We start from the raw sequence: 144,179 nt of genomic DNA on the forward strand, positions 1-144,179 counted from the left end.
GAAAACGCAAGACAGGTTGGCAGGATTTGTTGACCTGGAAAATGCGTTCGACAACGTAAAGTGATGCGAGATGTTCGCAGATCTGAGAAATATAGCGATAAGCTGTAGAGAGTGTCGGGTAACGTACAAAACGTACAAGAACCAAGAGTAAACAATAAGAGTGGAACACCAAGAGCGCAGTGCACGGATTAAAAAGTGTGTAAGACAGGGATGTCGTCTTTCCCCCCATTGTTCAATCTGTACGTTGAAGGAGGAATGATGGAAATAAAAGAAAGGTTCAGGAGTGGAATTAAAATTAGAGGTGGAAATATAACAATGTTAAGATGCGCTGACGACAATGCTATGCCTAGTGAAAGTGAAGAAGAATTACAGGACCTGTTGAAGGGAATTAACAATGTAATGATTACAGAGTACGGACTGAGAGTAAATTGACGAAACACGAAAGTAATGAACAGTAGCAAGAATGAGAACAGCGAGAAACTTAACGTTAGGATTCGTGATCAAGAAATATATGAAGTTAGGGATTTTAATATCTAGGCAGCAAAATAAGGAAAAACGTTCAAATGTGTGTGAAATCTTATGGAACTTAACTGCTAAGGTCATCAGTCCCTAAGCTTACACACTACTTAACCTAAATTATCCTAAGGACAAACACACACACCATGCACGAGGGAGGACTCGAACCTCCGCCGGGGCCAGCCGCACAGTCCATGACTGCAGCGCCCTGAGACCGCTCGGCTAATCCCGCGCGTCGCAAAATAAGCCAAGACGGACCCGTGGAGGATATTAAAAGCAGATTGGCACTGGCAAAAAAGGCATTTCTAACAGAAGTCTACTAGAGTCAAACACAGGGGTTAATTTGAGGAAGAAATTTCTGAGAATGTACGTCTGGAGCACAGCACTGTATGGTACTGAAACATGGACTGCGTGAAAACCGGAACAGAAGAGTCGGAGCATCTAAGATGTGACGCCACAGACTAATGTTGATTTGGGAGATGGGTTACGCAAGGAATGAGGAGGTTCTCCGCAGAGTAGACGAGGAAAAGGAATATATCGAAAACATTGACAAGAAGAGGGAACAAGATAATAGGACATTTAAGACATCGGAGAATATATCTTCCATGGCACCAGAGGAAGCTGTATAGGGTAAAAGCTGAAGAGGAACAGGGAGATTGGTATACATCCGGCAGACAATGGAGGGCGTGGGTTGCAAGTGCTACCCTGAGATGAAAGGTTCGCACAGGAGAACAACTCGTGGACCAGCGAGAAGACACTAATGGCTGAAAAAAAAAAATTAAAAAAATTAAAAGAAAGGAAAAATAAGCTCCGGAACCTTCTGGTGAGACAGTGCGTTACGGCGAAACGTCCCGCACACCGTACGATTATTTCCGTCATCCGCGATGTCTGTGCGGAAGAGAAGTGATTTACAAATGGTTCAAATGGCTCTGAGCACTATGGGACTTAACTGCTGTGGTCATCAGTCCCCTAGAACTTAGAACTACTTAAACCTAACTAACCTAAGGACATCACACACATCCATGCCCGAGGCAGGATTCGAACCTGCGACCGTAGTGGTCACGCGGTTCCAGACTGTAGCGTCTAGAACCGCACGGCCACTCCGGCCGGCCGAAGTGATTTACACCGGCAACCGGTTGGTTTACGGCTCCGGCTCCCCCCCCCCCCCTTCCACATGGGGGCTGTGCTAGAACCACCCTATATAATGACGTAAGCTCGGCTCACGCCGGCAGTAGTTGCGTGCACGCGTCAGCCGCTCAGTGCCGGACCGCTCCACGCATTGCGTAAGTTTTTGTCTAGGCGGCGAGCGAGTGCGTGCCGGGTACGTGATGGCGATGGCTTGGAAGCTGCTTGCCAAGCGACCATCTCGCAAGATTGTCGCACTTCTCTGCCTCGCTAGTATACAAACCCGCCATTGCCTGGCTATTCATTTTGCCGGTTTTCTATCACACACAGTAAAGAAAACTGGCCAGTTGTGAGTAGGACTCGCGCTGCGATGGTTCTGTACAAATTTAATTGTGTATATCGACAGTTCATTCATCTCGAGAATGGAGAATATCGACTATTTTTGCCTGTTACCGAGACTTTCGAGAATATTTTAATTTTGAGTTTGAAGTTTTATATTGTTGTTGTTGTGGTCTTCAGTCCTGAGACTGGTTTGATGCAGCTCTCCATGCTACTCTATCCTGTGCAAGCTTCTTCATCTCGCAGTACCTACTACAACCTACATCTTTCTGAATCTGCTTAGTGTATTCATCTCGTGGTCTCCCTCTACGATTTTTACCCTGCACGCTGCCCTCCAATACTAAATTGGTGATCCCTTGATGCCTCAAAATATGCCCTACCAACCGATCCATTCTTCTAGTCAAGTTGTGCCACAAACTTCTCTTCTCCCCAATACTATTCAATACCTCCTCATTAGTTATGTGATCTACCCATCTAATCTTCAGCATTCTTCTGTAGCACCACATTTCGAATGCATCTATTCTCTTCTTGTCCGAACTATTTATCGTCCATGTTTCACTTCCATACATGGCTGCACTCCATACAAATACTTTCAGAAACGACTTCCTGACACTTAAATCTATACTCGATATTAACAAATTTCTCTTCTTCAGAAACGCTTTCCTTGCCATTGCCAGTCTACATTTGATATCCTCCCTATTTCGGCCATCATCAGTTATTTTGCTCCCCAAATAGCAAAACTCCTTCACTATTTTAAGTGTCTCATTTCCTAATCTAATTCTCTCAACATCACCCGACTTATGGTAATTCGACTACATTCCATTATCCTCGTTTTGCTTTTGTTGATGTTCATCTTATATCCTCTATTCAAGACACTATCCATTCCTTTCAACTGCTCTTCCAAGTCCTTTGCTGTCTCTGACAGAATTACAATGTCATCGGCGAACCTCAAAGTTTTTATTTCTTCTCCATGGATTTAATACCTACTCCGAATTTTTCTTTTGCTTCCTTTACTGCTTGCTCAATATAAGGATTGAATAACATCGGGGAGAGGCTACAACCCTGTCTCACTCCATTCCCAACCACTGCTTCCCTTTCATGTCCCTCGACTCTTACAACTGCCATTTGTTTTCTATACAAATTGTAAATAGCCTTTAACTCCCTGTATTTTACCCCTGCCACCTTCAGAATTTAAAAGAGATTTTTTTCTGTGATATAATTCCAGATTAATACTCTTCGGGTCTTTACTTTTACTGTGAAACTTTGCTTCTTGTCAAATTTCACGATTCTAAGTCAACGGGAAGAACCCTATAGATTTCGATGAGTGAGTTAGCAATATCTTTTGATTGCATTGACTTCGAAGCTTCCATTTTTGTACACCACCAAGGGACTGTATAGCCTTTAGAGTGTGGCATCAATGTTAACTTCGTACGGCTACCCGTCCGTGAGAAAAAGGTATCTTAAGAGGCGGACTAAAAGTGACACAGTCTGATAACAAATGACAAAAATTGTTTTTCGTGTGATAGAATTACAAATTAACGATTTAAAGTTTTTCCCCTCACCTGTATTGTCAAACCTTTCTTCTTACTAAGTTTTAGAATTCTACGTTAACAGAAAGTACGTCATAGGTTTTGACGAGTGAGTTTACGAGTATCAGAACATGTGACACAAATGTGCGTTCCTTTTCATTCAATTGACTTGGACGCTTATCCTTTTGACACCAGCAAGGGACCACAGACCTCAGTATGTGACATAAACTGCAAGTTGGTACGTCTTCCCTCTCCTGAGAAAATGGTTTTCAACTGTCGGACAGACAGACAACGAAGTGATCATGTAAGAGTTCCATTTTTACCAATTGAGGCTCGGAACGATGAAAATCAACTATATTTGTAGTAAAGTATCGAAAAATTTGATTTCCATGTATTCGTGTAAACACCTTTTGAAATAATGGAATATACGTACAAAGAAATATGAGTAATGTAGAAATGCGTAAGGACAGTATACAAATTAAGAAACGTGATCCCGGACAGTTTGTGTACTCTGGGCGCATCTGCTTCGCATGCTACTGTTTCCTCCTGCAGCCGTTTGCGCTTCGCAGTTGAAAATTGTCAAAAGCGCTGCCAGGTGTCAGGGATTACTTTAGTTAGACTCGACTGTATGATAGTCTTAATAGTAAAAAATATATGTATTAAAACGTAATGCATGATGCGGAATTTTTTTATGCATCTGACTGTTTATAACGTGATATAGCTTGAATTATGTGTTTTATAGTGGTATCTAGCAGGAACACAGAGATTCTGGTCATACATAAAGCACACCAGTGACAAGACGCAATAAATATCTTCACAGCGCGATAACGACGGAGAAATCACTGATGACAGTACCACTAAAGCAGAGTTATTAAAGACGGTTTTCCAAAACTTCCTCTCCAAAAAAGACGAAGTAAGTATTTATGAATTACAATCAAGAACAACTGCCAAGATGAGAAACATAGAAGTAGATATCCTCGGTGTAGCAAAGCAGCTTAAATCACTTAATAAAGGCAAGGTCTCCGGTCCAAATTGTATACCAGTCAGGTTCCTCTCAGAGTATGCTGATACAATAGCTCCATATTTAGCAATTATATACAACCGCTCGCTCACAGAAAGTTCCGTACCTAAATTGCTCAAGTCACTCCAATATCGAAAAAGGGAAATGGGAGAAATCCGCTGAATCACAGGCCCATGTCGATTTGCAGTAGGGTTGTGGAACATATACTGTGTTCTAACGCTATGAATTATCTCGAAGAAGACGATTTATTGATAGATAGTCAGCACGGATTCAGGAAACATCGTTCTTGTGAAGCACAACCAGCTCTTTATAGTCATGAAGTACTGAGTGCTATCGACAGGGGATGTCAATTTGATTCCACATTTTTAGATTTCCAGAGCGCGTTCGACACCGTTCCTCACAAGCGTCTTCAAACTGCGTAGCTTTGGAATATCGCCTCAGCTGTGCGACTGGATTCGTGATTTCCTGTCAGAAAGGTCACAGTTCGTAGTAACAGACGGAAACTCATCGAGTAAAACAGATGTGATTTCTGGGTTTCCACAAGGAAGTGTTATAGGCCCTCTATTGTTCCTGATCTATATTAACGACATAGGAGGCAATCTGAGAATCCCTCTTAGATTGTTTGCAGATGATGCTGTCATTTACCATCTTGTACAGTCATAAGATGAGCAAAACAAAACGCAAAATGATTCAGATAAGATATCTTTATCGTGAAAAAAGTGGCAGTTGACCCTGAATAAAGAAAAGTGTGAAGTTATTCACACGAGTACTAAAAGAAGTGCGATAAATTTCGATTACGCAGTAAGTCACACAAATCTTAAGGGTGTAAATTCAACTAAATATTTAGGGATTAGGACTGCAAATGACCTAAATTGGAACGATCACATAGATAATGTTGCGGGTAGAGCAAACCAAAGACTGCCATTCACTGGCAGAACACTTAGAAGGTGCTACAGGTCCACTAAAGAGACTGCTTACACCACACTTGTCCGCGTTGTTCTGTAGTATTGCTGTGCGGTGTGGAATCCGCATCAGGTGGGACTGACGGATGAAATCGAAAGAGTTCAAACAAGGGAGGTTCATTTGTAATGACATTTTGCATAGTTTTCTGCCGTTATGTAGACAGGAGTGACACCACCCGCAGTCGATCAATGGTGTAAACGCCCAGAAGATGACCCCTACGTCGGGTTGAAACCGGTTGGCGGTATAATAATAATAAATGTGATTAAGACTGTTTTTGAATAATTGACAGCATTGTGAATAGCACAGTAATCACGTTGATGTAGATATTTGTGAAGGAACATTTAGCGGCATATGTGGCTACTTTCTGGAAAATTTTTGGCTTACAGAAGCAATGCTTTCAAACATCATGCATGATGCGCCAGTTTTTCACGAACCTCATAGTTTGTGACTTCATATCTCCTGAGCTATGTTAGGTAGGTGTTTCTTATCCCCACAAAGACTGTTGTCAGACAGTGAGGGAAATGCGTGACAAGTTTGATTGAAATCGGTCCAGTACTTTACGAGGAGATGTGTAACACACACGCCTACACGCGCACACATACATTCACAAACACACATACATACATTAAATTACGTATGGTTTTGTTTGATTGTTTATCTCGACCAAGATTAGGGCCTTCACGACCCGTCGTGTGTTTACGTGAACACCGTCGTACAGTTAACGTCACCACTTCGTCTTATTGCGCCTCCACTGGTTAGGTGAATTCACTTGTTCCGGTCACAGGGCGCGGCCACGTCTTCCGCGGTCTCCCCATCTAGGTTTGTACTCAAAAATTCGTTCGAGAAGTCTGTTTCCTCTGTATGCATCAATACTCCGCAAGCAGTCCCTGTGTCGAGGTCTCAAATCTCTATCCTAGTGATCCTTCCACGAGATACGCGGAGGAGCGAGCAATGTATTCGCCGACTCTTCTAGGAACACGTCCCCTCGGAGTTCTAACAGTAAAACACAGCGTGATGCAGAGTGCCTCTCTTGTAGGGTCTGTCACTGGAGCTGGCTGAGCACCTCCGCGGCGCTTTCACACTCTAACCTGTCACGAAACGTGTTGATCTTCTTTGGTTCTTCTCTATTTGTCCAACCATATCTGGCACGAATTCCAATATTGGTGTCTTGTGAGATACTTGCTTTATTGATGGGTCACAGCTACTTAGGATTGTTCCAGTGAATCTCAGTCTGGCGTCTGAGATTAATGTGGTCGTTCCATTTCAACTCGGTGAGTACACACGCTTCCAGATATTTTATGGAAGCAACTGCTTCCAGTGATTGTTCTGCAATAGTACAATCGAACAGTAAATTGTCTTTCTGCTTGTGTATTCGTAATACATCACGTTTCTTTTAAGGTTGAGCGTCAGCGGCCACTCCTTGTATCAAACCGTGATCCTCCGCAGGTCTTCCTGTATTTTGCTACAATTTTACATCGTAGTCACTCCTCTGGTACAACAGCGTCGTCCGTGAAAAGCATCGTGGAACTTCTGGCGTTACCAACTAAATCATTCTGATGGATTTTTTATACAAGGTACAGCCATCTGCACCTGTTTCGATCTGTTTTCTCGTACGTTTAATCAAAATGTAATTCATATCTTACTTCGTCGCTTCTACAGCTACCTTCTCTGGAGCATTACGAAGAGATCTCATTTTGGGGGCCTCGATCCTGATCATATCCTCCTGCGTGGGAACCCATCATTCAGATCCGTTAGCTTAGCAGGTACTGCGTGTCTTTGTAAAGCATGTCTATCCCTTTCCCTAACTATATCGGTAAAAACGGAACGCTTATAGACTCACTTTCTTGTCCGTCTATCTGCACGACTGTTAAGACCCCATTCTCGCAGGAACGGGTAGACGTATGAAACTGAAATCTATGTCACATACTAAGCTCTATGGATCCTTGGCGCTGTAACGAGTTTCGGATTATAAGTCAAAGTAATCAAAAGATACGGCCATTTATGTCACTCGAAAACTGGCTCACATAAACAGACAGGGTATTTCCCGTTGACCTAAATCTCGAAATTTGACAAAAAGCAACGTTTTACCGTACAAGTAAAGGGGAAAAATGCGAAAATTGTTAAATTGCATTTATACCACATAAAAATATCTTTTTTCCCAATTAGAACTTGCATTACATTCATCATCTGTAAAAAGCATGACAGACAAATGTTACTGCATGCGAGTACAAAATATAAACTGTAGTCATATTTTAGCAAGTAAATGAAGAATATTTTTTTATATCTTGTCTCTCTATTATATTTAAATTGAGGTCCCTCCTCGCTTCTTTTCGTATGTCCAGGCTAGTTACAGGAAGTGCTGTACAAATTTTGATATGCTTTTTCTCAATAGTAGACTTATTTACGGGGAAACTTTGCGTAAACAGTTTACAAATATTTCGTGGAAAATTGGCTGAACTGTCAAGAATCTGCCATTCTCCGCCGTGGAAACGATTCCACTGTAATCTACTGGTGAATATCAGAACCAGTTATAAGTTTCTGGAACTTCATTCTTCTTTGCAATACAGTACTTATTAGTAAAATATCAACTTCAAGTTTCGTCGGCAATTAAAGCCCACGGACTACATTTAGAAATCCCCAGTGGTTTGAAGTATGAGACATCATTAGCAATCACTCATATTATATCACAGTTAAATTACTTTTATTGTTATAATTTAAGAACTTCCTGAGTGAACATGATCGCAAAAAATCATGCTGAGTGATCTTTAAGCTTTTATTTAGCTAGCTCAAACACCATACATTAACGAATTTTAAGTAAGTTCAAGTAATTAATGTAGCTAATTATCGTAGTTTGTTAATATAAACCTGATGATGATGATGAGGTCCCATAGTCCGAGGAGCGCAGGGGACGATGCGGGAGACCCGCACCTCCGTACTAGCGGAGGTGGTTTGCCATTGCCTTCCTCCGACCGTAATGTGGATGAATGATGATGATGAAGAAGACACAACACCCAGTCATCTCGAGTCAGGAAAAATCCCTGACCCCACCGGGAATCGAACCCGGGACCCCGTGCGCGGGAAGCGAGAACGCAACCGCAAGGCCACGAGCCGCGGACAATATAAAAATTACAATGCAAAGTTACACAAAAAACTTAAACTTAAAATTAAAACATTCTCGAAAATCTTGGAATTCCCAGGAGCGAAATCCTCCCCACATCGATACCGATAACAGGAAATTGTAGAGTTGTTCGATTTCCGGCTTGGGTGAACCGCTTGTGTGCGTAGCTAAGCGAGTCCGTGAGGAACACTCAGCCTCACTCACACTTGACCAATTTCTTGTTCAGTGCATTTCTAAGGTTCCGGAGACTGCGTTCAGATCTTTTCATTAATTTCAGTGTCGAAATTGCATCCAGTTTCACAACCGAGACACCGAAAGTGCGTTACCTGTTCCATTATTGCATTATTTATTTCAGTTTTAGATCGTACAGGTGGTTTTCACTTGAATACCGTAACGTTTCTACTATTAGTCGAGATGTTCATGTTTTATTTAGAAGCTAACAAGATGATAAATGGCTCCTTGAGGATTGCGGTCATTTTTTGGATTTATTATTAGATCAACTCCGTGCAATAGAGTTTCAAAAAATTTCTGTCTGTTGATCATGATGCGGCAAGTGGTATTTTCTTTCCGAGCACTGACTAAGCCATCTATACAGATGTTAAGGAGAGGCCCATATTTTTCTAACTCCCTGTGTTGTTACTTGCTTAAACTAATTATCTACATCATCGACTATAATTTTTGTCTCTTTGTAAAGAGCTTTTACAGAGTTGTGGGTTCTCAGTTTTCATATGCGATACTGATTAATGGTGCCCTTCCGGGTGTTCTGCTTTGTTGTTCTTCCTGTTCGACGCACAACATTTTGCTCGTATGTGTTCTCGCTGCCAGCTCTCCAACACGCAACAGCAAAACCTGCAGCTTAGAGCAAGACGGCTGGGTCGGTCTTCAAAATATTGTGGACAGAACAGGAGCAACCACAAGGTACAACGATAGGAAGCACACCACTAAGCTTTTACAGAGTTAATCACATGCGATGGGAAGCCTCGTTTTTCCATAACCTGCCACACTTTGTGTCTGCTGACTTCGTCAAAAACTTTTGCATAATCTGCAACCACTATGTGCACGTTTAAATTCAGTTCCTTCCTTTTCTCTGCGTGTTGTTTCGGATTAAAGGAACCATCAGTGCATGACTGTGCTTCATTAAAATCAATTTGTTCTTCCAGTAACATTGTATCATAGATAGGGTGCAGTTTATTATAAAGGCTCGTGTTATTGCCTTTATAGCCTGTGTTAATGAGACCATTTGCTCTATAGTTCTTTGGATCTACTTGTCTTCGTGCCTGCCAAACACTGCTTTCGCCAGCAAGGTGCCGGATCTCTCCCCAGTTGAGCGTTTGAAGGCCCTCCAACTATTTGGGGGTTTTGACGATCGAACGCTCCAGTTGGACAGAATTTGACACTGTACCCCTCAGAAGTATATTCAACAACTCTATCAATCGACAGCAAGCCGAATAACTACTTTATAAGGGCTATAGGTGTATCATCGCGTCATTGCCTCGCTCAATTTCTGAAGCTCTTTGTCTTAAATAAATCATCCAATGTTCCTGAATTTGTAATCATTTGTTTGTCTCTATACGTGAATCACATCTACTGATTTCCATGCCATTCGGATAATTCCTTCCTGCTGGGTCGTTTCTTTTTGCCTTAAAGTGCAGTTCCAGTACACATTGTCAAAGGTAAAGGTCGGAAACATAGAATACGATTCAGCATTTAGCAGACACACCATAAGGAAGAGGACAAAGAAATAATAAAGAATAGAATAAGAAAATTACCTTGTATTTGATGAGTCTGGAAACAAAGCTAGCACAATTATAATCTCAGTTGGTCTCGTAACTTTAGTATAAGATAGTAATGTAATGCCTATTATTCTTCTATATGTTTTCGTGCCTTTATTTTATTGAAATTTTCAATAACGTTGTTGAAATTTATTTCATTTGCAACCTTTCTTTCAGTTTATAAAGTTGACAGGTTGGCTATACATGCTTAATTCATTGTAGAGCGAACATAATTTTTTATTACCTTCAGTTTAGAATAAACTCCCTCGCATGAAGCGACGGAGACGCAAATGGTCAAGAAGTATTGGGTTATAGCTTATGTCCAGGATAATGATGGGTAGTGGTAAGTTCCTGCTGAGGTCATCGGTCCCTCGGCTTACACACTACCTAATCTAACATAAACTAATTTACGCTAGGGACAACACACTCATCCATGCGCGAGGGACAAGTACCTCCGACCGGGGCAGCCGCGCGAGCAGTGGCAAGGTGCCCTTGACCACGCGACTATACCGCGCGGCCAGAGTAAGGATTCATTCAAGCTCCATTTGATTATAACCTGAAGGATTTCTTGAGCTGCCCATCTAGCAACTACGTCCAAACTCGTACCGGTTCCGTTTACGTGTCTACGGTACCTTTCTATTTCTCGCTCCACCTGCTGCTTATCAAACTATCGTCAATTTCAATCCAATTCTCCAATCACACCACCAGTGCGCCATCGGAAACGCCAAGTAAAAATTTTTTTTCAGAACCCTGAAAAATTTTGCTATTTCCTTCATGGTCATCTATGGTGCAGGCAGTTGCTGTATAAATCAGTCCGCGCATTTAAACATTGATCTAAGAACGTCTTCTTGAATCAGTAATCCAGACTCATGAACTAAATCACTCAGCAATGTTTTCCTTACTCTCCTTCTTCCTTGTTGCTTAATGTTCCTTTTTTAGTGGCAAAAGTAACACCATTGTCTGTAATTCTAGTCCATTCTGTGACTAAAAATAATTCAGCGTTTTTAATTTGGCAAGCCCTTTATCCAGAGTCATTTTTGGAGAGTGCAGAAATTGTTGCAACAAATTTCCTTCCTCCTTTATCGTGTGCCGAAGGTTGATATGAGTCTAAAAGGTAAAAACACGTATAGCTGGAAGTAGGTACGTTGTTGCCGATCTAGTATCAAAGTTTGCCTCGGTTGGACCTTGCATATGTGCCAAAATGGTCACAATTGTTACCCCGCATACTTGTATAACTTTTCAATGTATTATATAATGAGCACTCCATCGAGTATCAGACAATCGTTTCAAACTTCCTCATGCATTTTTGTAGAAGTCATTTCTATTTGTATGTATAGGAATGAATACAATGTATATAACTTCTTGCTGCGTGGGGTAGCCGCGTGGTCTAGGACGCCTTGTCACGGTTCGCGCGGCTCCCCCCCCCCCCCCCCCCCCCCGTCAGAGATTCGAGTAATCCCTCGGGCATGGGTGTATGTATTGTCCTTAGCGTAAGATAGTTTAAGTTCGATTGTGAAAGCCTAAAGGCCAATGACCTCAGCAGTTTGGTGCTATTCAAATTTACCACAAAGCCCGCATCTCGTGGTCGTGCGGTAGCGTTCTCGCTTCCCACGCCCGGGTTCCCGGGTTCGATTCCCGGCGGGGTCAGGGATTTTCTCTGCCTCGTGATGGCTGGGTGTTGTGTGCTGTCCTTAGGTTAGTTAGGTTTAAGTAGTTCTAAGTTCTAGGGGACTTATGACCACAGCAGTTGAGTCCCATAGTGCTCAGAGCCATTTTTACCACAAATTTCCAAAAAAATAACACTCAACACTTCCAAAACGGGTGACGACAGAAGGAACACAGGTTAATGTATGAGCTCCCCAAACCTTCAAGGAATGACTATCACAGCTGACTTCTCAAAATTTTTCGTTATATTCCCCCACGTACACGTAACACTGACGCAGCGTTGACAGAATCTTGACCTCTGCACAACACAATAGCAAGCCTTTTTTTCCGATACTTTTGACGTAGAGGAATTATATCTAGCGGATGGACGTGTACTGTTATGGAGACAATCACATGAATCCGTGGACCCTGGTAGTCAGCACGGGACTGTTCGAGCTGGTGGAATCTCTGTAATGGTGTGCGGCGTGTGCAGTTGGAGTTATATGGGATCCCTGATGCGTTTAGATACGACTGCGACAGGTGTCACGTACGTAGGAATCCTGTGTGATCACGTGCATCCATTCATATCCATAGTGCATTGAGACGGACTAGAGTAATTCCAGTAAGACAATGTGACACCTCACATGTCCAGTACTGCTGCAGAATGTCTCCAAGAACACTGTTCTAACTTTAAATACTTCCACTGGCTACCCAACTCCCCAGACATGAACATTATTGAGTATATCCGGGATACCTTGCAAAGAGCTTTTCAGAATAGATCTCCACCTGCCGTACCATTACGGATTTGTGGGCAAACGTGCATGATATCAGTGCCCTTCAGCACTACTTCGGACATTAGTCGAGCCCACGCCACGTCATGCTGCGGCACTTTTGTGTGCTCTAGGGGACCCTACACGATATCAGGCAGATGTACCAGTTTCTTTGGCTCTTCAGTGCATATTTGTTTTTATCATTTCTACATCCTGTACTAAATTGAACGAATAGTTCTGAATACTTACATTGTGCTGTAGAGAAGGAACGTCAAATTAGCAAAAAATAAATAAAATCGGGTGGATTTATAATATTATGTGGCCAAGACAACGTGAGAAAAATGAGTGTCTACATTAACAAAAACTGTACTATTCGATACTGTAGAAGTATTGGCATACTTCAGCTGTGGGAACAGTTATTGTATAAATGATTTTCTCAGAGTTCTATATTTTCCAAAGTTTTAGGTGTACAAATGTGACTGATGCGTGAATAGAACAGTAATTCTCCCAGTTTGCGTTATGCGTGCCAGATGGCGCTAATAGTGCAGTGCCTTGACAAAATAGTGACAAAGCAGCCAGAGAGGATTTGTGTGTTGGAATATCCGAGATGTTTATCGTTTACAACATTACAGCATTCAGAAGGAATTATGGGAAAGAACCGACATGTAAACACGACACTGTGCGTTGGTATCGGCAAATTAGGGACACTGGTTTTCTGTAAACGGAAAAGTATCGTCGGCAAAGTGTGTCTTACGAAACCGTGGAGAGGATAAGCGAAAGTTTGGTACGCAGTCCAACGGCCCGTGGAACCCATGAACTTGGAACACCACAGTAAACAGTGTGAAAGAATGCCCGCAATCCTCAGCTTTGCACCACAGTCTAGGAAGCACTGGAGGATGAACAGTTCGCCTCCAAGCCGATTTACCTGGAATTCCTCACCAAATTGTGGCTCAGAATCGAGATTCACAGAAGATTAATGTTTTCTGGGCATTGTCACAGATGAAAATGTATGGGCCGTTCTTATTCTGTGAGAATGATTTGACGGGTGCCTCTTCCCCTGACGTGCTGCATTTTCCACAAGTGACAGCTGAGTCTGAGATTCTCCTCTTGCAGTAAGAGGGCGCACCCCCTCATTGGAGCATGGACGCATCGCAGGTTTGGGTGGTGGAGTGATGAAAATAATGTGGTTCTCTTCTCTAGCGCTCCCCCCAACGCCTGAACAAACACTTTCTAACTTTCCCTTTAGGGGTGCTTTAATAACCGCATTTACGCACCCCCACTTAAAAGAGCACTGGAAGAGTTCAGAGGAACCCTCAATGCTGCCGCGGTAACCATTGCTACGTAAGGCATGAAACGGAATTGACTGCAGGTAGGACGTATGTCGTGAGACCAGAGGAACACTCATAGAAGATTTGTAGAGCTCAAAATGCAAAGTTGGTGAGTTCACCGTACTACTTTGGAAAGTACATGACTTTGAAGCCGGTACCGTTAGCCTTAAAGGCCTGTTCGGACGGTGTTCATTTTCTGCTCTCTGTCATGTTCGAAATTTCAGTTGCATGCTTGACCAATAAAAAACTAAAAGTAACCTCTAGGTTTAATAAAAGCGAAAAATAGTTGCAGTGATGAAGCGTCAAAGTGGAGTGTAATGTTACGTTCTCTATAACGCAAATGCTAAAACTTAGGGAACTGTAGAGGGTGCTAGCGCAGACTGATCGCATTGCCGACTCCTTACAAAAACACGTTTAAAAACATCTATATACACCTACGAACTTAGGGTGCAGCTATGAAGGAAGCTGTTAATAACTGGGCGATTTCTTTTAGATGGATATAGATTTATATTTCTTCACACATGTCCATAAACCATGCCTTCTTCATTGCGTGAAGCATTACGGGATTGTTTTCGGTACTGTGTACCTCCTGATTAACTTGTATGAGGTGAGCTGCGAGGCTTTCAATGTTTCCTTGCTTTTTAATTCGTGTGTTCCTTCTATCGCATTATGTATTCATTCTCATTTGACCGAAGTAGCTTACCTTACAACCAGAGCAGTAGATTTTGAATGTGCCACTGTTCTGGTGTAAGACTTACGTTGCATTAATGTCGTGGTTTAAAATATGAAAGAGGTAAGGTTGATATTTAAATGCGACGTTTACATTATATTTTTTAAACAGATCTTTGAGTCTATACGACACCTGGGCATAGAAACGCAACGATAAAATTTGTTTTTTATATAGTGCCTTGTTTTGTGAAAATTAATTCCTTTTAGATTTTGTGAAATTCTATACTTCATCGACGGCTTAATTATATTCAACAGGATGTTATGATGCACCAGGGATTGTGGTCTGGAGATGTATATTTATGGTAAGCTAGCTGACAATCGCAGCATTTCCTGGGAATTAATTCTGGCTGTTTTCTGTTAGAAAGGGACACAAAAAATGAACTTTATGTGAGCAATGTAATATAGAAAAATATTATTTACATATATTCGTGGAACCACTTTTCAAATTACGAAAAAGTCGTACAAAGATCCGAGATAGTTTCTGTACGGTGGACCCTCCTGCTTCACGTGTCTGCAGCGTCATTTTGTAGAGTCTCTGTGGAAACGTCTCTCTTCGTAGCTCTGTAAACGGCTACTGTTTTCATTGTTTTCGCCTACAGCCGTTTGCGCTTCACAGTTGAAAGCTGTCAATAGCGTTGCCAGGTGTCAGAGATTTCCTTAAGTTGACTCTGACTCTACTGCAGGAGTGTCTTAGTAGTAGAGAATAAATACGTGACGCAAAAAAAAAAAAAAAAAAGTGAGGAAAGGGAAAAGGAAACGGCACACCACGAAGACTGGTAGATGTGATGTACACGTAAAGATAAACAAATTATTACAATTTCAGAAACACTGCATCATTTATACAAGAGGGGGGGCCTCACTAAACCAATCAAGTCAGTAACACATTGGTCCAACTTTGACCTTTCCACAAACACTCACTCGGCTTGGCACTAATTCACAGAGTTGTTTGATGTCCTCGTGAGGAATATCGTGCCATATTCTAATTGGCGCGGCAGATCGGCAAAGTCCCGGCCTGGTTGGAGGGGCTTGCCAAGAATGCTCCAAACGTTCTCAGTTCGGGAGAGACCTGGTGACTTTGCTGGTCTAGGTAAGGTTTGGCAAGCACAAAGACAAGCAGTGGAAAGCCTCACAGTGTGCGGTGGGGGGGGGGGGAGGCATTTTTCTCTGAAAGATAAGCCCAGAATGGCTCGCCAAAACTGGTCCGTAGAACACCGTCGACGTACCATGCTGTAACGGTGCCGGGGATGACAACGAAAGGTGTCCTGCTGTGAAATGAAGTATCACCCCAGATCACCACTCCTGGCTGTCGGCCAGTATGGCGGGTTAGGTCCGTGTCCCACCACTGTCCGGGTGGTCTCCAGACACATATTCGTCCTGTGATCTCAATGATGAGTCCCGCTACGAACTGAGCCCCGATGACGCTGTCTGCGAAATATGTTTTGCTGATAGAGTTAGTAGCAACGAAGTAAACTAAAAAGTCATCTACGAAGGGGCAGTTTTTCATGCATCTCAATGTTCATACCGCCATCTCCGGGTTCATCTCCGGGTCTATGTGGTGTACAATTACACTGAAGAAACAAAGAAAGTGCTGTTGGTGTTGTTGTCGTCTTCAGTCCTGAGACTGGTTTGATGCAGCTCTTCATGCTACCCTATCCTGTGCAAGCTTCTTCATCTCCCAGTACTCACTGCATCCTACATCCTTCTGAATCTGCTTAGTGTATTCATCTCTTGGGCTCCCTCTACGATTTTTACCCTTCACACCGCCCTCCAATGGTAAATTTGTGATCCCTTGATGCCTCAGAACATGTCCTACCAACCGGTCCCTTCTTCTTGTCAAGTTGTGCCACAAACTCCTCTTCTCCCCAATTCTATTCAATACCTCCACTTTAGTTATGTGATCTACCCATCTAATCTTCAGCATTCTTCTGTAGCACCACGTTTCGAAAGCTTCTATTCTCTTCATGTCCAAACTACTTATCGTCCATGTTTCATTTCCATACATGGCTACACTCCATACAAATACTTTCAGAAACGACTTCCTGACACTTAAATCTATACTCGATGTTAACTAATTTCTCTTCTTCAGAAACGCTTTCCTTGCCATTGCCAGTCTACATTTTATATCCTCTCTACTTCGACCATCATCAGTTATTTTGCTCCCCAAATAGCAAAACTCCTTTACTACTTTAAGTGTCTCATTTCCTAATCTAATTCCCTCAACATCACCCGATTTAATTTGACTACATTCCATTATCCTCGTTTTGCTTTTGTTGATGTTCACCTTATATTCTCCTTTCAAGACACTGTCCATTCCTTTCAACTGCTCTTCCAAGTCCTTTGCTGTCTCTGACAGAATTACAATGTCATCGGCGAACCTCAAAGTTTTTATTTCTTCTCCTTGGATTTTAATACTTACTCCGAATTTTTCTTTTGTTTCCTTTATTGCTTGCTCAATATACAGATTGAATAACATCGGGGAGAGGCTACAACCCTGTCTCACTCACTTCCCAACCACTGCTTACCTTTTTATGCCCCTCGACTCTTATAACTGCCATCTGGTTTCTGTACAAATTGTAAATAACCTTTCGCCCCCTGTATTTTACCCCTGCCACCTTTAGAATTTGAAAGAGAGTATTCCAGTCAACATTCTCAAAAGCTAAGTCTACAAATGCTAGAAACGTAGGTTTACCTTTCCTTAATATTTCTTCTAAGATAAGTCGTAAGGTCAGTATTGCCTCACGTGTTCCAACATTTCTATGGAATCCAAACTGATCTTCCCTGAGGTCGGCTTCTACCAGTTTTTCCATTCGTCTGTAACGAATACTGTTAGTATTTTGCAGCTGTGACTTATTAAACTGATAGTTCGGTAATTTTCACATCTGTCAACACCTACTTTCTTTGGGACTGGAATTATTATATTCTTCTTGAAGTCTGAGGGTATTTCGCCTGTCTCATACATCTTGCTCACCGGATGGCAGAGTTTTGTCAGGACTGGCTCTCCCAAGGCCGTCAGTAGTTCTAATGGAATGTTGTCTACTACCGGGGCCTTGTTTCGACTCAGGTCTTTCAGTGCTCTGTCGAACTCTTCACGCAGTATCGTATCTCCTATTTCATCTTCATCTATATAGTCTTCAATTTCCATAATATTGTCCTCAAATACATCGTATAGACCCTCTATAAACTCCTTCGAAAGTGCCTAATACTGTGCAGCACCCCGGGATCACGCTGAAGTACCGCAGTACGTAGTGCCATGGACGTCCATTGCAATGGACGTTGCATGGACGTTGCCAAGCATAATGCAGCAGTTTTTCATACGTCTCACTCTTTATGACGTTATGTGGTGCATAGTTCATATTGCCTGCGAAATTTATTCCGAATATTGTTAGCAGCACAGAAGAAATAAATTTAAACATTATGCATGATGCGGCGGTTTTCACACATCTCACTGTTTATAACATCATATCCCCTGAACTATGATATGTAAGTGGTTGTTACCGCCACAGCTATTCTTGCCTGACTGTAGGGGATGTGTGTACAAAGTTTGGCTGAAAACGATCTGTTTGTTTAGGAGGAGATGTGGAACATATATATGTACATACATACAAATAGACATATTCATTTTTATCTTATGTATGGATATGAACTCTGCAGAAATGCTGTGTTGATTCATGTCAGTGGAAATATCTAAACAATTAGTACCGTTGCCCCACTGCTGCTCGTCTGCAAAAGTAACAATATTATTTATTTTACTAAAGACAATTGCAAATTCGTCAGCTGCTTATTGTGAGTACGGAATAAGACGAGAAAGTCATCAACATAATGTTTGTAGTACACTATACATGCGTTAATTTCAGGGCGACCTTTGAAGTTTTTATTTGACATATTGTTCACGAAAATATCTGCCAGTGTACCTGCTATTGGAATCGCGTAGCTAATCCATCAGTTTAAAGGTAGATCTGGATTTGAAAAGTAATATACTTGTGCTTTAGTATAGTTTCCATCAACTCGCAATTTCATTAATTGGTCCAAGTGGAAGTGCCCTTTTTTTTTAATTACTGCTATAGTTACGTACATAGGAATGTTGATACACATGTTTGGCATGTCAAGCAAGGAGAACGTTGCATTAGCCGGGGTTCATGTATGACTAATCGCCTCCGCGAGTTTATGAGTGTTGTTTCGAAAGGTATGACAACCTCTTATAAGGAACCAGTAGAGTGGGAGGCCCCAAGTTCAGTGTTCAGGAAAGTTCATTTGAAACTGTTGTGTTGCTAATTATGAGAGAAAAGTATTAGCTACTAATGACTCACCACGTACATTAGATGGGCGATAGAAAATGAGTGTCTGGGAGGTGCAGAGATCAACCTGACGAAATGGACATCGTCGACATTCAATAAATATTCAAAGCAAGCTATTAACTTGCACCATGAACACCAAATGAACAATGAGACGTCAGAGTGATCACAAAGCTTCGCACCATCAACGTCTGACGTGAACTCCTTGACAGAAACCGTGCAGGACGATCAGCTGGGTATCCACTCTTAAGGAATGCATACGGTACCACATTGGTGTAATGGGGTGATGAGAAAAATGATGGAATCTGACAGCATGCAACTAAATGCGAAACAGAGTGTCGTCGAGTTTTTCGTGAAACTATGCTTTAAGGCGTAACTGCAGACAGTGTGATAATGTGTTTTATAGGCACGGAAAAAACAAACATCCAGAGGCTGAATTTGCCCAGTGGTTCCATGTGGTATGAACTGTAATGTCACACACTTTTTTTGGGAGGGATCGCTTTCTCGAAAGCAGTACGAATTTTATACGCAGACCAGTAGTCAAGCAAGTTATTTTGACCAGGTATTGGCCAAAAGCAGTGCTCATACCATAGCTATAGTTCTCTTATGCCTATTTTCCCACTCTTGCATGCTGTGACGTAAATACTCCCTGCTGCCGTACTGCAATATCACCTGCTGCCGTACTGCAACATCACGCACACGAGAAAGAATCGCAGCGGCAGGGCACCTCCAACTTCTCGCAGCACAATAAATAACTTTCCAGCCAATTTACCATGCAGGTAAACAGTCGGCATAACTGTGTGCAAATGAGTAAAAGCATTGATGTTAGTTGATATTGACACTACTCTCTTTGGTACCTCTAATTTCCAAACCTCATTTCATATGCTTTTTCTGTAGATTGGTCCGAGTTAAAAACAAAGTCCTTACTGAACAACGGTAAAAGTTCATCTAACTCATCTACAAATTTTTGGGCAGATTCCGTAGTCTACTGTGCATCGTCAAGTTGATGCTTCGTTTGAAATTTCATTGTATTACGTCTTCCTATTCTGTAGCACTGTTTGAAGTTATGCAACCATCTACTGCTTCCCTTGAAATCACTGTAATCTATGTCACGCGTAGTTTGATCTGCATGACGTAGTAGGTCAGCATCGCGCACATTCTGTAAATTAAATTGCGCATTCTTGAAACACGGAGTCACCAGTTTTTGTAACAAGTGCGCCCTGTCCTCCATTGAACATTGAATATCAGTAGTTTTCCTTGCGCATACACAATAATACTGCTGCGGACTCATTCAAAATCTGGTAATAGTTGCTTTATCTTTCCATGCTGCGGATGGTCTTCCATTTAGGTAATTGTGTTTAATAGTCGCTGCTTTCGGAAACTCTACGTCTTGTCCGGTGTTCGAGAAGTCCTATGGTGAATGTCTTCAACAAGTGACGAAACCACGTCCAGACGTCGTGGGGCTGGCAGCCACCCCTCATTACACATGTCGGACGCAGTAGGCTGGGCGGACTGGTAAAACAGGACAGGCGGCAAACTGTGGAGGGACTGACATCAGACTTTAATGCTGGGCAGAGTACCAGCGTGTTCGGACACACAGTGCAGCGAACACTCCTAACGATGGGCCTCCACAGCTGACGATCCATTCATGAGCCAATGTTAAAGCGACGACGTCGGTAACTACGACTGAAATGGGCACGTGACCATCGGCACTGGACGTTGGCGCCGTGGTCTGATGAATCCCGATACCTTATTCATCATTCAGATGGGACGGCAAGAATCTGTCGCCTTCCAGGGGAACACTCCTGGACACCTGTACTGAAATGAAATGACCGTACGGCACTTTTGGCCGGGAGACCCCATGCGGTGTGTTTGGCCGCCGAAGTTGCAAGTCCTTTCAGCTGACGCCACTTCGGCGACTTGCGAGTCAACGATGATGAAATGATGATGAAAGACACAGAACACCCAGTCATCTCGACGGAGAGAAAATCCCTGCCCCCGCCGGGAATCGAACCTGGGACCCCGTGCGCAGGAAGCGGGACAGAGACAAACTGGTGCGGCTCCCTTATGTTCTGGGGAACATTCACGTGGGCATCCATGGTTCCAGTGGACCTCGTGCAAGGCACCATGACCGCCAAGAAATTTCGTACTGGCTGCAGATCACGTACACCCCTCCATGACGATTATGTGTCCCGATGGCAATGGCATTTTTCAACAAGATAGTGCGGCATGTCAAAAGGTGAAAAGTGTCGTGGAGGAGTTCGAGAAACACAGTGGCTAGTTAGAACTCAGGTGCTGGTGTCCCCAACTCGCCAGATCTGAACCCGATCGAACACGTCTGAACGTGACGTCAAAGCTCATCGTCCCCCTCCCCGGTATTTACGAAAATTTGGTGATTTGTGTGTGTAGATGTGGTGCCAACTCCCTCCAGCGCAGCGACCTACCTGCTATCCGCGCGAAGGTGGACGTACCAACTACACTCCTGGAAATTGAAATAAGAACACCGTGAATTCATTGTCCCAGGAAGGGGAAACTTTATTGACACATTCCTGAGGTCAGATACATCACATGATCACACTGACAGAACCACAGGCACATAGACACAGGCAACAGAGCATGCACAATGTCGGCACTAGTACAGTGTATATCCACCTTTCGCAGCAATGCAGGCTGCTATTCTCCCATGGAGACGATCGTAGAGATGCTGGATGTAGTCCTGTGGAACGGCTTGCCATGCCATTTCCACCTGGCGCCTCAGTTGGACCAGCGTTCGTGCTGGACGTGCAGACCGCGTGAGACGACGCTTCATCCAGTCCCAAACATGCTCAATGGGGGACAGATCCGGAGATCTTGCTGGCCAGGGTAGTTGACTTACACCTTCTAGAGCACGTTGGGTGGCACGTGATACATGCGGACGTGCATTGTCCTGTTGGAACAGCAAGTTCCCTTGCCGGTCTAGGAATGGTAGAACGATGGGTTCGATGACGGTTTGGATGTACCGTGCACTATTCAGTGTCCCCTCGACGATCACCAGTGGTGTACGGCCAGTGTAGGAGATCGCTCCCCACACCATGATGCCGGGTGTTGGCCCTGTGTGCCTCGGTCGTATGCAGTCCTGATTGTGGCGCTCACCTGCACGGCGCCAAACACGCATACGACCATCATTGGCACCAAGGCAGAAGCGACTCTCATCGCTGAAGACGACACGTCTCCATTCGTCCCTCCATTCACGCCTGTCGCGACACCACTGGAGGCGGGCTGCACGATGTTGGGGCGTGAGCGGAAGACGGCCTAACGGTGTGCGGGACCGTAGCCCAGCTTCATGGAGACGGTTGCGAATGGTCCTCGCCGATACCCCAGGAGCAACAGTGTCCCTAATTTGCTGGGAAGTGGCGGTGCGGTCCCCTACGGCACTGCGTAGGATCCTACGGTCTTGGCGTGCATCCGTGCGTCGCTGCGGTCTGGTCCCAGGTCGACGGGCACGTGCACCTTCCGCCGACCACTGGCGACAACATCGATGTACTGTGGAGACCTCACGCCCCACGTGTTGAGCAATTCGGCGGTACGTCCACCCGGCCTCCCGCATGCCCACTATACGCCCTCGCTCAAAGTCCGTCAACTGCACATACGGTTAATGTCCACGCTGTCGCGGCATGCTACCAGTGTTAAAGACTGCGATGGAGCTCCGTATGCCACGGCAAACTGGCTGACACTGACGGCGGCGGTGCACAAATGCTGCGCAGCTAGCGCCATTCGACGGCCAACACCGCGGTTCCTGGTGTGTCTGCTGTGCCGTGCGTGTGATCATTGCTTGTACAGCCCTCTCGCAGTGTCTGGAGCAAGTATGGTGGGTCTGACACACCGGTGTCAATGTGTTCTTTTTTCCATTTCCAGGAGTGTATTAGGTAGGTGATCATAATGTTCTGGCTGACAAATGTGTGCTTCTGTTATTCATATACAACTTTCCCCGCTTGTCAATAATACAAGGAAACTCTTGCCTTGACCGTGATGAAGAACGTTTTATACAAAATAACAACAATAATTATATAGATTTTTTATGTTTGGCGGTATAAACTGTACTTGCACGAAAAGTTGTTACTTTGGTTACGTAAAAGGGCAAAGGTTTCGTTATTAACTAATTTATATTACTTACTAGCGAAACAGGCATTGCTTCGCAATTGCTAAACATGTGTGGGAATTGGGTATACGTCCCAGTATTCTTCTCCGCCCCCCGTTCCTCTCTCTATCTCTCTGATCTTCCCCCCTCCCTTTGTCACTCTTCTCCTCCTCCCTCCCCCCCCCCTCTAGCTCTGTTTCACCCCACTCACTGTACTTCTCTTATCCGACACTCTCTCTAATGCATCTCCTCATCCCTCATCTCTCCTTCCCCTTCTTTATAACCCTTTCCTTCCCCCTTCACTATCAATCTCGTCCTCCCATTGTCTCTGATCTTATTCACTGTTACTGCAAAAGGAACATTGATTAGGAATAGAAGTCAAAATGTGTGGATAAATCGATGGAAATCGTTAGTACAGTGGTTAGTACATTGCTAGCTGCTGGGTCTGCGAGATTAGTTGCTTTAATGACAGTTTTTCGCGTTGTTTTAACCTAAGAAGAGGTAGGATCATAAATGTAGCGATAAACATTTTCCTGTTTTCTGTTAAAAATGATTGCGAAAAGGAAAACAATACTACACATTTCTCACAGCACAGCTTAACGTGTTCTTTCTCGCAGCCATTTTAACTGTATGTATTCAGTATTATATGACATCATTGTCTATATTTACAGTGGCTGAAGCTGCTCCTTGTCTGTTGACAATCAGTTAGTCGAGGTCTGTCGATAATTAGTCGCGAAGGGATTTACCCAACCGAATACTTCCCATAACTCGTGTAAACTGAAACAAAATAACTTCAATAAGGTCAAGAAGTTATTTAAATGAAATTAATCGGAATTCGAGGTTCCGGAGTCATAACGGATCGCGCTTCAGAAATTCTTATTCCATTTGCCTTCAAACGCTGTCTACGCTCTTCGTCAGTCTTGTTGACTCGGCAACCATGCAGCTGGCATGCGTTGCGCGTACGGCGCCCAATATTCAGACGTCTCACTGGCGGCGTTTTTTCCAAAGAAATAAACCACGAACTGAGGTTAATTGAATGTTTGCAACATCACATTACCACGAACCGACATAAGTTCTATCTTTGCCACACACTAAAGATATCACCACCGATATTGCACTGAAATATCGCTTTCAATCGTATTTTTGTCGCAAAATATCAATATTCCATGCGTAATTTGTTGTTGTTATGCAAACACGTGACAGCAGAACTGTCAGACAGTCACAGTTATTTCTTTAACATTTTCATATAAAAATATCATCCAAATTTCCGACTTTGTAGGTGGATTTTGCAAAAAATTTTCTTTCATACGAACCTTATCGTGACAATTATAACGCACCACAAAGAACAACGGTCGAGCCGTTCTGATGTGGTGATCTTTCCTACGTGCGGAACTTGATTTTTATTTATGTAAATAAGATGCAATATACATTTTGTAAGGACACGAAATACACAGTTGTTATATGCAAAACAAACAAACAAACAACAAAACAAACAAAGAAAAGTCGCTGGCGCCCAGTTTCTACCTCATTCATTTTTTTTTCTTCCCCCGCCAATATTACCGGTAATCGTACTGTTAACTACCTCATTTATGTACTGTACCAAAACTACCGAACCTTACAGTGTATACGTGCGTATTACACAAATGGCTCGATTATTTCTTAGGAATTGATCGAGATTTTATGACCGCCCTCGAATAGGGCAAGGGAACAGTTTCTGTGCGCTCTTACCCCTTAACTACTCTAGAGAAATGTTCATACGCTAATTCTCTAGTGGGGTCTCGGACTACCCCAATAACTGTAATTTAAAGAAGTTTTAGTTCCAATTGCACTTTTGTCACTGAATATTATAATTATTTTTACGCATTTGAGATATGATTACAAACAATCTGCGATCGGGACAAACATGTTTTGAGCGTTTTTCACACACTATTTTGGTTTTCTTGTCCGCATTTCTTGCACATAAGTAGCATTTTGCTTTCTTCTGGCTTTTAAGATGTTGAGGCAAGAGGACCAAATGGCTCTGAGCACTATGGGACTCAACTGCTGTGGTCATCAGTCCCCTAGAACTTAGAACTACTTAAACCTAACTAACCTAAGGACATCACACACATGCATGCCCGAGGCAGGATTCGAACCTGCGACCGCAGCAGTCGCACGGTTCCGGACTGCGCGCCTAGAACCGCGAGACGACCGCGGCCGGCGGCAAGAGGACCACCAAGTTAAACAACAACATCTCTCAGTGGACAAAAAAGGTGTAGGACACCTCGACGTTGTATATGTGGTTTTACTAAATCCATTCCAAGCCTCTGTAGCAATTATCTTCTTTTTAAATAATCAGTTTGATCAAGTTGTTTGGTGCACTGAAGTAAAACAGCAGCATTGACTCACAGTGTGTTTAAAATGGCATAAAATACAGACATTGGCCATCTGCGTGTTCGCCGTGATACCGAATAGTTGGCGCGTATGTAGTCCAGTTCGTCTACTCCTCCTTTTGTGGCATTCTATTCAATGATTGCTTCAGGTTTTCTCTTTTGAGTACTAATTTTCTGGTCGTGGTGCATAGATGAAAGCAACACAACAGCTCGACCTATACAAGGAACAAAGAACGAATTCTTTCCTTCGCGGTTCTAGGCGCTACAATCTGGAGCCGATCGACCGTTACGGTCGCAGGTTCGAATCCTGACTAGGGCATGGATGTGTGTGATGTCCTTAGGTTAGTTAGGTTTAAGTAGTTCTAAGTTCTAGGGGACTGATGACCGCAGAAGTTAAGTCCCATAGTGCTCAGAGACATTTGAACCATTTTTTTACTTCGCTACGCCCAAATAATGCAAATTCTACTGGCCGCTTTCTGTTTGGTTTGAATTCTTCTGGGATCTGCGGTTTATTTAGCTTTGGAGCGCCTAAGATAGTCAACTTTTTGTCTTCCAGTTGATCAGAGTTCAGGTGACATGAACCATTTGTCAACTGTCACATTTTTATTCCTTCCCTCAATTGGTGTTATTAGTTTCAAAATATCCTGTGTTGGAATTGTCCCTTTGCCTGTGTTGCATTGCATAAACAGAATGTTCGTGAATCAGAAAGGCACGTAACTTTGAGGCCGTATTTGGCTGGCTTCTTAGGCATATACATGCGAAATATACACCTAACACGAAAGGTTACTAACATTTCATCGAGTGTCACTTTCGCTCCTGGAGTATAATCCTTTTAACATTTGTCTATAAAGAGTTCCCAGAGATCTCAAATAGCTGCAAGTCTGTCAACAGCCTTTCTAGCATCTCTTGTAGTAACACAATCGAAACGCAAACAAGACGAAATGAATAAAAATATCTATGAAAGCTCAAAATGGCTCGAAACACATCAAGACCAATTCGACCATTAGCAAAAAGTCCGACAACATTTTGGTGATTAGATTTCATTACTCCAGATAAATAAATCAGACCTAGAAATGCTCTCAGTCCTATTACATCTAGCGGCTTTATGAGTACCGGATGAGGAGCTCTGTATTTCTTTGACATTTGTATTGGTGAGTATTAGTTGTAATAAATCTTCAGTAATGAACAGTTCTCAAGTACATAATATGTTAGTTGAATCAAACGTTTTTTCTCACGTCTAGCGCTTGGAAGGCGGCCAACTACATTGCGAGCACGGGTACGAGAGGTACGAGGAGCTTCTTTTGACGACTCGTAGCACTGCTTTTTTCCAAAAACATATTTGTCAGCGGAGGGATTAATACACGCTTCTTCATCTGATTCTTTACAACTACTTTCTGATGTAACTTCAGAAGTGGAATCATGATCACTTAGCATAAATTCATCCTCATCTGCTGTGCTCTCCTCATCAGATTGCAAAAATGCAGGATCATTCACTATTCTTTCCAACTGTTAATTACCTAAATGACGCCATTCTGAAAAATAATGCATACATACTCACATAACCTTAAAAATTGAAGTTATCACTGAAATTTTGCTGTTTTCGATGTACTCTAAGACTTCAGTCGCGTAAAACACTAATTGAGATAATGAAAAACAACTTACGTTAATACTCTGGTGGGGTAGTCTGAGACGTAGTTCTCTTTATCTCACAAAATACACTCCTGGAAATGGAAAAAAGAACACATTGACACCGGTGTGTCAGACCCACCATACTTGCTCCGGACACTGCGAGAGGGCTGTACAAGCAATGATCGCACGCACGGCACAGCGGACACACCAGGAACCGCGGTGTTGGCCGTCGAATGGCGCTAGCTGCGCAGCATTTGTGCACCGCCGCCGTCAGTGTCAGCCAGTTTGCCGTGGCATACGGAGCTCCATCGCAGTCTTGAACACTGGTAGCATGCCGCGACAGCGTGGACGTGAACCGTATGTGCAGTTGACGGACTTTGAGCGAGGGCGTATAGTGGGCATGCGGGAGGCCGGGTGGACGTACCGCCGAATTGCTCAACACGTGGGGCGTGAGGTCTCCACAGTACATCGATGTTGTCGCCAGTGGTCGGCGGAAGGTGCACGTGCCCGTCGACCTGGGACTGGACCGCAGCGACGCACGGATGCACGCCAAGACCGTAGGATCCTACGCAGTGCCGTAGGGGACCGCACCGCCACTTCCCAGCAAATTAGGGACACTGTTGCTCCTGGGGTATCGGCGAGGACCATTCGCAACCGTCTCCATGAAGCTGGGCTACGGTCCCGCACACCGTTAGGCCGTCTTCCGCTCACGCCCCAACATCGTGCAGCCCGCCTCCAGTGGTGTCGCGACAGGCGTGAATGGAGGGACGAAAGGAGACGTGTCGTCTTCAGCGATGAGAGTCGCTTCTGCCTTGGTGCCAATGATGGTCGTATGCGTGTTTGGCGCCGTGCAGGTGAGCGCCACAATCAGGACTGCATACGACCGAGGCACACAGGGCCAACACCCGGCATCATGGTGTGGGGAGCGATCTCCTACACTGGCTGTACACCACTGGTGATCGTCGAGGGGACACTGAATAGTGCACGGTACATCCAAACCGTCATCGGACCCATCGTTCTACCATTCCTAGACCGGCAAGGGAACTTGCTGTTCCAACAGGACAATGCACGTCCGCATGTATCCCGTGCCACCCAACGTGCTCTAGAAGGTGTAAGTCAACTACCCTGGCCAGCAAGATCTCCGGATCTGTCCCCCATTGAGCATGTTTGGGACTGGATGAAGCGTCGTCTCACGCGGTCTGCACGTCCAGCACGAACGCTGGTCCAACTGAGGCGCCAGGTGGAAATGGCATGGCAAGCCGTTCCACAGGAGTACATCCAGCATCTCTACGATCGTCTCCATGGGAGAATAGCAGCCTGCATTGCTGCGAAAGGTGGATATACACTGTACTAGTGCCGCCAATGTGCATGCTCTGTTGCCTGTGTCTATGTGCCTGTGGTTCTGTCAGTGTGATCATGTGATGTATCTGACCCCAGGAATGTGTCAATAAAGTTTCCCCTTCCTGGGACAATGAATTCACGGTGTTCTTATTTCAATTTCCAGGAGTGTATTACCGTAAACACGGTATACAACACTCCGCGTTAAACGGCATCTCTTCACTGAGGACTACCAAGAACACTGGCGCCATCTGTTGTTCCGTGTACATATCGCCTGGGGTTCTCTAGGACCACACTAGAGCAGTTAAGGGTTAGTACGGTCAGCTATCGCCGATAGGAGCTGTCAGGCAGGCAGCTACGCGCGCGAAAGCAGGCCGTGTCTCCGTCTGCGGGAGAAACTTGTCAGACGAGTTTGTCGAGTCTGCCGCGTCCGTGCGTTCCAAACCACTTTCAAGTGAATCGCAGAGGGTACTTCGCACTGTACCACGTATTTACCTCCTGCTCTTGCGTACGGAGCGCGAAAAGAATGACAACTGTCACCTGCTTTCGGTGTAGTCAGTCGGAAACTTGCCTTCGCAGTCCGTGGAGGAAGGATTTGTTTGGGTTTGTATTACACTGTACGGGGTTTCGCGGACTTAGTATTGGTTCTTGCAACATTTTAAGTATGCTTCCGCGGCATAGTTCGTCTCTATCTTCGAGATCTCTAAGCATCCTCGTGACTCTTCCCCGCCGGCCGCGGTGGTCTCGCGGTTCTTGGCGCGCAGTCCGGAGCCGTGCGACTGCTACGGTCGCAGGTTCGAATCCTGCCTCGGGCATGGATGTGTGCTTAGGTTAGTTAGGTTTAAGTAGTTCTAAGTTCTAGGGGACTGATGACCACAGCAGTTGAGTCCCATAGTGCTCAGAGCCATTTGAACCATTTGACTCTTCCCCACGGGTCAAAAAACGTGCCACCATTCGTGCTGCGTCTGTATCAATGTTCTCTTATAAGCCGTGTTTGATATGGGTTCCACACACGCGAGACTTTGTTGGCGGGCACCATCTTCCCGATATCCAGGTTACGAAGCAATGTCTGCCACACGCTTTACCTACCACTGAGCCCGTGTCGTCATTCCATTTCTTATTTCTACAAAACTGTTACGCCCAGGTATTTGTGTGAGTTGATTGATTCAGATTGTGGCTCTTTGATATAGCAGTCACAGGATACCACGTTTTTTCGTTTTGTGAAGTGCACAATTCTAAATCTGATCTTTTTAAAGAAAACTGCCAATCTTTTTACCACTTTGAAATTTTGTCTCGTAGGTTGGGTACATTCCTGTTCCTTACATACTTGACTGACCTTCGTCTGAGCATGCAACAAGAAGAAATGGAAGTTTTTGCTTATGATACTAGTGTTGTAACAAATCCCATTAGAGAGAAAGCAAACAGAAGAGGTCCTAAATGATGTTTATCAGGGAATTATTAAGTGTTTGCCAGGAAATGGTCTGTCCCTAAATCTTGTAAAAATATCCTATATTCACTTCTCTACAACAAAGAGACTCATAGCAACAAGTGATATAGCACATGACTAGGAGTCCGTGAACAGAAGACTCCAAATTTTTGAGTGTACATACTGATGAGATCTTGAACTGCAAGAAGAGTATTACCGAGCTTCTCATAAAATTGAGTTTAACTACTTTTCATCTCCACATAATTTCTGATCTTGGAAACGAAAACTTGAATCTCCTGACAAATTTTACATATTTCCGCTCTTATGGAATAATGTTCTGGGGTAAATGACCACATAGGGGGAAAGTATTTTGCACAAAAGTGAGCAGTAAGAATGACACGTGGTATTCACTCATGGTCGTCATGTAGGTAACTCTTCAAAAGATTAGGCATTGAAACTGTACCGTCACAACATATAAATTCCCTAATGAAATTCGTCATAAATCATCCATCAGGATTTGAGAAGAACAGTATTGTCCGTACCAACAACAGAGGAAGAAATGACCCTTATTACCCATTTTTAAAGCTGTCAGTGACTTAGAAACGACTTCAATATGCAACAGCAAAAATTTTTAGTCATTTGTCCGATAACCTAACGTGTCTGATAGGTGGCAAAGCAAGCTGTAAATATAACCTAAAATCATTTATCCTGGACAATTCCTTCTATTCCATGGACGAATCTCTACTTGAAAACTGGTAGACTAATTTTTTTTTTTTTCAGTCCTGTCTTCCTCAGTTACGTGTAATATAACGATATACTGATAATTTCTAATTTTTGGACGGTCTGACTACAACTGAATGAAACACAGATATGTGGATGACATTATTTGTCTGGTGGATGAGCCAAATGAAAAAATAGATGAACTCCAATCGGAAATCAACAAAGCACATCAGAACATAAAATTCACACTTGAAAAAGAAAAATAAAATCAAATAAATTTTCTTGACATAACAATAAAAAAGATGGCAGACCTTACCTCTAACATCTTTAGAAAACCAACAGCCACAGACGCAATAAACAATCTAATCACTCTCACAACGAGAGGCTTGCGGCACTAAGCCACATGTTACATAGATTAAACAAGATCCCACTCAACAAGAGAAACTGTGAAAAGGAAATGAGTAGATTCATAGAAATAGCGACAAACAACGGGTAGGAAACACTGGTAGCACACGGGCTCAATCAGAAAATACAAACACAAATACAAAACAAAGACAACGCTTCCAGAACACAACATAACTCACAAGCTGCAAACTTACAAACACACTCAACAAAGATACACAATGAAAGCATCTCACAGAAAGGAACCAGATGGTACACTACGACTTACACTCATAAATCAACACACAAAGTTGCAGACATACTAAAGAGACAGGGCTTCCAAATAGCATATAAGGCTGGACAAACCCTCCAATCACACCTAAGCCAACCAGCTACCAATAGGGAGAAATTCAAGCGATCAGAAATATATAAACGTGAATGTCAAAGTTGTGGTGCAGTATACATAGGCATCATATGCAGAAATTTTAAAACACAGTACAAAGAATATATCAGGTGTTGGAACTACGAAACAAACCATTCCACATTTGTAGAACATTTAAAACACAGTAAAAAGCATCTGGAACAAGAAAAGAAAATAATGAGAATAAACTATCATCACAAATACCTTATACAAATGTAAGAAAACTTCCACATTTAGAAAGCGGTCACTGAAAAAAAAAGATGTGATGACACAGCAGCACAGCCTCCCTACTATACATAATAAAAGAAATGCAGATAGAAATCTCCCCTCTCTCAAAAGCAGCCAAAAGAAACACACACACACACACACACACACACACACACACATGCATAAGCCGGCCGCTGTGGCCGAGCGGTTCTAGGCTCTTCAATCCGTAAACGCGCTGCTGCTACGGTCGCAGGTTCGAGTCCTGCCTCACGCATGGATGTGTGTGATGTCCTTAGGTTAGTTAGGTTTAATTAGTTCTAAGTCCAGGGGACTGATGAACCATTTAAACACATGCATACACAGACAGATCACAGATAATTCAAAAATTACACTCGAAAGTTGGCAATAACATTCGATCTTTGACAATAACATCCGACAGTCGGCAACAGAAAATTAAACATTGCATCAAAACGAGTGTTCAGTCCCTAGTGCTGTGAAATGTGGAAAACAAACCGAAGTGCCAATTACAAAAAGAGGAACGGCACCAAAAATGGAACAGGAACATAATATGTAGAAAATCGTCCACGCAATCTGTAAGTGGAATTTAAAATATTACTGCATCGTAGCAAGAACCAACCACCAGAACTGTTTATAACCTATAGGTACGTTTCCCCAAAATGTAATCTAAATAGAAAAATATGTACATATTACAGGCCACTGAAGATGCCTTGCAGAGAATAAAAATTGTTTCATTCAGTTGTAGTCAGACGGTCCAAAAAGTAAAAATTATCAATGTACCGTAATAAAAGACAGAAAAATTGTTTTCAAGTACAGTTGCATGGCTACAACTAAAAAAATAATCAGTTCATTAATGTTAACACTAACTGGCTGTGAGGACTATGGAACTTAACATCTGAGGTCATCAGTCCCCTAGAACTTAGAAGTACTTAAGCCCAACTAACCTAAGGACATCACACACATCCATGCCCGAAGCAGGATTCGAACATGCGACCGTAGCGGTCGCGCGGTTCCTGACTGAAGTGCCTAGAACCGCTCGGCCATACCGGCCGGCTTAACACCAATTATGTATACATATACTGTAAACTGACTTCGTCATCATTGCGATTGAAGAATCGTTCAAATGATGTGATGAAGATGTAGCCAACTGACTAAATAATTGTTCGCCAGGTTCTTAACATACAGCATGAAGAGCAAAGGTCCCGAAACACTTTCCTGGGACACGCCTGTCGATACATGTAACCAAGGCAATATTCTGCAACCTACGTACGTATAAATTCATTATCGTCGATGACAACGGCCTTGCCGCAGTGGCTACACCGGTTCCCGTGAGATCACCGAAGTTAAGCGCTGTCGGACGTGGTCAGCACTTGGATGGGAGACCATCCAGGCCGCCATGCGCTGTTGCCATTTTTCGGGATGCACTCAGCCTCGTGATGTCAATTGAGGAGCTACTCGACCGAATAGTAGAGGCTTCGGTCACGAATACCATCATAACGACCTGGGAGAGCGGAGTGCTGACCCCACGCTCCTCCTATCCGCATCCTCCACTGAGGATGACACGGCGGTCGGATGGTCCCACTAGGCCACTCGTGTCCTGAAGACGGAGTGCTTTTTATCATTATCGTCGATTATTAGGTACCCAAAATGGGAATACTTTCGTAAACAACAGCTGGCGTAGTAATAAGCTGAAGGCCTCCCTGAGGATATCAAGCAGGAAAGGCGCGACCGATCTTTCTCGAATCCACGCTATTTGCAGTGGGGTTTATCATTATCTTCGAGATATCGGTTTATATGTTAGCTCAAATTCTATAATAGACTGGTTTCAATGAGAGTAGACGATATTTTTGCGAACGTGCTAAACGTGACGGTTTCCGTCTTGTTTATTTCATGTGCAGCTGATTATTCATCGCCGCAGTTTATATTCCTTCACCACCTGCTTCCATATTATCGAAATTTTTAAAGACACACAGGATCAAAATTCCCTTTATCCCTGTGACCCTATGGTATCGTGCGCTCCCACAGAAGTCTCATTCACGAAACAACACCAAGGAACTGGTACCGTTACTAACATGTTAACACAGAGTTAAAATTATTGGCATTGTTGTAACCAGATGCGCAGAGACTCATACAGAAAAAACTGGCGCCAGTATATTCAGTTAAAGCGGATCCTGTCTTGAGTATCTACGTATTACAGGTCAGCTGCTGGAGATATTGCTTTGTCTGACTGAGGATAGAAAAACAGCCCACATTTATCAAAAAATAAGAAAATCGTCGTTATACACTGTTATGAAACATGTGTAATGCGGAGTTGATCACTAGCTGCCAACGAGAGGTGACCAGGTAGTACAAAAGGAGAAGAGGGTATTGTGTATTCAGCAGAGAGACAATGACAGCAGAATGGGTCGGTTAGGAGAGCTTCGAACTAGTCACTGGATGTCACCTGAGTAGCAGATCCACCAGGGACGTTTCAACCCTTCTGGAGCTGCCAAAGTCGACTGTTGGTGATCCTGTTGTGTGAAGTGGAAATGTGAAGATGGAACCGCAGATAAACGGGCACCAGCCAGACCTCACGTTCTGACAAACAGGGCACCTCGAGCTCTGCGGAGAGTGGTTGTAAAGAAGCGCATGGGATCAGTGGAAGGAGTCACCCCTGAGTTTCAAAGTGCTACCAGGCAGTTACAAAGAAAGCGAGAAACGGCCCAGCAGCTCCTCACAAGCCACACAGGTGTGTACTCTGTGCTGAGCCACGCTCCAGGTAGTATGAGCGACACCAATGGAAAGTGGACGACTGGAAACGAGTGATTTGGAGCGACGAATCGCGCTGTATGTGGCAGTCCGATGGAAGGGTCTGTGTCCAGCGGTTGTCTGGTGAACGTAAACTGTCGTCATGTGTAGTGGCGTAAGCGCAGTTCAGGGTAGGTAAATTCTTCATTCGTGTGGCCCTAGTGTCCGTAGTTGCTTCATAACTCTGGAGGGTGTTTTTGTTCTGTCGTTGGAACTACAAAAATGCATGATTTTTTTCACCAGACACGTTTCACTTTATTGAAGTAAAGCGTTCTCAGTGGTCTGTAATAAAGTTATTTACATTTTGATTAGCTTTTACATCCAAAAACAGTTCGTTGTTTGTACTTACGGTGATTTTCGGTTGATTTTTCGCTTACATCGGGAAATGCCATCTGCTAGCACATCGTTGTTTTTCTGCGTTAGGCATAGATGAGAGTGTGAAACCCATACTCCATCAGACTGATATACACTTATGTCCACTCATCATGACTTCTCCGTCCTATAAAAAAAATAAAAAATTAAAAAGTAAAAAAATAAAAAGTGCCTCCGTCGCTATTCCTTCCCTTCTCTTACACAGTAATAAATACACAGAAATATAATCAAATAGAACTATACTCACATAATAATCCAATATATAAAAAATAAAAATTTGTAGGTCAAAGGCGAAGTAGTGGAAAGGTTATGTTGGTAACACTATAAAACACAAACCACAACACATACTTAAAAGTACAAAAATAAACAGAATACAGGGATGTGCTTAAAAGTGTGTAGTGAAAAAGATAAGAAATGCATAGTACTGCAGAACAACAAAACGTTAGACCAAAATTATCTGTGCTGAACGAAGAAAAACAACCATGTGTTACCAGACGGCATTTTTGGATGTAAGCGAGAAATAAACCGAAAATCACCGTAAGTACAAGTCAACTTATTCTCAACTCTAGCAACCATACCACAACAAAGGTCAAAAATTAATTATGATTGTAGTGTTGCTCACGCTGCTAAATATTGCAATTTCGAGAACAACAAAGTTATATTATGTGGCAGGTATCATTAAAGCACAGTTAATAAAGTCATTTCTTGAAATAATCGATAAACTAGGCACTCATTTTTCGTGTTTCCCACGCTGGTCTCGTTGTGAACTCATGGCTCAATCGTCGAAAATCTAGGTAGTGATGATTCCAAGCTCTGATGCAAAGAGGCCTAGGTGTTATTCTGCGATATTCAAAAGTTTTATAGATGTGTTTCATAAACCATTCTTGAAGATCAAACTTTTGCAAGTTAGGACAATGGTGATGTAAAAAAATAATCGGCACTCCGAATTTAAGTTAAACTTCTTTTTTATTACTTTTGTTGCAATATCACGTAACTCGTTCCAAAGCATCACTTCACAATATAAAACATACTTGAAAATATCTTCCTCACTGTTAAAGCACATATTTCATAAACTGTCTACAATTTGCGTCTTTTTAACATGACGACCAAAACTTGACTCTCTAATAACCGCTTACGCGCCAAAAAATCAGAGTTACAAGTACGTCACGTCAAAGATCATAGTGACAAAAGAAAGAATACACATAAGAATAATATCATCGCCGGCCGCGGTGGCCGTGCGGTTCTGGCGCTGCAGTCCGGAACCGCGGAACTGCTACGGTCGCAGGTTCGAATCCTGCCTCGGGCGTGGGTGTGTGTGATGTCCTTAGGTTAGTTAGGTTTAAGTAGTTCTAAGTTCTAGGGGACTTATGACCTAAGATGTTGAGTCCCATAGTGCTCAGAGCCATTTGAACCATAATATCATTGCAGAATATACATATCGATGTATCGAAGTGTCTCTACATTAATGAAATCAAATCTGAATGTTGTCACAGAAATATGTTAACTATTTTACAGAAACACAGTAGAAAACCTCTGGTATCGAGAGGTTGAGGTGAGGTGCCGTAATGGTTATGTAATTCATGTACCATTATACAAACGAACTGTTTTTCGATCTAAAAGCAAATCAAAATGTAAATAACTTAATTACAGATCACTGGTGATGCTTTACTTCAATAAAGCGAAATGCGTCTGGCGAAAAAAGTCACGCATTTTTTAAGCTGCAACGACAGAACAAAAGCAGCCTCAAGAACAGAGCCAGGTGGTGTGACCCTAAACGTGGAACGATGTGAACACATTTTACAGCGTTACGGTACAGCATACAGTAGAGGAACAGCCCAGAAACGGTGGTTGTATCAGCATCACATCGCACCCTGTGATAAAGCAGCAACTGTGAGGTATGCTTTGTGGAGAGCGACATTCCAGAAATGGACCGACCTGTCCAGAGACCCAGCCTCGAGGCCGTGAAACACTCCTGTGACGAGCCAGAACGCCGACGCTACCCCAGACCCCACGGCCCAATATCACTACAGTCCCTGGTTTCGGCCCTCGAGGAAGAACGGGCCGCCATCCCTCCGCAGACGTACAGACACCTGGCAGAAAGAGTCCGCAGCTGGGTTCACGCCGCCATAAAGGCGAAGGCAGGACACAGCACCCCCACATTAATGCCCGCTAACACCTGACCGGATACTTTTATAAGCACATAGTGTAATTACTAGAAATATCTGCAAATAAAGATCATTATAAAGACTTATGTTTATAAAAACAGTCGTGACATGTCTGCATAAATCATCCCATAGAATTTCAGGCCCTTATTCCTTGCAGTTCGTGTGGAACAGGTACCTGAGTGTTGGAAAAACTGTTATTTACGGCACAAAATTAAAACCGTATGGTCAGTTGTGAAGGAAGTGTCTGGTCAGCAGCACAAGGTCGACAATATAAACTCACTTCGCAGTAAAAATATTTCTGTTACTGATTAATCAGATATATGTACAGTATTCAACAATTATTTTTTGAATGTTCAAATGTGATTGAAATCTTATGAGACTTAACTGCTAAGGTCATCAGTCCCTAAGCTTACACACTACTTAACCTAAATGATCCTAAGGACAAACACACACACCCATGGCCGAGGGAGGACTCGAACCTCCACCGGGACCAGCCGCACAGTCCATGACTGCAGCGCCTAAGACCGCTCGGATAATCCCGCGCGGCTCATTTTTTGAGTATTGCTGGTTAATTGAATAAAAATTTAGTTTCTACAGGTATTCATATAACTATCTGGGCAAGTGCCTTTGCGAGACTGATGTCTTAAATACTTCAGATGTCCCTGAGCCCTATGGGACTTAACATCTGAGGTCATCAGTCCCCTAGAACTTAGAACTACTTAAACCCAACTAACCTAAGCTGAAGCGCCTAGAACCGCTCGGCTACCACGGCCGGCTCTTAAATACTGCTCTGTGATACGGTCAAGGTGGAGATTGAGTCAATAATTAAATCACTGAAGACTAAGGACTCTCATGGATATGATGTAGTGCTTAGCGGAATATTGAAGTACTGTGTTGCACATGTTAGCCCTGTGTTTAGCCATATTTGTAATTTTCCCTTTAGGAATGGTCAGTTTCCTCAACGCTCCTGACAAGCGGCTTCTAATCGGTGGCTGTGGAGCATCGTCACAGTTGTGGCAATGGAACCCTGGTTTCGTGTCGTTTCGTATCACAAAGTCCGTAGTAACTGACAGAAGTTCATCCAGGAAAACGAAAGTGACATCTGGTGTTCCCCAGAGAAGTGATCCTGATAGATACAAACGATTTAGAAGACAGTCCGAGAAGCCGCCTTCGTTTGTGTGCAGATGATGCTGTCGTTTATCGTACAGTAAAGTCATCAGAAGACCAATTGCAAAACGATTTACATAAGATACCCACGCGGTGCGGAAATTGGAAACTGACCGTAATTAATGAACAATGTGAGGTCATCCACATGAACGCTACAAGGAATCCACTAAATTTCGGTTACACGACTAATCTCACAAAACAAAAGACTGTGAATTTTTCTAAACGTATAGGGACTTCAGTTAACTGACTTAAATATTGGAACCATCACGTACATAATGTTGTGGGGTAAGCGAAGCGGATTGGCAGAACACTTAGAGGATGGCGAGAGACTGACTATGCTACGCTTGTCAGTACTATTCAGGAGTACCGATGTTGGGGTATGGGATCATTACGAGATAGGATTAACGTAAGGCATCAAAAAGTCCAATGAAGGGCAGTACGTTTTGTATTACCACGAAACAAGGAAGAGAGTGCCACTGATACGATTCACGTATTGGGGAGCAGTCATTAAAACAAAGGCGTCTTTTGTTGCGGCAGGATCTTCTCTTGGAATTTCAATCACCAGCTTCCTGCACCGAAAGCGAAAATATTTTCTTGGAGCTCACCTACATAGGGAGAAATGAAAATTGTCATAAAAAAAAGGAAATCCGAGCTGGAAAGGAAAGATTTAAGCGGTCGTTTTCACCTGAGCTGTTAGAAATACGAAAGATAGAGAAACAGCTTGGAAGTGTTTCGATGAACCATCTGCCAAGCACATTATTGTGAACTGCAGAGTAATCATGTAGATGTAGATGTGGATGTAGAAGATATATCCTTTCACCGTGAATGCTAATCCCACTCCTTAACCTTTCTTGTATTTCCGTCGTTGCTTCTTCGATGTGTAGCCTGATCAGCAGGAGGCTAGGAATACATCCCACCCTTACACCGTTTCCAACCCGAGCATTTTGTTCTTGAACGCCCACTCCTATTTTTCCTACTTGGTTCCTGTACATACTGAATATTACCCGTCTTTCCCTATGGCTTACACATATTTTCCACGTATTTTCCTTGGAGTTACGAACATCTTGCACAATTCTAACATGAAGAATGCATTTTTTAGGTCGATAAATACTATAAAGATTACCTGATTTTTTCCTCAGCTTTGTTTCCTTCGGCGAGCGCAACGTCACAACTGCTTCTGCGGTGCCTTCGCCTTTCCTAAAACCAAACTGATAGTCACCTAACAAATTATCATCAGCACACTTTTCCGTTCTGCTGCGTATTATTCTTGTGAGTAACTTGGATGTATAATCTGTTCAGCTGACTGTACCATAGTTCTCACATCTGTTTGCTCTTGCTGTCTTCGGGTTTGTGAAACGTACCCTTTGAACAATTATACATGACTGTGTTTAAACTGACACACAATATTTTTAGCGCAACGCAATCTGACTTTCAAAAATCCCTACAAAAGAATGGCCCTGACTAACATTAACCTATACCTTTCTCAAATCACTTACCTCACAAACATCTTCGTTACTCAAGCTACAGCAATACAGCGAGCGCCACTACTGCCAGCTAAATAAAAGATTCAAACTACCGAAGGCACTAACTACTGATATGCATAGTTAGCAAATGAAAGATTTTGATAGAGAACAAACAATGTATTTACCTTACTAGTGTTCAAAAGTCATAATATATATATCAGTTCATGACAACCAGTCTTACAAATTTCAAAACTCCTCCATCTCTCTCCCCACATCCACCACTGCTGGCGGCTCACCTCCAACTGCGCAACGCTACGCGCTATTAACATCCAGCTGCCCAACACTACAATGGCAGACAACAATGCAAACTAGCCACAGATTGCACACAGCACAACCAGTGATTTTCATACAGAGCGCTACGTGGCGTTACCAATAAGAAAACCTAAACAGCCTACTTACAATTGTGTAGATGTCATTTCTGGGACAGTCTGGTGATGTATCTGAAAACTTACAGGTTCTTTTTATGGATGAGTATTATGTAAGCGTTTCCATAGTAACATTAAATAAATTTGTTCCTTTCTAGTAAGTAATCATGTAAATAGTTGTCTGTAGTTCCAAATGCGAAAAGTATTAGACAGAAAAACCAGCGCATTCGGGTCGCATACGATTCGTGTAGAATTTTTTTCCCCTTTTCCCTGGCGTTTGTTGCACATTTCTCTGGTCCTCTCACTTTCACTAAATAAACTTGATATGGCTCGCGCAGGCCTTGTTTGTAAATTCTGTATCCCTCCCTCTAATCAACTTGCGAGAGCAATCCGACTAGTTGAAAACACTCAAGAACCAGTCGAAGGAGAAGTTTCTGACCGACTCGCTTTCTGGCTGAATCACTCTCTGAGAATTTTGAGGACACTCTTGGATGTCTACTAAGACGTGAAGTAATTCTCGATCACTATATAATCGTTAGAAGCTGTAACTTCGGAATTTTAATGGGCATAATTCGTAGTCATACTTCAATCAGTATTGTCAAACAGACTTTTTCTAAAACTACAAATGCTATAGATGAATCTTCGAGATAGATCGTAGAGTCAGTATTACCTCGGATGATCCAACATTTTTCTAGAAACCGGACTGTTTTCCACCGAAATCGTCTGTTACCAGTTTTTCCAATCGTCTGTGAATAATTTGGGTCAGTATTTTGTAGTTAGGACACATTAAGCAGAAGATCTGTCAATTGACTTCTTTGGAATTAAATTTATTAGAGTCTTCTTGAAGTATGAGGACATTTTATGAATTTGAAAGTTCAGAAGAACTTCATACTCTGTAATTTCGAAACCATTTTTCGTAACATTTGATATTTAGCGATATTTATTAAACATCACGTGCATGGTATTCGAAACATTACCAGGGCGCAATCTCTTTGGTTTTCTCTGTGTGACTGACTCTCTGGTTCATGTGTGCTCTGCCGAGTTGTTGTTACCATTTTCTGAACAATATTTCGACTTGCGACGCAGCCGCCTTCTGCAGGTAATGAGAGTTTTGCTGTTATTTGTCCTCGCTGCCTGGATCGCAGTCAGACTTCCAACTGTTATCGATTTCGTCCCGCTGTTATAGCACAGTTCGACTTCCAAAGCCCTCTACGCCCTTTGATGCCCCCTTTTCTTTTTTTTTTTTTTTTTTTTTTTTTTTTAGTGTGCGCACTGATAGTCCGTGAAACACACAATCTCTCACCGTCTCACAATTATTGTGAATGTGATGGTTGGCGAGATCTTAATAAATGGAATTCTGACTCCACTGCTGTGGTGAAAACCAAGTTTCTGGGATTCTATCGAAATAAAGATTTTTCTCATTTTTAGAGTGTTGAAGGGCGATCTGTTTTGATTGTTAAAAACCATTCAAAGACCAACATCACACAGAATATTTTTTTTCTTTAAGACAACTGGTTTCAACAGTCTTTACTGCCATTTTCAGGTGTTAAACATCTTTTGGTGGTAAAATATATTCATTTTACCCTGAACCTCACGCACAAGATGTCAAGAGAATATCAGTCAGCACATTATAAACGTTTATCACCGCTAAAATATTTAAAAACATAAAGCACCTTGTCCAAAAGGCAGTGTCCGTATAATTATTGCTCACAGATGCCTATTACATCATACAAACACGGTACACAATAGCACATCTGTTTACATATGCTGGACACATACTAAACACTGCGTATTCACAAGACAACGGGTGACTGCCTGGTTTTTAATCTGCCCTTCCTAAGTGCATATTGCTTGAGAATGGTATTCTGTCTTCGCAGACCTGGCGGCGCGATTTGCCTTAGACGTGGTATCAGTGAAGAGGAATAGATGTAGTGCAGTCTGTCGTTACCCTCACTGCTGTGTTTGTCTGAACTTGGATTCTACTCATACGTGAGTTACGCACAATATTCGGCAGCAGAGTAGACAAGGTCTAAAGAAGAACATCGAAGCGTTGTGGCTTTGCACTACATAAAGAACCTGTCGGCTTCTGTGTGATGTTACTGCGCGATCTCAGTTTTGCTGCGGTGTTGTGTATGTTTTTTGTACGACAAGCTCCTATCTTGGGAAGTCTTTGTGGTGGAGAACGTGACCATTAAAGATTCCATTTAGCCTTTCATTCGCCATTCTATTGTTAAGATGATAGCAGCTAACTTCAGTCTTCAGCGGATTCGATGTTAATCTCCACTTTTTGAAATATTCATGCAGTGTACTTAGAACTATAGAGAGTATCTCTTCACCAGGTTTAATATTTACCTGTTGACACGTCGTCTGCATTAATGAACTTCCTCGACTCTGATGCAGGGAGATCAGATACATACGGTGAGCTAAACTGGTGCAAAACCTGAACCCTGTAGAACACCTTTATTAAGCTCTTTGTGTCTCTTTAATCGATTGCCACGGACTACTAAGAAGTATCTCTCAGATAATATGCCTAATTATACTATGGCAATATATAACACTTAAGAGTTTGTAGAGGCGTCCTTGTTTCCATACTGCATCATAGGCGACTGTGAGATCAGTGAGAACGTCGTTTAGTCGTCGTTGAAGCCCAGCTCTCATGTGTGTGTTTAAGCTACTTACTTGACATGTATAGATTCTGAACACTGCTTGTTGCATAGTAGTACCTTCATGGATCTTTGGTCCCATTCTGTTAAGGATGCCTCTTTCCAGAATCTTGTATCAGCACCTCAGCTTTATTTATTCACTGGTTTACCAGGCTCCAGTGTAGCAATGACAGTCATTCTTTTGAAGGCTTTCGGAAAGTTACCCAACAGCATAACATTGATGAACAATATCGCAAGTCGCTTACGAGTCTCATTGTAACAGTTGATTAGGAACTCTGGGCGTATCGCATCGAATTCTGGAAATTTGAGGTTTGTCATTTCTTCGAGTGCTGTATCACGTCATGTAAGGTGAAGTCCCTGGAACACTTTGATTTCTTGGATTCCTTGTGCTACAGTTTGCAAAGCTGTTCCTTAACCATTGTTGTATGTGGCTTATATAAGAGGCTATGGAGGGAGATCTATTTGTAGTATGGTCTGGCGTTATTTCAGGGTCTTTGCAAGTAGGAGGTCGACTTCCTCCTACTTTTTAAGAGACTCCATGCCTTCTGTTTGACCTCGTAAAATCCTTGGCTAAATAGGACATATAGTTCCTCAGTCATTACTCCAGCCTCGAATATATTCCTTCCAGAACCTTCTAGGAGAACACTGTTTGCTGTTGGTGCAATTTTTCCAACGGATGCCTCATAATTTTCACTTAATGGGGCTGTCCACCTAATCAATTTATCAGGTTTTTTGTAGAATTTAGTCCAGTGTCTAACCTTCTATTTACTTTCAGTCAATAACTAGGCTTAAGTCGTTATGTTCAGGGCTATCTGTACGCGGAAGCACAGTATTAACACAAATATAGCCAATTGAGCTTGTCGTTGCAGGTTCGTTCTCAGGCGACCACGCTAGCTGTAGAGCGATGGCATGGTGGTCGTGGCTGTTGGTCCAGTTGGTGGTGTGGTTCTGCGTCGGCGTGGTGGCGGTGCTGTGGTGGATGTGGGCCACCAGACCCCACGTCGACATCCCAGGGCCACCCACATGGCCCATCATCGGGAATGTTCTGGACTTACTCGAGGATCCAGTGACTCTCCACAAGATTCGAGACTTCCACCGCCAGTATGGAGACTTGACGAGGTGAGCTTAAGGAGTCTGCTGGGAGATTTATTCACCCAAACATGGTATACAGGTAGAAATCCCACTTTCTGAGAGGCTGGTCCACACTGGGCACTGCCAGCTGTCTAATCTTTGGAAAACAATAACATAGTAGAGGCCCAAGCGTATGTTCTGCTGAGGTTGGAGAGTTAGGGAATTAGGGCAACAGTTGATCAGTGGTTCATTTCATACCTAGAACATAAGAAACTGAAAGTTTCCTTCCTTCAAGTGACAAAAACCGGGAACATATCTGAGACAGCCTGCAGTGCTCTTAAATGAGGTTCCCAGAAACCAAGCTGGGGATGGGAAATAACAGGCCAAAACGATCAGTTCAAAAGTCATAAGACTCTGAGACCTTGGACACTGATGTCTTCCTGATGGCACTCAAAAATGGCTCTGAGCACTATGGGACTTAACATTTGAGGTCATCAATCCCGTAGACTTAGAACTACTTAAACCGCACTAACCTAAGGACATCACAAACATCCAAGCCCGAGGCAGGATTCGAACCTGCGACCGTAGCAGCATCGCGGTTCCGGACTGGAGCGCCTAGAACCGTTCGGACACAACGGCCGGCCCTGATGGCACTAGCTTGGGTTCAGGATACATGTGGAGAAAGTACATCTAACAGTGTAGGGTAGACCAGTGCAGCAGAAGGCTCATCTTAAGTTATCTGATGCCCATTAGCAACGTGGCTACATTCTCTACAAAAAGGAAGATCTTAATTAGAGTGAGCTGAAGGAGGAGTGAGACTGTTCCAAAGCTAAATTCTCAACTGTTGTTGAAATATTCGCTAGTGTAGCAGATATGCGAGATTATTTTGGAGGTAAAGTTTCAACTGTTGTTGAAATATTCGCTAGTGTAGCAGATATGCGAGATTGTTTTGAAGGTAAAGATTCAACTGTTGTTGAAATATTCGCACGCGTAGCAGACATAGTCATTTGAATAGCAGACATGTGAGACTGTTCTGCAGCTAAACTCGCCACGGTATTCAACAAAAGGTTCATTTGATTTAAGAGCTCAGCCATAGGATCTTTGGATTCTCCTTGGCCGGCATCTACCGCTTGCCCTGGGGTTGGTTCATCACCACTGGGCTGCACGTTCGCTTCCTTTTCCCTCTGCATTTTAAACTGTGATCTGGTTCTAACCATAATAATTCAGTTGTTCAGTTGTTTACTCTGGACACAATTCAGCTTTACCCAACGAAAACACACATCAGATTCTATACTCCAGAATATCTCTCCACAATTGTAAACACATCAACGAAAGAACACATATCTCTCTGCATATACTAAAACATATAATAACTAAATCTACAAATATACCTAACCCAGTAGTTATCTGCAAAGACCAGTCTAATGTGTGCAACGAGTTATCATGTCATTCTTGTGCTTGCCTTTACTGCGGAGTAGTATGTCATGAAATTCATATGTGATGGACCTGCGTTGTCGTGGCTGTCTGATGTCGGATGTAACTCACGTAGTATCAATCCATCACTCATATACTAAATTATACAAAACACAACATTAGTACATACACATAACATAAAATACACATTTATCACAACAAATCACAATACATACCATAAATACATATAACGAATGATCGTGTATTAACTTGTTTTTGGCCATAAAATACTTGACAGTGTTTATGTTTCAATCATTGTAGGTCGTGCCACGTTTTAGCCATTTTTATAACATTATTGCTCAAAAGAAGGCATTAATGTTTTTAAGAAGGTAATTATTAAACTCCTTGTTACTGAACTAGTGTGTTTAGTGTCTCTGTATGTCTGTGAAGAACAATATAACGAGTGGCGTCGACTACTCGACTACTCCCACAGCGTACCCAATTTCGTACACGCAGAAAAGTTACTCTCGTGGTGTAGAAGCAGCTGCCGACTCCGACGGTTGCCTGCAAAATTCTTGAAATGTGAGAGAAAGAAAACTTCTATAGGAACTTCTCGAACTGGAAGACTACCATTCGATGATTGTCTGCCAGTGTAACGAGTTCGTTTTAGCACAGAAAATATTCTCTATTCTTTTGACCGTCTTATCGAAGCAGGCTCTACAGCAAACATCGAACACAGTATGTTCGCAGTCCCATACAAGCTTGTCGTACATTACAGTTCATCTCAGAATCCTTTGATCAAAAATAAATACGCGAAACGCAACAGATTATATTATGGCTGTTACTAAACTCCACATTAACGTTACATATTGCTTGTGAATCTCAAAAAACACAAATTTGGGCAGTATGGCGGCTAACAATGACTGTTTCATAGCACACACTTCATACATGTCTTCTCATATGCTGTCTCGCAACATAGTCACATCCCGAGTTTCTTACACTTTTTCGCTCGCCATGGAGCAACGCTAAGTCAAGGAATAAATAAGTTCTCTCATGTGAATGGACAAATTAACGTCACTAAAATTGTGTTTGGATAGTGGAGATACTTTCAGTTTAATATAAAATTCCGATTAGAAAGCAAACACAATAGCCAAATTAAGTTTCTGGATACAACAACCCAAAAATAAAACAATAAGCATATGTTTGAAATTTACCGCAAACCCGCAGCAACGGACATTATCATTCCCAACCTACACTCACAAAAGCAAGCAGCACTTCGACATATGTTCCATAAACTCAACACTGTGCCACTCAGCAAAGAAAATTACCAAAAAGAAGAATAATGCAGATAGCACAAAACAATGGTTGCGATAGAAACACAGTCACAAAGCTAAACAACAAAATTAAAAGTAAAATAAGAGCAGAAAGCACCAAACCACAGACAACAACTCAACGGAACGAAACATAAACACTCAGTAACATAACAACTACACAGAATAATCAGAAAAATATGAAAGAAAACACAAGATGCTATACAATGACAAACAAACACACTCTCATACATCAGCAACATTTTCAAAAGATAGGGAATAAACATAGCATACACAACAGACAATTCTACACGAAAATACCCTCCAAAACTGACAAAAGACAGAGATATTTACCGTATGTCAGTCAAATACATAGACAAACAGGTAGATCATTTGATGTCAGATGCAAAGAACACATGAGAGCCTGAAAGTATGGGACAAACCATTCCACATTTGCAGAACACCTGAGAAGCATAAGAACAAACCAGCTACTAGAGACTAAGACATGAAGACAATTAGAATCAACAATAAAAAATACTTCCTTACCTATAAGAAATTACCACATATGGAAAACCAAAGCAGAAAGAAAAACCCTGATGACCAAGTACACATGTCAAACAATTCATTGTTTACATTAATAGATAAAATAATAGAATAATAGTCCAAAAGAGGATTATCATAATAGTAATAATAATACCACTTAACATTTCTTCACTCACGTGTCCATGAAACCCTCCACAGAACATTTAGACCAAAACTCAAGTTAGCTGATCTCCAAAGCTTTTAACCACTCTCTACAATCCACACCACCAATTCTCCCCCGCCCTCCACATACCGCTCATCCACGCACAGATATAAACATAATGAATATATGTTAGTTTTTATCTTATATGTAAGTAAAGAAACGAAACAGGAGAAAACACATGAAGAAGTCACAATATTGACGTCTTAAAAGCACGGTGTTCGAAGAAATCGCTATACCTAGTGGCAAAAGAGTAATATTTTCTGCACAAAGAAGAAGCAGAAATATGGTGAACAGTGTGAAAGGAAAAGTTCAGAATAGAAAATTGTGTTTTATATTTCGGAAATGAAGTGGTAGACCAGATGAGAGGAAGCGCAGTGCCGACAAACAGTAAGTAATTAATTGTTTACATAAAAAAACACGACGTGAACTGTTTGATAATTTAAAAGTGACAAACCTAAATCGTTCTAGCTCCCACTGAAGATATCGTAGAGTAGCAAAAAGGTGAAACGCCTGTGGCAAAAACAAATGAAATTGCAGCAAGAAAAGGAGGTTTTATTTACAAAACAAGTATTATTAAATGAGTGCTTATTTATTATGACTAACCAGGAAGATATTACCCTAGAATGAAATTTTCGCTCTACAACGGAGTGTGCGCTGATTTGAAACTTCCTGGCAGATTAAAACTGTGTGCTGGACCGAAACTCGAACTCGGGACCTTTGCCTTTCGCGGGCAAGTACTCTACTGATTGAGCTACCCAAGCACGACTCACGCTCCGTCCTCACAGCTTTAATCCCGCCAGTACCTCGTCTCCTACCTTCCAAACTTCACAGAAGCTCTCCTGCGAACCTTGCAGGACTAGCACTGCTGGAAGAAAGGATATTGCGGAGAGATGGCTTAGCTACAGCCTGGGGAATATTTCTGGAATGAAATTTTTACTCTACAGCGGAGTGTGCGCTGATATGAAACTTCCTGCCAGATTAAAACTGTGTACCGGACCGAGACTCTAGAAACATACCCCAGGCTGTGGCTAAGCCATGTCTCCGCAATATCCTTTCTTCCAGGAGTGCTAGTCCTGCAAGGTTCGCAGGAGAGCTCCTGTGAAGTTTGGAAGGTAGGAGACGAGGTACTGGAGGAATTAAAGCTGTGAGGACGGGGCGTGAGTCGTGCTTGGGTAGCTCAGTCGGTAGAGCACTTGCCCGCGAAAGGCAAAAGTCCCGAGTTCGAGTCTCGGTCTGGCACACAGTTTTAATCTGCCAGGAAGTTTCAAGGTATTACCGTTCTCTCACCATTAATTGTGTTACTGGTAGACTGCATACATCTCTTCCTTTCAGGAATTGCTGGCACTTGTTGAGTGGGCTGCGCTGAGTGGAGTCTCTAGTGACACACGCAGTGAGCTTTTACGTAAAAACGTTCACCAGCTGGAGCTGTCAAGTGTCTGCCACAGCGAAGAGCCTCTCAAGTATGACACGCAGTCAGTCAGTATTCGACAATGTCGATTTCACTGTCCGCACTACCACTGCCCGGAATACTTTTCACAGAATGACGGCTATAAAACGCGTCACCTCTGCCCAACTCTCCCAACATCTGAAGAGGCGCTGAGGGTTAAAGTGTGTCCCTCTGCAGCAGAAGTAGGTCACCCAGATGCTACTGAACTTTGGACATCTCACCATAAACCGAGCAATGCATTGGAACTGATTACGTTCCTAGGTTTCAGCACAATCAGTCCCATTCTATCAGACGTACTCGCACCCACGTCGGAGTATGTGGCAAGCATCTCCACACAGTACAGCCCACTTTACAAGTGCCAGCAGTTCCTGTGTCGACGGTGAAAATGGCTCTGAGCACTATGGGACTTAACATCTATGGTCATCAGTCCCCTAGAACTTAGAACTACTTAAACCTAACTAACCTAAGGACAGCACACAACACCCAGGCATCACGAGGCAGAGAAAATCCCTGACCCCGCCGGGAATCGAATCCGGGAACCCGGGCGTGGGAAGCGAGAACGCTACCGCACGACCACGAGCTGCGGGCTGGCAACGGTGAGGAGAGGTGGGCCGCTGAGTGGTGCAGCAAATGCTGTCGTAAGAAAGCGGGATGGGAGCAGAAACGATTAGCGAATGAGGTACACCATTAAACAGAAGATTTACTTCACTTGTATTTCTCTCAGTGCACAAAGACTCATTACAAATAAGCAGCAACAGCAATATCAGTGTCAACAAGAATTAGGCTCCCTGCGGCGAGCACGAACGACGGTGTCCCAGAGAAGTGGCTCTGAGAGCGAGTGGGCTGAGGAGCTGCTGCCAGCCGTCCCAGCGGATGCCGCTTGTGGTGCAGAGCCGCTGGGGGCGTGCCTCACAAGGGGAGGCCACGACGTTTGGAACGCTGATTTATTGCAAACTTCGTACACTCGTAGTACTCCACGAGGACAACGAAATGTGTAAGCAGTAGCGCGTCCTTCTCAAGCGTTATTGAGAAAATCGCAAGATAATTTCTGTCGTCAAATATACAGGGTATTACAAAAAGGTACAGCCAAACTTTCAGGAAACATTCCCCAAACACAAACAAAGAAAATATGTTATGTGGACATGTGTCCGGAAAAACTTAATTTCCATGTTAGAGCTCATTTTAGTTTCGTCAGTATGTACTGTACTTCCTCGATTCATCGCCAGTTGGCCCAATTGAAGGAAGGTAATGTTGACTTCGGTGCTTGAGTTGACATGCGACTCATTGCTCTACAGTACTAGCGTCAAGCACATCAGTACGTAGCATGAAAAGGTTATTGTTCATCACGAACGTGGTTTTGCAGTCAGCGCAATGTTTACAAATGCGGAGTTGGCAGATGCCTATTTGATGTATGGATTAGCACGGGGCAATATCCGTGGCGCAGTACCTTTGTATAGAGACAGATTTCCAGAACGAAGGTGTCCCGACAGGAAGACGTTCGAAGCAATTGATCGGCATCTTAGGGAGCACGGAACATTCCAGCCTATGACTCGCGACTGGGGAAGAACTAGATCGAGGAGGACACCTGCAATGGACGAGGCAATTCTTCTTGCAGTTGACGATAACCCTAATGCCAGCGTCAGAGAAGTTGCTGCTGTACAAGGTAACGTTGACCACGTCACTGTATGGAGAGTGCTACGGGAGAACCAGTTGTTTCCGTACCATGTACAGCGTGTGCCGGCACTATCAGCAGCTGATTGGCCTCCACGGGTACACTTCTGCGAAATGTTCATCCAACAATGTATCAATCCTCATTTCAGTGCAAATGTTCTCTTTGCGAACGAGGCATCATTCCAACGTGATCAAATTGTAAATTTTCGCAATCAACATGTGTGGCCTGACGAGAATCCGCACGAAATTGTGCAGTCACGTCGTCAACACAGATTTTCTGTGAACGTTTGGGCAGGCATTGTTGGTGATGTCTTGATTGGGCCCCATGTTCTTCCACCTACGCTCAATGGAGCACGTTATCATGATTTCATACGGGATACTCTACCTGTGCTGCTAGAGCATGTGCCTTTACAAGTACGACACAACATGTGGTTCATGCACGACGGAGCTCCTGCACATTTCAGTCGAAGTGTTCGTACGCTTCTCAACAACAGATTCGGTGGCCGATGGATTGGTAGAGGCGCACCAATTCCATGGCCTCCACGCTCTCCTGATCTCAACTCTCTTCACTTTCATTTATGGGGGCATTTGAAAGCTCTTGCCTACGCAACCTCGGTACCAAATGTAGAGACTCTTTGTGCTCGTATTGTGGACGGCTGTGATACAATACGCCATTCTCCAGGGCTGCATCAGCGCATCAGGGATTCCATGCGACGGAGGGTGGATGCATGTATCCTCGCTAACGGAGGACATTTTGAACATTTCCTGTAACAAAGTATTTGAAGTCACGCTGGTACGTTCTGTTGCTGTGTGTTTCCATTCCATGATTAATGTGATTTGAAGAGAAGTAATAAAATGAGCTCTAACATGGAAAGTAAGCGTTTCCGGACACATGCCCAAATAACATATTTTCTTTCTTTGTGTGTGAGGAATGTTTCCCGAAATTTTGGCCGTACCTTTTTGTAACACCTTGTATATATCTGTGCGTGGCCACTTTTACCATGAAACGGCTGCAGCCGAGTGATGCCGGCACGGTAGCTCAGCGTGTTCGATCAGAGCGTTATCTACACTTTGTAATTAAAAAACCGAGGGAACGGGTGTTATCCAACGTCCGCCCTGAACAAATTCAGCAAACTATATGGAACAAAATGTTTTTTCTTTTTCTTAAAAAAAAGTGGTTGGCGTCCAAGCGGCTGGATCGAGTTCCGTCGTCAGTTTTTTTTTATTTTCAACAGAGTCGTTTTTTTTTTTTTACTATTTATATTACAATTGATATAATGGGGAAAATACGTGTAATCGGATGAACTTTTATTAAATTTACAATGTTATTTGGCAGTCTACTAATTTTTATTATTCATAACTATCGACAAGTAAACGACCAAACGCATAAAGTGATACTGAAAATGTATGCTTGTCCGTGATTAGAGAAATCCCTTATACCTGGAAGGAGCCCGAAACGACTTGTTACCTCCAAGTTTTGACCGGCACAGACGGCTTTCGAAAGATGTTCAATTAATCTTCGCTTTCGACATTACAAGTTACAGGATGGTATTTTTCGTAAAAACACGAAAAACCTAAAGTTAAACAGCACCAGCTGCATAGAATAAATGTTATGTTTCCGCATACGCAAGCTCTTTTGACGTTTTCCGTGGAAAAACAAACCTCGTTAACATTTTCAAAAACCTCTCTTTCAGACGATAATTTGGAAGCAAACCATGCATAACGCAGTATTTCCTTAAAAATCGGCGCTGATAATTGGTTATGCAGTATCGAGTGTATTGTAATAGCGTCTTCCGAGAAGCAATTTCTCGTTCTCTTTCGATTAAATACGAACAGTTTTGAAGACACGGACAAGCATACATTTTCAGTATCACTTTATGCGTTTGGTCGTTTACTAGTCGATTGTTATGAATATTATATTATTTGTGATAATAAAAAATTAGTAGACTGCCAAATAACATTGTAAATTTAATAAGTTTTTTAGAAAACATTTTGTTCTCTCTTTTTCGTTGAATTTGTTCAGGGCGGAAGTCCGATGAAACCCATTCAGTTTGTTCGTTGATGCGTTTGCTCAGTTTTATTATTATAAAATGTTGCTGACGCTCTGATCGAACACGCTGAGCTACCGTGCCGACTTAATGATAAAAATGGTCACGCACGGATATACACTCCTGGAAATTGAAATAAGAACACCGTGAATTCATTGTCCCAGGAAGGGGAAACTTTATTGACACATTCCTGGGGTCAGATACATCACATGATCACACTGACAGAACCACAGGCACATAGACACAGGCAACAGAGCATGCACAATGTCGGCACTAGTACAGTGTATATCCACCTTTCGCAGCAATGCAGGCTGCTATTCTCCCATGGAGACGATCGTAGAGATGCTGGATGTAGTCCTGTGGAACGGCTTGCCATGCCATTTCCACCTGGCGCCTCAGTTGGACCAGCGTTCGTGCTGGACGTGCAGACCGCGTGAGACGACGCTTCATCCAGTCCCAAACATGCTCAATGGGGGACAGATCCGGAGATCTTGCTGGCCAGGGTAGTTGACTTACACCTTCTAGAGCACGTTGGGTGGCACGGGATACATGCGGACGTGCATTGTCCTGTTGGAACAGCAAGTTCCCTTGCCGGTCTAGGAATGGTAGAACGATGGGTTCGATGACGGTTTGGATGTACCGTGCACTATTCAGTGTCCCCTCGACGATCACCAGTGGTGTACGGCCAGTGTAGGAGATCGCTCCCCACACCATGATGCCGGGTGTTGCCCTGTGTGCCTCGGTCGTATGCAGTCCTGATTGTGGCGCTCACCTGCACGGCGCCAAACACGCATACGACCATCATTGGCACCAAGGCAGAAGCGACTCTCATCGCTGAAGACGACACGTCTCCATTCGTCCCTCCATTCACGCCTGTCGCGACACCACTGGAGGCGGGCTGCACGATGTTGGGGCGTGAGCGGAAGACGGCCTAACGGTGTGCGGGACCGTAGCCCAGCTTCATGGAGACGGTTGCGAATGGTCCTCGCCGATACCCCAGGAGCAACAGTGTCCCTAATTTGCTGGGAAGTGGCGGTGCGGTCCCCTACGGCACTGCGTAGGATCCTACGGTCTTTGCGTGCATCCGTGCGTCGCTGCGGTCCGGTCCCAGGTCTACGGGCACGTGCACCTTCCGCCGACCACTGGCGACAACATCGATGTCCTGTGGAGACCTCACGCCCCATGTGTTGAGCAATTCGGCGGTACGTCCACCCGGCCTCCCGCATGCCCACTATACGCCCTCGCTCAAAGTCCGTCAACTGCACATACGGTTCACGTCCACGCTGTCGCGGCATGCTAGCAGTGTTAAAGACTGCGATGGAGCTCCGTATGCCACGGCAAACTGGCTGACACTGATGGCGTCGGTGCACAAATGCTGCGCAGCTAGCGCCATTCGACGGCCAACACCGCGGTTCCTGGTGTGTCCGCTGTGCCGTGCGTGTGATCATTGCTTGTACAGCCCTCTCGCAGTGTCCGGAGCAAGTATGGTGGGTCTGACACACCGGTGACAATGTGTTCTTTTTTCCATTTCCAGGAGTGTATATTAGACGACCGAAATTATCTTCCGATTTCCTCAGTAACGCTTGAGAAGTTCGTGCTACTGCTTACACACTTTGTTGTCCTCATGGAGTACTACGAGTGTACGAAGTTTACAGTAAATCCGCATTCCAAACGTCGTGGCCTCCCCTTGGGTCGGCCACATGCCGTGCACCCGCTATCAGTGTCTAATGGAAACTTGCAGTGCTGTTGCCAACTTTATGATGCCCGTAGGGTGGTATCGATATCTGATACCACATCCCTCCCTCGAAAACCTCATCTTCGTCATTGTGTAGTGTAGATGACTGAACGACGATAGGGGGAAGGGAGGATGCTGGTGGAAATGAGGAGATGGGAGCCGAAACAGAGACCAGTGTTGAGCCTCCGCCTGCACCTGGGTGTTCGCCCTGACACCGCATGGGAAAACCGACTGAAAAGGTGGTCAGAGGGCACAAACGTGTCCACAGATGGAGCAGAGCCATCTCGATGACTGCAGAGGGACCTGAAGAGCGACGTGGAACAATTGGTGGGAAGAGGGGCCGATCCCCAGAGGACGATAGCTGTCAAGACGCCAAGATAGCGACGACCGTGAGAGGGCTTCAACTTCCACTGGCTCCGTAACCGATGTCAATGGCACAGAGTGTGCGGAAGCCGAATACAGTGAGGGTTGAGCCATTCGGGCAGGCACAGAAGCTTAAAACACAAAGCCTATGGCAGGATCACGCTATTCACATAGATGAAATCTACTCTCGTGGTAACTCAGCAGTTCTCTTTGTTGTACCCACGGACCCAATCAACCAACCAACTCGCGTACGCGCGCCCTGACCGTGACATCGCTGGCCACAGTTCCTGTCGCGGCCGTCGGCGTCTCAGGGCGTTACCGCCGACGGAAGAGGTCGCGCCATGGCTGAGCTCGGGTCCGCAGCGCCCTCTGCCTTTCGCATATAAGGAGGAGCGCTGGCCCCGAGACGGACAGTCTATTGTCTATTGCTAGCCTTTCGTGGAGTTTATAGCGGAGCCATTGCAGTGTGATACTTGCTATTGCATTCGACTAGGCTCAGTACACGGACTACTCTTGGATATTACTTGGACTTTTATTGCTGGTGCACGTTTCGTCAGAAATAAAGATATTTCGTTCTAGCCGGCGCAATTCTTGTCATTAATTATTTTCCGGCCAACAGACATAGCTACATCCTGGTCACTACCCACGCTTTATACAATTTGTAGTGGCTGCCCCAAAAGTACCGCCGATGACCTTGGCTTTGGGAGCCATCATAAAACTCTTGGTCTGTGCAGTAGAGACATAAAATGTCGAAGCAAATGTACAATGGTACCTCGCTCCTAGCACCTTCGTCCACCACACAACCTGTAAAAGACCGAATCGTTATTTTGATACTTTGCCTGTCTGGGCAGAGTGTATGATGCCTGTTGTGGCAGGTGCAGCAACTGAAACGAGTTGCAAAGGCGCCAACCCCAGGGACGGTCCGTCGCAAGGCTGGGAGCGACGGGAAGGTAAGAGCAGCAACACAATTTGACCACATTCCATGCATACAGCTTCATACGCAATGGTAAGGAGAGATGGGATGCAGAATAGTGTATCAACTTTCGTCGTAGGAAATATGGAGAGCAGAAATGATTAGAGAGCAAGACAACACAGTAAAAAGAAGATTAACTGAACTTGTATTTTTCCAAGCATATGAAGAGTCCAATAACAGCATTGTCAACAAAGGGGAGGCTCGCTATAACAAGCACAAACGACGGTGATGTAGCAAAGAGGCTCCACATGGTAGTGGGTGGTGGCTGCCACTGGTCGTCCCGTATTGCGGTGGCAGAGGGCGCTCGTGGTACGGAGTCACTGGACGAGTGGCTCAGCGGGCACGCGCCATTGGATCTGCCGGGTCCCACACGACTGCTATCCGGATCTAGCAGGAATTTGCAGTTCCGTTGGACTATGGTCCTGGGTAGTATCGATGGGTGATACCACATGTCGAGTGGGAGAGATTTCTTCAGTCTACCAGTAACACAATTAATGGTGAGAGAAGTGTAGTATCTTTTGGTCAATCATTAATTCGTCAAATTAGACTGCTTCAGGATATATTGTCAATGATACGTTGATGGCAGGTACCACATTTACCAATCCAGTTCTTTTCCCACCAACAACCAACATGACACTTAAAATATACACACTTCTCAGGTATGTTTATAGGAACGTATTTTACATGAAATCTCATCAACAACTGCAAATAGGTACTGACTTAATAACGTGAGATAAACTCCTCTGTATAAACATGAACTCAGTGAAGTTACTTTGTCTATTCACACAAGACAACTGGATAGGAAATGCTGTGAGGGTATAGTCTGTCTGAAAATGAAAACCGAGCGGCTCTGATGATGGGGGCAAGTTGCTTTTCACGGAAGAGCACTGCGGCTGTCGTACCATATGCCTAAGAATCAGTTACCCCTCGTCTGCCCCGATAGCTGAGTGGTGTGCGTGACGGATTGCCGTCCTACGGGTCCGGGTTCGATTCCCAGCTGGGTCGGGGATTTTGTCCACTGAGGGACTGGGTGTTGTCTTCATCACTTCATTCCCATCCGGCGCGCAGGTCGCCCAATGTGGCGTTGAATGTAATAAGACCTGCACCAAGGCGGGGGACCTACACCGTAATGGGCCTCCCAGCCAATGACGCCAAACGATCATTTCCATTTCATTTCCAGTTACCCCTCTAGCGGTATAGAACAGTGTGCATAGATTTACACATCCATACGTACTGGGTAGTTATAACTAAAGTACAGATACTCACGGAGGTCTGGTGTCGGCCACAATTACCATGCGGCAGCGAAACTTGGTAGGTATGTTGCTAATGCATTAATGCACAACCGGTTAATGATACAAGAAAATTAGTTCCAGTTTTGGCCACCAGATGCAAAACTTACACCATTTCTTATTTAACCAGCTATCGACGGCCCTTAAAAATTGCATTCTTTCATCTAAAAAGTCCGTAGTTAGTCGAATAACATGGTAGATAATGAAGTTTTGCATAATAACTGTATGGCAAAACACCATATTTCATTTTGGCTTCATTGTCAGCGCGCGCGCAATCGCAAATGATTGTGCCACATCAGATCAGTTTCATACACATCAACAGCACATAGCCCCCTTCCAAACAAACGAATGAACTCACCCAGCCGCGCGGGTTTAGCCGAGCGGTCTGAGGCGCTGCAGTCATGGACTGTGCGGATGGTCCCGGCGGAGGTTCAAGTCCTCCCTCGGGCATGGGTGTGTGTGTTTGTCCTTAGGATAATTTAGGTTAAGTAGTATGTAAACTTAGGGACTGATGACCTTAGCAGTTATGTCCCATAAGATTTCACACACATTTGAACCTTTTTTTTTTTTTAACTCGCCCATCGCTTTGGGCAAAAACTTGTCACTGCGCGTTGGACACCGTATCCTTCACAGACTCTATCCGTCTGTACAGCTGCCTGCATTAGCTCGCCGCTTCCGGAATTTGGTCGGGAATTTCCGGTCTTGTATCGAATCCACCCGTCGAATTGACGGAGCTGTAATTATGGACATAATTGTTCCTTTTAGACAATAGTGGTTTGTTTACAACAAGTTTCATGACGGATTAAATTTACTGTGAAACGTTACTCAAGAAGATGTCTCAATATGCTCATGGATCAGCACCACATATACTGGACGCTTTTGAGAGCTGAAAACTATATTTCTTAATGCATAATACATGGTGTTTCAAAAAGGATATACGTATTACAAAGTATTATTTTTTCCAAACTGTCGATCGCTACGTCTCGGCTCGGCTATTGGAGAAAAGATCACATAGTCTAGTTTATATTAATATCCACTACATTTCAGCTGTCTTCTGTTTTGCTTGGTAACCGTCGTATGTTTAAAATGGCTACTCCGCAGCAGAAATCATTTTGTGTTGTCGAGTTTGCGAATTACAGTTCCGTGATTACAGTGCAAAGACGTTTCAGGCTGAGGCACCAAATTGATCCTCCGAATGAGTGGAACATTCCCAGATGGTATCGACAGTTTCTAGACACAGGATGTGTATGTAAAGGAAAGAGTCCTGGCTGCCGTAGTGTTCCTGAAGAAAATACTTGCACGCATTCAAACTGCTTTCCAACGTAGTCCTTCAAAATCAACTCGTCATCCCAGTCGGGAGTTACAACTGCCTACGGCAACAATTCGGCGTGTTTTGAGACGTCGGTTGGTTATGAAGCAGTACGAGTTACAGCTCTTACAAGCTCTGCAAAGTTTAGGTTGCCCGAGGTCGAGTTGTAATGTTTAAAAGTATCTGCTGCACAGCGAGTTTTATGTTATGCTACACTTACTTAGAGAAAAGAAGGATACACCTTCGTAAATCTTCAGTATTTGCAATGAGATTCGTGATACTATTGACAATGATAACACTTTCGCACAACGCATAGTGTTCAGTGATGAAGCGACTTTCCGTGTTAGTGGTCAGGTAAACAAACACAATATCGAATTTGAGACCTACAGAAACCACATGCAGTCATTGAACAGGTACGGGATTCGTCCATAGTCAATGTGCTTTGTGCGATATTCCGATCATCTCTTTGCCGGCCGGACTGGCCGAGCGGTTCTAGGCGCTACAGTCTGGAACCGCGCGATCACTACGGTCGCAGGTTCGAATCCTGCCTCGGGCATGGATGTGTGTGTTGTCCTTAGTTAGGTTTAGTAGTTCTAAGTTCTAGGGGACTGATGACCATAGCAGTTAAGTCCCATAATGCTCAGAGCCATTTGAACCATTTTTTTGATCATCTGTTTATGGCCCATTCTTCTTTGATGGAAACACGGTTAGCGACCAGCAGTATCTCACTCTGTTACAAAACTGGTTGTTTCGGAGGCTGCACGAAGACAACTTCATTTATCGACAAGACGAGGCACACCTCACTGGAGTCGCTAAGTACGTGAATGAAACTCTACCGAACCGTCGGATTGGTCGTCAAGGAACTGGCGACTTAGCATGTCTCAGCTCGGCTTCACGGTCACCGGATTTGACACCGTCTTACTTCTTCCTGCGGGGTTTCGTTAAAGGCAACGTTTATGTACCACAACTCCTACAAAACATGGAAGTGTTGAAGAACCTGATCCGTACTGCCATAACATCAGTGACGAAGGACATACTTGCCCGAGTATGGGAGGAATTTGAGTATCAATGTGATATTGTTCAGGTCGCTGATCGAAGACATATTGAACATCTGTAATCTGCACTTGAGAGGTTCGTAAATATGTTTGTAAAATTTCATATTCGTATATCTTAAAGTTTAACAAATATTTGCATTCGAAATACGTATATTCTTTCTGACACACACTGTATTACTACACATGATTCCACTTACGAAAGCCGGCCTGTGTGGCCGAGCGGTTCTAGGCGCTACAGTCTGGAACCGCGCCACCACTACGGTCGCAGGTTCGAACCCTGCCTCGGGCATGGGTGTGTGTGATGTCCTCAGGTTAGTTAGGTTTAAGTAGTTCTAAGTTCTAGGCGACTGATGACCTCAGAAGTTAAGTCCCATAGTGCTCAGAGCCATTTGAACCAACCACTTACTAAAAACTTACTGTAAGCTACTCATTTGTCTCTCCTACAGTTCTGCAATTATTCGAAGCGCGAATATCGCTGAACTGAATTGTTTTAGGAGTTCAGAAATGTGTTTTTCCCAGTTAAAATTCTCACCTACAGACACCTAAAAAATTTTAAGCTTCCATCGTACTTTTTATTCCGTGATCATGTGCTAAATTTATCGTTAGTGTAGTATCTCAAAATGTGCAGAACTGAATATCTTGTGTCATTTTGAAATTGATTATGAGAGCGTTTGCAGAAAAGCAATAGTACCTTTAAGTACGTTATTTAGCATTTTTGCTGTTGCTGTATGTTTGGGTTGATTACAGTACGAGTGTCAGTTATGAAAAGAACTGATTATGATTGCTGTCTATTAGTTGGTGGATCGAAACAATAGTGGAGCCTACATTGAGCCTTGTGGATCACAAGGATCTCCCCTACGTACATGAGTTTAATTACTAAGTACAAGTTTGTGTTCGCTTTTCATTAAATATGTTAGTCACTGGTTAGCTATACCATCAAATACGGTGGTCAACGCGCACTGACAAGTTTTTGCCCAAAGCGCTGGGCGATTTCAAAAAAGAAAAAAAAATGTTCAAATGTTTATCTAGGTGTATAGGATGTGTCTGCCAACGCCCTTGCCATTGCGCTAACACTGGTTCCCGTCAGATCAGCGAAGTTAAGCTCCATCGCGCCTGGCCGGCACTCGGGTAGCTGATGGTACGGCTCTGCTCAGCCCTCTTGGTAAGCAGGATGGTCGGTCGGTACAGCCGGGCCTTTCAAGAGCTGTGTGGACAGAGTATTGAATGTGTCTAGAGTACTACAGTTAAGTTTCTTCTTGTGTGCTTAATCTTTTCTGTAACGTTTTGTTCTAGTGAGTGTCGCAGTTTCTGCAAACTCGAGTGTACATACACAGCTATTTTCCCGCCATGACAGCATATAAAAAAGTCTGGGTGCTGTGGTCGTGGTGGCAGGTTCTACGTGGGCCCGAAACTGGTGATAATGGTCGCTCACCCAGACGACGTGCAACACGTCCTGGTGACGTCCAAGATGGTAGAACGAGATCCCCTCACCACGAACGTCATGCGGACCATCGTCGGCGACGGATTACTCACCCTCAACGGTAGCCGGTGGAAGACGCACCGCAAACTCATCAACCCCACGTTCCACTCTGAGGTGAGTCAAAACCAACCTCTCAAGACGTACAAAGCTTCGCTAAAATACACTGGTGGAAAATAAGGCATCATCATCATCATGCTATGGTCGCAGATAAGGGCACTTTAATTTCATCCTGGACAATCTGTAGGTTTTTTGTGATCAGTATCTCGGGGGCAGAGGCGGGTCATGGTGTCAATACTAGGGAAAGCTGCAAAATTGTTGCCAATGTGTGACGGTATTTTCTTTGGTTATTTTTTTCTCTTTTTTATTTATACTATCTGTGTTACGTAATATGCGTAACCTTATATATAAAACACTGTACCTGTATAGTTTCTAATATGAGGCCAATACCCAGAAAAAAAGCAAAAAATGTGAAATCAGAGGAAGACAGTCGAAAGACTGTTGAATGGAAAGAGGCAAGTAATGGCGTTCGTTAAACTAGTTGGCGGTATGACGGGAGAGAAACGCAAAAGTTATTATAAGACACTAAGAATTAATTATTGGTGTCAAAAGCGATGTGCAATAAGAGGAAACTGTCCGAGGTCGAGTTGTAATGTTTAAAAGTAACTGCTGCACAGCGAGTTTTATATTATGCTTCACTTACTTAGAGAAAAGAAGGATACGCCTTGGTAAATCTTCAGTATAAATGTTGTTAATAAACTATTTCCCATTTGCTTAAATATAAAATGAGGGTGCTATCTTATATGAATGAACTCAGTGCATATGAGCATTTAATCTCTGCCCCATTCGAACATGGTACAATTCACTGTTCTACATACATTGAATTTCAAGAAATTACTATATTACAGCTGCCCATAAATCATATCGATCCAGTAGGGAGCGAGTAACGTTACATTCAAGAGAAAAAGACACCACATTGATTACAGTTCCAGAGATTGCAACGTAACTCGCCATTTTCATACGTCACGAATTAGGCGCAACTTACTCGCATGTATCTTTGGACATCGAAACCACTGACAGCAAAAATAAACAATGTAAACAGTCCCACGAGTGCTTAGCTAGGAACAACATACTGCTCGACATTACATTTATTTGGTTGTGCTGCAGCCCATGTGTTTAAAAAGTAAGAATGCCAGATACCTTGCAGCTAACGATATATTATAGACAAAATATTTTGGAACCAATAATAAAGTGATTAACAACTTGCAGTTGGCGTATTACAATTTTAGTTAGCAGAAACTGTAACATTTTGTAAAATTCTAAGGTGCCCATGTTGTGGATATGAATGTTTACACGCGTATTCTAAATGCAAATTGGCACTGAAATAAAAATCAGTAGCAGAAACACATTTGTGAGGAACTAAAACAGAGTAATATAAAGCATACAGAATCTCGCGTCCGTCGGTCGTCGTAATTTAATGTATATATTATTATTGTTATTATTATTTTTTTTTATTGTTGCCGACTTACGTGGTGGGCCTTCATAAAAATGATATTTAAGTTGAGCAATGCAATAAACTTTTCATATAAATTTCCTCGGCTAGTCAGTTGACGTTAAAGCAAAAGATCTTTAGTTATTAATTACAATTGCGGCCCACACACGCGCGAGAGTATTTTCTTACCTCCGTTAACCATTGTATTGTAGTCAGAGTCCTGGCTCTGGGTCTCGGCTATGCTACTGAAAATAAGAATCTTAAAGCTAAGTATTTCTGCAACTTCGTGCGGCTGTGGAGAAAAATTAATATTATGCTAATAGCGGGCGAGTTTTCCGCTTCCGCTAACTTTTCATAAGTTAATATCGCCACGTAATGGCGTCGTTGGCTGCATCGGCCGCTGCGATTGTTGAGCTGTAAATTACTTGAATGCAGGTTAATTCAAGGAAGGCGGACATGAAATCGGGATCACCTCTTACAAATTAAAAGTACACAATAAATTTAAATCAGTATATTATATGCTTAACTCATACAAATATGCTTACATTCGTCAGCACACGCAAGATGTCCCTCTAGACACATTCAAGACAAGCGAAGAAGTAAGTTCGACTAAAAAATTAACAAAAGAGCGTATCTTGTCGTCTCTTTAGATCATTCTGTCATAAATTATTTCTTTGCAATCTAAACCTATACAGAGAAATTATTATTTTACGGCTACATGAAAAAAAAAATCTCTTACAAATTATGAATGTCTTCTTTATAAATATTGTCTTTTCGTAATATGGCACTGGGGACGCTATAAGAAACAGTTACAAATGTCATCAAATTTTCGACTGACAGCGAGGCCTGAGGGGTTTTTACCCCTCTTTAGCTGTCTCTGAAGAAACGTTATCTTGGATATTTCAACCTAATACGCGCGTTGTGAATACGATCAAGATGCACCTGAAGCAACAAAAAAGTAAATAACACTATTTGCCAATGAAAAACTTGATAGTAACTGAAAGTAGCGGCACACGCCATCTAAAAAGCAATCACATGAAAACCAGTGCAATATTTAATGGTACAATGGTAATTGTGCTACCTCACATAACTGTTACCTTCTTACTTATGTTACATGTCACCATTTTCTTTTTTTCCACTAGTCAAAGAAAACTCTTACAGAAATAGGTACAATTATATCACAACTATAAGCTGTGATTGTACGTAAGGCAATTGTAAAACTAAAAAATTAAAAATTATATGCAGAGGGTTAATGTGTTTCAGTTACGTAGGAAACCTGGGATGGTTGCCGAATATTATTGATGGAATTGATGTATAGAGGTTCCACGATTGCGCCTTTAAAATTGATTGAATTTACTGTACAGACGTGCATTTACTCCCATTAGCGGTTACAGCGACTCTGGGGCGCCACAGGTGCCTAACAGATGAACGCAACATGCCTCAGCCGATATTTCTAGAGGTTGTAAATTCTTATAAACGTGATATTTATGACTTTTACTGATGCTAGGAATTTATATGCTGTAGTTGTCAAAAAAAATATTTGTCAATAGACAGTTGTCCCCAGCGCCAATCAGCGCTTTCTTCCAGTGTATTAATTTCGACACATTGTTTTCTAAAGAAATACCTTTTTGTAAAACATTGTAAAATGATTTTCATGTTTACTGATCAAATCGTTTTGAACGATGTAACGATGAAAATTGTAGTTCTCAAGAAAACAAAATGCATCGTGTAGCACGTATCCAGCGAAGCTAAGCGGTTTAGTCCACTTGGTTTTCAAAATTTTCCCCCGGCAGCAGTTGGCACTTTTCTCGTGATAGACAGTGCTGACGTGATACAATGTATCTAACGAACAGTACGTGATTCACATAAGACTGCTAACTAGAAAGCTATATTCTAGTCGTTGTACTACACTATGTGATCAAAAGTTTCCGGACACCTGGCTGAAAATGACTTAACAGTTCGTGGCGCGCTCCATCGGTAATGCTGGAATTCAGTATAGAGTAGCCCAACGTTGCTCTTGATGAGAGCTTCCACTCTCGCAGGCATACGTTCAGTCAGGTGCTGCAAGGTTTCTTGAGGAATGGCAGCCCATTCTTCATGGAGTGCTGCAGTGAGGAGAGGAATCGATGTCGATCAGTGATACCTGGCACGATGTCGGCGTTCCGAAATGTCTGTAGTATTCAGGTCAGCACTCTGTGCAGGTCAGTCAATTACAAGGATGTTATTGTCGGTAACCACGCCGCAACTGGCCGTGCACTATGAACAGGTGCTCGATCGTGTTGAAAGATGCAGTCACCATCACCGAATTGCTCTTCAACATTGGAAAGCAAGAGAAATGGCTCTGAGCACTATGGGACTTAACTTCTAAGGTCATCAGTCCCCTAGAACTTAGAACTACTTAAACCTAACTAACCTAAGGACATGACACACATCCATGCCCGAGGCAGGATTCGAGTCTGCGACAGTAGCGGTCGCGCGGTTCCAGACTGTAGCGCCTAGAATCGCTCGGCCACCCCGGTCGACAGGGAAGCAAGGAGATGCTTAAAACATCAATGCAGGCCTGTGCTGCGATAGTGCAACGCAAAACAAAAAGGGGTGCAAGCCCCCTCCATGAAAAACACGACCACATCAATAACACCACCGTTTCCGAATTTTACTGTTGGCACTACTCACGCTGGCAGATGACGTACACCGAGAATTTGCCATACCCACACCCTGTCATAGGATCGCCACATTGTGGACCGTGATTCGTCACTCCACACCACGTTTTTCCACTGTTCAGTCGTCCAATGTTTACGCTCCTTACACCAAGCGAGCCGTCGTTTGTCATTTACTGGCGAGATGAGTGGCTTATGAGCAACGGCTCGACCATGAAATCCAAGTTTTCTCACCTCCCGCCTAATTGTCATAGTATTTGTAGTGTATCCTGATGCAGTTTGGAATTCCTGTGTGATGGTCTGGATGCTTGCTTACTTACTTATTTTCCGTGTCCGGAACTAGACTTCAGACTTCCAAAAATCAGCAGCCAATATGGCCTTGTCATTTGCATCCTATAAGTCATTCATTGTGCAGGGCTGGTCTAAATATGGACAGATAAGCAGGTGTTGAGGATCCTGGACAGAACCATACAGACAGAGAGAGCTCTCATTCTCTTTTAGGAAACCCCATTGCTGCAGGTTTGTCTTGCACTTTGGCACTTCTACCCTCATACGGTCTAGGGTTCTCCAGACTGTGCATGGTAGGTCTCCACAAGGCGCCAGTTCTTCTCTTACATCTTTATGAGGGTTTCTCAGGTCGATTTCCCACCTTTTCAAACGATTCTTTGCAGCCGACCCTTCCAGGGCTCGGGTACGTGACAGGAAACTCTTCCTCGAACAAAGCCGTCGGTCAGCAGGCTAATGTCCATATAAAGGGTGACGCATGTCCTTTTCTTGCTTGGTTTTTTCGGCTTCGGCAGCGATGTCACGTCGTATGTTGGGCGGTGCGATCCCCATAATTATGTACATCTCGTGCACTGGGGTTGGCCTCAAGCATCCGGCAACAATCCGTGCCATTTCATTCACCGCGACATCAACTTTTCTCGCGTGTGTTGATGCAGACCATATTGGAGCTGCGTATTCCGCGGCTGACACACTGAGCGCAAGGGCTGAAGTTCTCAGGACTTTGGGGTTTGCAACCCAGGATCCGCTGGTTAGTTTCCTGATGATGTTGTTTCTAGTTGACACTTTTTCCCTTGCGGCATTACAATGATGTTTATAGGTCAGTGTGCGATCCAACGTGACACCAAGATATTTGGGCGTTTTACAATGCTCGAGACGTTCACCTCTCCATATTACATTTAATTCACGATTTGCCTCCCTGTTCTTTAAATAGAATGCACAGACCTGCGTCTTGGAAGGGTTCGGCCTTAGGTGGTTTGCCTCATAATACCGGGAGAGAGCTTCCAAGGTACTGGTTAGTTTCTCCTCTACATCCATAAAATTGTTACCTTGGGCTGCAACTGCAGTGTCATCGGCATACATAAATTGGCGCGTGATGTTTGGCACTGGTTGGTCATTTGTATATTTATTATACAGAGCTGGGGCGAGGACGCTTCCCTGAGGCAGGCCATTCCTCTGATTTCTCCACCTGCTCTTCTTGCCCTGGAGACAGACGAAAAATCTCCTATTACGCAGGAAAGTACCTATCAGTGATGTTAAATGGTAATCTCTTATCACATTGTATACTTCCCTAAGGAGCCTCCGATGGTTTACAGTATCATATGCAGCTGAAAGGTCTATGAATGCCACTCCCGTGATCTCTTTCCTCTCAAACCCATCCTCGATATGTTGGGTCAGGTTCAGGACTTGACCGCAGCGCGATTTGCCTGGTCGGAAACCTGCCTGCTGTGGGATGATCTGTTGTTCCAAGACGCTTTCTATGCGACTTAGCGTGAGGCGCTACAAGATGTTAATACAGTGACATAAAAGAGACACAGATCGTAAGTTTTTTGTATCATCAGAGTCCTTTCCTGGTTTAAGAAGTGCAACTACTCGGGCTTTCCTCCACATCTTTGGATATGGAGCCTTTCTACACATGTGTTTATCAAATCTAGCAGCCACTGTAGGGTATTACTGACAAAGTTTTTAATTTGTTCGACTCTAAGTTCATCGATACCAGGAGTTCTGTTAATCTTCAAGCTGGAAATGGCTGCAGTAAGTTCTGACATTGTAAATGGTGCCTTGAGGTGATGATTTTCCTTTGCCAGATCACGTGGTGATGGTTCCTGGTACTTTCTGTCGTGGGGTTTGCCATTCATAAGGAGTGTAGTGGCGACTTGGTCTACCGTGACGTTAGTAAATTTATCATTTGACTTTGTGGCGTCACCGTTAAGGTTCTTTAACAGTTTCCAAGCCCGCCTACTGTTCACTTTCATGTCCAGGTCCTCTACGAGGTCACACCATTTGGCTTTGCGGTTCTCAGCTGTGACTGACATCATCGCCTGCTAGAAGTGTCTCATCATCAAATGGGCCGTTATCAAAGAGCTTCTGGTATCTTTCCAGTAGTGGCTTTGCGTCCGCAGACAGTCCCATAATATACTGTGTTCTGCATCCTCGCGGTATTGTTTTCCTAGACACCTTCTGAAAGAGTTTGCCAAAAGAGTCGTACATCTCAGGTTGTGGGGGGATTTTTGTTATTTTATACATCAATGAGCTCTCTAAATTTCTTCCAATTGGCCTTTTAAAAATTGAACCTTCTTTTGAAAGGAACTTGTTGAAGCTTAACAACTGCATTGACCGTGCAAATTATGGGCCGATGGTGCGTATGGGGAATTGGCTCCTCAATCAGTTTTCCATACTGGCCAGCGAGTTTCTTGCTAACAAAGATGTTATCGTGTACCCTTACTTCCATCTGCCACTATTAAAGGAGCTTTGCAGTTTCGGGTAATGTATGAGCAGTAGATCGTGTACCTCAGCCCAGGTCTCTAGTCCCACTCCGCTGCTGTTAGTTTCTTTATAGCCCCATGTAGTGCTCTGACAGTTGAAATCGCCCAATACAAAATTAAAGTGTTGGTAACTGAAATTGCCAGGCTCAGTGAAGACAAAATCTGATTCTGGGGGTTTGTACACAGAGGTAACGTTATATTGCTGAGTTCGAACGGTTAATATCTCAACGTCTTGCCTGTCAGTCAGTGATGCAGAAGTGACTAATTCCTGGCCTGGCGAAGATGGCACTACCGTACCGTTCATGTGGTCTCTCCAAGACCATCTTCATTCCATCTGTTTTGGGTGTGGGTCTTGTACTGCCCTGATGAGTTTCTTGAATCAGACGTACGACACAAGTCACACCGAATATGTGACCACGTTCGAAGTCCGTGAGTTCCGCGGAGTGCCCAGTTCTGCTCTCTCACGATATCTAATGACTACTGAGGTCGCTGATATGGAGTACATGGCAGCAGGTGGTAGCACAATACACCTAATATGAAAAACGTATGTTTCTGCGGGTGTACAGATACTTCTGATCACACGGTGTAATGAAAATGTCGTCAGTACATAAGAGAAGTTGTTAAAGAAGAGCGGAGTATTGCAAACTGCCGGGCCGGCGCTGCACCAGCTTTACACCTGTGAGCTGTTCGGGTGGTGGGGGAGGGGGGGGGGGGGCTGCTGGTAGCCCGCTGGCTGGACGCTGTGAGAGCGGCGGCCCGGCCCTGGAGCGGCTCTGTACGGGCGCCGTGTTGCAGCTGCTGGAGAACTTCCTGGAGGCGTTCCACGAGGGCGGCCTCTTCCTGAGCGAGCGGCTGGCCAGAGACAGCGCGGGCGGCGCCGCCCCCGCAGACGTGCACGCCGCGGCCTTCTTCGCCGCGCTGCGGAGCATCTGCAGCGCCGCCACCGGTGTCGACCCCGACCTGCTCATACCGGACGATGTTGCGGAGCACGAGGTCTCTGCGACGGTGGCAGATGGCATGACCCTCATGCAGGTAAGCCCTATCACAGTGAAACGTCCCCTTGGAACAATTAATGAATTACTGTGCTGGTAAACCTCTTACATTATTTGATTTTCAAACAGCTGAGCAGAACTGAACGTACTCAGACATTTCTATCTTTACTTATTCTGACAAGGGAACCTCCCCATCGCATCCCCTTCAGATTTAGTTATAAGTTGGCACATTGGATAGGCCTTGAAAAACTGAACACAGATCAATGGAGAAAACAAGAAGAAGTTGTGTTCAGTTTTTCAAGGCCTATCCACTGTGCCAACTTATAACTAAATCTGAGGGGGGTGCAATGAGGAGGTTCCCTTGTGAGCAACAGTAAAATGACACACAATATTTTTTAGCGCAACGCAGTCTGACTTTCAAAACTCCCTACAAAAGAATGGCCCTGACTAACAATAACCTATACCTTTCATGAATCACTTACCTCACAAAAATCTTCGTTACTCGAACTACTGCGATACGGCGAATGCCAATACTGCCAGCTTAATAAGAGATTCTAACTACTGAAGTCACTAACTACTCATAGGCATAGTTAGCAAATGAAAGATTTTGATAGAGAACAAACAATGTATTTACCTTAATAGTGTTCAAAAGTCATTATATATATATATATATATATATATATATATATATATATATATATATATATATATATAATGAATCCTAGAGCTCATAATAATGGTGGATTAATCTTGAATTTACACTAATGGAAATTGAAATAAGAACACCGTGAATTCATTGTCCCAGGAAGGGGAAACTTTATTGACACATTCCTGGGGTCAGATACATCACATGATCACACTGACAGAACCACAGGCACATAGACAAAGGCAACAGAGCATGCACAATGTCGGCACTAGTACAGTGTATATCCACCTTTCGCAGCAATGCAGGCTGCTATTCTCCCATGGAGACGATCGTAGAGATGCTGGATGTAGTCCTGTGGAACGGCTTGCCATGCCATTTCCACCTGGCGCCTCAGTTGGACCAGCGTTCGTGCTGGACGTGCAGACCGCGTGAGACGACGCTTCATCCAGTCCCAAACATGCTCAATGGGGGACAGATCCGGAGATCTTGCTGGCCAGGGTAGTTGACTTACACCTTCTAGAGCACGTTGGGTGGCACGGGATACATGCGGACGTGCATCGTCCTGTTGGAACAGCAAGTTCCCTTGCCGGTCTAGGAATGCTAGAACGATGGGTTCGATGACGGTTTGGATGTACCGTGCACTATTTAGTGTCCCCTCGACGATCACTGACGGCGGCGGTGCACAAATGCTGCGCAGCTAGCGCCATTGGACGGCCAACACCGCGGTTCCTGGTGTGTCTGCTGTGCCGTGCGTGTGATCATTGCTTGCACAGCCCTCTCGCAGTGTCCGGAGCAAGTATGGTGGGTCTGACACACCGGTGTCAATGTGTTCTTTTTTCCATTTCCAGGAGTGTAGTTCCGAAATTGTTTGAGCAACAGAACGAAGAGAACCTAATAAAGAATAATTTGAATTAGAAGACCAACCAGCGATTATAACAGGATTCTCAGGATATTCGTTTGATAGGCTCAATTGTTAATTTTATACCTTTAACTTCTGTTTGTTTTAATGTTATTTGATTAAATAGAATTAAGGTAGCTGAAAATGTAATGAATAGGGAGAATCATATGAGAGGAGATATTTGAGGGATTTAGATTAATTTCCCCATCAGATATATATCACTTCATGACATCCAGTCTTACAAATTTACTCTCCCTGGAGGACACACGTCCAGATCATCCGCTCTCAAAACTCCGCCATCTCACTCCTCACATCCACCACTGCTGGCGGCTCACCTCCAACTGCGCAACGCTACGCGCTGTTCGCATCCAACTGCCCAACACCAGAATATTCCAACAATGCAAACCAGCCATAGATTGCATACAGCACAGTCAGTGATTTTCATACAGAGCGCTACGTGACGTTACCAACATAAAAACCTAAACAGCCTACTTACAACAGTAGTGAATTTACCTACTAGCTTTCCCACAGTGGCACCGTCTACTACTGTGTCTGCTTCTTCAGCGTCCACGTCACATTACAACTTGTATCGTTATGCCGAAATCCTAAGAGGAAGGAAAAATAATGGAAGCTAATGATTGATACGCCCTCTAAACCCACTGGGCAGAGCAGGTAACAGGATTGTGGAAAGGACCTAGGGTTGAGGTCAGTTTCTGCTTCTAGTTGACATTTCTTGTAATTTAATAACCTTTACAACCAAAACGATACTGTGGTGTGCTTACTGTAAGACCTTCGGTACACACACCATCAGATTATTTGACTTGTTGTTCTAACGAAGTAGGCGAGTGTCAGCAATATGTCTCGTGGTCTTATCGTGGCGTGTTTATCTTCTGCCATTAGGTCAGACAATAGAAATGCCACTTGCACGCTTAGAGTAGCAGATTGACGGTGACCAACTTTAAACAGAATTAATTTTCACACACATTTATTAAAATAATAACAAGCATAAACCTTATGTAACTTGATTCTGGATGCTATTTACCATTGACAATCGGAAGTTCCTTTGGTCTTGGTACGTTAATCTTATTCTCACATATCTCTGATACTTGACAAAGTGCCTATACATTTATCTACATCGCTATGTACAGGAATATGGTAATCTTATTAGGCGCAGACTGAAAATTGACTGTAGACTGGTACAGACTAATGCAGACTGGTACCGACTGGTGCAGACAAATGCAGACTCGTACAGACTGGTGCAGACAAATGCAGACTGACAAATTGGAGGTCTGTGCACTCGTTATAATACCTCGTGCGTTCATGTATCACTGGGCGAGTGTGATCCGCGAGGAGAAAAGGTTCTACGTTAGCAGCAATCTCATTGGCTGCGTTACATATTAATACGCGGATCGGCGGAAGCAGAATTTGGTCCACCTCTAACGCAGCGCCATCTCGTAGTGCGGAGACGGACGGGCGCTGCGCCTGCGCTGTTGTGCTTAGCGGGGCGCGCTCTAGTGGGAAAGTTGTGTACGCGCTGACTACGCGGAACTATGTACACAACAGATACATAGTCGTATCTGTACCGAATGCAACTCTTTCACGGTTGAAGGCCTCCAACAATAAATCTTAACAAGATAAAAATCCAGTTAAGATAACAATAAAATAAATCAAATACAACTTACGCAAATTGCAATACAGATGGCTGAGGGCCACTATTAAATTCCAAAATTTTAGAATATATTACCATAGGCCTTTAAAGGCAGAAGGCCAACAAGAAATCTTAAAAAAATCAAAATTAAGATGGCAATAAAATAATTCAAAACCCAAAAAAGCAACATAAGCAAGGTGCAACACAAATGGCTGAGGGCCACAATTAAATTTTAAGACTTCAGAATACATTACCACAGAGCTTTAAAGGCAGGAGGCCAGAGTGTTTAACAACAAGAAATCTTAAAAATCAACAAGATAATAATCCAATTAAGATATAAAATAATTTAAAGAAGCAACAGATGCAAGGTGCAATACCAATGGCTGAGGGCCACAATTAAACTTCAAAATTTTAAAATATATTACCATAATCTTTAAAGTGTTAAAGCTGTCCCAACCAGGGGACAGCCACGGACCGACCGACACAACGACTTGCTTCCTATCAATCAGCACATGAGAACTCAAACCAACAATGTTACAAACGTGATAATCCACAATGAAGTATGTATTAGCTGTCAAAATTACACACCATGTTGGACAGCACCAACAGATGAGGAAAGAATGCTGCCTGAAATTACGTTACTGGTCAGGGAAGGTAGCCGGAACACTAACGGCCACTACGCAGAAAATTCGACGGGTGCACTTGAATTTGAAACACGGTAATAGTTAACTTCGCTCAAAAGAACACTGCCTGAATTTACGTCAGTGCCCAGGGCAGGTAACCAGAACACTAACGGCCACAAGATAGAAAACTCCACTGGTGCAGTCAAATCGTAGTCGACCAAAATAGTTAATTGCACCGCATGGCGGCTAAATCTCAGCAGTAGAACCACTCGGTGTTGCTAACCGGAAAACGTCCCCAACAGCAAACCAGCAAAGCGAACCACCACTACATGAATAGATGTGTCTTGGGTACTTGAAACCACTACTCAATTTTGACGTCCTGTGTCGGTGAACCACGAAGCTCGTAGCGATCGGGCAGCTCAACACACGCTCGGACACTGCGCAGGGGCTGCCAGCGGCCCCAGCCGACTGCACCACGCGGAGATAACTTCCCTCGTCCGCAACAACCGGCCGACCCCCCCACAGGCGCCGAACCAAAGATGGAATGGAACACGGCGCAAATATCGATACCATAACCGCAACAAGGGCGGGAAACCAAACACAGGTAGACAGCGAAGTTAACGAAAACGCATAGTTCGGAGACAGCACGGCTCGAAGATCTTATGATTAAATTTTCCCCAGGATATTTAAGTCTCATCTTTATCTACGATGATGATGGAAGCTTAAGAAATGAATTAAAATTTGTGCTACAGCTGGGGACTCGAATCCGAGTCTTGTTACGTGTCACACAGCAATGCAGACCATTACACCACCGACGTACTACGTGTGACAGTCCTGCACGAACTACCCGATTCGATTACCTCCCCAACACAAACTTCAGTTCACATCCTCAGTCTATTTTCCCCCTACATTCTCACTATTGCTAGGGCTCTCCAGCATTGGAATAACACCCCAATATTGTGTTGGGCAGGTACTAGACTTACGTAGTTCGTGCAGCAATCTGGACTATAGTGTTGTGGTGGTGTAATGGTCAGAATTTTCTGCCTAAAAAGCAGGATGACCTTGGTTCGAATCGTGCCTCTGGCATAAATTTTAATTCATTTCTTCGGTTTTCATCATTATCGTAGATAATGGAAGTTACTGAGAGGAAAGGATGTGAAACGTTTTTGTATGTCCATTCTTGTCATCGATGGTCTTCCGAACTTCGGCCGCGCACTTACGTGATAAGATGAAACAAGCGTCAACAGACACAGCCTCCTTGGCCCTGCTTGTTGAATTTTCTGAACGCGCATTAGTTTCTATCATTCTCAAGGGAATGCGTGCCGCGGATCAGTCGCATTTTGTTTTCCGTAAGCAGCCTGAGACCGGGGGAGAACTCCGTGATGTGGTTGTAGCATCATCCGCATTACCCCTGAGAGCCACGGGCTTCGGGAGGTTGTAGGGCGCGACATACAGGCCGAGTCCGGATTACCTACATCCGTGGGGGTTAGCAGAAGGGAGCCCAGGCATTCTTTCAGATGCGGTAGTTCAGCTCATTTGGTACGCTCTTGTGATCAGCCTCGTGCTCTTAGAGCTAGTAGATGACGCCGGCTTGGTACGCGAACCCGGGTTCCAATCTTTAGGCCTTGGTGTACTCGCGTAGTCGCACCTGCATCATCCCCTTTGCCTTATGTTTGTTCTCGAGTAGGGGGGCAATCTCCATACCGCCTGTCACCCCAGAAGGTTAAGATACTCAAGACTAAGACATCTCACATGTTGGAACAAGGAGTCATGAGACCCTCTACTTCTGCTTATGCTTCTCCAATTCTTCTTGTACCTAAGGATCAGGGGCGCGATTTTAGACCTGTCGTTGACTACCGGCGTTTGAATGCCAAGGTTGTACTGGAATCAGTGCTCTTGCCGGATTTGCATAATTCTTTTACCTGGTTTGCCGGCGCTAATTGGTTTACTGTTCTTGATTTGAATCAGGCCTATTACCAAGTTCCTCTGGCTGAGGAATGTAAACATGTCACTGCCTTTTGTACTGATTAGAACTTGTTCGAGTTTAACAGAGTCCCCTTTGGGTTAGCTACCGGAGCGGCGGTGCTTACTCGTTTGTTGGATAATATTCTTGGGGATTTGAAGTTAGTTTGTGTCTATAATTATTTGGACAACTTGGTTATCTATAGCCGTTCGTTTGAGGATCATTTGGAGCACATGTGGCAAGTTCTTTTGAGGTTACAGCGAGCTGGTCTAACTGTTAAACCTAGTAAAATTACGCTAGCTAGGCGGGAGGTACCCTTCTTGGGCCATATTGTCTCGGGTCAGAGTATACGCATTAACCAAGAGCGGACGAAAGCCCTGCGGGCATTGCCTCCTACTGTTGATAAGCGGGGAATCGCTAAATTTATAGGCATGGCGAATTACTGTTGCTTATGGGAAAATACCATTGTTGCAGGATCGCAGAAAATAGAGAAAGACTTGGAGAAAAATTTCCATATTGATAAATTAAACGCGGATAAACGTAAAATCGCAGCATGACGTTGTTACAGTTTCCTTTGCATGCTGCGTGATTCTTTAATGGATACAGGAGCGAGAAAGACACTGTTCAAGAACAGAGAATTCAGAAATTAATTTATTCTACTTCTAATATCAAATAGTAAAAATAATATACAGCTTTGTTGCTGTTGTTGCTGTGTCAGTTGCTGAAAGTAGCTTTGAGTGTTGAAACATATTCAGATACCGCAAATTTACAAATCAGTCTTCTTTTCAGAAGATGTCGATCCTTGGCCACTATGAAAGCTTGTAAATGTTATTCAAATGGCAAACACACAAAATGGGCTCAGTGCATGAATGTTTGAACTTAAGTAAAGCCGCCGCTGGAGCACCGGAGAGGGGATGCTCTCATCTCATTGGCAGCGGCGTAATCATTCGTGGCAGACAGCGCCCTCGTGCCATGGTGGCGGCTGTGGGAAACACAGCGGCATTACTGGTGGCGCGCGTGTTTGAAAGTGCGGCCGCCTGGATAGCGGCCGATACCGCAAAGGTATCACGGAGACAGAAAAAAAAAGAACGTAAAAGCCTCGGGAAAGGTTTGAGAGCAACACGGGGGATGGTATACACTGGCTGGTTATAATTAAACTTTCCCTGTTTAACACGTTATAACATGGAAATTAATTACTGTACGAATACCCGACTTGGTAGCATTAATGTCAAGTACATGCAAGAGAAATAAAGCAGAATCAGTTCAATTGAAACACTTTTAATGTGCTGCTACCGTGCATCATACCATTACAAGCCGGTACCATTACTGCTACAAAAGGGGTCAATATGGCGCCCATCGGTGTCCAGAAGGGCCTGAAAGTGCAGGATTGCATTCTACACAGCAGAACGAAGCATGTCTGTAGGTAAGCTAGCTACCTCTCTTGATATGCTGCGCTTCAGATCAGTACATGTGTAAATGTTACCTTTGGAAGGGGTTTCTTTCAATAAAATGATGATTAGGGACCCTAGGCGGGTCAGCCAAATGTCGGGGGGTTTTAACAAGAATGCTTTTACTTGTTCACTTTGCCTACTGGATCGGGTCGTTGGCTCTCGCTGAAGGCCTATTATGAGACCCAACCTGTTAATTAAAACTGCCCCTTCACTAATTTTGATTAATATTTAATAACTAAATAGTGTTCAGGGAACTGATCACTACTAAACAAACAAGGATAGCATTGAATACATTTATTGAACACCAATCTTCCTAACATCAAACTGAACAATGACATACATTTATAAGTGATAAAATTAAGCTAGTAATGGCAATGGCCCTTAAATTCCAGAACTAACTCTTAAGGTCGGATAACGCATCTGTATTTGTTATTTTCTACGCTCTCCCCTTGTCATACGGGATAAAATACGTCAGACAAACCTACTGCAATTAACAAATTCTCAATAAGAGCGTGGCTGGAAAACTGAGCTCTGGTAATCACAGGCGTGCGTAGTATCGGATTAAATACCGAAACTGAGCATCACGTTACCAAATGCAGCATCGTGGACAGGTCAGCAAGCTGCCGATAGCGTCTGCGTCGTCGAGGAGCCTCAATTGCAACGAAAATGAAGTTATTTTCGAAAACAGGCTTCCTGTTCGTAAACTCCTATTCAAAAGCTATTTCTGCTTTCTTTCCAATCGTCTCGCACTCTTTAAGACGGGACTCACCAGCCCAAAGGCGGAATCCAGTAATATCTTTAATAAGGTGTGGCTCAAGGAAATTGCTCTGCTCCTGTCTGCTTCCTGTGAGACAATATTCCCAACCGTAACCAGCGGAATCAACCTGTCTCTAACAGTAAAACATGACAGTACCCCTAACTGAATACTAGTTTCAGTTGCAGCTGGCATACTTATTCAAAGTTCTGCACAGCACACTGAAAAGAATTTACTCTCCTACAGCAGAGCCGAAAGCACGACGTCCGCTCGCTACAGGGGCTAAGACACTTCTCCTCGATAACAGCTCCAAAAGCTTCCCTCTGCTAAAATCAGCACCCCCACGCAATTTTTCGAGCTGGCCATTCCCGTGGCTCTAGACCAGCACACTTCGCTCCCACTATTATTTCCTGGCCTCTTCCAGCCCATTAAAACATTCTGCGCCTTACTGCGCCTAGAATGTTCTGGAACAAACTGAAACTACGTTCAAAATTGAACCCACCAATCGTGTCTCTCTGTTCGCCCTCGCGAGGGAAAAGGTCATTGCACTAGCTTAACCGCGTTTCTTAGAAAGCCCCAGAAAACGTTAAGATTCGTGGGAAGTCTCCCTAAGGCGCCAGCCAACGAGGCGCCGTCCGTCGAAGGCCTGCCTCTGTTATCTGCGCAATGGGTGCCTACCTGCTCCGGCGGCGCGTCTCCCCCAGTGGGACGCTTTCGCATGCCTTTGAGCATTGCGGCTCGTCCGCTCCAGCCAAACTCCGTGAAAATATCACCTGAACCCCGACTTCATGGAACATGCGAATTTCTTTAAGTTAATACGCGTCTTATGCCATCTGATACTCCCTATATTAATTTCAATAGGCTAATTGCCTGATAAATAATATGTTGTTGTTGTGGTCTTCAGTCCTGAGACTGGTTTGATGCAGCTCTCCATGCTACTCTATCCTGTGCAAGCTTTTTCATCTCCCAGTACCTACTGCAACCTACATCCTTCTGAATCTGCTTAGTGTATTCATCTCTTGGTCTCCCTCTACGATTTTTACCCTCCACGCTGCCCTCCAATACTAATTTGGTGATCCCTTGATGCCTCACAACATGTCCTACCAACCGATCCCTTCTTCTGGTCAAGTTGTGCCACAAACTTCTCTTCTCCCCAATCCTATTCAATACTTCCTCATTAGTTATGTGATCTACCCATCTAATCTTCAGCATTCTTCTGTAGCACCACATTTCGAACGCTTCTATTCTCTTCTTGTCCAAACTATTTATCGTCCATGTTTCACTTCCATACATGGCTACACTCCATACAAATACTTTCAGAAACGACTTCCTGACACTTAAATCTATACTCGATGTTAACAAATTTCTCTTCTTCAGAAACGCTTTCCTTGCCATTGCCAGCCTACATTTTATATCCTCTCTACTTCGACCATCATCAGTTATTTTGCTCCCCAAATAGCAAAACTCCTTTACTACTTTAAGTGCCTCATTTCCTAATCTAATTCCCTCAGCATCACCCGACTTAATTAGACTACATTCCATTATCCTTGTTTTGCTTTTGTTGATGTTCATCTTATATCCTCCTTTCAAGACACTGTCCATTCCATTCAACTGCTCTTCCAAGTCCTTTGCTGTCTCTGACAGAATTACAATGTCATCGGCGAACCTCAAAGTTTTTATTTCTTCTCCATGAATTTTAATACCTACTCCGAATTTTTCTTTTGTTTCCTTTACTGCTTGCTCAATATACAGATTGAACAACATCGGGGAGAGGGTACAACCCTGTCTTACTCCCTTCCCAACCACTGCTTCCCTTTTATGTCCCTCGACTCTTATAACTGCCATCTGGTTTCTGTACAAATTGTAAATAGCCTTTCGCTCCCTGTATTTTACCCCTGCCACCTTTAGAATTTGAAAGAGAGTATTCCAGTCAACATTGTCAAAAGCTTTCTCTAAGTCTACAAATGCTAGAAACGTAGGTTTGCCTTTCCTTAATCTTTCTTCTAAGATAAGTCGTAAGGTCAGTATTGCCTCACGTGTTCCATAATAACCGATATCTAACGCATCTTTGCAACAATTATTATATTACAGTAAGGTGCAAAATACTGCTACCTTACACCTTGGTGAAATGTGTCCTTCAGGTAGACCCACAACCATCAGCTGATAATTCGATCGTTTCCAAATGTGTTTCGGAGAAGTAGGTGAACTTCGCGAGCGATCTGTAGCGGTACCCCATCTTGCGCGAAAACTGTTGAGTTCAACACGTCTCCCTCCTGCAGGGCGAATATGGCATGCTGCCGAAGCATATCACAGTAACGCTGGCCAGTCTCACTGCACGTCTTTGGTCCTTGAGCGGCAACACTTAAAGAAAAAAATTGGTCAGTGACGTATGTAGCAGTAAAGCCAGACCATACGGTGACACGTTCACAAATCCCCAGTCGGAGATTAGAGTCCTGCCTCGGGCATGGTTGTGTGTGTTGTCCTTAGCATAAGTTAGTTTAAGTTAGATTAAGTAGTGAGTAGGCTTAAGGACCGATGACCTCAGCAGTTTGGTCCCACAATACCTCACCACAGATTTCCAAAAATTTTTCACCATACAGAGGAACTTCGTGCACAGTGACTGGAGGTGAAGATCCTCACATTTGGCAATTCTGTGTCTTCACCTCACCCATCAGAGAAAATGTTGTCTGTCCATAGGACAGTCCAGGGGCAGCCCCCATCAACTTCAGTTCAAAAAAATGGTTCAAATGGCTCTGAGCACTATGCGACTTAACTTCTGAGTTCATCAGTCCCCTTGAACTTGGAACTACTTAAACCTAACCAACCTAAGGACATCACACACATCCATTGAGAGTTGGCAATACTCTCTTAGGATGTAAAGGTTGGCTACAGCGCGCATACACAAGCTCTGGAATCTAAGATATTGTTGTCGCGCCTCGCAGCGCACGGACTAACTAGTGGCAGCTTTGAAGGCAGTGTAGGAGCCCGCCTGCTGTGGTGCGCACGTGTGTTGGGCGAGGGGTCGTCGCCAAACTGCTGTACTGCTGTGTCCGACAGCAGCGACACAGGATTTGGTATTTAGTTGATATTTTTTATAATTTGCATCGCGCTTATTAATTTAAAGAAAAGGGTTTGTGTATGTGCGTAGCAGCATACGGTAATTTTGATAATGATAGGAGTTGAATTCTTAAGGGGAAACCATTGTTAGATTAAGTATTGATTGTTGTCATTGATTTCTTTTGTAATTGTCAGAGGAATTGTTTCACTATGTATTCAATTGAGAAGTATTTCAGTCTGTCTCAAGAGTTTGATTAATTTGTAATATTGCTGTAATGCCACTGGAGGCAGATTTACAAACAATGAGATTGTTCAAGTAGCTTCTAGCGTTTTGTTAATTGAATGGGAAAGACTCGCTTTCAGAGCATAGTTTTTTGTTTGGGTTATCATTTATCGAGTTTAGATTTGACCAAACCCTTTCTCTTGAATTATATGTAGTTGTAGTAAGCAGCAGCAGCCGCAGCAACAGCAGGAGTCGCCATACAGAATATGCATTGCACTCAGCATGAATAATAGTTTTTTTTATGTTTTTGTTAAATAACGGAATGCAGCAGATCAAGCAGTGGCTGCAGGAAGACCAAGTAAGTTATTTGTTGCGCACAGGACCAATAAAAAAAATAAAGTTTTGGCGATCTCTGTAATAGTAAAGTTAACAAGAGTACAAGCACGAGATTTTTGATGGGTACCGCCCTTTTCTTTCGTGAGAGTATTCCCATTGCCGATATTCAAATACTTGATTCTTGTAAGGGGATGGAGTGTCGTCTTCTTAACCTCACCTCGTTTGTTTTATGTGCACCGTCTGATTCGGGTCACACAGTGGCGCGTTCACGATTTTGCTAAGGGGAGGTTGTCTTATCTTTTGCGAAAGAGTCCTCGGTGTCTCATGTTAGATGGCCGTTTCTATTGCGTTTTACATCCTAGCGATCAGTCCCCACGTTGTAATATTTGTCGTGAATTAAGTGAATTGGTTCATTCGATGCGCTTACTTGACGCGTGGGACTTTCACCATGCCCGAGGCAGGATTCGAACCTGCGACCGTAGCGGTCTCGCGGTTCCAGACTATAGCGCCCAGAACCGCTCGGCCACTCCGGCCGGCATCAACTTCAGTCCTTGCGAGAAACTGGAGAGCGAAGTCAAAAATGGTTCAAATGGCTCTGAGCACTATGGGACTCAACTGCTGAGGTCATTAGTCCCCTAGAACTTAGAACTAGTTAAACCTAAGGACATCACAAACATCCATGCCCGAGGCAGGATTCGAACCTGCGACCGTAGCGGTCTTGCGGTTCCAGACTGCAGCGCCTTTAACCGCACGGCCACTTCGGCCGGCATCAACTTCAGTCCTTGCGAGAAACTGGAGAGCGAAGTCAACACGTCATTGTGCGTCCTGTGGTGGAAGCTGCTGTACAATATGGATCTTGCACGGAAGCCATTTGAGAATTGTTAGAAACACCTTCCGTATGCTGGGCCACGGGATGTTCAACTGTCGTGACACAGCAGACGCACTGCCTGACGATCGGGAATTGCGCCCAGCGATGTCTGCCATAGCAACAGCGATTTAATCAACGACCTGTGGTGCAACCGGCCATCGGGCTCTTCCTGGAATGACGCCCAGTTCTCCAGTCGATTCTAACTTCTTCATAGTGCTGCACACAGCAGGTGGAGAAGGAGAACCCTTCCGTAATACTTTCAGCCAGCGATGTTCTCAAGGGTAGCTGCAGCATTGCTGTTGTTTCGATAGTAGAGCTTCACCAATAGCGCTCTGCTCCTTTTGTCCAACACATCAAGTGCACTGCGACTGGTCAGGTGTGTGAGACTATGAATGACGATGACTGATCCCGGCACCTGCTGGCCATAGTTGGAACTGGACGGTGGCGCTGCGACACATGGAAATCATGCATCCATACTCTGGACATTAATGCTACCAAGTTTGGTACTCGTGCGGTAACTACTTTCTGTGTTATAACTTGATAAATAGGGAAAGTTAAATTATAATCTCCGAAGATGAAGGGACCAACCATTCAATCACAGGCACACACAGAAATGCTTGAAACATTCGCCGCTACTTCCTCTTGTACTGTACGTTAATTTGTTTTGTGGCTGTTTAGTACCAATCGAAACAAAACACATGGGTTGAAAGTGAGAGAAAATAATGTGTGTCCAAACCGTAACCGACAACATACCGTAAACAAACTGACTGTACAAAGAAGTGGAAGGGCCCTGTTGACCGGCAGCCGTGCCTGCCAGCCCGCCTGCACCACCTCACCCGTGCGCCTCACCTCATCCCACCTCTACGCCCGTACTGCAGCTGTTGGCACGAGGTTGAGCTTCACCGTATGCGGCATACGATAAGAGGCCTATTCTAATAAGATGAGCGCGCCGTTCAAATTTATATTAATGCAGGGCTTGGTAAAAAAAAAATTAAAAAAAGCATTTTTGCGCGGAGCGGTTGAGGAATGAACCAAGCACACGGTGACAATTATTGAACTATATGAAACAAAACCGTCATAAATTCTGAACGGTTTGTGTTAGGACTATGAAACTGCACAGTTGCACAGTTGGGTGCGGGGCGCGATGGGAATTAGTATGCGCTGTATAGTTCGTCTATAAGGAAAATTGGCGCATTTGGGGGACTGAGAATCCGCATTTCGCAATCGAGAAGTCTCTTCACCCTCAACAGGTGACTGTGTGGCGTGCAATGTCCAGTCACGGAATAATCGGTGGTTCAAATGGTTCAAATGGCTCTGAACACTATGGGGCTTAACTTCTGAGGTCATCAGTCCATCGGTCCCCTAGAACTTAGAACTACTTAAACCTAACTAACCTAAGGACATCACACACATCCATGCCTGAGGCAGGATTCGAACCTGCGACCGTAGCGGTCGCGCGGTTCCAGACTAGCGCCTAGAACCGCTCGGCCACCCCGGCCGGAAATAATCGGTGGGATATTCCTCGATGGCAAGGTGCCTGCCGAACCGTACGTGAAGGTTTTGGAAGATGATTTTCTTCCCCATTATCCAAAGTGACCTGATTTCGACAAGATGTGTTTCATGCAAGACGGGGCTCGACCCCATCGAAGCAGAAGAGTGTCTGATGTCCTGGAGGAGCACTTTGGGGGCCACATTCTGGCGCTGGGGTACCCAGAGGCCACTGGCATGGGTCTCGATTGCTCACCATATTCTCCGGATCTGAACACATGGGCCTCCTTTCTGAGGGGCTGTATCAGAGGCAAGGCGTACAGCAATAGCGCCTGAGCTAAAAACAGCCATTAGGGAGATCATCGACACCATCGATGTTCTGACACTTCAGCGGGTCATGCACAATGTCGCTGTTCGTATGCCACATCGTAGCAAAGATGACAGGTATATCTAACATGTCATAACCAAAAAAAAAAAAAAAAATCCGAATTCTGTAGTGACGTTTACATGTTTAATAAAGTGTGTGCACGCCGTAGGTTGCGACTAACTTTCTTTTTCATATATTTCAACAATTTTCACCTTGTATGTTACCGTGAAGTTCTGGTAATGTTTAGAGCAGCGTATGGGGGCGTTCAACGGTAATTCGAAGGTTTTGAGACGGAGTGAAAATTAAGAAACATATTGTTATTTCCAATTTTTACAGTGCAAATAAGCCGAGATTACGCTCAACGTATTGTATCTGACGTGATGAAACCCAATGTCCAGAACAAAAAAATTCTTCTATTAACTCACACGTGGCGAGAATAAACAAGTCCAAAATCGTAAAACGCGATTTTCGAAGATGAATAATAATTGCTATCGGGCAGTATTAAAAGTCCTAAATTGGCCACTCCTCCCCAAATGTACTCCGCCATTGCAAACCTGGGACGTCCAATTTTATAGTCAGCTGAATATCAAGAAGCTTCAAAACTCCCTTATCTCGTAGAGAGAGAAAACTAAATCACATCCCGAGAAGTCTGCATCGAAACACATTCAATTGTATATGAGCTATCCTTGTCAGTATTTGGCGAAATGATGCGTTAGTGTCGTTTGTTACCAAAGTACTTCATGTGTGAGAACATTTTATGAATGTAAACCAAGTTTGTTTTTGTATATAAACTTCAAAGCAATTATATAAATAGGCGCTTTTTGCGTGAGTAAACAGCCGAGAAAATTACTGCTTCCCCTGTTTTTACTATATCACCCTAGCGTCTGTACATAATTAACTGTAGCATAACAAAAGTCTGTTTCAGGCTGAGCCCTGCATAAACCACAAATTTGGACGCAACCGGTGATGATGTGTAGGCGTGGTAGCCCTTGTAAAATAACAGTACTTTGGAGGAGGTTGGTACACCCGTAAATGAATAACAGACATATCTGGTAAAGTGTCCTCGAATGTCGTAGACGTTATTCTTTCACATTATCAACTGGGGACATGCGATGTGTTGATTTAAAACATGTGTGGATAAAAATCTTACGTCATCTTGCCCCTTTCGTACTGAATCACTTCTCCCGTAGTCTCACTTTCGCATTTTCGACAGTTATGTCCGGTAACTTCGCTATAGACGTGGGAGGCATATTCACCACTGAACAGCACTGTACTGCAGTAGTCGTTTTCTTCTACACTCTACACGATGCAGCGTTTCAGCAGCAGTATCACGTAGTCTGCCATGATCCTTACTTTTAACGTGATGCAAAATGTGGAGTTTGTAAGCATGTAACCGGAGACGTTTTGTACAAAATATCGAACGGGATAGTACCGTACTAGCTTGTCTAGTGGATTTTTATGAGGGCTTCTAGCTCATACTTCACGCATACGTTCTCTTCATTCGCGTGTGTTTTATGTTGTTTTCCAGTTTTTTAAACCAAACTTACCGTTTCTCAAAGAGTTCTGTCAGACTGACAAGTGGATTTATGCGTGATAGGATCCAAGTTCCATTCTCTTCTTGCACGCCACTGAACACGTTTTACAGACTGTAACTCCGATAACGATATCACAACACACTGCACCATCCGTTGTGCTGTTAACTGTCAGGAGTGCGTTTGCCTGCCGCACAGTAAACATTTGTACGCATGTGCCTACGCCGTATAACTCAGTAGTGTTCACGAAATCGTTCAAATGGTTCAAATGGCTCTGAGCTCTATGGGACTCAACTGCTGAGGTCATTAGTCTCCTAGAACTTAGAACTAGTTAAACCTAACTAACCTAAGGACATCACAAACATCCATGCCCGAGGCAGGATTCGAACCTGCGACCATAGCGGTCTTGCGGTTCCAGACTGCAGCGCCTTTAACCGCACGGCCACTTCGGCCGGCTCACGAAATCGTGACTGCCACATGTTGGAGAATGTCGCTATCGAGTACGAATTTACCCAACAACCTAAAATGCGTAGTTCTTTCATTATAAGCATTTGTCTGGGTACACCTCTAGCCTAGAGCCCCCCGTACTATGGTAGTCTAGAACATCTGCCCCACTGAAGACGCTCTCACGACTGACAGTACTTCTCCTACCTATTAACCGTGACAAGCGTAACTTTATCACGCACTGTTTTCCCACTTCACTTCTCCCCTACCTTGGTCTCTTCCACCAGGTCCCACCAATGGCTTGTCTGCCTGCAAGAGCTAAGCTGTCCTTTTAGTCAGATCCCGGTTGGTAAGCCTCATCCAAGCTTCGAAACTTCTGGACGCCGTAACCTGAGTGCCAGACACGCTGACTTGCCTTTGCGTAGACACCGTGGCCCTACTCCACAACAATGGCGGTCATTCAGATAGTTATGCTCAATAAAACTGAAGTATCTGGTGACCGTGACCGTGATGCAGCTTTCGCCAAACTTACTCTAACGAAATTCTACGTACTTCTACATACGATTCCACCTGATTGTGTCTCTCATTCAATATTTTAATTTATGAAGATACTGCAGTGAGCATGTGCAGAGTAATGAGCAATAACTGCCATGTCTCTGACTCGCAGACTGACTTACATTATGTGGCCGCATGCATAGACTGAACAAGAGTCACAAAGAGTTTCGGTTTAGTAAGCAGGTTAGTCAAAAAAAACATCAATTGGCTTCGAGAAATAGAAGACCTAAAGTAACCAGGAATCAATTCAGAAGTAAATTTTCAGAAACAAGTAAAAGAAAACAAGAATCGAGGACAACGGAAACAGGAAAACAATTAAAGGATGAACTGATTTTCCGAAGAGGAAAAGAAGGGAACATGAAGAAAATGACTAATCACGTAACATTCAAGTTCAGACGTTGTCTTAGGACCAAAACTCTTTAATAATAATAATAATAAAATAATGCCTCCTCTTCCTTCTCCTTTCTCACATTCTCCCTCAAAACATCAACCAGCTTGGTCAAAGCAGGTTTTTGACCACGAACGGTGCGTTAGCTCTTATACTTCTATGCCTGATTTTCCAGAGTCAACACTCTCAACATCCGTCTTTTTTGTCAATATAGTATACTCTCTCGGGGACATCCATAACTATTGCTACAATTTTTCATAATGGATACATCTGCTCCATTTGTGCTACATTAATTCCTTTATTTGGATAAAATCGTACACACAACCCGACGTTCACAACGTAAATCTTTCAGGATGTAAATCCCATCTTCAGGCACTACAATGGACAAGGGAATCTAAGAGGGATGCTACATAAAATTTAACATTAAAAGGGTCCATACAAAGGTAAATACCGTGTCGTACCTTTATTTCGCATGAGAAACTCGTGTGAGTCATGCAAAGAAATCCAGCAAATTTATCAAGTAGCGCGCGTGATTCCGTTCTGGTGAGGCATGAAAAGTTTCTTTGAGTGAACCAGTACCACACTGGTTAAAGGGGGCTTAACCGAAAAACCGTGAACGTAACACCAAATTAGCACACATTTCAAGCCTAATGTAATCTACGAACCAACGGCAAACAACAGGGCATGTGTCGACGCTACGGAAGCAAAATGAAGGAATGTTATTGTACAAGGGTGATGGAGTACATGTTTTTTCTCGCATCTGAGGATGATGTATTGGCCTCCGCAGGTATCTGAACCGCTTTTAAGCATGTAATAACCTCCCCTCTATTTTTAACGTATATGACCGTGAAAAAAAATAATGCTAATTAAGTGCCATCTTAAGAATTATGGCAAGTTGAGGTTCTAGGCCGTCAATGGCATCTTCACCTAACTTGTGTCTTTAACATGTCGTACCCTAATGTTGGAGGCTGCATGTCATGTCAACTGAGAGGTGTCACACAACGTTTGCAGAACAAGATTCAGTTTTTCTTTTCTGGGGTTGTACATAATACACTGGTGTCCAACAACAGGAAATCTTGCAAGGTTGCGTTTATTGTGCCACTAAACAGGATAATCAGGTGATAGTAAAATAGAAACACTACAAAGAATACAGAATGTAAACAACTGCACTATACATAACAGTAGACGAAAATTGACCTTCGTTTTTCCCAACTTAACGCATTTGGACACACATCGAGACAACTGGTTAATGTGCTCAGTGTGGGTGTAGCCACCTCTGGCAGCAATACAGGCGTGACACACGACGGGGCTTGCTGTGAATACGTCATCAGTCTCATGTCGAGGCAATAACTCCCAATCTTCCTGCAGCGCTGCTCGCAAGTCTTGGAGAGTGGTTCCTGGATACTGCCCCTAGTGCACCGCAGACGTGCTTTGTGGGATTCATATCAAGAGAGCGAGGAGACCATGACATGCGTGCAATATCTTCTGCATCCAAGAAAACATCAGCTACACGTGCTCTACCAGGTCGAGCATTATCGTCCACCAATACGACGTCTAGGCCCACAGCACCTCGCAACAATGCAGATGATGTTCCAAGATCCCATCACGATAGCTGACAGCAGTTAAGCATTGCGGATTCACCAGTACAATTTCATGAAGAGGGGTTCGAGTGGTAAACATAATTACTGCCCACGCCGTTAGGGATGCTTCTTCATATCGGTCCCTTCCACAATGTTTTGGTCTCGAAATCGTGTTTCACGTTCCCTCCAGATGCGAATTCCCCGAGAATCAATGTCCAGACCAAATCGGGACTCATCTGTGAAAAGAGCATTGGCCTACTCTTCGACCGTCCACGATCCATGTTGAGGGTTCCACTAGTTGTTCCCTTCGGTGAAGACGCGTCAGAGGTTCACATACAGCAGGACCCCGACAGTAAAGACAACTCTGCCGAGGCCACCGTAGAGACCCTGGCAAGCGGCTTCTCCGAGCCGTTCTGCGCATTCTGTGACCGTGTACACAGCGACTGTGGATGCGCGACGATATGAAAACCACCGTCCCGTTTGATGGGTGCCCTGACGTCATCGTTGGCGTGGTTGCCCGTTGACCAGAATGCCACCTTCCGCGCAGGACTCGGTCGTACGGAGATCTGGTTGACAGTTTGTACGATTATATCGTGAATTAGACACAGGAAGGGCAAACTATGGTTTGCTCCTTTAATTTTGCACACCAGTGTACATCGTTCCTCAGCTTAGTACTTAATGGGCAACTCTGCTGCTATGTATATATTCAGCATTTCTAGGTGTTCATCACTCACATTCACTTCTCCGTTACTGAAGATTCCATGCACCATAATTATGTAGGTTACCTTTTACGCTGTGTTGCATTGTCCACATCCATAGCCTTGTACACTCCTGGAAATTGAAATAAGAGCACCGTGAATTCATTGTCCCAGGAAGGGGAAACTTTATTGACACATTCCTGGGGTCAGATACATCACATGATCACACTGACAGAACCACAGGCACATAGACACAGGCAACAGAGCATGCACAATGTCGGCACTAGTACAGTGTATATCCACCTTTCGCAGCAATGCAGGCTGCTATTCTCCCATGGAGACGATCGTAGAGATGCTGGATGTAGTCCTGTGGAACGGCTTGCCATGCCATTTCCACCTGGCGCCTCAGTTGGACCAGCGTTCGTGCTGGACGTGCAGACCGCGTGAGACGACGCTTCATCCAGTCCCAAACATGCTCAATGGGGGACAGATCCGGAGATCTTGCTGGCCAGGGTAGTTGACTTACACCTTCTAGAGCACGTTGGGTGGCACGGGATACATGCGGACGTGCATTGTCCTGTTGGAACAGCAAGTTCCCTTGCCGGTCTAGGAATGGTAGAACGATGGGTTCGATGACGGTTTGGATGTACCGTGCACTATTCAGTGTCCCCTCGACGATCACCAGTGATGTACGGCCAGTGTAGGAGATCGCTCCCCACACCATGATGCTGGGTGTTGGCCCTGTGTACCTCGGTCGTATGCAGTCCTGATTGTGGCGCTCACCTGCACGGCGCCAAACACGCATACGACCATCATTGGCACCAAGGCAGAAGCGACTCTCATCGCTGAAGACGACACGTCTCCATTCGTCCCTCCATTCACGCCTGTCGCGACACCACTGGAGGCGGGCTGCACGATGTTGGGGCGTGAGCGGAAGACGGCCTAACGGTGTGCGGGACCGTAGCCCAGCTTCATGGAGACGGTTGCGAATGGTCCTCGCCGATACCCCAGGAGCAACAGTGTCCCTAATTTGCTGGGAAGTGGCGGTGCGGTCCCCTACGGCACTGCGTAGGATCCTACGGTCTTGGCGTGCATCCGTGCGTCGCTGCGGTCCGGTCCCAGGTCGACGGGCACGTGCACCTTCCGCCGACCACTGGCGACAACATCGATGTACTGTGGAGACCTCACGCCCCACGTGTTGAGCAATTCGGCGGTACGTCCACCCGGCCTCCCGCATGCCCACTATACGCCCTCGCTCAAAGTCCGTCAACTGCACATACGGTTCACGTCCACGCTGTCGCGGCATGCTACCAGTGTTAAAGACTGCGATGGAGCTCCGTATGCCACGGCAAACTGGCTGACACTGACGGCGGCGGTGCACAAATGCTGCGCAGCTAGCGCCATTCGACGGCCAACACCGCGGTTGCTGGTGTGTCCGCTGTGCCGTGCGTGTGATCATTGCTTGTACAGCCCTCTCGCAGTGTCCGGAGCAAGTATGGTGAGTCTGACACACCGGTGTTAATGTTTTTTTTTTCCATTTCCAGGAGTGTATTTTCAAACTCTGTATATTGATTTATGATCCACTATTATGTTTAATTTGCGGTGTATCGGTTTGTCCTCCTTCTTATGTTATACTATGGTCTTATTATTTTTACTTCTTGGCAATGCCATTACAAATGTTTATTATTTTGTTGCTCGAGAATTTTCTTAAACACTTTTATTATTTTTACTTCTTGACACTTTCAATACACATTGCATGCTTTCCTTTTAGTATTTGTTCTGTATCAGCTTTACCTCAGTTAACATCAGTCATAAAGTAATGTGGTGTTAGCGCAGTTTGTAACGGATGGCACTTGGGAGAAAACGTGAGGATGCGGCCGTGTTTTGAGCTACGATTTCTTCGGTTGCCCCTCGCGTCCTCGATGCTCGTTCTGGCGGCTGCCACTCTGTCACGTATTTGCGGTCTGAGCCACGTGATAGCTGTTAGCACGGCTGTGTGTTGACGGGTGTTGCTGGGAGTCCTTAACGTGGGCGAGACCGGCACTTGTACGGTAAGGTACTTCTGAGGTGCAGAAAATGGCGTTCAACGACATTCATGCCTTGATCTTACTTTCTTAGGCCGTGCCACATGTCCTGTCGTTTACAGTCAGTTCATACGTTACATTAGGCTGACAATGAGTGTCTATTTGCTGTTATGTTCATGGTTTTTCCACTTAGGTCCCGTTCAGCTAATGCAGTACTGCTTCTATCAAAGAACATTTTCATGCTTCATCCGCACGGGATCTCGCACGTTACTTGATAAATTTTGATGAATTTTTTACGTGACTTGTACGATTTTCTCGTACGCAATCAAGGCATTACATAATATTCTCATTTTTATAGACCCTTTTGCTGTTAATGAATTCTAAATAACATACCTTTCAGTTTGACTTTTTTGTGGCGCTTGAAGATGAAAGGATTTGTCGAAAACAGTTGGAATTGGTCTATTCATCATGAAATACTATTGTGACTTGTCCGATTAGTGGGGTCCAGTCTTGCAAGGGATCCCAGAGAGTACCTCATTCCCCATCCCAAATGGAGACTATGTTTGACAAATGGCGATGGTGTTTACAGAAGATGATGGTGCGGCCGTGGTTGCGGAGCAAGTTGCTGCTCCGTCTCACTTCACAGGGCCGTGCCATCTTCAAGTACTATGCGCAGCTGCGGGAGCGGGTAGAGGAGGTCATCGCCATGAGGTCGGCGGCCAAAGAGGAGGGACCAGCCAAGACGCGGCGGCGTCTGCTCGAGACTCTGGTGAAGCCCGGTGGGCAGACCGCCCTCCCAGTCTCCGAGGTCCGGGACGAGGTGAGTCGTAGGCGGCTGGGCTGGTGCCGCGCTGCTCTTCTAATTACTCTCTAATCACACCTCACAATGCTTATCCTCCTCCTTCTTCATTTCAACCTCTCTCTTGTCCTCTTCCTTCCCCTATAATTCTGCTTTATTCTCCCATTTCTCTTCTTCTATTTTGTGAACGTCTACTTCTTCCTCCTCTTCTTCTCCGTCCTGATTGTTTTTCTCTGCGTTTCTTCCCCACTTCTTTATTCTTATTATTACAGGGTTATTCTAAATTATGGATCCATTTTCAAAAATTTGTATGCATATAAGTACAAATCCGAAATGAACAACCTTTATATCAATCGAAAGAGGAAGTTCCAAAGTTCTTGGCGGGCTGATGGTGATGGATCCAGAAGCGGCTGGTAGAGCTCGCGCGGCAATAGCGCCGTCATTCCATTTCACTGTCAGTTGTGAGTGATACGGCGACTGTGGAGCACAAGGTTTTCTGCGTTCTTCAGTTCGCGAAAAGTGTGTTGCAAATTGCAGTACAGAAGGTATTTCGCACCAAGTTCGGTATTCAACCACCAACTAGCAAAATTGGTTTAAGAAATTTACACAGACTGGGATATATGTAAAGGAAAAAGCACAGCCGACCGCGTGTGTCAGAGAATGATGTCCGACGGATTCAAGGAAGTTTTGTGTGCAGTCCCAATAAGTCTATCAACAGAACCACTTGAGAACTTGAAATACCCCAATCAGCTTTTGGCGAAGCAAGCTGGGACCTTTTTACTTCCTCTCGTGTTTTGCCATCTACCTCCATAAAATCATTTTTTACTAATTACCATTAATATACGCGAGTAAAATCGGCATTTTCATAAAACAGAAAGGTTGACTCTCTTAAATAATATAACACCAGATCTAATTTTGTGCTTACTTTTATGTATGTAATTGATTTTCTAATTTATTTTGACCATTACTAGTTAGTATCTTTTGTTATATGATGAAAACAGTAATTATTTCCTAACTTAGATGCTATTGTTGATGCATAAACAAATATAAATATTGTAGTAGAAAAAACTGTTAAAAAGATGGAATTTTTCTACATACTCAGTTAACTGAGTGAAGTATGTTTCATTTGTAATTTCTGTAACTTAAACATCGAACAATGTATAGTTCAGTACCTATTATTGTGATGATATATAAAGGCCAGAACTTTTCCGCTCGAGACAGTCAGTCCACGACAGATTTCCAGACCAGTGACCCGTGCTGGTTAGGTCAACAACAATGCATCAACTTAACTGTGATATAAATGTAAGATAAATAGGCTGTATGTTGAAACAATGACATTGTCTCTTCAATACGTACCATATTATTCTGCAAGAATTGTGAACTGTGTGATTAAGTTTTTACTGCTCATAGATATTCAACAGTAAATATTGTAGCAGTATGCTGACGTATGCCTGCAAACTATTAATGAACCTTATCAAAATTTGCCAGTAGTTAACTGGCCATATAACTGCGTGTTTTGGGGGGGAGGGTTGCGAATAGTGAAAGTAAAGAACTGTGAAACGCAGTTTTTCACCTGTCGGCTACGTCTTTTAATGTAGTCAGTGTTGAACTTCCACCTCGCCCCCCCCCCCCCCCCCCCCCCATTTTTCAGCCAGCATAGCAACGCAGTATGTCGACACCGAGGACAATCAACGAGGAAATAAAGCAGGTGAACGTCACAAATTGTATGGAAAGTTCTGATACTGCGTTTTCTGTACAAGCCCTACCGTTTACAATTTGTGCAGGCTCTCAACCACAATAATATAGAGAAGCGTCTCGCATTTTGTGGTTACGTGCTAGCAAAGTTCGAGAATGACGCATTTCTACAATGTGTAATTTTTAGCGATGAAGCGACGTTCCACCTTGGTGGAAAAGCCAACAGACACAATGTTTGCATATGGGGTTTTGAAAAATCCACATTTACCATTGCAACACCAAAGAGACTTAACGAAGACCAATGTGTTCTGTGGCGTATCCCGTACAAACGTTTATGGACCATGTTTCCTTGTGGAAAGAACTACATCGGGAATCACACACCTGGACATGTAGAAACAATGGCTGTTCTCCAAGCTATGGAAGATTCCCAGGACTTCATTTTCCAGCAGGATGGAGCTGCGCCCCATTGGCACTGTGGTGTATGAGGCGTTTTGGATGACTTCCTTCCTCAGCGCTGGATCGGTCACAGGGGACCTGAAGACTTCTGGCTTAGTTTAGTTTAGTTATCTCAAGCTCCGTAGATCATTTTTACGATTATTTTATCGATATGATGTAGAACAAGTCAGATTACAAGATATATACACACACCTAGTTCTGAAACAGAAACTCAGTCCATGGAATAGAAGGAGTTGTCCAAAAGAAATGATCTTAAGTTACATTTAAAACTTGATCTGCTACCAGCCAGACACTTTATGTTGTTGGGCAAATGATCAAAGATTTTTGTTGCTGAATAACGTACTCCTTTTTGAGCAACTGACAGCTTCAATAACGGATAGGAAAGGTCATTCTTCCCTCTAGTGGCGTACGTATGAACATCATTGTTCTTCGCGAATTGAGATGGATTATTTATAACGAATTTCACTAGCGAATATAGGTACTCTGGTGGTGCAGTTAAAATACCTAACTCCTTGAATAGGTGCCTACATGACGTCCTTGGGTGAACACCACTAATTATTCTCACTGCTCTATTTTTTGCAATCAATACTTTATGTCTAAGTGGTGAGTTACCCCAGTAAACTATTCCATAAGACATCATTGAGTGGAAACATGCGAAGTACGTTAGGAGGCTGATCTGTTTATTACCAAGGCTAGCGATTATATGAAAAGCCGGCCGGTGTGGCCGAGCAGTTCTAGGCCTTTCAGTCTGGAGCCGTGCGACCGCTGCGGTCTCAGGTTCGAATCCTGCCTCGGACATGGATGTGTGTGATATCCTTAGGTTAGTTAGGTTTAAGTAGTACTAAGTTCTAGGGGACTGATGACCTCAGATGTGCTCAGAGTCATTTGATTATATGAAAAGCTAAAGAAGCTGAACTTAATAGTTTGAGAAGCTCAGTAATATGCTTCTTCCAGTTAAAGTTGTCATCAATGTGAACACCCAAAAATTTGGAGAAATCCACCCTGTTAACTACACCGACACACCACGTATTCAGGTAACTCGTTCACCCGGATGGGCAATCGGCCCACCTCCTTCGGTGTCGATGCACAAGTATGTCCGACCTCTCACGAGAACCTTAGAGTAGCGAACATAGAAGATATGGACAGGTTTTGCGGGTATGTGGCACTCGGTGGGAGTATGGGTCGGCAGTGAGGCGTGCCGAGATTTCCAGGCAGATTTGTTGAGTGCTGCGTCCCTAATGACACAGTGGTTACCACACCCACTTAGTGAACAGTCCACGTAATGTCCCGATGCTGCTGATACTGGTAACCCCTTCCCTTTCCTTTTCATTCTCCTCCTTCCACCTTCTATTTACACAGAAGGCCAACTTATAACAGTTGTGAAAGGCAACTAAAGAGCTAACGTTTATCTCGCTCGGCTGCGAACTGATGGGGGGCTAGGGACCATACAATTGACACAGGGCGTTTCGCAGTTAATATTTCTAACTTGTAGAGGTTATAGAGGGGACTTAGTAGATCACGTTATACATAGGAACCCATGTCCGGAAATGTTTCGTCTCTATATTACAAGGAGAAAAAGAGCTACCCAGTCGCGCGCTAGATGTTTCTTACAAGGGAACCTCCCCATCGCATCCCCCTCAGATCTAGTTATAAGTTGGCACAGTGGATAGACCTTGAAAAACTGAACACAGATCAATCGAGAAAACAGGAAGAAGTTATGTGGAACTATGAAAAAATAAGCAAAATATACAAACTGAGTAGTTCATGTGCAAGATATGCAACATCAAGGATAGTATGCTATTAGGAGCGCCATGGTCCCGTGGTTACGTAAGTAGCTGCGGAGGAGAGGTCCCTCGTTCAAATCTCACAGCGAATGAAGATTTTACTTTCTTTATTTTCGCAAATTTATGATCTGTCCGTTCGTTCATTGACGTCTCTGTTCACTGTAATAAGTTTAGTGTGTGTGTTTTGCGACCGCACCGCAAAACCGTGCGATTAGTAGACGAAAGGACATGCCTCTTCAATGGGAACCGAAAACATTTGATCGCAAGGTCATAGGTCAACCGATTCCTCCACAGGAAAACACGTCTGATATATTGTATACGACACTGGTGACGGCATGTGCGTCACATGACAGGAATATCTTATCGACCCACCTAACTTGTACACTTGGCGAATGGGTAAAAAGATTCTTCTACCTTGCCCGATTTAGGCTTTCTTGTGGATGTGATTATCATTCCCAAAAAAGTGATGAAAACATAAGAGTTTGTCACATAAACTGAAAATAAAAAATTAAACTTTTCGCTCGAGGGAAGACTTGAACCAAAGAACTCTCGTTCCACTGCTGCTCACGCTAACCACAGGACCATGACGCTCCTGTTTTTACATTACCCTTGATGTTGTGTATGTTACACATGGACTACTCAGTTTGTATATTTTGCTTATTTTTTCATAGCTCCACACATCTTCTTCCTGTTGTCTCGATTGATCTGTGTTCTGTTATTCAAGGCCTATCCACTGAGGGGGGTACGATGGGGAGGTTCCCTTGTTAGGCAGTTCGCCTGTTATGTTAGACTACCCACATTCACAAATGGTACGATGATGCGATGTCACATAATGTCCTCTATTTCCATGTGCCTTGTGTTCATGTTCCTGGTAATCCGTCAGTTCACATCCCAGTGACTGCAGTAGCACTGTAGTGACAGGATGCCTGAGTACACGTTTGCAGAGTACAACGATCTGTGCCCGCCCGGTTAGCCACGAGCGTAAAGCGCTGCTTTCCAAGCAGGAATGCGTGCCTGTCCCTGGCACGAATCTGCCCGGTGTATTAGTGTTGAGGTGCGGTGTGCCGGCTAGCCTGTGGATGGTTTTTGAGGCGGTTTCCCATCTGCCTTGGCGAATGCGGGCTTTTTCCCCTTATTCCATCTCAGTGACATTATGTCGGTGATTGTTGCGTACACAGTCTCCACGTACGCATACACCATAATTACTCTATTATTTGGGGTTAGACTCCTGCATGAGACGTTCCTGGGGCTGGGGGGTCCACTGGGGGCCGAACCGCACAATAACCCCGGGTTCGGTGGGGCGGGTGGACTACTGTAGCCTCTTGTGGGGTTGTGAACCACTGAGGGCTACGGCGGGACGAAGTCTCTCTGTCGTTTCTAGGTCCCTGGTTCACCGATATGTCGTTAATTTATGGTGAAACTTGTAGTACTGGAAGAGAATCTCAACGTCTGTGCCATGCCTACTTTCCAAATCGTGTGATTCCATCACATCGCATGTTTGCCAGAGTAGAACAACGGCTGCGTTAAAGTGGGGAATTCACAAGCAATAGAGCACACTGGGTCGTTCCAAGATGGCACCACAATGTCGTACTGGAAGAGGAGGTGCTTCGTGAAGCTGAAGAGAACCCATCGACGAGGACTCGAGCCACTGCACGTGGCTTGGATGTCTCTCACTCATCGGTCTGGAGTATTCTGCACTAAAAGTAACACCACCCATACAGCCTCAGAAGGCACACGCTATGCTCGCGGCGGATTTTGTGCCTTTTGTCAATTTCTGTACTTGGTTTCTACACCACTGCGCGGATTTTCCTCAGTTTCCAACGCGAATCTTGTTCACCGATGAAGCGTATTTAAACATGGAAACTGTTTTGAGCGCTCAAAACAACCACATGCTGGCTGAAGACAACTCCAAAGCCATTTGCACACGAAGATTTCCGCATACCTTCGGCACCAGTGTTCGGGCAGCTGCTCGTATCCGCGATGGTCGTGTGGCTGGGCCGTTCATCCTTGCTCCCAACCTAACTGTGTCAGTTACTCGATATGCCTGCAACAAGTGATAGAGGAGTTTTTGAAAGATGCGCCGCTGGACATTCGGCAGTAATTGTGGTTCCAGCCCGATGACGTGACAATTCATTTTGTAGTCCGCGTCTGAAATCACGAGAACGCAGTCTACGGGGACAGATGGATCAGTCGAGGTGGATCAAGTGCTCGACAACAGCGGTCCTCAGATTTAACCCCTTCGGAGTTTTTCTTGTGGAGCCGCAGGGAGAGTCTTGTCTAGGAGACCCCTGTCCAGTTGATGGAAGATCTGGTTCCACAGATCGCGGCTGCGGATGAAGTGATGAACCTTACACCACGCATGTTGGACTGAGTTAATGCCAACTTACTGCGCAAATACACTGTGAAATGCCCGCTAAAGCCGCTGGGCAGAACAGGTGATTAGGATTGTGGAAAGGGCCAAATCAGTTGTCGGTCAGTTTCACTTTTAAAATTGTAATTTATTGTAATTTAATAACACGTTTAAACCAAAACGGCACATAGCCGAACCTTTAAAACTACGAGTTTCAAAACCCAATTCTTTCACGGCTGAAGGCCTCCAAACAATAAATCTTAAAAAGCAACAAAGTAAATGTCAAGTGACTTAAGACATGCAGTTAAAATTGCAAATAAAATAATTAAAACATATATATCACAGCTAGGCGGAAAGCCTGAAGGGAAAAGTGGATAGAACAAACATATACGAGGTGCAATACAAACGGGTGAAGGCCACAGTTAAATTTCAAAATTTAGAAATATATTACCATAATCTTTTAAGGCAGAAGGCAGCAATGTTTTCGCTTAAGGGGAAATTCTGAGAATAAGGCTTTAAGCGGCTGAAGGCCAACAGTTGATCTTCCAAAAATTCAAAAAATACCTTAGACTTTAAGTTTTCAATGGCTGAACGCACACTAAATGGAAAAGCAACGAAACGACAATAACTAAATTGAAGAATAAGGTTTTAAGTGGCTGAAGGCCCACAATTGATTTACATAAATTGATTTACATAGAACTGAATATTTTTTTTTCTTTTATAGCATTGGCTTTAATACATTATCCATTTAACACCCATGAAAAGGACAGTGTGGACAACGTCACTCAGACGCCTCCAGGGGGGGGGGGGGGGGGGAGGTGGGCCTGCCCTGGAGACATTAACGTTTGCTTATGTGAGACAGGTAGTTGGCCCAACTACACTTGATCCGTCGGTAACCCAACCAAGAGACAGTTACGGACCGACCGACCAAACGACTTGCTAGCCACGAATCGGTACGTAAAAAATAATGGCTACAAGGTAGAAAATTCCGCTGGTACACATGAATTTTAAATAAGGTAATATAGTTAACTTCACCAAAAAGGAACACTGCCTGAATTTACGTCAGTGGCCAGGGCAGGTAAGCAGAACACTAATGGCCACAATGCAGAAAATTTCGCTAGTGCATTCGAATTGTAGTGAACCAATATAGTTAATTCCACCGCAAGGCGGTTCGATTTCACCACTACAAACACTCGGCGTTGCTCACAGGAAAAACTCCCCAACAGCGAGCCACCGAAACGAACGAGACAACATGAACGGACGAGGCTTGTGTACTTAACAGACCACTCAACTTTGACGTCCTGGGTCGGTGGGCCACGAAGCTCGTAGCGATCGGACAGCTCCACACACGCTCCGACACTCCGCAGGGACCGCCAGCGGACCCAGCCGACTGCAGCACACGGAGATATCCTCCCTGGTCCTCACCAACCGATCGACTGCCCGCACACCCCCTGACCGAAAACTATATGAACAAGACGAAAGATGGTACACGGTGCAAATATCGATACACATCGCTGTTGCCACACGTAGAAGGAGGAAGAACCACAGCATAAGCGCAACAATGACGGGAAACCAAACACAGATACACAGCCAAGTTCAAGGAAACGCATAGTTCGGAGTGAGCACGACTCACACTGTGTGCATCGAACTTGGTGGTTGTCATGTCGAACAGCTGTTATAACATCACAGTAAATTGGAGTGAAATCTGTACATATTATTGTCCATGTGACATAGAAACGAACCGTTTCTGGACATTGGTTCCAATGGAAAACTTGATTTACTAAGGCCCTCTACAACGTCTGGAAGTGAGCAACGTAAATTGTGAAACTCCCTGTATATGGATGCATAAAATTTTCAAATCCGAATCTCATCAAAACGGTTGAGAGTTGCGTCTTCCTGTTTGCATATAGTAACGTCTTAGTTGTGCGCTACACATCCTGTCAGTATGAATCAAATCGGTAAGGGAAAGTTCGTACAGTTCCCTCGTGAACTTAATGCCCTCATTCGATTGACAGTTCACATCACCAGTGTCTGAAGTTCTCAGTTCGTAAGACTCTGTGGAGAGGTTTGGAATTTAAGCCAGGATGTCAGTGCAGAGACTGGTGATCAGCGGTTTACGCCACCACACTATCCCCTTTGCTGTGAGGACAATGGGAAGGCAGGCGACAGCAAGTGGCGGACCCATGCGGCTACTTCGACTCGATCACAAGCCCAGTTAGGGCCATTGTTGTGAAAACTTCCTGGCAGATTAAAACTGTGTGCCGGACCCAGACTCGAACTCGGGACCTTTGCCTTTCGCGGGCAAGTGCTCTACCGACTGAGCTACCCAAACACGACTCACGACCCGTCCTCACAGCTTTACTTCCGCCACTGTCTCGTCTCCTACCGTCCTGAGGACGCGTCGTGAGTCGTGCTTTGGTAGCTCAGTTGGTAGAGCACTTGCCCACGAAAGGCAAAGGTCCCGAGTTCGAGTCTCCGTCCGGCATACAGTTTTCATGTGCCAGGAAGTTCCATATCGGCACACACTCCGCTGCAGAGTGAAAATATCATTCAGGGCTACTGTTGTCGCCAGAGTTGGCAGTTCTGCGCGCTACATGTCGCACCATTATGTCCCCAACTCACTTGCAACATTAATCTTGTATTCAAATGCACTATACTACAAACGCCAAATAAGCAAAATTTTTTGATTCCTTGTACAATAGTTTTAACAATTTGCCTGTCCTCATTCGTGAGTAGCTTTGGGATGGTGTTGGAGTCTGTATTTTCAATGTCCATGAGGATTAATTGTGGTCATTGTGCGCAGTGAACCGTGCCTCGAAGCTAAAGTAACTGTGACACTTTTGCAGCTGGTGACTATGGCACTGACCGCCACCGACACGACGGCTGTGTGCATCAGCTACGTGCTGGCGGTGCTCGCGCTCCACCCAGAGTGGCAGGACGCGGCCCACCGGGAGCTGAAGGACGTCTTCGGCGAGGGCGACGACTACCTGCGTGCTGCCAGCATCGCAGAGCTGGCCAGCCTCAGGGTTTTGGAGAGCATCATCAAGGTGAGCCGCTACTCACTAATCGGTGCGTTAGGTCACAAGTCGTGCATCTAGAGGAGCCCACTAAGTTTCATGTGTGGACCACCGTTCTGGGACTTCAGACTGGATTTTTTGTTGGTGGTCGAAGTAGCGCAGGAGAGTACCATCAAGGTGGGCAGTCACCCACTAATTTCCATTTCTCACACGTGTAGTCAACAATCACGCTATGAGAGTATACGCATGAGTTTGTACATGTGTACCTTTATTTTGAGACCAGGTTTGATTCACTGTTGATTGTGGTAGTAGTGGTGAGGAGGACTACCGAGGTAAACAATTAGCCAGTAATTGCTATGTCTCACAAATACAGTCAGACCTTGCCCCATCACAAGATGTCCCCAGGAGTCCATATGTGGACTACTGTTTTTGAGACTTCAGACTGAATTTGTTGTTGCTAGTGATAGCTGTGCTGGAGAGCGACATCTAGAAGCTTTACAATCAAGTATTTCAGTTGGGGTAACCATTTAACCCACCACTGCACGGTTTTTCTTTAGGAAACCAATTTTACTGAAAAAATGTATCTGAGGGATGGGTCAGACAGACAAAATACTATGTAATAGCTTGAATACTAAACTTTTGATATATTCAGTTCTTCAGATTTGCTGACAATTGCAGAGACAGGGAAATAAAACCTTTTCTACCATTACGCATAATTTTACACACCTTAAAAACCTAACTAGGTGTAATCTAAGAGGCAGAGATGGTTCACTCTTTCAGCTGCTGTCAGGTGTGTTTAACTACACTGGACCTTTGTCAAAGATTATCGATTTTGAACTGTTTCTGCCAACATTATGCCACCCAACGGAGTGTAACTCGATGGTGCGGGACTGTATGTTGCCATATGACCACATTACGGAGATACAAGTGGTATCCTTAATATTACACGTAATTTTACGGTTTGTTGCAAAATGTCAACAGCATGCAATACAGGATTAGGAATTACTCCTTAAAGTAGTTTTACCAAGGCACTGATCCATAACTCTAGTGTCCCGCGGCCGGCAGGAAAGAACTAACAGTGAAGTTTGAACACGCTTTATTTAACTAAAACTCCTTGTTGGCGTGCACTAATTTCCAAACTCAAGAACAACAGGAAAGACAATAATTCTCGTGGTAGCGAAAGCTGGATAAAAGTTACAAGACAATGAAAAGAAATGACAACAACCAAAATACTACGCTACATTGTTCCAAAGTGGCGTTTCCCATCAAGATACAAATTTCTACAAAAGACTTTGACGACTGTCTACTGGGCTAGAGCTTGTGTAGGTATTGGCCAGAGCTATCCTAGCTGTAGGTACACACTGACGGTCTGACTCTTCTGGCATGCTTATAACACCGATTCTGCGGAGTGCTACACTTCATCACATTAGTTCCAATTATTGGATCTTTGTCAAACGGCTTTTCACTAAGTAGTGCCGTGTTTATGAGGAAAGTCTGTTTATGTTTACATTCACTGGCGATGTTTTGATATGAGCTCTTGAAGGGAGGCCGGCAGCCCACCTTGTTTGTGTGCTGTGCAGGCCCTCTAAGTGATAAGAGGCCGCTACGACAATAACTAGAACAGAAATAGTATGCAAAGTGGTCTACGACAAATTTCACGCTTATGTCACCTCTAGTTCCCCATACAGACATAGGTCCCGTCGTCTTCTAGCAGGTCAGCAACTGGAAGCAGTTAATTCCATAAATTATCTGGGAGTACGCATTAGGAGTGATTTAGAATGGAATGATCATATAAAGTTGATCGTCGGTAAAGCGGATGCCAGACTGAGATTCATTGGAAGAATCCTAAGGAAATGCAATCCGAAAACAAAGGAAGTAGGTTACAGTACACTTGTTCGCCCACTGCTTGAATACTGCTCAGCAGTGTGGGATCCGTACCAGATAGGGTTGATAGAAGAGATAGAGAAGATCCAACGGAGATCAGCGCGCTTCGTTACACGATCATTTAGAGATCGCGAAAGCGTTACGGAGATGATAGATAAACTCCAGTGGAAGACTTTGCAGGAGAGACGCTCAATAGCTCGGTACGGGCTTTTGTTGAAGTTTCGAGAACATACTTTCACCGAGGAGTCAAGCAGTATATTGCTCCATCCTACGTATATCTCGCGAAGAGACCATGAGGATAAAATCAGAGAGATTAGAGCCCACACAGAGGCATAGCGACAATCCTTCTTTCCACGAACAATACGAGACTGGAATAGAAGAGAGAACCGATAGAGGTACTCAAAGTACTCTCCGCCACACACCGTCAGGTGGCTTGCGGAGTATGGATGTAGATGTAACACGGCATATGCCTGCAGTTGTGAGGAAAGTCAGCTGCTAAGTTCCACATGTTGACCACTATTCTGGGACCTCATATTCGGCTGTGGTGCTGTCAGAGGACACCAGCAAGCTGAGCTGCTAGACACGAGCTACGATATTCCAAACTCAAGGCGCAAGGTCTGCAAAGAGAATGCTACGCCCACTTCCCCTGGCCCTTAAGTTTCCATATTGCTTTTGGACTTCATTCTATACTTTTTTTATATTGTTGGTTGTGGTAGTTTTCGGAAGGACACCTGAGATGAAGAGTACCCACTGGCTTCCGCGTTTTGGGACTGCTGTCACAAAACATACAATGAGAGCATGCATCGAAGGTTGTGAATATTTTTTAAATTTATATTGGATTTATTGTTGGTTATGGTGATGCTATTGGAGAGCTCCACCAAGTTGAACTATTACCCTTTAGCTGCCATGTGTTGCAACTGAATTAACAAACCATGCACCCTAGAAGAATCTGCAATACCTAAATACCTAATAAGCCCAAAAATTATGACCATGTGTGTTGGTCTACCTTTAGAATGTATGAATTACGGTCCTGTAGCTGATGTGTGCATAGGTGGTGCCATTAGAGAGATCCATCAGGTACAGATCGGTCTCGATTATTCCAGATCCACAGCAGTCGCAGTTGACAACGTCGGTGAGTCACCATGGGAACACATAGGCGTCGTCTTCCGCTGAGCCACGTGTTCTACAATGCACGCTGAACGGTCTGCACCGGAAAACGTGCGCTTGCGCGAGCGTTGTACTATGTCGTGCCGGCCGCGGTGGTCTCGCGGTTCTAGGCGCGCAGTCCGGAACCGTGCGACTGCTACGGTCGCAGGTTCGAATCCTGCCTCGGGCATGGATGTGTGTGATGTCATTAAGTTAGTTAGGTTTAAGTAGTTCTAAGTTCTAGGGGACTAATGACCACAGCAGTTGAGTCCCATAGTGCTCAGAGCCATTTGAACCATTTTTTTACTCTGTCGTCACGCCTGCTTTACACAGTTACCTTTACGTTCTGTTTTTAGGCATTGACATCCAACAACTTGTCTCCTACCAACGGTTTCACTATCCTTCAACCACTTTTCGTGGTTGCTGACTTCAGAAGCGTTTATTAGCCCGACTGGTATTTAGGCATGCAGCCCATTATCAGGGGAATCTGGTATAGAGGATAAACAAACAACGTACGCAGAGCTACGCCGATAACTTAATTAAGGAAATGGTTCAAATGGCTCTAAGCACTATGGGACTAGACGTATGGGGTCATCAGTCCCCTAAGCTAGACCTGCGTAAACCTAACTAACCTAAGGACATCATACACAGCCATGCCCGAAACAGGATTCGAACCGGCGACCGTAGCAGCAGCGCGTTTAACGTAATTACACTTTGTGTACACTAAAGTAGAGACATAAGATTCTGTGTATTGTGTATTGAACCAGTGACCTAGAAACTTCGTACCTCCGTAGCGCTCAGTGGTTCACAACCCCACAACAGGCCACAGCAGTCCACTCACACCACCACCGCCCCATACCGAACCCAGGGTTATTGTGCGGTTCTGCCCCCAGGAACGTCTTATACCAAACGAGTGTTTGCGTGGTAGAGTAATTACGGTGTGCAAGTACGTGGAGACCGTGTTTGTGCAGCAGTCGCCGACATAGTGTAACTGAGGCGGAATAAGGGAAACCAGCCCGCATTCGCCGAATCAGATTGGAAACCGCCTTGGGGGGGGGGGGGGGGGGGGGGGGGTTAGGACGTCAAACGGGCCGACTTGGAGAAGGAGAGGCACCACAGGACATTTTATTTTCTACTGTCTATGCTTTTACAAATAAATCCATAAAACTTAGCATGACCAGTAAGGATTCAGGATTCACACTCGTAGCAGCGAAAGTTCAAAACATAAAAAAAAATTTTATATGTGAAATTTTATCATTTTTTCACTTACTATTTGCTTCATTTGTTGCAATAGGTACACATTTCTTCATAAGTAAGAGAGACTGTTCGACGAATTTTACACATACTTACATGTGTCTGAAACTCTAGAATCTATTTAATTTATGAAAAAATGAATGAGCTGTTACGTTTTAAACTTAATGTTTAGAAAAAAATCAGACTTTGTGGTTGATTATCTCAATTTTTACCACAGTTTCTAATAGATTTGGAAAATTCTAGAGTTTCATACATCTGTAAGTGTGGTTTGTATGCTGTGCAAAATTCATCAAAGAATCTCTCTTACTTATGAAGAAAAGTGTACCTACAACAACAAATGCAGCCAATACCAAGCGAAAAAATGATGAAATTTCACCTGTAAAAAAAATTGTTTTCTTATGATTTTGAACTTCCTCTGCTATCAGTGTGAATCCTGAATCCTTCCTGGTCATGCTGACAAAGTCTTATGAATTTATTTGTAAAAGTATAGACAGTAGAATATCAATTGTCGTGTGGTGCCTCTCCTGCTCCAAGTCGGCCCGTTTGACGTCCTACCCCGCTTAGAAACCGTCCACAGGCTGGCCGGCACACCGGACCTCGACACCTACCGGACAGGCGGATGCGCGCCGGGGTCCGGCACACATTGCTGCTCGGCAAGCAGTGCGTTAGACCGCGCAGCTAGCCGGGAGGGCGACCTAAGATTACTTACACATTGTGCATGTGAACATCAAACGAGGTATGAGTAAAGTATAAACTTTTTATACTGATTAAAAATGATGCCGCTCTAGAAAACAAAGAATGTCGCAGATATTTATCATCTAACAACGAGGATAAGTCGAAAATTAAAGGGGCTTTTGAGAAATGGAATATTTATTCTAATGATAGAAAACTGAAGTATACATTACTTTGCTTTATAACCTCCCTGCACTTCAACGCACATTATACAAGTTTTTTTTTAATTCGTGGAAAAAAATAAAAGGATTTTGGTTGCACCTGTAACCAGCTTTGCACCACGTCGATGACTTCTGCATCTTCTTCCACTGAGCGCTTTCTTCGCCGGCCGGAGTGGCCGAGCAGTTCTAGGCGCTACAGTCTGGAGCCGCGCGGCCGCTACGGTAGCAGGTTCGAATGCAGCCTCGGGCATAGCTGTTTGTGATGTCCTGAGGTTAATTAGGTTTAAGTAGTTCTAAGTTCTAGGGTACTGATGACCTCAGATGTTAAGTCCCATAGTGCTCAGAGCCATTTGAACCATTTTTTATAAACAGGTGTCACCGTACTGCGCTTGCATTCGACGAATAATTTCCGCAGGTTTAACGCCCTCCCCAAACATAAAGCAAATAAAAATGGCGGAAATAATGTTTATTTTGATCTCCATTCCAATTTTCTGTACAGGTTGCGGAATTCTCGTAACCGAGGTGATGAAAAACTTCTTTTGATGTGTGTACTACATTTGCCCATATACTGCACGAGGGTATAATACCCTGCTGTGCAAAACTTAACGATGGCAGTGGCTTCCGCAGGATGTGTCTCTGCCAGCTAACAGTGTTATGGAACTTGGGCCATACATGCAAAGAAGTGCTACAGTATAATGCAGGAGGCAACTGGAAGAAATACGCAATGAGGCGAATGGAAGTGGCACCTTTATTCAAAGACGGTATAGTCCGTTCGTGGTAAGATGCAAACAAACACAAGCGCGATGACTGATCAGCAGCCGTAGCTATCGTACACTGGTGTTGTTCCGGTCTCGGAAGTAGGTTCAGCTGTAAGTGAAACACTAAGACATTCTGATGTATTAGCAGCCATCAACGTTTTCCTTAATCATACTTTAGCTATGTGATTTTTATTTAAACAATCGCGAACAGTCACAGTCTCTGTAAGAGCAACTTGTGCTCTGATTGTGTGGCAGTTCATACATACCGCGAAAATGGATGACACAGCTTCCTGCTTCGTACTGAACCACGCGATCAGAAGGCTCGAAAGAAGTTGTAGCTAATGTTTTTCACAACATTACAGAGAAAAATGAACTTTAACTTTTGTTGAGAAACATAATGTTCTAAACATAAGAACAACAATTTTAATTATTATATTGCAGTAATCGGTAGCGTCACTGTTTGAAAATAGAGCGGGTGGGCGGTTATGATCAACGATTTTTTTTGTTCCGTTTGAATAGCTAACTAATTTAAATATGAAATTTATCAATATTTGGTAATTAACATTTACTTAACCATCATGTTTTAAAGAAAGACGCATGTCATGCTCTTTCTAATTACATATCACACGCAGACTTCTGGTTTTTATTGCAAATACACATTTTTAGTTATCAATGCATTGTAAAAGATTGTTACGGATTTTGAAGTTAAGAAAACATTACACAATTAAATTTTTTGTTTGAAAATGAAAAATCAAATACTATGTGTCCACTGTTTCATAGGATAGATATGGTCTCACACGAGCCAGAGTGAAAACCGTCGCTGAATAATGGAAAACAGTAATCTTCACGGCGTCGAGCACACGGTACAAATGCTGCATTTTTACAGTTCTCACCGTACTGCTGGTGTCTGAACCAAACATAACTGATCTGGAGCCAAGTTAAGGTAGTTGCCCCGAGAAGTAACAATACATTTAAGCTTCCAAACTTACTGGAAATAATGCACGAAACTTTGTGACACGTCACTGCCGAACGATGGGGGAATGCAGGACAGGAGTAAATGTGGACTTTATGGAGGCTTGAGATTCTGTTGTTGATCGCCTCGTTATCAGCGTAGCAGTACTGAAATGCACGGCTTTCCTCTGAGTCCGATATGGAAGAAGTTCAGAGATTACCAGGCGACGTTCAGTGGCTTCAATATTTAATTACGGGGTGAAATCCCAGCACTGCGCCTTTATTCTGCTAGCACAGATACTTCACATCATTGCAGGTTAGTTGGATCAAGAAGCTGGCCAGTGCTTTCCAAGTTGAATGCGTCGGTAAAGCTGTTCTCCTCTATTATCGCTGAGTCATTGTACGTGTAACGCACAGCATAAAATTCATCCTCGTTATCGTACTTTACTGTACTCGAGACAGATTGGCTTCGGCTCCACGTGAAACGAAGTCCAATGAGGTTTCAGCATTTCGTGTTATGACATCTAAATGGAAAACATTGACAAAACCCATAGAAACCATTGCTGTAGAAGCTGACAAGATTGTGAAATGCATCTGTTCACATATGCAGTGACCGAGAAGGAAGCTTATCAACATCAGGAATGCAGACGTCTTTCAACGAACGCAGTAAGGAAAACCATTTTTCGATAGGTCATAGAATGTTCACTCGATCAACAAGTGCCTCTCAGGATGTGACAGATGCTTCCAAGAGTTATTTCAATGGCCCAGGAGGTTTAGTTCCATGTGCTAAACCAATGCTTAAGTATTAAGACCTAATTTCTGTTATTAATTATCAAGCCATTCCATTAAGTTCCAGGGTATTTGTGTTCTGTCATTACTACAAAAACCCGTTTCTTTTTCACCAGACACGTTTCGCTTTATTGAGCTAAAGCATCATCAGTAATATGTAATTAAGTTATTTGCATTTTGATTTTCATTCAGATCGAAAAACAGTTTGTTAACAGTATGTTGGTTTGTACTTACGGTGATTTTCGCTTGATTTCTCGCTAAACATCGGGAAATGCCGTCTGCTAGCACATGGTTGATCTTGTTCTTCTGTAGACAGTGATGGTTGTACTCTAGTTTTTAATTGTTTCTCAGCACTATGCATTTCTTTTGTTTTTCACACCACACTTTTTCGCACACCAATTTTTTCTGTTTGTTTTTACACTTCTAAGTATATGTAGTGGTTTGCGTTTCGTAGTGTTGCCAACACAACCTTGTCGCTAGTTTGTCTTTGGCCTACAATCTTCTCTTTCTTTTTTATTATTGTATGTGAGTATTTCTGTTTAATTATGTCGCTGTGTATTTATATACTTCGTAACAGCACAGTTAAATAGAATTACTTACATACAATAATTAAAAATGCATTAAGCATGATATTTCAGTTTATTAATTCTTTATTACTAACTCAAAGCGGTATCCAGTTTGCAGGCAGTACCTACATATACCACTGATGATACCTACAATACTTTATAACTGTACGACGCGTAGTTTAGGAGGGAACTAAGTTTCCAAAGAAATATAAATAGGTGTCAATATCGTTACGGAATTAGAAAATGTCTGTTGGAAGGTAATTCTCATATGACTCTACCGAATAACTTCAAGCGTTATGTTAGAGAACAGAATAACATATGTAGCTTCAGAATACAGTTAATGGCATATCTCCTGGAACAACAATAATGACAGCCACTCTCCCTGTACGCACTCGTTATTCCTGTACATCCTTGTTTCCAAACACATCTTCCTCATTTCTCTGTACACTTATCTGATACAGTCTTCTCAAATTTTCTATCCTCAGAACTCACTGTATCAGAAAACATCTGTATAAATTCTTTTTGTATGTTCCACTATCATTATTGGTACTATTGTCATTATTATTATTATTATTATTATTATTATTGCCAGTCGCAGCAGCAGCAGTAGTAGAAGTATCGCAGTTCATAGTCAGTGTTACTTACTGACATTGACTCACACAGTCATTTATTTCTTAGGTAATTATGATATAAAAAAGGTACTGTATGTGAGCACCCCGGTCTGACGTAAGACAGGGCCTGTTGGCTCTAATCAGATCAGGTTAAATAAGTAAACTACTAAAGAAAGTATGTGGTCTATACTTACCAACCGAATTAAAAATAATGGTATCGTCATTTTCACTAATGTATGGGTGAATAACCCGAAACTAATGAAACCAACATAATTACTGTTTTGTGTATTCAAGCATAAAGGTTTTACCTGCTTAACATCATATATTTAACAAGTCAGCCAATTTGTAAAGGAACAGACGTCTGATGCTGTTTTATACATGGGTCTTCGATTCCTTAAAGAACCTGGAGTAGGGGGTTTTTGGTACCTGAGGAAAGCAGAAGCCTGTATACTCAATCTGTATGTCATTGCCTGGGATGATACTACAGGAGACGCTGCGGCTGTTTCCGGTGGTTCCGCTGATCCCCCGGATGGTCACGGAGGACATCTGCTTATCCAGAGGGCGGGTACTAGTACCGAAGGGCGCGATGCTGGCCATGGTGCCCTTCCTCACGCACCGCCTGCCGCAGTTCTTCCCAGACCCGCTGAAGTTCGACCCTTCGCGCTTCCTCGAGGGTCGAGGCGGCGAGGACCACCCCTGCAGCTACCTGCCGTTCGGATTGGGCGCACGCAACTGTGTGGGCTCCCAGTACGCGCGCCTCGAGATCAAAGTCTTCCTGGCGACCGTCCTGAGACGCTTCCGGTTCCTGCCGCACAGCCACTGGGAGGACCTCGAACACACCGCGCTCACCATCACCCTACACACCGTCAAGCCGATCGAGGTCTACTGTGTGCCTCTGTAAGAGTCTGGCCTGTAGTGCTACCACCCGGCACACCCTCGGACTCAATGTGTTCCTGGCGGACGCCCAAAGATCCTTCTGCTCTCTGGTCACTGCCACTGGGAGGAATTGAAACGCTACACACTTTCCATCATCCTTCACACCTTACAATCAGGGAGTCCTGTTCGCTCCTGCTAGGATCCAGCACATAGGATCGCTCTCATGACACAGCTCATTGTTCCCTATTGAGTGTTAACAGGAGATGCACAGTTACTGAGAGGACCTGGGGCACAACACACTCCCTTTCAGCCTGCACACTGTCCAGCTGATCACTGTTTCCTGTGTGTGTCTGCAGGTGTCCACTGTGTAGGAGCACAATGTGCTCCTGGGCCTCAGTATGTTCACGATGAGCAGTGAGAGCCACTTCTGTCTCCTGCTAAACAGCCACGTGTAGGACTTTGACACCTGTATGCTCCTGCTGGGCCCATCACATCAGATTGCTCTTGTGACATTGTCTTCCTAGCCAATTCTCACAGGAGATTCAGCTTCCTGTTACACATCCACTGGGAAGGTCTGAAAGACAACGCATTCTCCTTAATACTGTACACAGTCCATCTCAGCAGATTTTACTGAATGGCACTGACCACATAAAAATATACTTTACACTGCTGGAACTCATTCTCTTTGACGCCATCGTCCTGAGGCACTTCAGTTTCCTATTGCACAGCTATTGGGAAGACCTAATTCCTCTCTCTCTCCACCCATCCATATAGTGTCATCATGGCCTCCTGCTTGCCCATAGTAGAGCCCAGCCTGTATCACCACCTAACACACTGCTGAACTTCCTGGTACATATCCAGAAAGTCATGTGCTTCCTACTAAACACAACTTTCACAGCCTCTGATCAGGGACAACCTGAAGGCTAGGCCATGGAGGATAACGCGTTCTCCTTGAGAATGTGTGCCATCCACCCAGCCTTCACTACATCTGATCAGGTACTCCTGTGTGTTTCTGCAGAGGTTCGCTCTCATGACATTCCTAATATCACATCTTCTGCATTCTACCAACCATATAGCACTGCACTCCACATTGCTGGAGTTCTTCTTTCCTGTTTATCATCCTGAAGCACTTCAGTTTCCTGCCTCAGCCTATATACTGTCTAGGTGATTAGGGTCGCCAGTGTGTCTCTGCAGAGGCCCAGTAAATTGAAGAACAGGTCTGCCTGGTGTGAGGCACTGTCAGTTCCCGCTACACAGCAGCTTACAGGAAGTGGAGGACAATGTACTCTTCTTCAGACTATATACACTAGTCAGCTACAGCTTTATGGACACCTGCCTGATAGCCGGTATGTCTACCGTTGGTGTGGATAACAACGGCAACGCATTGTGGCATGGAAGCAATGAGGCCTTGGTAGGTCGCTGGAAGTAGTTGACACCACATCTGCACACACCAGTCACCTAATTCCCACAAATTCTGTGCTCTGACACCACGATCAGTGACCCGAGATCTGTTTGGGTGATTTGTTGAGCCCACACATCAATTGGAACTCACAACTGTGTTCCTCGAACCACTCCTTCACGCTCTTGGCCTTCTGACATGGTGCATTATCTTGTTTAAAAGTGCCACTGCCGTTGGAAAACATGATCATCATGAAGACGTGTACACGTAATGCAACCAGTGTATGATACTCCTTGGCAGTCATGGTGCCTTGCACGAGCTCCTTTGAACCCATGGATGCCCATGTGAATGTTCCCCAGAGCGAAATGGAGTCGCCGCCAGCCTGTCTCTCTCCCACAGTACAGGTGTCGAGGAGTTGTCCCCCTGGAAGACGACCGATTCGCACCCTCCCATCGGCATGATGAAGAGGGTTTCACGATATATCAGACCATGTAATGTTCCGCCACTGCTGAAACGTCAAGTACCAATAGTTGCCAATGTTGTGGGGTTAACATCGGCACATGCATGGGTCGTTGGCTGCTGAGGCCCATCGTTAGGAATGTTCGGTGCACTGTGTGTTCAGAGACACTTGTACTCTGCCCAGTATTGAAGCCAGATCTTAGTTCCACCTGTCCTATTTCTCCAGTCTGCCCAGCCTACAATATCTGACATACGTGATGAGGGGTGGTCGCCTATCCCCATGAAGTTTGGAGGTGTTTCACCTTGTTTTCGCCAAGTGTTAAAACACTCACTGCAGCAATCCTCGAACACCAAACAAGTCGTGCAGTTTCCGAAACGCTCGTGCCGAGCCTCCAGGCCATCACAATCTGCCCTCAATCAAACAGATACATTGCTCGCCTTCCCCATTCTATACACAGACAGCACACTCACTGATGCTACATGCACCATACGTGTGTCTGCCTAACAGTCATTCCTCGCCAGGAGGCGTTGGTATCGCCTCGACGGTTTTATATCGACAGTAAGTCTGTAATCATTATGTTCTGCCTGATCAGTCTTTAATACATTCAATCAGGGTCTCTTGTGTGCCTAAGCAGGGTCTCATCGCGTAAAATCAAACTCCAAATTTCTAAAACCCTCAGTCTCCATAATCAGTGCCCTGAGTAGGTTTTGTTTTCTACTACATGCTCACTGGAAGGACCTGCAGCAAAATACGTTCTTCATCACCCTATATATCATCTATCTGATGAACGTCTCTTTTGTGCCTTCGAAAAGCCTAATATAATCATTGTCCATACTGCTGTGGTTTAAATTTTTCCTGGCCAAAATTTTGAAGTGTTTCCCCTTTCTACTACAGGTCTTATGGCAGGGCCTGGCACACATTGCATTCTCCACAACATCCAGTTCATTAGTCTAGAGATGCTAAATGCTTCTGCAGTGGCCCACAATAAGAAACACTGATGCTGGTCAGAGCCTTCCTGGCCAGTGGCCAAAGGTACATCCACTTCCTGCTGTGCAGCTGCTGGAATTGGCCTGGCAGTCAATGTACTCTCTATCAGACAGTACACCATCCAGCTGATTAGGGCCTCCTGTATGTATGTGCCTATGCACGGACCGAGTGTACACCATGCACGCAGGTGGAGTCTTTTGCATACCTCTATAGGAGCCAACTGCGTACCACAACACTCCACACTACTGGAACTCAAGGTCTTCATGGACGCCATCCTGAACCTCTCCCACTTCCTGCCACACTGGGGCTGTGATGATCTGCACCACGACGCCCGCTCAGTACCATACACACTGGACAATCAGGGCTTCCTTCATGCCTCTGGAGGATTCCAGCACGGATGGAGCTGAGGGTCTTCCTGCTCAATATCAGGAGGTGCTTCTACTTTCTGCTGCAGAGCAGCTAGAATGATGTAGGGGACAGTGCACCGCCTGCCAGCCTCCACACTGTCCACCTGACACGCTTTCCCACACATCTCTGCAGGTGCCCCCAGCAGGCAGCTCATATGGCTGCTGTCCACACTGATGGGCAACAAGCTGCAGCTTATCTGATGAGTGGTTTCTGATGAGCACTTCAAACGGAGATTTCTCTATTAAGATGCACATCCTGATCCGTATATGCAATAATCTGTTGATTCACCAATTTTATTGTGTAAAATATCGCTTCTGTTGTTAACACATGTATTCTGACCAAGTATAGAACTGTTTCTGTTTTTGATGTGTCTGGGTATTTTCTAGGTTGTAATTAATAAGCTAATGTGGAAGTATTATACTCTATATGAAATAATGCGATGGCCAACTCGGGATAGATTTTATCTATGTAATATGTTGTCAGTATTGATTATATTTTGTTGCTGAAACAATACAATATGTCAGTAAGAGGACGCGAGAATATATACAGAGTGCCATGAGGATGTTATCATATGACTGTTTGCAGTATTTGGCTAAATGAAAGCGATGTGAAGGCTGCGGTATAGTAATTTCTATGCTGCATTATAATGCAAATGGAGGTTATTGCTGTGGTATACACAAGTATTATTAAAACACTGTGCTCGTGGATTTGAGCTGTTTGGAAGATGGAGTTTTAATAAGAGAGAATTCTTGATAAGAACTCTGCGAATTGTATTAATTAAATGCTGAAGTGTATCAAACAGTAATTTTGTTCCTCAGAGATTTTTAGCAATCGACTTTTGTGTGTGCATTAAAATGAAGTTTAGGCAGATAGTATCTGACCGATTGTATGGGCCATTCGCGCATTTTACACTTTGTGTGTGTGTGAACTAAAATAAATGTACACTTTGTGATAAAATAAACTTGGATAAATTGTGTGCTGTTGACACTACTATCCATGTTTTGCCCTAAATAAACATCAAACTCCAATCCCGAAATTGTCGAACGGTGGACAGCCAGTGAAGAATTTCAACACATTAAATTTTATTTTTATACTTTCTGATATGAAATTTTGGAGTAAAGCCATTACCAAGATCGTCCGTTTGGTCTTGGCGTGCCGTCGATCGCAGAGTTTATTGCAGCATCAGTGAGGCCGCACAATCCTGAGAGTATGCCACAACAAGTTTAAATTTCATAGGGTGGCTATACATCCGCCATGTCTGAAGCAAATCGATTTCCCGCCGCGACTTTTTCCGTGCTTTGTCACACCTCTATGAAATTACCTGCAACTAACTGTGAATAGCTAACGTTAATTTTATTTTTTGTCGGAAAACAGAAAACATCAGCGAATTCAGTGTAAAACAGCAACTATAAGTAAAGTTTCAATCGAAAACCTGCAAGACGGCTGAATAGATCTTCATCTGCTCGCGACAACTTCCCGTTACTCACACACTGGAAGTAAATCAACGAAACTTCAGTACTTACCACATGAAGATTATGTAGTAATCTTCCAAACGCCGTAGGGTAGGCTAACAGAAACGGTGGCTCTGGCAAAAATGTTGTACATTTGTTTGTGTCTTAATTAGCAAACTAGCCCACTATCAGTGATATATCTTTGAAAAAATCAAGTATTATAAGCAATTAGCACAAGTAGCCCAATAATAGTAATGATGACTTAAAGCGCAAACAAATAACTTATTGCCGTTTCATTTTGCAATGTTTTATTTATATTTCATTTCTACAATGTTCACTGTGGCATTTCATTTCTACAGTGTTTTCAATGACATTCTACTTGGGTAATGTTTTCTCTAACCTTTAAATAAAATAAGCTAGCTATATAGTGGTCTTGCAGCTTTAAATTTCTACTCAAAAGATTTAGGAGCACATAAACGATTTACTCTGCAGATAGAATAGTGTTTGACGTGAACATTTTTATTACACATAAAGCGCTTTTTCCTGAAATTCAGTTTCCGTAAAAATACGGGCACTGATTATAAATAACGAACTTCTCTTTAATTTCAGAATAAAAATGGGGATCCAGAGCCAATTTCCTTATTTTACGAGAATATATGATACTTTTTCGCTAGCTTGAAGCTTCAAAATTAGCTTCGACAGATCTGTTACTTTTTCACTAGTCAACATATCAGTAGTGCATTGTCTGCTTGAACTGTCGTATTGTGCTTTCAGCTATTTTTGGACTTGGAAAATCTTAAGTGTGACAATTGCAGACAGATCCATTGAGCAAAAAAGAAAGAAATTCCACCATGAGGTTATAATAACAATTTTACTGAACAAAAATAGAAATTATCGGGATGCGTCGGTTTCTCAAGACTTAATGAAAACCAGGAATTGACGAGCCTTTGTGATCTGAACTCGTTGCGGCCTGGGACTGCCGTGAAAGTGGCGGGCGAGTTAACGTTGGCGGCGCCGTAACACTTCTGTTGGCCACTCTGCGGAATTTTAACTCGTCTGTTTGTCGTCTCTGAGCTCTTATCTCTGACAGAACTCTGTGGTGACAAGAAAAGACGGCGTTGCTGTTAAGAACAGTGGAGTAAATGCATATTTATCATTATGAACTTATAACTATTAGAGCAGAATTGAGATTAAAGCTAGTAAAACGATGAAAGATTATCACTTTAGAGGAAGAACTCATTTATAATTGTATTAACTAAATGAAAAGGCCTTTTAGCCTGATTTCAATAACCGATGTTTCGGGCTTTAAGTCCATTTTCTAGTACATAACTGATCCCAAGGATGACAACGAATCTATTGATTCTTGACTTAAACTGTAAAAGCTGCCTGTTGACACTTTTGACAAATTACATATTCCTTACGAAAATTCATTAGGACAATATTACGAACCTGATTAGTACAGCATTTCCAATAACTATAACTAAACATACATTGGTGTAGATCTATGCACAGTAATGGAATTTTTTGAAATGTGGATGAGGAAACAAGTTTTTTTTCTAAAATATAGGAGTTGCAATATTGTCTAGAATTGAGTTTTTTCATTCAGTAATAAATATGGGGCAACACACATCTGTTTCTTAATTTCTAAAAATTCGAAGTGAATGAGCTTTGTAGCCTTTCCTTTTATTTGTAGGACTTATATATATTGTGAGTCACTAACTACTGCCACCTAGAGTAACTACGAAAGTATTATAGGAGCTGAAAAATTTGTGGGACAAATGTTGCATGGGAAAAAGGGGGCCATAATATGACGTTGGTTATTTTTTGCTAGGTGGGGTCGCATCACATTATGGTCAACTTTGTTTTTTAAATGGGATGCTATAATTTGTTCTTATTTGCTGATAGTGGCTGTCGTGACAAATACAGTGAAATGTAAAACAGTCTATAATATTACATCACCTAAGTTTTCGAACTATCAATCGTGTGAATGCAGCGCTGTTAACATTTCAATGTAAGAAATATATTTCCAGCGCATGACATACATCCTTCTTGCAGGTTTCTCCGCGATAAACTATGGTAACGACCTGTAAAACGAAAAAAATTCTTCCTTAAAACAGTGGCTCTGTGTGATACATTCACAATATAGCTTTCCAGAGATGCATAGCGTCCACTGCTCACGTCCAATAATGGTTCAGAAATTATATAATGCCCACATCAGTTCTGTATAAAATGATCATTAGTAATGGAGGATACCTCTTACACGGAAACACATAGACGCGTAGTAGCAACGTCTGACATGTGAAATTACAAGTCATGCCGCCACTTACTCTGTAAACAGCACATTTGTCAAGCAGATGTATGAACAGGAATTGCAGTGTCTCACAAACACCTATCGCCAACTTAGTTATGAAATTGAAGTATCGATTTTATACCCAAGATGCGACAGGGGAATGGAGTACATCCCATAAATCTTCATTCGTTTAGAGGAATGTGTCACATTTCATCATACTTGAGATGGAAGTCCTCTGCTGAGAGGTTTACAGTTAATGATCGCAAGTAGACACTGATCTAAGACCCACACAACCGTTCTACAAATTCGGATTCATTCCCCATCGGCACAAACGCGTTACTGTTTCTGGTCCGCACCTGCTTGCTTGCTTTTTTTCTACATCCATCTCCAGACAAGAACTCATGTATTTTCGCACGGTTTACCACGATATACCATTTTAGCGGTACTTATCGATATGAAGCACACAGCAGTAGCTATAGGGTACCTAAAATGCCCGCCATTTTTCTCTCCTGTAAGACAGACCTTCGAATTCTGTTTGCGTAATTATTCTGACTTTCACCCGTCTGTGCTTAGACAGTGCTCGCTTTCCAAACAACAAGAATGCTTTTATGATTAATGGTGATTTTGTGAGTGCGCACAGACATGATGAAGGCTTTTAGCGGTGAGAACATTTACGTTTCTGAAGTGGATGGTGACAGCAGGCTGAACATTTCACTGTGATGCGTCAGCCATGCTGAGCAGGTAAGCACACATGCACAGCTAGACACAGTTTGCATGTCCCATTAGGATTTCTAGTGAGAAAGCAGTCTATGTTGTTTTGGAACAGATTTCTATAGCGCATCCAGAGGGGGGATTTGCCTGTTGTTTACATAGACATGTGACATCAGTACAACACTGAGAACCTTTTAGCTGCTGTGCTAACATCTCTCTCGGCGCTGGATCCACACTACAGCTACGTGTCATCCCGCCAGCAGCGGTCCCTAGGTGAACATTTATTTTGACAGGAATTTCTCAGGTGTCAAGTATGAATGGGGTGACGCCACCTCATGTTTGTGGGAAACAAACAGACCCCTGTGCGTGGCTCGGCAGTTTATGCCCGCATTGTCACTTTGCGGGGGCCACCGGTGCATCTCGACTTCTGGGAGCGTGGGCGGTAGTGTCCTGTGCAGTCCAGTGGACAGGGGACGGTGGGTGGTGTGTGTATGTGTAGAAGTTCTGTGACATCAGTATAACACTCAAAGAACTTGTAAATAATAGATTTCAACTCTGTCATCCTTCGGAATTTGTATTGGCAGATCGATGTTTCAGCTAGAAACTAGCCATTCTCAATGTACTATCATTTTTGATAAATGCATGTAACGGCTGTTGGTCGGGCTTCATCTACAGTTCATTGAACTGTGGATGAAGCATGACCAACAGGCATTACGTGCATTGATCAAAAATGATAGTGCATTGAGAATGGCTAGTTTCTAGCTGAAATCTAGATCTGCCAATAAAAATTCCAAAGGACGACTGATAGCTGAAATCTATTATTTACAAGTCAATATAAAAGTCACTGCGTGCAACAGCCTCTGAATGGAGGGTGACCTGACTCAGAGAATTGTTAACGGTAGATACAAATTTGACTTGCTGGGTGCAGCTGGCTGCAATTGAGGGCAACACTGGCTCACGGTGGTATCAACGCATGTGCGCATTGGAATGGTAGCAGTTGATGATAGTTCGAAAGTGTTTTTTCCTGGGCACTGAGTGTTTGTGCAATGCATTATCTTTTGGCAATTTACGAGTTGTTTTCGTGTCTGCACATGAGTGTCCTACATTATTTCGGTGATTTACGAGTAGTTTTCAGGTCTGAATGCTGTGTACTACATTATTATGGTAATCTATGAGTTGTTTGCATGTCTGTACATGAGTGTACTGCATTATTTGGACAGTTATGAGTAGTTCTCAGGTATGTAAACTGTATATTGTGACCCCAAGCACTTCAGAGCGAGTCTTTTATCAATGTAATAAATAAACTATGTGAAATTCATACCTAAATAAATTGTTTCAAAAATAAATAATGAACACTCCTGCCTCTCTCCAGCATCCCAGCGCAGGCCATTTTTCCTCCAGACAGCCATCTTGGATTATGGTACGAGAGGGATGACAGCACCCTCTTGTGGCAGTACTGTGTACTATGTCAGTTGGACTCCAGACCTCATGGTGGACACACTGGATGGAGCTACTGCCTCCAATTGTTTAAATAACCACTGCATGCAAAACAAAGACTCATGTCGATCTTATCCAGCAGCCCAGCACAGGCTGCGTCCTTTTCCAGCCATTTTCCCCACCCCAGAGTGCCAACTTGGATTATGTCACAGAATGGACGACAGTGCCCTCTGGTACCAGTACTGTGTTCTAGATCAGTTGGACTCCTGACCTCAGGGTGAACACACTTGATGGTGGTATTGACTCTTATTGTTTGAATAAAGACTGATAATAAAGACGTATGTCCATCTTATCAGCAGCCCAGCACAGGCTGAGTCCTATTTCTGCCAGTCCCTAGGAACAGGTAGTGGTAGGAAGTCTTAGGTTAGTGGAGATAGCCCAAGTGACCTATTTTCGCTCCATTTTCATAGGTTAGTGCAGGTAGCCATGGTGTGTTGCATTTTTGTGACGGAATTAGAATTTCCCGCCATTTTATGGGGGGAGGACAGGGGTGGGGAAGGTGTTAGGTTAGTAGAGGTAGCCCAATTGACCTATTTTACCGCCAAAATTTGAACTTCTGACCATGACGTCGTTGCGATGTAGCCGTATTTATCGCCGCCATCTTGGATACACCATGTTGAATAAATATGGCAACAATACAACGTAGGGTGGTACGAACTTTGTCCCACTACTATGGGATACCAACCTGACTGTTGCCCGCCATACAGCCCGACAAGTATGAGTGATGGGCTTGGATGCCATTTATTTTCGTAGCAGGACGCCTTTGGTTTTCATGTGCAGCACTATGGCAGCACAGCAGCAGACGATAGTCTACGCAACGTTTTGTTGTCCTTCATGGTAATCGTTCCTGGGCTTACATTCCAGCAAGATAATTAATTCCCTCCAGCACACGGCGAGAGTTTCTACTACACGTATTCGTGCTTGCCAAACCCCTACCTTCGCCAGAAAGGTCGCCGGAACACTCCCCAATTGAGAACGTTCGAAGCATTTTGGGCAGTGCCCTCCAACCAGCTCGGGGTTTGACCATCTAATGTGCCATTTGGACAGAATTTGGCACGAGATCCTTGAAGAGGACATCCAAGAACGCTATCAGCCAATGTCAACCTGAAATGGCGGGAAATGAACCAACACGTTATTGACTTGCTCAATTTTTGGAGCTGTTTCTCTTGATTAATTCATCCAATTTCTCTGATCTTGTAATCATTTGTTTGTCTGTACATGTACATCACATATATTGATTTCGTCCCATTCGGATAACTCCTTCGTGGTGCGCCCTTCCTTCCCCCCCCCCCCCCCCCCGCCCTCTGCACCCCAACCTCCCCCTTAGAACGTAGTTTCTAGAATGGCGGAGGCCTTAGTGATAGTGTACAGTATGCCTTCAGGGACGCAGCGAATGGGCAGCGTACTGCGTACACGTGTCGGGGCGAGCTGCTGAGTCGACCAACACGTAACGCGAAGTGTTTGTTTTAGTGTCTTTTCGAGTTCAAGCTCTTCCTCATTGCCGCAGCAATGTCGCCATACTGGAAAAGCTCCCGCTATACTGGAATGTCGGCCACGCAAGTTCGTGAGGACGCTCACGCATCCCGGACACGCACCAGATCTGCAGTATATCGCGAGGTTGTCACGCGATTGACGCAAGAAACAGGTCTGGGAAAGCCAGCCGCTTTCACTCAGCGCGTAACGTGTATCTCTAGACGCTGCCCGCATCCAAACTAGGAGACCTGTCGCTAGCTTCTAAGTGGTGTCCCTGCTAAAAAGCGTTTACGTGACTGCTCCAAGCCGATCCGTGCGATCCACGCATTCTCACTTACTGGTCACGACTAAATACAAGGCGCTTCTGGTATGGACAGACGTCTAAATAGCGACGTGCGTTAAAAAGCAGCGTAACCGGTGACTCGTGACATAATGCTGTGGCGCACAGCGTCGAGATATAAATTTCATTGCCGACTTGTAAAAAGGGCGACGGAGACGTACGTGATGTCAGCCAAAAGAAGCGGAAGCCGGGAGCAGATAACTTGTTTACCACCGGTCCAGATATGCTCTCGGAAATGGAAAGAAATAGTGGTCAAATTATCTGCAGAGATTCATTATATAACGACAATCAAATGATTACACTTTAATTACTTTCAGATCTAGCGTCCATCTTCGTCACCAGTATGAGGTGTGATCACCAAGGGAACAGATGCAATCCTCTACTCGTTGGCCTTAATTTGAGAAACAGATTTTCATCGACACTCTTTAACCTCGATAACGATGATTTCATAATAAAATGGAAGAATAGAGTACATGAGGGCGTACAACTAAATACAGGCTATCATCTGAACGCTGTACTATATGCAGATGACGTAGTCTTTATACAGAATAAGAGAGTAAACTTGGAGCATTCGGTGAGTAGATTATGTGAACTACGAAGAAAATACTACAATCTAAAAATATCAACCACTAAAACTAAACTTATAGCTCACTGTGGAAAACAGTCCGATCAAGAATTGTTGCCAAAAATGGCACTAACTCAAATCTCCAGTGTAAGATATTTAGGATGCGATATCAATTTAAGTAATGGTACAAGGTCCACACATATTATAAAAATGGATGTAAGTGTGTGTGTGATTTCCTCATCTCCTCCTAAACCACAGGACCGATATCATCAAAAACTGGTTCACATTTGCACTACGATCAGGCAACAATCGCTGTCTGGGTGAGACGTACCTACCTATCATAGTTCAGGAGATATGACGTCACAAACAGTGACATTTGTAAAATACTGCAGTATAGTGCATGATGTTTAAATTTATGACATCTGTGTTACTGTCTTTATTCTCAACACATTTTACAGACAGTATCCGTACATGCCGCTGAATGTGTTACAAAAGTATATCAGTGCATGACACACAGATTAAGAGATGTGACGTCATAAACAATGAGATGCAGATCATACAAGACTTTTAAATTTGTGTCCTCTTTGCTAATAGCTCTGTTCGGAACATGTTTCGCATACATTCTATGACATATAGTTCAAGAGATACGATGTCATAAACACTGAGATATGTAATAATATGTCGCGTCATGGATGAAGTTTTAATACATTTATTCTTCGCTATTAAAACACTCCTACAGTCGAGTCAACTTAAGGAAATCCCTGACTCGTGGCAGCGCTTTTTGGCAGCTTTCAACTGCGAAGCGGTGATGGCTACAGGGGAAAAAGTCGCCGTCTGTATAGCTATTAAGAAGAGTTGCCATAGATATGTGTTCAAAATTGCGCTGTAGGGACGTGAAGCAGCTGCCCCCAGCATACAGAAATTGTCGGGGATTTTACACTAATTGTTTTAATTTCATCCAACTTTTTGTTCACGATATTAGTTCCTTCTGAAGGCTGAAATTTTGTGTAATAGTTGCAAAATGGTGGTCTCATTACGTTGAAGGAATACATTCAATGACTTCTGTTTTTCAAAACTGTCCCAAAACTACGTCACCTTCAAAACAAAATCATCTAAGAATTTTTCGGATCTCAATTGCTTCTCTTGAACAAGGTAACAGTAAAGTGTATTCCTGAGTTCGTGCATCATTTACAAGACATTCCCACTTGGAAGACAGTGAGAGTTATCCGGGATATTGCACTACAAACAGTTCATTTTTTAGCCTCTGTTTCTAATAGAATATTAAGAAACTGACAACCTGGGCAATGCCGCTTCTCATCTAACAAAATTAATCACTTTCAGCACGTATGTTAAACTATACATACACTGAAGAGACAAAGAAACTGGTACCCCTGCCTAATATGTGTAGAGGCCCCCGAGCACGCAGAGGTGCCGCAACACGACGTGGCATGGACTCGACTAATGTTTGAAGTAGTGCTGGAGGCAATTGACACCATGAATACTGCAGGGCTGCCCATAAATCCGTACAGTATGATGGGGTGGAGCTCTCTTCCGAACAGCACGTGGCAAGGCATCCCTGATATGCTGAATAATGTTCATATCTGAGGAGTCTGGCGTCCAGCGGAAGTGTTTAAACTCAGAAGAGTGTTCCTGGAGCCACTCCGTAGCAATTACTGACGTGTGGTGTGTCGCATTGTTCTGCTGGAATTACCAAAGTCCGTCGGAATACACAATTGACAGAAACGGATGCAGGTGATCACACAAGACGTTTACGTACGTGTCACCTGTCAGAGTTGTATCTAGACGTATCAGGGGTCCCGTATCACTCCGACTACACACACCCCTCACTATTATAAAGCCTCCATCAGCTTGAACAGTCCCCTGTTGATGTGCTGGGTTCATGGATTCAAGAGGTTGTCTCTATACCGGTACCGTCGATCCGCCCGCTGCTATATAAAACGAGACTCGTCCGACCAGGCAACACGTTTCCAGTCATCAACAGTGCAATGTCTGTGTAGCCGGGCCCAGGCGAGGCGTGAAGCTTTGTGTCGTTCAGTCACCAAGGGTACACGAGTGGGCCTTCGGCTACGAGAGCCCATATCGCTGATGTATCGTCGACACATGGCCCAGCTGACATATGGCCCAGTAATTGCGGAAGGTTTGCGTTTCTGTCTCGTTGAACGATTGTCTTCAGTCGTCGTTGGTCCCGTCCTTGCGGGATCTTTTTCCGTCCGTTGATGTTGTACTAGATTCCTGATATTCGCGATACACTCATGAAATGGTCATACGGAAAAATCCGCACCGTCATCCCTATCTCGGGGGTGGTGTGCGCCATCGCTCGTGCGCCGACTATAACATCAAGTTCAAACTCACTTAAATCTTGGTAACCTGCTATTGTAGCAGCAGTAACCGTTCTAACAACTGCGCCGGACACTTGTTTGATATAGACGTTGCAGACCGCAGCACCGTATTCTGCCTGTTTACATATCGCTGTATTTGAATACGCATGCCTATACCAGTTTGTTTGGAGTTTCAGTGTGTAACAACATCGTCGACATGGGCTCTCGGAGCCGAAGGCACACTCGTGTAACAAGACGAGGAACGACACAAAACTAAAGTCGTACAAAAGTAAAACAAAAGCAACATACAATAACCTAAATGAGGTTTTTAAGATCTGTCAAAGATTTCTCGAGAAGTGATCTTATAAGGAATGAGAATATACGACATAAATTAGATATATTAAACGACATGAGAATATACGACGGAAATTAGAAATATTCATCGACAAAGTGGAAGAAAAGTGGAACTCGGTGTAGGACGGTAGGCGGGGAACAAAGGGAATGTGCTGTTCTCTAGGCTGGAGAATGCTGCATCGTGTAGCTACGACTCTGAATGAAAGGGAAGATAGGACAGCCATTTTGCCTTGGTTTGGGATGTGAAGTTTAAGTGAACGGTTGTCCATCTAGTTTTCAGTTGTGTTTTGATACCTAAGCCGTTAACTGTTAATTTTACACTCTTGAATGAAATATTCTTAACGGGCATGCCATTCGCTGTATATTAGTTATATAACACGTTTAAATGGGTCGGTTATTATGCTTCATAGAAGTTATTCAACTAAAATGTGCTCCTTCAGCGGAACAGGACAAGGCAGAATGGGGTTGTATCCCATTCTGCCCCTTCATTTTTTGGCGAGGGTAGATCTCTAACTATGTATTTCTGTTTTTTCCATTCTTTTCGAGATGTAAATTTCCATTACAAAGACGGGTAGAGAGCAACTTGATATTAACACAATGGAAATGACTGTTTCAGACTTTTTATCTTCTTAAATGAGAGATTTAAAAGCATCTAAGGAGGTTAACGCACCCAAATCAATGTTGAAAAGATACGTTCGTAAACCTAAGAATAGTCTCAACTACATATCTGACATCTTCGTACATCCATAGTTGAAATGGAGAACAGCGGGACGTCAGTTGGTACAAATTTATATTGAAAATGAAGAAATTCGTCCAGCTGTAATTAAAGTGTCGATTTTATTTTGGCAACTAGTTTCAAAGTTGTAACAACGTCAACTTCAGGCCCCATTAAATATACCATACATACAATAACCATTATGCCATCAGTAATCTATGTGTTATTATGTAAACAAATATATTATAGACATATTACATAATGGACGAATTCAATAAAATTAATTATATTTTGGCCGTTTTCATTAAATGCAGTCATTCAGGAAATAAAGAATTTATGTGGTACCAATAAGTACAAATGAAATTATATATATATATGATCGTTTTTATTACAGATGAATGTCAAGCATTAAATGAAATGGGAGTATATATAAAAAAAACCTTAGGTGACAAGCCGTTACGCTTGCTAATCAGACACATATAGGGTAAGATCCATTATTAAAGAATAGTAAAGGGAGGGAAAGGTAGAAATAGAGTTATGTTTGCATAACACTGCATTTTCATCACACTAAAGTGACAGTGAAGCCGCTACGGTCACAGGTTCGAATCCTGCCTCGGCCATGGATGTGTGTGATGTCCTTAGGTTGGTTAGCTTTAAGTAGTTCTAAGTTCTAGGGGACTGATGACCAAAGTCCTATAGTGCTCAGAGCCATTTGACAGTGAAGCAAGTTACTGAAACAACGTCAATCATAACGTCGCAAAACGGATAATAAGACCCCGGAAAACGAGTATGGAACCTAGCTAATGAAAGGTAGTCTGTGGTGTACAATACATACTAAGCAATCTAAAATCTACTCATTCGAATAAAAATGTAAGTTAACATGCAACTAAAAAACCTTATTTCCACGTCTTGGTCTGATCGACAGCAGTAACCTTGGTCACAAGTAGTGTAATTCTAGTATGTTTACATGGTCAATAGAACGATCAAGTTAACAGCAATTCTCCAAGGGAACGAACTATGTATTGACAGTCGAAACATTTCGTCACACTGTAAAATATTTGCTGTTCCTCTAACAAACACTTACCAGAACGCAGACATACAGTAAAGTATACAGCGTATAACACTCGTATTGTAAATGTGATCTAGTCAAAGGTTGATTAGGTTAATTACATTCAATGATATGCTTAATCACTACTTATTAGAACGGCGGAAAGTCTAACAACCAATATCACCATTACACCATGGGTACTTATTCGTTTCGCTTATCCATATACATCAGTTCTTGTATAAATTCAATTGTTGAAATATAAGCTGTCCACTGATTACGAGAGCAAGTATTAAGAGTGGGAAGTAAAATTATTCTGAACACAAGGCTTCTTAAGTGATTAAGATGAAACTGACTCGTAACAGCGAAAGACGATAATGTGTCCAGTATGGAGTCTGAAAAGGGAAAGCGGATTCTCTATCGAATTGACCCCTTAGTGAACTCCATAGTAGGTACAACCGAGCACAAACACATGAACTACTACCTTATAATCAATACTACCGGACAAATCTCCATATATAGGGGTGTCCATCCAAGTACATGAATTCACATAATCTAGAGGCCAATCACCAACCACAGTATGGAAAACCGTGAGAATCTGTACGGATTCTTGGCATCTGGTAATCGTTAACAGGCCGAAGTCTCTCGCGATAACGCGTCATGTAATCAAAGGAATAATATCGGTCCTATTTACACCACAACTTATGTAACTATTTATGTTACTGTTTATCTGCACTACGGACAAAATACTATTAACTTCAAAGTGAATGATTATTTCCTGTACGTGCAGAAGTCAGTACTGCTCTATACCGTTTGTCAAAGAAAACTGAAAGCAGTATTTAAAACTGTATCGATGTCTACTGACCAAATACTTCGAAACCCAAATACATATTCGTTGTTATCGTGCAATACTCATGGAATAGAACACATCGGCATCATTCTTTCATCATCAAACTCCGATTACACCCATCGGCATTACTAAATCAAGGTGAACTATAATCTTATTTTCACAGATGAAAATATGATATGACGGGACGCTTCACTGGGCAAATACTGAAAAGTATGCTCACCCATTTTTAAATAATTTATGCATGACTTAACGTCCTGCACTAGAGCTCACCTAACCAATTTTGTTGAATGTTTTTATCGTCTCGTCGTAAAACGCACGGCTTCACCCAGGTTGTTGTTGTCGTTGTGGTCCTCTGTCCAGAGACTCGTTTGATACAGCTCTCCATGTTATTCTATCCTGTGCAAGTTTCTTCATCTCCCAGTACCTACTGCAACCTACATCCTTCTGAATCTGCTTAGGGTATTCATCTCTTGATCTCCCTCTACGATTTTCACTCTTCACGCTGCCCTGAAATACGAAATTGGTGATCCCTTGATGTCTCAGAACATGTCCTACCAACCGATTCCTCCTTCTAGTCAAGTTGTGCCAAATATTTCTCTTCTCCCCAATTCTGTTCAGTACCCCCTCATTAGTTATGTTATCTACCAATCTAATCTTCGGCATTATTCTGTAGCTCCAGGTCTCGAAAGCTTCTATTCTCTATTGTCTAAACTATTTATCGTCCACGTTTACTTCCATACATGGCTACACTCCATACAAATTCTTTCAGAAACGACTTCCTGACACTTAAATCTATCCTGATTTAGGTTTTCCGTGATTTCCCTAAATCGCTCCAGGCAAAATCCGGGATGGTTCCCTTGAAAGGGCACGGCCGACTTCCTCCCCCATCCTTCCACAATTCAATGAGACCGATGACCTCGCTGTCTGGTCTCCTTCCCCAAAACAACCCAACCCCAACTTAAATCTCTCTGACAGAATTACAGTGTCATCGGCGAACCTCAAAGTTTTTATATCTTCTCCATGTATTTTAATTCCTGCTCCGAATTTTTCTTTTGTTTCCTTTACTGCTTGCTCAATGTATATATTGAATAACATCGAGGATAGGCTACAAACCTGTCTCACTCCCTTCCCAACCACTGCTTCCCTTTCATCCCCCTCGACTCTTATAACTGCCATCTGGTTTCTATACAAATTGTAAATGGCCTTCCGCTCCCTGTATTTTACCCCTGCCACCTTCAGAATTTCAAAGAGAGTGCCCCAGTCAACATTGTCAAAAGCTTTCTCTAAGTCTACAAATGCTAGAAGCGTAGATTTACCTTTCCTTAACCTATGTTCTAAGATAAGTCGAAGGGTCAGTATTGCGTCACGTGTTCCAACATTTCTACGGAGTCCAAACTGATCCCTGGAGGTCGGCTTCTATCAGTTTTTCCATTCGCCTCTAAAGAATTCGTGTTAGTATTTTGCAGCTGTGACTTATTAAACTGATAATTCGGTAGTTTTCACATCTGTTAACAGCTGCTTTCTTTAGGATTGGAATTATATTCTTCTTGAAGTCTGACGGTATTTCGCCTGTCTCATACATCTTGCTCACCAGATGGTAGATTTTTGTCAGGGCTGGCTCTCCCATAGCTATCTGTAGTTCTAATGGAATGCTGTCTACTCCCGGGGCCTTGTTTCGACTTAGGTCTTTCAGTACTCTGTCAAACTCTTCACGCAGTATCATATCTCCCATTTCATCTTCATCTACATCCTCTTCAATTTTCATAATATTGTCCTCCTCAAGTACATCGTCCTTGTATACAGCCCCTATATACTCCTTACACGTTTCTGGTTTCCTATCTTTGCTTGGAACTGAGTTTGTATCTGAGCTTTTGATATTCATGCAAGTGGCTCTCTTTTCTCCAAAAATCTCTTTAATTTTCTTATCTTACCCCTAGTGATATATGCCTCTACATCCTTACATTTTCCGTCTAGCCATCCCTGCTTAGCCATTATGCACTTCCTGTCGATCTCATTTTTGAGACGTTTGTATTCATTTTTGCCTGCTTCATTTACTGCATTTTTACATTTTCTCCTTTCATCAATTAAATCAATGTATCTTCCGTTACCAAAGGATTTGTACTAGCCCTGTTCTTTTTAGCTACTCGATCCTCTGTTGCACTCACTATTTCGTCTCTCAGAGCTACCATTTCTTCTTCTACTGTATTTCTTTCTCCCATTCTAGTCAATCGTTCCTTAATGCTCTCCCCAAAACTCTCTACAACCTCTGGTTCTGTCTGTTTATCCAGGTCGCATATCCTTAAATTCACACCTTTTTGCTGTTTCTTCAGTTTTAATCTACAGTCATAACCAATAGAATGTGGTCATTGTCCACATCTGCCCCTGGAAACGTCTTACAATTTAAAACCTGGTTCTTAAATATCTGTCTTACTATTATATAACCTATCTGAAACATTCCGCCGGCCGCAGTTTCCGAGCGCTTCTAGGTGCTTCAGTCGGGAACCGTGCTACTGCTACGGTCGCAGGTTCGAATCCTGCCTCGGGCATGGATGTGTGTGATGTCCTTAGGTTAGTTAGGTTTAAGTAGTTCTAAGTCTAGGGGACTAATGACCTGAGATGTTAAGTCCCATAGTGCTTACAGCCATTTTTTTAAACCTTCCAGTATGTCCAGGCCTTTTGCATATACACAACCTTCTTTCATGATTCTTGAACCAAGTGTTAGCTATGATTACGTTATGCTCTGTGCAAATTTCTACCAGGTGGCTTCCTTACCCCCATTCCATATTCACCTACTACATTTCCTTCGGTTTCTTTTGCTATTATCGAATTCCAGTCACCCATGACTATTAAATTTTCGTCTACCTTCACTATCTGAATAATTTCTTTTATGTCATCATACATTTCATCAATCTCTTCGTTATCTGTGGAGCTAGTTGGCATATAAACTTCTACTACTGTGGTAGGCGTCGGCTTGTGTCTATCTTGGCTACAATAATGCGTTCACTATGCTGTTTGTAGTAGCTTACCCGCATTCCTATTTTTTTATTCAATATTAAAACTACACCTGCATTACCCCTATTCGATTTTGTATTTACAACGCTGTATTCACCTGACCAGAAGTCTTGCTCCTCCTGCACCTAACTTCGCTAATTTCCATTACATCTAACATTAACCTACCCATTCCTTTTTTAAATTTTCTAACCTACCTGCCCGATTAAGGGGTCTGACATTCCACGCTGCAATCCGCAGAACGCCAGTTTTCTCTTTCGTGATAACGACGTCCTCCTGAGCAGTCCTAGCACGGAGATCCGAATGGGGGACTATTTTACCTCCGGAATACCCAAGAGGACGCCATCATCATTTGACCATACAGTAAAGCTGCATGCCCTCGGGAAAACTTACCGCTGTAGTCTCCCCTCGCTTTCAGCCGTTCGCAGTACCAGCACAGCAAGACTGTTTTGATTAGTGTTACAAGGCCAGATCAGTCAATCATCCAGACTGTTGTCCATGCAACTACTGAAAAGGCTGGTGCCCCTCTTCAGGAACGACACGTTTGTCTGGCCTCTCAACAGATACGCCTCCGTTGTGGTTGCACCTACGGCTGGGCTATCTGTATCGCTGAGACGTGCAAACCTCCCCACCAACGGCAAGGTCCATGGTTCAGGTACGTTTCTTTTTTTTTCCCCTGGTGCTCTTCCAAATGTGCAGACAGTACAGTTGTGGTACATCCAACTGCTGCGCACAACAAGTTTCTGTTGTCAGCCATCTTGAACTTTAACGAAAAATATGATGACAGTGTAATGTTCCCCTTTTAGCGCCACATCAAATATCTTTGTCACACAAATTTGACGAGTATTTGATGATATCTTTGACCAAATCTTTGTCGAAGAAATATGATAGTGTAATACTGGCCTAGGAGAGGAAATAATGGCGGTCCGCTTTAAACCAGTCAGATAATACGAAAGGGAAAAAAATCGTTGTGGCATGGAAGGACACAGCTTAAGAACATGGCTCTGAGGGATTTCGTGCCATGCCTGAGGCACGTACTGTGTTCGTCCACGAAATTTCCTGACTGGAGGTCGTCATGGAAATTTACATCTTCTCGGTGCATCCCGGACGTACTGAGTGGATCACAAATCGGGGGAGTAGGCAAGCCAGTCAAGGGCTTTCAAAGGTGAAGATGTTAGGATAAATGGTTATGGCAGATGTGCGTCTCATTTGAAATGACTGTTTCTTTGGTACATTTGACAATTTCGAATGTTTACCACTACGAGCATCTCTGTGTGTCTGAACACTTGAACCCAGCAGAGCTCGGGCGGGGTAGGTTTCAAGAGCAGCTGTTGGCCAGTGAAGGCCAACAGCAGGTACGTGCCGAGTAAAACTGTGAGGGACGGGAAAAACCCACCGTGGTTCACCAACAAAGTTAGGAAACTACTGCGAAAGCGAGGAGAGCTTCACTGCAAGCTTAAACGCATCCAAAACCTCTCAAACAAACATAAGCTAAACGATGTCAAAGTTAGCGTAAGGAGGGCTATGCGTGAAGCATTCATTGACTACGAAAGTAAAATTCTACGTTCCGACTTGACAGAAAATCGTAGGAAGTTCTGGTCTTACGTTAAATCAGTAAGTAGATCGAAACAGCATATCCAGACAATCTGGGATGATGATGGCATTGAAACAGAAGATGACACGCGTAAAGCTGAAATACTGAACACCTTTTTCTAAAGCTGTTTCACAGAGGAAGATCGCACTGCAGTTCCTTCTCTAATTCACCGCACGAACGAAAAAATGGCTGACATCGAAATTGTCCAAGGAACAGAAAAGCAACTGAAATCACTCAACAGAAGAAAGTACACTGGACCTGACGGGATACCAATTCGATTCTACACAGAGTACGCGAAAGATCTTGCCCACCTTCTAACAGCCGTGTACCGCAAGTCTCTAGAGGAACGGAAGGTTCCAAATGATTGGAAAAGAGCATATGTAGTCCTAGTTTTTAAGAAGGGTCGTCGAGCAGATGCGCAAAACAATAGGCCTATATCTCTGACATCGATCTGTTGTAGAATTTTAGAACACGCTTTTTGCTCGCGTATCATGTCATTTCTGGAAACCCAGAATCTACTCTGTAGGAATCAACATGGATTCCGGAAACAGCGATCGTGTGAGACCCAACTCGCTTTATTTGTTCATGAGACCCAGAAAATATTAGATACAGGCTCTCAGGTAGATGCCATTTTCCTTGACTTCCGGAATGCGTTCGATACAGTTCCACACTGTTACCTGACAAACAAAGTAAGAGTCTACGGAATATCAGACCAGCTGTGTGGCTGGATTGAAGAGTTTTTAGCAAACAGAACACAGCATGTTGTTCTCAATTGAGAGACGTCTACAGACGTTAAAGTAACCTCTGGCGTACCACAGGGGAGTGTTATGGGACCATTGCTTTTCACAATATATATAAATGACCTAGTAGATAGTGTCGGAAGTTCTATGCGGCTTTTCGCGGATGATGCTGTAGTATACAGAGAAGTTGCAGCATTAGAAAATTGCAGCGAAACGCAGGAAGATCGGCAGCGGATAGGCACTTGGTGCAGGGAGTGGCAACTCACCCTTAACATAGACAAATGTAATGTATTGCGAATACATAGAAAGAAGGATCCTTTATTGTATGATAGCGGAACAAACACTGGTAGCAGTTACTTCTCTAAAATACCTGGGAGTATGAATAAGGAACAATTTGAAGTGGAATGATCATATAAAATTAATTGTTGGTAAGACGGGTGCCAGGTTGAGATTCATTGGGAGAGTCCTTAGAAAATGTAGTCCATCAACAAAGGAGGTGGCTTACGAAACACTCGTTCGATCTATACTTGAGTATTGCTCATCAGTGTGGGATCCGTATCAGGTCGGGTTGACAGAGGAGATAGAGAAGATCCAAAGAAGAGCGGCGCGCTTCATCACAGGGTTGTTTGGTAAGCGTGATAGCGTTACAGAGATGTTTAGCAAACTCAAGTGGCAGACTCTGCAAGGGAGGTAGTCTGCATCGCGGTGTAGCTTGCTGTCCAGGTTTCGAGAGGGTGCGTTTCTGGATGAGGTATCGAATATATTGCTTCCCCCTACTTATACCTCCTGAGGAGATCACGAACGTAAAATTAGATATCTCGCGCACAGAGGCTTTCCGGCAGTCGTTCTTCCCGCGAGCCATACGCGAGTTGATCAGGAAAGGGAGGTAATGACTGGCACGTAAAGTGCTCTCCGCCGCACACCGTTTGGTGGCTTGCGGAGTATAAATGTAGATGTAGATGTAGATGTAGAAGGGGAGAGAGGGTTCTGTCACGGTAGACCAAGAAGCTCAGGTGGCGGAGGCACCGCACAGAGAATGTGATTAGTAGTGCAACTCATTTTTTTCCCCTGAAATCATGTTAGTTTTGTTCTGGATTCCAATAGACCATATTATTTCTTCAATGCGACGCTCTTACCCCACCTTACTGGGAGGGCCCGTAAGACCGCACCCCACTGCTCTACGTCAAAGTCAACGTCCTGCTACATGAGTAACGTCCTCATCATACAGAAACTGCTCCCCACGTAGTGCAACAGTGCGAGATCCGGGCTGTGCGTAGGTTAGAAGGAACAGACCAATGAAATTTTGGAGCCCCTCTGGGATGCGTAGACATGTGTGAGACCTTGTTCTGTCACGGACAAGGAGGAGTTCATCTGCATTTTTGTGGCGACGAAGACGCTGAACTGGTTTCCTCAGTTCCCTGAGGGTAGCACAATGCAATTCAGAGTTGATCGTTGCAGCGTGAGTGAAGACATCAAACAGAATAACCCCTTCAGAATTCCAGAAGACTGACACCATGTCGTTAAGAGACGAGAGTGCAGTTTTGAACTTTTTCTTTGGGGGAAGGTGGTGTGGCGCCAATCTCTGGATTGCCGTCCTGTTCCCGGTTCGAAGTCCTCAACCCACGTTTAATCGCCTGTGCCAACATGCGACACAATATTTTCCCGATCAGCTTCGTAACAACCAAGCAATTTCGCACAGACGGTCCTTCGTTGCTCTTTATGATCTTCCTTTAGATGGAGAGGAACCCAACGGGTCCACACTTTTGAGTACCCCAGCTGGTGGGAAAGTGTGTGAGAACTACCACGAGAGACGTCCACTTGAGTAGCGAGGTGTCTGATTGTGATCCTACGAGCACCTTCAATAACAGTGTCCACACGTTTCAACTTTGGAAGAGTCACAACTGTGTGCGGCCGCCCGGCACGCGGGGGATCCGGTTGGTTTGCGTGACGCTGTTGCGATGACGACAGACGCCTTCCACAACGACTCACCGTGCTTTTGTTCACTTTCAGGTCTCCGTAGACATCCTGCAAGTGGCTATGAATGTCTGCGACGCTTTGGTTTCCCGCCAAAAGGAACTCAATGACAGCTCTCTGCTTAGATCGCATCTCCGTTAAAGTCGCCATTTTAAAGGTTACGTATAGCACCCGAACCTATGGGACCTTCACGAAAGCATTGAAGCTGAAGCGGGAATGTACAACGAAGTTTCTAACAAATTCCGCATTTTTTAAACCTAAATTAGCCGAGGAAAGATACGTTGTATTACTTATTTAACGCCGCTCGAACACGCCATGTGAAATGACTGTTTGGTACATTTTACAGCTTATTTGGAACGTTTACCACTGTAACCATCATTGCACATCTGAACACATGACCAAGACGTGTTCTGTGGCTACCAAAGGTTGCATTATTATTGAGAGAGCTCGATCGGGCGAAGGAAGCAGTTACTGGCCAGAGAGGGAATGTGTGTGTGTGGTTGGTGTGAGTGTGTGTGGGGGGGGGGGGGGAGATGGAGTTTCATAGCAGTGTGAGCAACCTAGATGGTGGACGTGCCATACAGAGATGTTGCCCAATGCGTAAGGGCAAAGGATGAGCTAATTTTATAGAGAGGCGACACTTTCGGAGAATGGAATTAGTGTTGAGGTTTTTTTTTTCTGCCAACACTAGCCAAGTAATTACTATGTGCAGACAAAGTAGAGTTGAGTTATCCATAGCAGAGCCGAGGTATCCGTTGCTGAGGTAAGAATCTATTGTAGGTCATAAGCGAACCTTCTGAAATGAAATTAGGAACTTGTTTTCTGCAAAATTTTCATAAGTTCAGAGCATGCATCTTTTTAACAGGCCATATTTTTAATACGTAAGAGATAGAAGCTGTGTGTGATTGTTTCATAAGAAAGCCATTCTTAGTATAACTATTCTTGACTGAGTTTCATTTACAAATAAAAAAATTTATATCCCAAACGTCGAAGGTTATTTGCAGCAATATGTTGGTGTTCAACGAAAGCCGCCCAACACATACTAAGTATTAGTTCGCTATTCGACCATCTAAACGACAGGGTCGGCCGGAGTGGCCAAGCGGTTCTAGGCGCTACAGTCTGGAGCCGCGCGACCGCTGCGGTCGCAGGTTCGAATCCTGCCTCGGGCATGGATGTGTGTGATGTCCTTAGGTTCGTTAGGTTTAAGTAGTTCTAGGGGACTGATTACCTTGGAAGTTAAGTCCCATAGTGCTCAGAGCCACTTTTTTTTTTTTTTTTTTAGACGACGGCAAAGTTAACTCAGATACATTCCTGCACCCCAACAGGCCCCTACAATCAGACGGCTGCTGCTGTTAACGGGAAACGTGCATCATTCCCACCACAGGCCATGCATACACTGAATCACTCTAGAAAACCAGTCACATATATGTTTTATCATTATACTTACAATTAAATGTTGTGATTGTGGTCTCAATTTAACGGCATTAGACAGTGAGGCAAGTATCGGAAATACATCCCGCTGAAGGCTGTGGCTCCGGAAATTGAAATATCTGTACCTTCCTTACGACTGGACATAGTCATCATCGGAACACATACATTATAAGCCTGATGCTCCAATGATAACATATGACGCACCCCCCACTGCTACTAAGTATAATAATACTTGACCAATAAATGATTCCACCCAATGCAAAATAATACTGAGGGAAAATCAACGATGGGTGGGCATGTCTCTTTTTCTTGGCAGTGCTACCACTGTGTCTTAGAAAGAGAGACATAATCGGTCAGATGTTAAAAAAAAAAAAAATCACAACAACTACTGTATGTTACCGTCACAAGCGGTGTTGGTTCTACAGCTGCACGCAAGTATCCACGTTAAAAGCTATACTCACTTAACAAATTGAGGTTCGACATTACCTCTGAATGAGGTGGTTTCTTCCAGACAAATACCATGACGGTGATCGTAAGGATATGTATTATCAGACCAACACATAGCCCACAATGCAACCTCGTGATAAAATTAACGCATTTTGAAAGTGATTCGGCTAAGGAACGTGGTATGTAAGCGGTATTTGCGACCCCCTCACACCGCCCCAGCTAGATAATTATATAGTATTTGTAGCGCATTCTGTCTCGATACCATATCAGATGTTCTGTGGTATATCCACTGAGCTATAGGCGACGGCTGACTGAGAAGGAACACAAACAGTAGCAGTAAATGATGTGTTGATTGAGGTCGTAAGAAAATGTACACTAGCTTCTCAGATCTCTAGTGTTATGCTATCCGCTACAAATGATGTCCATGATTTCGAATCAGGTCTTTCCATTCAAGCACATACCTGCATCGTACCAAACCCACAAGTGAATCATATTTGTGGCATTCTCATATCTCGCAACAAATCACCTTCCTCAAACATGTCTGCTACAGTAAAATTAAACCTGGTTTTAGCCAGTCCATACACATCTTGCAGCTGTGCCCATTTCTACAGCTTCGCGCACGTTATCGTTCATTTCATGTCGGAACTGAACAAAAATCAGAGAAAACCATACCCACCACCTTCTGCAACCCGTGTAGAAACAGAGCGACCGGAGTTAGTGCGACAGGAGCATGTTTTGACCTTTCGATGTGAAATGCGCGCATTTTGGTGCATCCCCAAATTACATACAAGTTCTACAGATCCGCGTCCAATCAAATCTATCACCCCAACATGCTATCATCGTTATTCTCTACCCCAAAACAGAGAAAAGTTCACTAACTTTGTCCGATATAGAACTCACCTAGGCACCATTGCTCACGCGATGACGCATATCTGTGGTGCGGCTCCAGTGCAGAGAGGGAGATTTCGCAATGCTTCCACAGAATAGCGCAGCGTGCAGCCCTCCAAGCATTCCTAACGGTATACCCAGTCCCGCACCGAATTTGCACCTCAAACTGCTGCTGCTACTACCGCGTGTGTGGCACTGCAAAAAAATGGTTCAAATGGCTCTGAGCACTATGGGACTCGACTGCTGAGGTCATTAGTCCCCTAGAACTTAGAACTAGGTTAACCTAACTAACCTAAGGACATCACAAACATCCATGCCTGAGGCAGGATTCGAACCTGCGACCGTAGCGGTCTCGCGGTTCCAGACTGAAGCGCCTTTAACCGCACGGCCACACCGGCCGGCTGTGGCACTGCAGAGGCCTCTTTAAAGTTTGATCACCAATACTCTAGGCGAATGATCGTATCCCACAGACTATACTAAATCGCATGAGACGCTCACTCTGGTCCTGTTTAGTAGTTTAAAACACTATTTTCTAACATGATTTTGTACAATGCCAAACATTTCGTTTTTCTGCCACGACTTCGAGACCTGTGCCTGGTTCTAAACTGACATTAAGAAGTTCTGATCCACGGCATTTCCCAGAAAACTAGACGTTGCACAGCGTAAATCATGTTTTTATGGCGGATAGCATAACACGCCACACATCAACTGATATTAAATAAAAGATAGTTATAACGTAAGGAAACCAGAAGAGTTTTACGGCGTTTGCGTAGGTTTCCAAACGACAGTACGAAGGTGATTCACGAGCTCTGCATTTAGAATCGTCTCTCACACTGATGGAATAGCTGATGGCTCTGCATTCCCTTTCTATTGATTCCTCGTACTGCCCTCATGTACGCCATCGGTGTCGGTGTTATCCTCCCCAGAAGGTGCTGTCGATCCAGTAGAACTCTTTGCTCAACTTAAACAAGCGATATCAGTCAAACATTATGTGGTAAATGATTTTGTACAATGCCAAACATTTCGTTTTTCTGCCACGACTTCGAGACCTGTGCCTGGTTCTAAACTGACGTTAAGAAGTTCTGATCCACGGCATTTCCCAGAAAACTAGACGTTGCACAGCGTAAATCATGTTCTTATGGCGGATAGCATAACACGCCACACATCAACTGATATTAAATAAAAGATAGTTATAACGTAAGGAAACCAGAAGAGTTTTACGGCGTTTGCGTAGGTTTCCAAACGACAGTACGAAGGTGATTCACGAGCTCTGCATTTAGAATCGTCTCTCACACTGATGGAATAGCTGATGGCTCTGCATTCCCTTTCTATTGATTCCTCGTACTGCCCTCATGTACGCCATCGGTGTCGGTGTTATCCTCCCCAGAAGGTGCTGTCGATCCAGTAGAACTCTTTGCTCAACTCAAACAAGCGATATCAGTCAAACATTATGTGGTAACCAACATCGTGCCAGTGCACGGAAGGGATTTCAACACAGGCCAATGATGTGAAAGCATGTTTCCCCAACTTCAGTATCATTGCGAACATGAATAGATGACTGTGCAATATGTCCAAATATGTCCATTCCGAGTCCGCACACATCTCAAGATGTGCCCATGTCGAGGAGCTTAGCACTCCTTATCGATGTATAGTAACAAATTTCAAAGTGCCACGATGTAATAGCAGACAGTTAAGAAGAACAAGAAACGAATGATTTTTAATGCGCGATGGAGCTCCAGATGGATGGAGTCCGACGCACTTTTACGTAAGTCAACCAAACTATTAACTCTAAAGTACTGTTCTAGAGTCTAGGATCGGTACCTGGCAAGATAAAACATAAACACACGCACTTCTAAGGCTACAACGTTCTGCACTTAAAACAGGCTATAATGTTAGATCACCTGCATTTTCGACCTATCAGTCATATGGAATGTAGCGTTGTTAATATTTCATTGTGAGAAATATATTTCAAGCGCATGACATACATCCTTCTTCCCGGTTTCTCTACGATAAACTATGTTATCGAACCGTAAAACGGAAAAGACCACTTCCGTGAAACACTTGCTCTGTGTGATACGAGCACACTATAACTTTCTGGGGACGTACAGTGTGCACTGTTCACATCTGTCCAGAAGCTATACGATGCCTGCATCAGGTATATAAAATGATTGTTAGAAGCGAGGGACACCTCCTACAAGGAAACAGATAAACGCATAGCAGCAGCGTCTGACAAGTGAAAATTACAAGTCATTCCGTCACTAACTCTGTAAACAACACATCTGGCAGGCAGATGTGTACACAGGGATTACAGCAGTTCACAAACACCTATCACTAACTTAGTTATGACGCTGAAGTCTCGATTTACCACCAGAAATGCGACAGGGGGGATGGAGTATATCGCATAAATCAAAGTTAATTTAGAGGAATGTGTCAAGTTTCATCACACATGAGATGGAAGTCCTCTGATAACCGACGGGTTTACCGTTAACGATCGCAAGCAGACAGTGCTTTAAACCACATACAGAACACGTGGCTGTATACGACTAGAACGCACGCTATGTCGCGCGACTGATTCATCTGGACAGAACATGGAAAAATTGACCTGCAGCAACTTCCCTTTCTCTAGAATGCACCAGTCAACCATTAAATCGTACCTCGTTACAGCTCCATCTCAACCGATCAGCGCGTCCACTCTCTGTTATCCTTTAACGAAGATAAAAGTAAGTTTAGAGGTGACTGGTTCTCAGTACTCCTGAAAAGCATCAAATACAGTAGTCAACTCGCGTGTATCACTGGTACCTCAATAGACATACAGTATAATGCTGCCTCGACGGAAAAAAAAAATTGACTGCCTCCGTGATTCCCTTCGTTTCGATGTCGACGTTTTCTCGGATTCCTCTTGTTCCCATGCACAAATTGTTCGGCGCGAACCAGAAGATACGCAAGTACTTCCTCAATTTCCCTGCATATCTGTGTATATTTGGTCAATTTATACTTATTCACTCGCCATTTTTCGCAATTCTATCGATTTTATGTGAGATATATCCATGCGGTCATGACACAACCTCTCGTTCTGTCTTCTAAAATTGCCTGTAAATGTAACACAGCTGCCAACACCTACCCCAAATATACTGATTGGGAGGCGTAATATAGCACTGTACTCGAACGTATCCAGTCACTCCCACATTTGGGGAGCGTTTGCTCTGTTTCCTGTATGTTTCTGAACATGCACGCCTCGCGGAAGGCTGCCAGTGCATGTGGCTCTATTTTTACGATCTCTAACAACACGCTGATAAAACGAACACCTATATCTTCCCAAGAGAGCTGTGATTTCCCTTATTTTATTATAATGATCATTTCTCCCTATGTAGGTAGGAGTCAACAAAATATTTTCGGAGGAGAAAGTTAGTGATTAAAATTTCGTGAGAAGATTCTGTAGCCTTTGTTTTCACGATATCCACCCGAAATCCTGTATCATCTCAGTGAATCCCTCTCTACTGTTTCAAGATATTACAAAACGTGCAGCTCTTCATTGAATTTTCTCTATGTACTCCATTAATCCTGTCAGATAGTAGTAGGGAAACGTTCGTATCACCCCAATCTGTATTGTTGCCAAATTTATTAAAGCTGGCGGATCCAACATGGCGGCGATAGACGTAGAAACATCGCAATGATGTCATGGTGGTAAGATCAAATTTTGGTTTGAAAATAGGTCAACGGAGCTGTCTCCACTAACCTAACGCCTTCCTCGTTCTCCCCCCTCCCAATCCCAAAGAAAATGGCGGGAAGTTCAAGTTCTGGCAGAAAAGGGCTCACTTGTGTTACCTCCACTACCATTAGAAAATGGTGGGAAAATTTTGGCGACAGAAAAGGTCATTGGGCTACCATCACTAACTTAAGTCATCCAACCACTACATCTTCCTTGGAACTGGTGGGAAAAGGACTCAGCCTGTTCTGGGCTGCTGGATAAGATTGACATAAGTCTTTATTTTACATGCATTGTTTATGTAAACAATTTGAGTTGTCCCATGCAATAGCTCCGACCAGTGTGTTCACCATGAGGAATGGAGTCCAACTGACCTAGTACACAGTACCACCACCAGAGGGCACTGTTGTCCCTCCCATGATGTAGTCCAAGATGTCTACCTTGGGAAAAAATGTCGAGAAAAGGAGTCAGTATGTGTCCAGATACTGGAGAGGAGGGAGTGTACTGTATTTATCTTCAGTGGGAAGATGGAAGAATTTATTTAGGGATGGATTTCACATAGTTCATTTATTATGCTGATACTAAACAATCACCCTGGCGTGCTTAGGGTCACAGTAGATAGCGTGCAGACCCGCAAACTGCTCGTAAATTATCGTAAAAATGTAGTACACTGATGTAAAGACATACAAAAACATCGTAACTTGACAAAATAATGCATGTAAAATTCTTTGCAAACACACCCACTAATTGTAAACTGTTGAAATAATGCATTTCACAGCCTACAGACATGTTCACAAAATAATGCCGTAAACTAATACACACGTAAAATTGGCAAAATAATGCATGTATAACGCTCTGCAAACACGCCCACAATGTTTAAACAGTCGAAATAATTCAGTGCACAAACACTCATTGCTCGTAAAAACGCTCTTGGACTATCGTTAAGATGTTTGACAGTGACATATCAGTGAACTGTTCCCTACAGAGTTCCAAGGTGGAATGGTGACTGGATACATTCTTCCTAGTGATCCTAATGGGATGGCCAATACCACATGTGAGATGCCTCTGTCCACTCATGTGTTTACCTAGCCACTACGGCTAATGTTCAGCTTTCATAGCTGTGGGTCCGGTGTCGAAAGAGATGTCTGCATAGCAACACACTCTCGCAGGTTCAACTGATAATTGTCGGTTTATTCTGATGTCACATTTCTATGTAAATAGGAGAGAAGTCTCCCTCTCAGAAATCATAAAAGTGTCAAAGAAATAGTTAATGGCCCCATTTGTTGTTGTTGGAGCTTTTGTGACGTCTCAGCCAGTCCACACGGAAATTCTTGTATTAGCAGGACCTGTTTACGTAAGTAGCCCAGAATAGCACTGAATGCATTCTTCCTGATGGTCCTAACAAGGCACCTTAACCATCACACATTACCCATCATATCTGTGCATTCTTGCGTAAACACTGTTAATCATAAAAACATTCTTGTTTTGGGGAAGAGAGCTGTGTCTAAGCACACATGGGAAAATCAGAACAATTACGCAAACAGAATTCGAAGCACTGGCCTACAGAAGTGAAAAATGGCTGAAATTCTCAGTGTCCAGCAGCCACTGGTCTGGAGTTGTCCTAATGGTACAGTGGCAGATGATGGTCAGCATCCCACCAGAGATGGATGGTCTGCTTCAAGTTGTCTTTGCGTTCTCGCTTCCCACGCCCGGGTTCCCGGGTTCGATTCCCGGCGGGGTCAGGGATTTTCTCTGCCTCGTGATGGCTGGGTGTTGTGTGCTGTCCTTAGGTTAGTTAGGTTTAAGTAGTTCTAAGTTCTAGGAGACTGATGACCATAGATGTTAAGTCCCATAGTGCTCAGAGCCATTTGAACCAAGTTGTCTTTGAACACATGAACCAAGACAGAATCACCTGAGAGATGAGTAATCACTTAAGAGTGCTAAAAGTGCGTGTGTAGACTTCGCTGACGTATATGGTGAATTTTACGTGAGATAGACACATCACGTTATTCCAAAAGAGTCGCTTAGCCCATTAGGGAAAACTGAAACCCGCGCGCTCGATTTGAAATGCGTTACACGCCAGTGCGTGATCGAGCTATACAGTAAATCGCGTAGGGGAGACAAGGGCAAGTTGACGAGCTGGGCGAGATGAAAAATGATTTAGTTTAAATTCCCATATCGAGGTAGCATCACCGCATTCATACTACTAGCGCTCCACATGACTAAGAAGTAAAATATAGTGCACGGACGCCGATCTTGCCGTATCGAATATTTTCTGTTACGTGCTGCAATTTCTACATCTCTGAATTAAGACTTAGCAGACTAAGAGGTAAGATATTGCTTTATACTTTGCCATACAGGAGTAACTTAAGCAATGTGCTTTTCATGAAGACCGTGTGTTTATACCTCATTCTTCTTTAACCTGCCTCAGTAATGGAAAGGTTGTAACATTGTCGTTCGGGGCAATTTGGCTGGGGCAAGTTGACGACCTCATCATCTTGCCCCTTATGATTTTTGCTGTGCCTGTTTCAGTTTACGACTGCCTTTTTTGTGTTTTGTGTAACAGTCTTGAATTTCATGAGTCACAAAGTATCGCTTAATACGCTGAAAGTGGGCTACTTTACTAATTTATGACACATTATGGTACAGACATGGTGAGAACTTATAAAAAAAGGTCCTCCAGAAGCGAGTGGGACCGAAATGCTATGGCTGTTGCAATAAGAGGTGTCAAAGAAGGAAGAAAGACCTGCTTGGGTGCAGCAAACGTTTACAATATCCCTGAAACAACACTACGTCGTCATTTGAAGAAAACAGATGACTTAAGAATTGAATGTTTGTTTCATACGCAAAAATATTTTTATAACTTTGTGTGCGTGTGTGTGTGTGTGCGCGAGTGTGTATGTGTGTGTGTGTGTGTGTGTGTGTGTGTGTGTGTGTGTGTGTGTGTGTGTGTGTGTGTGCATCTGTATGCGCGTGCGCGCGTGCATGTGTCTGTGTGTGTGATAAGTAGCCTATATAGGGCATAGACCCTATAATAAATAGGCCTACCACGACATGACATAATATTTAGAGACTATGTAGGACATGGGATCAGGTCGGTTATTTATTTTTAATTTTCATAGGAACGACCTATTCATGGGGGACGATTTCGAGAAGTTTTTAATGAAGTGCAACTAAAAGATCTAAAGGACTATGTGACAACAATGGATAAAATGTGTTTGGGAATAACGAAGCAGCAATGTAGAAGGCTTGTTTTTGATTATGCAGAGCAGTGTGGGATATCCCATCCATTCAACCCTGTTACCAGGATGGTAGATGATCACTGGTTATCAAATTTCATGAAAAAATTTAAATTCAGTCTACGGAAACCCGACGCAACATCGATTGCTAAAGGAATGGGTTTTAACAAGCCAAGTGTTGAAAAGTTCTTCTAGGTACTGAAAGAAGTGCGAGAGAAATATAAAATTACTGCTTCTGCCATTCACAATGCAGATGAATCTGG

At 43.7% G+C, this 144,179-nt stretch overlaps 1 protein-coding gene and 1 pseudogene across 1 annotated transcript; both read left to right on the forward strand.

Annotated features, from left to right (window-relative positions):
• The first annotated feature begins 33,067 nt into the window (after positions 1-33,067).
• On the forward strand, positions 33,068-33,185 carry LOC126425351 (5S ribosomal RNA; annotated as a pseudogene).
• A 10,611-nt stretch (positions 33,186-43,796) lies between these two features.
• On the forward strand, positions 43,797-113,472 carry LOC126424561 (cytochrome P450 4C1-like). Its single transcript, XM_050087307.1, has 7 exons — positions 43,797-43,936; positions 60,639-60,840; positions 68,436-68,672; positions 90,765-90,995; positions 100,106-100,306; positions 109,616-110,025; positions 113,391-113,472. Exons 1-7 carry the CDS (start codon positions 43,797-43,799, stop codon positions 113,470-113,472), a joined length of 1,503 nt encoding a protein of 500 aa, XP_049943264.1.
• Positions 113,473-144,179: the final 30,707 nt, after the last annotated feature.

This window comes from Schistocerca serialis, chromosome 10, assembly GCF_023864345.2.
Source record: "Schistocerca serialis cubense isolate TAMUIC-IGC-003099 chromosome 10, iqSchSeri2.2, whole genome shotgun sequence".
NCBI lineage: Eukaryota > Metazoa > Arthropoda > Insecta > Orthoptera > Acrididae > Schistocerca > Schistocerca serialis.

What these genes read in the sequence shown, in the direction of transcription:
- LOC126424561 (XM_050087307.1), top strand. Translation starts at nt 43,797, where the DNA reads ATGTGGGCCACCAGACCCCACGTCGACATCCCAGGGCCACCCACATGG. An exon ending in ACCCCACGTTCCACTCTGAG is followed by an intron (nt 60,841 to 68,435) that starts GTGAGTCAAAAC and finishes GCCGTGTTGCAG; the next exon opens with CTGCTGGAGAACTTCCTGGA. An exon ending in GAGGTCTACTGTGTGCCTCT is followed by an intron (nt 110,026 to 113,390) that starts GTAAGAGTCTGG and finishes ACATCTCTGCAG; the next exon opens with GTGCCCCCAGCAGGCAGCTC.